This window comes from Macaca mulatta, chromosome 3, assembly GCF_049350105.2.
Source record: "Macaca mulatta isolate MMU2019108-1 chromosome 3, T2T-MMU8v2.0, whole genome shotgun sequence".
In the NCBI taxonomy this organism is placed as follows: domain Eukaryota; kingdom Metazoa; phylum Chordata; class Mammalia; order Primates; family Cercopithecidae; genus Macaca; species Macaca mulatta.
The window spans coordinates 154,465,969-154,610,147 of NC_133408.1; the positions used below are offsets into that span (position 1 = coordinate 154,465,969).

Genomic DNA, 144,179 nt, shown 5'->3' on the forward strand with positions numbered 1-144,179 from the left:
AAGGAATATTGACTCACATAGTCATAAGGTGAAGTCCCACAATAGGCCATTTGCAAGCTGAGGAGCAAGGAAGACAGTCTGAGTCCCAAAACCTCCAAAGTAGGAAAACCAACAGTGCAGCCTTCAGTCTGTGTCCAAAGGCTTGAGAGCCCCTGGAAAACCACTGGTGTAAGTCCAAGATTCAAAAAGCTGAGGAACTTGGAGACTGATGTTCAAGGCATGAATCATCCAGTGAGGGAGAAAGATTGAGGCCAGAAGACTCAGACAGTCTAGTTCTTCCACGTTCCTCTGTCTGCTTTTATCTTAGCTGTGCTGGCAGCTGATTAGATGGTGCCCATCCAGATTGAGGGTGGGTCTGCCTCTCTCAATCCAGTGACTCAAATGTTAATCCCCTTTGGCAACACCCTCACAGACACACCTAGGAACAATACTTTGCATTCTTCAATCTAATGGAGTTGGAACTCAATATTAGCCATCACAGATATCCAGGAAAACCTTAAACATTTGTAAAATAACAACTCACTGATAAATAATTCATGGGTCTTAGAAGACATTGCCATGAAAATTAGATAACATTTTTAACAGTGATATTGAAAATACAATATGTCAAACTTGGTGATACAGAGCTAAAGCAGTATTTAGAGGGAAAGTAATAGCTTTAAACATTTCTATGTGAAAAGAAGAAAGTTCCAAATCAATGATGCACTTTAAGAACCTAGAAAACGTAGAGCAAATTAAATCCATTTTGCACAGAAAAAAAAAGAAATATATAGAGTAGAAATCAATGATATAGACAAGCAACCAAGAAAATTTTAGAGTTAAAAAGTGGATTATTTGAAAGAACCAATAAAATTGATAAGCTTCTACTAGACAGAATAAGAAAATACAGAAAGAGAGAGTGTGGGTAACATCAAGAACAAATGATGGATTTTCATGTCATATCCTGTACATATTAAAAGAATGACAGGAGAATGTTAACAATAACATTGTGCCAAAAATTTTAACTTCTTGAAATACAGTTTACCAGAACTGACACCAGACAAAACAGAAAATCTGTGATCTCAGTACAGGCAAAGATTTCTTAGAAAGGACAAAAAAATATACAGTAACAATTCAATAGAGTTGTTGAATAAAATGCAGACTTGGGAAGTAGATTCTTGGTATTATATTTGTTTTCTAACTATAGAGCTTTAAATATATGCATTAGGAAAACACTAGAGAATATCATAGAAAGGTTATGATGATTAAACCCACTGTGGTAGGAAGCTTCTGACATGGTTCCCAGTGATCCCCACCAGTTACTATTTACCCACTCATCGATCTACTCTTCTTTAGGGTATGCTACACATGCTTCAAACCAACAAATATGACAAAAGTGATGAGATATCCCTTCTCAGTCTGTTGACTTAAACGTAGGAGGAGCCCAAAGTGTCCAGGTGGCAATCTTAACTTCCAGTTTAATGGAATCATTGTTGTATCTCCTGGTGGCAGCATTCCTCCCTCTGGAGCTAAGACCTCTAGGCCAGCAGAACGTAATGTTGTGGGAGCAGGAAGCACACAATTTTGTTAGTAGATCACTAGGGGCGATGGTGAGTGCTGCCACTTCCACTTCCACCCCTTGATTCCTGGATCCATTAATCCTGGCTATGAGAGTAACAGTACCATATATTGGACGCTGATTTAGTGCATGCATGGCCTTCTAGATAACTTTGCCCCAGTCCTGCAAAGTATTGTCACCTAGTTGGTATTGTAATTGTGAGTTCAAAAGGCCATTCCACTGTTCTAGCAATCTGGCTGCTTCAGGATCATGGGGAACATGGTAAGACCAGTGAATTCCATAAGCATGAGCCCACTGCTGCACTTCTTTAGTCATAAAATGAGTGCCTTGGTCAGAGCCAATGCTGTGTGGAATACCATGATGGTGGATAAGACATTTCGTGAGTCCATGGATGGTAGTCTGGCAGAAGCATTGTGTTCAGGATAGGCAAACCCACATCTGGAGTAGTAATTGTCTATTCAAGTAAAGACAAACTTCTGCCCTTTCCATGTTAGGAGAGGTCCAATACAATCAACCTGCCACCAGGTAGCTGGCTGATCACCCCGAGGAATGGTGCCATATCGAGGGCTCAGTGTTGGTCTCTGCTGCTGGGAAATTGGGCACTCAGCAGTGGCTGTAGCCAGATCAGCTTTGGTGAGTGGAAGCCCATGTTGCTAAGCCCATGTGTAACCTCCATCCCTGCCATCATGACCACTTTTTTCATGGGCCCACTGGGCAATGACAGGGGTGGCTGGGGAAAGAGGGCAACTGATGTCTACAGAACAAGTCATTCTATCCACTTGATTATTAAAATTCTCCTCTGCTGAGGTCACCCGTTGGTGAGCACTCACATAGGATATAAATATCTTCACAGTTTTTGGCCACTCAGAGAGATCCATCCATATATATCTCTTCCCCAAATTTCTTTGTCACCAACTTGCGATTGTGTAAGTTAATACACAAGGCTGTTTTCAAGAAATACATAATACGCAAGATCATTCTAAAGTCTGTTTTCAAGAAATACATAATACACAAAATCATTCTAAAATTCATATGAAAAGTTAGAGCACTTAAAACAGTTAAATCAATTTTGGAAAAAAATACTGGGAGACTTGAACTGTATGACTTTAATGCTTACAGTAAAACTAGAGATATGGTGTGGTATTCATGTAATGAATTCCACACGTAATGAATTCATGTAATGAAAAATAATTGATGGAACAGGCTAGAGTCCAGAAACAGACCCATGGATTTATAGCTGAGGTTTGACAAAACTGGCAAATTCACTGGATGAGGGAAAGAGATGTATTTAACACATTTTGCTGGAACCACTGAATGTCTATATATATAAAAAAAGTTAATCGACACTCCTATCTCAATTAACATGCCCAGAAAGAACAATTGAGATAGATCATAAACCTAAATTTAAAAATCAGAACCATGAAGTTCTCAAAGAAAATTCGCAACCTCAAAGCTGACAAAAATTTCTTGGACAGGCTAAGATAAGCATAAACCATAACATTAAAAAAGAGATAATTGGACATTATCAAAACTTAACATTTTGGCTCATCAAAAGACTTTGTCAAGAAATCAATAAGGAAGCTACTATCTGGGAAAAATATTCACAGCATATACATCGAAATAAAAGACATATACTATATAATTACAATATTATATCCAATATTTCATATATAATACACACATACATATATGGCAATAAAACTCCAAGCAACTCAACTTAAAAATCAGCAAGATACATATGAATGGTCAATAAACACATGAAAAAGTGCTTAACCTCATTATCTATCAAAGAAATTCAAATTAATACCACAGCGAGACATCACTTTTACCTACTATGATGGCTAAGATAAATAATACTGAAAAGATGCAATGTTACCAAGGATGTCAAGCAACTGGAACTCTCCGAAATTTCTAATGTGGTTATAAAATGGAAAACAACTGACAATTTTTCAAAAAGTTATCTATATGCTTACAAAGAAATCAGCCCCCAGGTACTTACCAAGCACAAATAAAAACATATATTTACACAAAGACTTGTACTCAAATATTTATAGTAGATTTATTCATAATAAGCAAAACTTTAAATAACCCAAATGCCCAACAGCAGATGAATGAATAAACAAATAGTATATCCACTTAAATGAAATAATCTCAGCAATAAAAAACGAAACTACTAATACATGCAGCAACATGAATAAATATAAAAATTATAATGTTAAGCTCAGTGATCCAGACACAAAACACTACACAGTGTGTTTAAATGCATTCATATAAAATCTACTTAAGGCAAGCTAATATATGTTGATAGAAATTAGATAATTTATAGTTAGAGAGTTGAGTGGAAAGAAATAGTGACAGACAAAAAAATGCAAGAATAAATTTTCTAGGGTAATGGAAATATTCCATGGCATTTTGGGTGGTGGTTAAATAGATATATACAATTGTTCAAAACTTATCAAACTAAACATTTATGCTCTGTTCATTTTCTTACATATTACTCATATCTCAGTTAAAATATCAGAATATCTGATGTTTTATGGGGGTTGAAAAATTCACTTATTTATTCATAGGTATGATGGAAAATATTCAGACCCTAGTAAAGTAGGTACACATTTATCATGAAATAGACTGAAAGATAACTCCTGTATTTATTTGGATTTAGAAGTAAAGGAACAATGGTCCTCTGCTTTGGAAATGTCAGCATAAGTGCTGGGCAATAAGACAGTTGCCAAGGCTAAAGCTCTCTCCTTATAGTTCTGAATGGTGTTCTATTGTACACTGCAGATTTAGATAGAGACAAGTGACTAAATGATTATATTGGTTATCTATTGTTGCATTACAAATTACTCCAAAATTTAGTGGCTTAAAACAACACCCATTTGATATTCCATAGATTCAGTGGGTCTGGAATCTAAGCAAGGTTTAGCTAGGTTCTCTACTTCAGGGTTTCTCACAGGCCAAAATCAAGTTGTCAGCAGGCTGTGGTCTCATTTGAAGGCTCAACTATGGAAGGATTTTCTTCTAAACTTACTCATAGGGTTTTCAACAGAATTCACTTCTTCAAGGGCTATTGGCTGAAAGTCACCCTCAGTTCCTTGCTGTAAAGAAGACAGAGAGTAAGTGCCAACATGAGGGGGAGAGAGATAGAGAGAGAGATAGAGAGAGAGCAAGAGAGTGCAAGAGAGCACAAGCATACAAGACGAAACGTTCAGGCTTTTGTAACCTAATCCTAGAAGAAATATTTCATGATTTTGCCTTATTGTACTCATTAGAAGTAAGTCACTGGGTTTAGCTACATAGAAGGTGAGGATCATTAAAGATTGTCTTGGAATGCTACCTGGTAAGATACTTAATAATGTGTCTAGGTAAGGAGATAGTAAGTGTAATATACTGTTTCAAGGAGAATTATATTTTCTGGACTTCAGTATGAGTTATTTTACCTTAATGTTGAGAAATTTGTATGATGCTATAGAGAAAATACAGCAATCTTTAAATATATCTTCATATTACATAGTTGTTTTTTTTATATATATATCTCAGATAGTTGTATAATACAAACGTTGATATGGGAAGAAAATCTTTCAGAGTCATAAATTACTACATTTCCACTGAAATTTGTAAAATTAAGTACTAAAGGTTATATGACCTCCATAAAGTAATTTAACTTGATTTTTTTTTTTTTTTTTTTTACTTAAGAAGGAATACAGTGCATTTTATTTATTTAATTTTTAATTTTTGTAGGTACATAGTGGGGGTGTATATTCATGGAGTACATGAAATATTCTGAAACAGGCATACAATGTGTAATAAGCACATCAGGATAAATGGGGCATTCATTATCTCAAGCATTTGTTCTTTCTTTGTGTTATAAACAAATCCAATTTACTCTTAGTTATTTATAAACATGCAATAAATTATTGTTGACTGTAGTCACCTTGCTGTGCAATCAAATACTAGATCTTATTCATTTTATCTATATTTTCATATCTATTAACCATGCCCTATCCCTTCACCCCCACCACTACCCTTCCCAGTCTCTGGTAACCATCCTTCTACTCTCTATCTTCATGAGTTCAATAGTTTTAATTTTTAGCTCCCATAAATAAGTGAGTACATGTGAAGTTTGAGTTTCTGTGCCTGACTTATTTCACTTAACATAATCCCCCAGTTTCATCCATGTTGTTGCAAGTGACTGGATCTCATGTTCCTCATGACTCATTAGTACTCCATTTTGTATATGGAGTACTAAATTATCCTTTATCCATTTGTCTGTTGGACACTTAGGTTGCTTTTAAATCTTGGCTACTGTGAATTAACTAGATTTTTTAAGTTGATGGTATCATTTTCAGAAATATAAATTTGTGTATTGTGTATTTTAATAGTTTGTATAGATATAATTTGATTGTATGAAAAATTAATTACTTATTGGCATGATATGTCAATGAAAGAGCTCATCTCAGAACACCGAAAAGAATTATTTAATTTAAAGAAGATTTTTAAAAGGTATTGATTTTAAGGAATTTATTAATTACACTACTATTATTATGCACTTAAAACATGTAGGATAACAAAATAATTTGAAAAATTTTTCTAATTTAAAAAATATATATATTTTACACAATATTTGGAAATTTCCATTTGTCTTCTATTGAAATCATGAAACTACATGTTCATAGATAGGTAATTGTTTTTGTTAATATATTGTATGAGTTAAGCTTTCATATTATCCATAATCCTGAAAGCAAGATTCTTTTAAGTAGAGTTTATCATTTTTTGGAAGAATTTTAAGAAATCGAAAGAATGACATTATATTCACCAAGATGAAAAGATGAATTTTCTTCATTTTGTCTCAGTTAAATATGTGCTACTTTTCATATATCTGTTGCTTTGGGTCCAATGCCACTAAGGAAGTATCTCAAACTGCTGATTGTTTTGCTATAATATTTCAGTTTACCCTTGGATTAAGGTTTAGGATTCTCTAATTAATCAAAAGTCTTGTCTTTCCCTGTTGTCCCATTGTTTATACTGAGTGAGGAGTGGGACTGGGAGAGGGATGTGGCTCCTTGATATAAGAACCATTGAGTCTTGGAAAGCATGACTTTAGCAAAGCTGAAGAAAGAAAGTGATTTATGTTCCTTATGCTGACCTAAAAAGCAGAATCATAATTTGAGTTGAAGAATCCTCAATAGCCTTGTTTTGAAGGTAGTTATGCTTACTTTTGAAAATTACACTTAATTTTTAAAATGCCTTTACAAAAGTGAAATTGAGAAAATCTCAGACCCTCTACAAGGACTGATTTATCAGAAGGCAAAAATCTGGGTGGCTCTAAGAAGTTGCTTCTGTCTGATGTGGAAGGCATCCGCTCCTTTGTATGAAAGAGATTTAGTCTCTGTAACACTGAGCAATCATAGACAATGTCCGTCGGTCAGTATCTAAGAGAAGAGTACTGTGGGTCTGAGTGCATACCAAATGAGATATTCTAAAGTCATTCCAGCAACTGTAAATCAAATGGTTTCATTTTGTAATGGTTAGTTTTAACCTTGCCTTTTTATAATCTTTGGCATTTATGTTTATGTTTTACATGGCTTATATATTTCTTTTGACGTAGTTTAATAATTATACCTTTATAAGCACCACTCTCCTTCTTTTGTAAAAAAAATTATCTCTTACTCACTAGTGGGCTTTCAAAATACCAGCTTCCTGGTTACTGAGAGACCCAGGAGAGATTTGTCTGTTCTTCAGAAACTAAAAGATAAAAGTATAGGACAAAAAGAGATGGACCAAGGGCCTCTAGCCGAGGTCACAGTTTAACAACACTATGGAACCTATGAAGTGAAGCAACACTATTCTATTATTGGTGGTTCAGTTTATGATGTTAATGCATGTAAGCTTTCTAAGAATACTAGTTTTTTTTTGGTTTGTTTTTTTCTGTCATGTGAATTTTTGCCAGCAACATGCAGCCAAGGGTATCTTGGACATACTTCAAATGGGTTTTTGTCTGATCACTTAGGGGGAAATTGCATGAATGGTCTCATTGTTAGAGAGTAAAGCCCTATAATAGAATTCTGAGATGAACTTAAAACTTCTGGAATGTATAAATGCCTTATTTTGATACGTGTTTTAAGAAATACAACAGAGCAGGCATGAGATTTGTTCTCTGAATGTCTTAGTTCTGTCTTCTCCTGTATCTTTGCATACACTGCATTCTTTTCCCTTCCTTTCCTTCTTTCCATGATTAACTCCCACTCAACCACGATGTCTTCTCCAAACCCATTTTATTTCTCAAATTCCTTTGTCTTCAGGTTGGATTTCGTGCTGTCTCTTCCTTCCTTCCACAGAAACTGACTCCTACCTCATCGTATGAATCTTCCATGAAGATCTTTTTTAAGATGAAAATCTTATTTTAATCTTCTCTTTATATCTTAATCTTCTCTTTACTTGGCCCTTTCCCCTACTCTACTTTTAAGTTCTGTTAGAGCAGGGACTTTGTCTCTTTATGTATGTATGTATGTATGTATGTATGTATGTATGTATGTATGTATGTGTGTGTGTTTGAGACAGAGTCTCATTCTCACCCAGGTCAGAGTGCGGTGGTGCGATCTCGGCTCACTGCAACCTCTGCCTCCCAGGTTCAAATGATTCTGCTGACTCTGCCTCCTGAGTAGCTGGGATTACAGGCACGTGCCAGCACACCTGGCTAATTTTTGTATTTTTGGTAGAGACGGGGTTTCACCATGTTGGCCAGGCTCGTCTCAAACTCCTGACCCCAAGTGATCCATCCATCTCAGCCTCCCAAAGTGCTGGGATTACAGGCATGAGCTACAGTGCCTGGTCCTTTGTCTCTAATTCTATGTGCCTCCTACACACTCTCATAGCATTTCATCATTTTCATCACTGAACACTATTCGTGCTTATATATTTACATGTATGATTACTTGATTAATGTCTATCTGCCTCATGACTAAACTTTATAGAGCCAGAAAACATCAGCTTTCTTTCCCACTTTATTCCAGTGCTTGCAAAGCAACGAATCTCTGTTGTTGACCAAATGAATTCTGTATTGCTAGGACCTAACAGGAAGTCTGCTGTACAGTATGCACTCAATATATAATATCTGATGAATAATTAGATGTGAATTTCAATTAAAGTCCAAGCTTTTTAACTTATAGAGTGGAGATGACAATACATTAATACCAGTTACATAGAGTTATCCCAAGGATAAAATTGAATGATGTGTGGTTAAAAAAAGTGTACATTTTAAGGGACTTTGTACATGGGAGTGATTACAATGAATGCTAAGAGATGGGCTGGAGCTGCAGAGGTATTGGGACAGACATATGTCAGCCTCAAAAAAAGTTTTTTTTTGATGAAAGGACTGCGTTCCTTCAGGAATTCAAGAGTAAGATGACTTTTCTTCTTGATAGGGAAAGAACAGAAAAATTTGAATACTTAACATTAGCACATTGAGTCTAAATAGTCTCAATTTCACTATTCCTGAAGACAAGTTGTATTGGTTTCCTGTGGCCACTGTACCAAATTACCCCTAAATTTGTAGCTTAAAAGAACAAAAAATTATTCTCACAATCATAGAGACCAGAAGCCTGAAATTGAGGTGTTGTAAGTCCATCCTCCATCTTGAGGTCCTAGGGGAGAATCCACTCCATGACTCTTCTGATTTCTAATGGTGAGACAGCTTCTTCTGCTTGTGGCCATTTAACTTTAACCTCTGTGTCCATCTTTATATCACCTTCTCCTCTATGTCTGTCTTCTCCTCTGTGTGTCCCCTATAAGGATATTTGCCACTGAAATTAGGGCCTACCTGGATTTCCTGAACTCTAGGAAAAAGTCAAGGTTTCCTAAATATCCTTCCACCTCCCATCCTTCTTCTCTCTCCTACTTTGAACAGCACCTGTCTGTCACCCCGGCACCTGCAGCTCTATATTCTTTTCTTGCTACCATAAGTTCTCAACTTTAGACAGTGTGCAAATCTGGGCCAAGTATTATAAGGAATAAATTTGATTTTACATGTTAAATACAAATATATGAATAACTCATGATCTTCTTAATTCTACCAGCAACAGTTATGTCTCTATCTTCATAGACCCTCAAAAATGAACTTAGGCCCACAAGGAGACATGGAGAGGTTATTTATTGCCACACTACTTGTGTGGCAGGGAGTTGAAGTCAACCTAGGCAGCCATCCTTGGGAAAGCAGGAGTATCTCTTCATCTCACAATATTTAACTTAATTACATCTGCAAAGACTCTTTACCCAAACAGGTAACATTCACAGGTTCTGAGGACATGGACATATCTTTTAATAAGCCACCATTCAGCTCACTACCACAGTCTAAACAGGTTGAGTATCCCTTATTCAAAACGTATGGGACCAAAAACAGTTTGAATTTTGGATTTTTTCAGATATTGGAATATTTGCATATACATCATGGATATCTTGGGGCTGGGACCTGAGTCTTAATATGAAATTCATTTATATTTTATAAAGACCTCATACATGTAGCCTGAAGAGAATTTTATGTAATAGTTTTAATAATATATGTGACCTGTCACATGAGGTCAGGTGTGAAATTTTCCACTGTGGTATCATGTCAGTTCTTTGGATTTTGGAGCATTTTAGATTTCAAATTTTTGGATTAAGGATGCTCAACTTGGGGGAGCTTCGGTAAAAAACAAAAACAAAAACAAATACAAACAAACAAACAAACAAAACCTTTGTATGGATTTGCTGTTTCAACCAAAATTTGCTAGTGCTGCTGATCTGAAACAAAGCCAAACTAAGTAGTTGCTTCTACCTAATTTTAGGTATTTTAGGGATATGTGTAAAGTACTCCTCCCCCAATATATATCCCTACAACATCTTCATTTATTCTGATAATTTTATTACATTACCTGATAATCTATCAACACAAATTGATGTAATACTTTTATTATGATGATGATTATTTTTAGCGGTGATGGTGGTAGCAGTAGTAGTAAAAGTTGTCATAATGATGGTCATAGTCATTATTTTGAACCCCTAGAGCACAGTTGAGTTAATCAGCACCTTCGTATATGGTACATTATCTTCACTGGTCTGTGCAAGGCCTCCCTTTTTATACCTATGTTTGTCTGCATGTATTTATTTGCTCTCTTTAATTTCCAGTCTCCACTCTCTTCTTTGTCTCCTCATAGGTTAGCATTCTCAGATGTTTATGCACATCCTTGTTTGTGTGTGTTCTTATAAAATGTGCTCTGTTTTCCCTGCACATATTTTTAGTTATTAATTGGTGCTGAACAAAAATTACATTCTGCTTCTTGCACATTTCACTAAGTATCATTTTTAGATCTACTTTGTTTCTACATGTGTTTATCATCTGTTCCTTCTAATAGCTACACAATACCCCATGCTCTTCATCTACATAATCAACTTCCTGCTTTCCCAAGGATGGCTGCCTAGGTTGACTTCAACTCCCTGCCACACAAGTAGTGTGGCAATAAATAACCTCTCCATGTCTCCTTGTGGGCCTAAGTTCATTTTTGAGGGTCTATGAAGATAGAGACATAACTGTTGCTGGTAGAATTAAGAAGATCATGAGTTATTCATATATTTGTATTTAACATGTAAAATCAAATTTATTCCTTATAATACTTGGCCCAGATTTGCACACTGTCTAAAGTTGAGAACTTATGGTAGCAAGAAAAGAATATAGAGCTGCAGGTGCCGGGGTGACAGACAGCTGCTGTTCGAAGTAGGAGAGAGAAGAAGGATGGGAGGTGGAAGGATATTTAGGAAACCTTGACTTTTTCCTAGAGTTCATTATAGGTCCCATGCTTGGGTGAACAATATACAGTCATGCATAGCTTAATTGATGGGGGTATGTCCTGAGAAATGTGTCACTGGTTGATTTCATTGTTGTGTGAACATTAGAGTGTACTTCCACAAACCTAGATGATATAGCCTGCTACACCTTTATGTGGTATGGTATACTCTACTGATCCTAGGCTATACACCTCTATGACAGGCCAGGCATGGTGGCTCACGCCTGTAATCCCAGCACTTTGGGAGGCTGAGGCAAGTGGATCACGAGGTCAGGAGTTCAAGACCAGCTGGCCAAGATGGTAAAATCCCGTCTCTACTAAAAAATACAAAAATTTGCTAGGCGTGGTGGCAGACACCTATAATCTTAGCTACTTGGAAGGTTGAGGCAGGGAATTGCTTGAACCTGGGAGGCAGAGGTTGCAGTGAGCCGAGATCATGCCACTGCCCTCCAACCTGGGGGACTGAGCAAGACTCCATATGAAAAGAAAGAAAGAAAGAAAGAAAGAAGGAAGGAAAGAAAGCAAGAAAGAAAAAGAAAGAAAGAAAGAAAGAAAAGAAAGAAAGAGAAAGAAAGAAAGAGGAGGAAGGAAGGAAGGAAGGAAGGAAAAGGGAAGGAAAGAAAAAAAACCTGTACAACATGCTACTCTACTGAGAACTGTGGGCTATTGTAACACAATGGTCAGTATCCATATATCTAAACAACAACAACAAAAAGGTAGAGTAAAAATATGGCATAAAAGATAAAAACTGGTATACCTGCATAAAGCAGTTCTGTTACAATCTTATGGGACCGCTGTCATATATGTCATCCATTGCTGACTGAAACATTGTTATGTTGCTCATGACTGTAGTTTTGTTGCAATCCTGCTTTTTAAATTTAGCATGTATTTCTTAATACAAAACTTGGAGAAATAGGGGCACTGATTCAAATGTCAGAGATGGTATTTTCTTTCTTTACTTGAGAATTTAAATGAGTTTAGGGGTTATAGTAACAAAAGAATCCTCATCTTCTACACCATTTTAAACATTTTTGTCATGATCATCATGCTGACATTATTTTCAACTGCAGTTTCAGCAGATCGGTCATTATTTTCAGGAGCTCCTTGTATTGAAAACTTTTCACAATTTTTATTCTCCTGGTATATCTAGGTTCAGTTTCTAAGTATGAAACAAATGTCTACTTACTGTCTACTGCGTATGTTATGACCATTTTCATTTCTGTCTTCAGTCATGTTGCTTTTATCTGACAAGTGCCACTGTATGCCTTAACATCTCCCTCCCTTCCTTTAAAACACAAGAAGGAAAGTACAGTGACAGCAAGGAGAGACCCTGAAAGCCAGTGCCCCAGGCCAGAGAAGTCAGCCAACTGAAAGGGACACTAACTGAGACCTTGGAGAGGACTAATTCAGCAACAAGAGACTTTATGCCGGGTTCTTCGGTTACCCATTCACAACAGAAAATCTTTGGAACTTAAAAATACAACAACAGGCATGACCTTACTTTGCCATCACTTAGAAATGATGGATTCATTTACATGCATTATCCAGATAGCTGGAGCAAGAAGCCTCGATGACAAGAAATTTAGGCTCCCAAGACTGGCTCTGTAATTAATCCAGGAACTGACCTTTGCCAAGTCATTTAACTTCTCTGGGGCTTTCATATTTCTTTGTCTTTGTAAGTGTTACTTCTATCTGGAATTCCCTAACTTCTTTGACAGGCAAACTTACTCATCCACAATACTCAATTTGGTATTATCTTCTTTCTAAAATGTACCCTGACTCTCCCCACCTATGCCCGAGCTGAGTTACGTAGGTGCTACTTCCTTTTTGCTCCTGCAGTATGGTAAGTATTTGGGTGACTGTTCTGCGGCTACATTGCGCCTTCTTCTGCCTCTGGCCTTACAGACCATGAATTCTCAAAAGACTAAAACAGTATTTCTTCTACACTTGAAACTCTAGTGTCTGGCATGTGGTTTGACATATAGTAAACATTCAATATATGTTTGTTGATCCTAGTGAGTAAACTTTATGTCTTTGTATTTTTTTTTATACATCAAATGAAGGAGTTGGGCAAAACTGGTGATTTTTAAACTTTTAAAAAGCAGAAGAACCAGTTGTTTCAGTTAAAATTTAAGAGAAGGACTAATACGTTATGGAGAAAAGGAAGAAAGTGCTCTACTCTAAGAGCAGGCTTCCAGAAACCTGCGCACCTGACCTCCCCTGCACCTGATTGCACCTGACACAGTACTAGGAGGTGGAGCAATGCGATCAAGACAGCTTGGCCTGAAATTATGATTGCTAATTCCCCTTGCAGCTGTAAAATTGTCATTCTGTGGAATTTACTCTTTCAAGTAGCAACCTTTTTTTAAAGGAATTTTTGAACATGTTTGAAAGAGTTTTTCCTGGAATGTAAAAAGATTGACCTGATCCCCTAAAAACAGAATATAGCACTCATATAACTAACTGACTCTTAATGACTCAGGCTCTCATTAGGAGCATAGACTATTTCACGAAGCTGAATTCACAAAGGCGTTGTTACAACATGTTTATTTTCCTGTACCTTCGTTGTCTGTCAGCTGTCATCTCTCCTGCTGTCAGTTTTTCTGACCTAATAGCTCCCTTAGCTAATGCCTTCCCCTCCATGTCCCTGCGCCCTAAGTTTTCTTCTTCTAAAACACTGTGAGCTGAAACAACAGAAAATAAAGTTTGATTAGAGGTGTGTATTCACAAAAGAACAAGTAAGATTTGAGAAGGATTATGTCTTTTGTGTCGGCACTTTCTGAACATCGTGAAGGTTATTTTAGGTATTTAGTATGTTGCTGTTATTTCCTGGTTTCTAGGTCATTGGGTTTGGAGATTGCTAAAGTCCTGCTTCTAACATAAATGAGGTAAATATATTTTCCAGAAAAACTACCCTTGATATAATCTGGGAATGACTCTTTAAAGGTAAAATGTTTTGTTTTAAACAAAGAGGGTATTTGAATGTAAACTCTTAATGTATGTTTGCTTATAAATCATACCCAAGTACTTTTGTACAAATGTGCAATACACTGTATAAAAAGATACTCAAAAATAGAAATTAAAAATTATAACATAAAAACATATATAAATGCTCACTCTAATATTTTCTGCCCACATTTCAGTAGATTGCCTTATGCATCCCTTGGAATGCCCTTACAATTACACACCCCAGTTGTAGACCTCTGGTTTAGATACCTATGTAAGGAGATTAATTTTGACTTTACTAGGCAAATAAGCCTCTGCCCAAGTGAAAACTAATTTAGCTGCTTTTCAAGACATCAAATCAAATTTCTTTATCTCCAGAGCCTAATATGTGGCCTACTATATAGTAGATGCACAATAAATGTTTGATGAATGTTTAATGAATGAATGATGAAGATTAAGTAGTCCATAAGGATGCTTTATAAACTCTTTTAATTAGTTCTTTATTTCATTTGCTTAGCTCATCAGACCTCTTTCACAATGTGTTCACATACTATTATATAATCATTAGTGTGCACACCACTAGGCAGGAATGGTTGTAAGGCACACAAGAATTTCAAAGGCAGGGGGATTGATCCAGGGTAGGGCATTGAGTTTCACCAGCAAGCTGATACCCCTGGAGAATTTCCACCCCCCCAGATTAAGATAGCGTAAGACATGGAAAAATCTAGCTTAATAAAGACAACCCAGGGGGATCTGGGGTAGCAAGTGGGGCACTGACAGTAGTAGTACTTAAACAGTAGTGGTTCTCCAAACCAAGCAGATAATGGTATTATGTCACTGGGAAGGATGTGGAGAAAGTGAGAGAGGCAACTAAGGATACATGTGGATTGAGTTCCAGGGCACTTTTTACTGTGCACAGTTGCCTTTTGCACTCTGATAACCTGCTAGTTAGTGAAGTACTATTTATATGCTTATAATCCAGTCCCATGTCCAGCAGCCTATGTAGGACAGTTCCAATTAGGTGTCTCACACGTGCTGCATCATTTACATGGTTAGCTCAGGAGCTTTCCCCAAAAACTGTCTCTCCTGAATGTTTTCATCTCTGTAGGTCATACCACCGTCATTGACCTAGATGCAGAAAGCTGGCAGTTGCTCTCAATTCCTCTAGCTTCCTCATCCTTTATCCCTATCTACTTGGCTGCATTCCCTCTGCCAGCATCAGCCCTTGCCTCCAAATTGGACTCCCTAGATCCACTCTCAGTCCTCCAAACAATTTTATGCATAATACCAGAGTGGCTTTTATAAATAGTAACTTAGAAAATATGTCTCCCCCTTCTAGAGTCTGAATGTTTGTAGTCCCCCAACATTCATATGTTGAATCCTAATCATCAAGGTGATAGTATTAGAAGGTGGGGCCTTGGGAAACTCTTGTGTGTCTGTTTTTTTTGAGACAGGATCTTGCTTTGTTGCCAAACTGGAGTGCAGTATCCCATATAGCTCACGGTAACTTCCAACTCTTGGGATTGAGTGATCCTCCCGCTTCAGCCTCTAGAGTGACTGGCTACAGGAGTATGCCACTATGCCCTGCTAATTTTTTAAAAACAATTTTGTAGAGATGGGGTCTTTGTATGTTGCCCAGGCTGGTCCTAGAGTGCTTGCCTCAAAAGATCTCCCTGCCTTAGTGTGAGCCACCACACCTGGCCTCTTGTGTCTTTTTGTTAGGACATTAATTCCATTCATGAGGGCTCCACTCTTATGACCTAGCTACTTCCCAAAGGCCCCACTTACTAACACCGTGACATCAGGGGCTAAGATTTCAGCACATGAATTTTGGGGAAACACAAACTTAGTTCATGACACTGAGTGAAAGAATGAGAGATGAACGTACGGGAGTGCTTGTCAGGAAACAAACTAAGCAATCAGAACAAGCAAGTGCAGCCAGGGATGTGGGAAATGGGAGGTGTAAGGGACACTCAGGAGCCCACACTTAACTCCTGGCATATCAGACACCAGGATAATGGCATTAAGACCACTTCTAGATCCTCCAGAAGGAAGACCTGAGTTACCTAGGGATGCAGGATAGCCTGCAAGAGAGACAGATCTGAGTTCTAATCCTGAAGGTACAATCTTGGCAATTTACTTATAGGGCAGATGGACAGATAAAAGAATTCATTGAGTTCATTTGCGTCAGGTGCATGGCATGGCAACCTGGTATTTTGATATGACCCTTTTGATACAGTCATTATGCCATGCTAAGCTTTACCCCTCAAGGTGCTTCTGTGTAAATAGTAATAATAGTTGATACTTTTGAACACTTTTTCCCTTATTTGACAGTCTTCCAAATTCTATAGGAAAACTACCTTACTTAGTGCTCAAAAAGAAACTCTATGAAGAATTTCATTCTCATATTATGAGGCAAGCAAGGTATAGAGTGGGTGACTAACTGTCCGAAGTCACACAGCTGAACGAGGTACAGTATTTGACAACCTCGGTGATTCTACCCTACAGCTTCTCATTTGCTCCTAATGTTATTTTAATTTTGTGTCTTCTCCATTAAAGAGTAAGATTTTAAAATTTAATTTAAGGAATATCTATGGAATCAATCACCACGTGTGCATTATTAAGGACTGTGTGAAATTAAGTGAACAAATATTTATCATTGATTATGACTTTCTAGAAGAAAGCTGTAACTTCTTTATATTATTGCACCTTAACATCTTTGTGAGAGAATTTTAAAAATAGGGCAAGGAATGGTACAGGGATAAAACAGAATTTTCCAGAGCAGGTAAATTTTGAGTGCAGATGATGCTACAGTTGGCTCTGAGACGTCCTAAATGTTTGTTCTCTGGTGGTGATGAAGTCATCTTCAGAATTGATCTGCTTCCATCAGACAAATTCCAAATAGTCCAGGCTCCTAGACAAGTTTTCAAGAGAGTTAATGCACTTGAATTCATACCATTTCGGAAATCTCCACATGAAAAAAAAAAATGTTAGTTATGGGTCGTGGGGCAAAGTGTCATTTGTCTTTTTGGGGAGTATGGTCTGAATGACTGTCATCAGCAACTTTGAAGGCTGTTTTTTTTTTTTTTTTTTTCCTGTGGTGGAGTCTTGCTCTTATCGCCCAGGCTGGAGTGCAATGGCACGATTTCAGCTCACTGCAACCTTTGCCTCCTGGGTTCAAGCGATTCTCCTGCTTCAGCCTCCCAGTAGCTAGAATTACCAGTGCCCGCCACAATGCCCAGCTAATTTTTCTATTTTTAGTAGAGATGGGGTTTCATCATGTTGGCCAGGCTGGTCTCGAACTCTTGACCTCAGGTGATCCACCCGCCTCACCCTCCCAAAATGCGGGGATTACAGGCGTGAACCACCGCGCCCGGCGAAGGCTGGCTTTTTTATGATCATTGAAATCAAGTTAGAGTGCACTGTCTCTTCATAGGTAACAAATCATTGTCAACAATTGGAATCAATTCCAATGCGCTTTCTGAAGAAATGAAATTTCTGGGATATTATTAACGATGCACCTAGAAAGATAGTGAATCCAATGTACATTTTCTTCAATTTTGATAACGTTACTGTGATTCCTCGCTTGTCCAAGAGAATCGAAGAATCAGTTCGTTCTAGCTTTCTACAAATGAATTCTGCATTTCACTCAAAATGAAATAAAGAGCAAAATTATCTGAGTATACCATTAAAGTACTATATATCTGTAAATTACTTTACACTTGCTATTCTCAGCTCATCAGATTAAGCTACAATCAGAATGTGTCATTTATAAACGGAAAGTTGATCAGCTTTTTACTTCCGACCACAAGTTTATCTCCCCTCAGATACCACTGATCCATTGAGGCATTCAGCTTGCCATAGGCCAGGCTGGGGCCAGTACCAGGGCATCCACAAGGGTGCCAACCTTGTTTGCCTGGATTCCTCCAGCGGATTCGTGCAGCTGCAACTGGTTTTACCTGATCAGGAATCCTGTTTGACCGAAGAGTAATTTAGAAGCCAGAGATGAAGTGAGTAAACGTTCAACCCACGGGTAAAGGTTTCAAACGCACACTTTGTCTATCCCACCAGAAAAGTTCGATACTGTAATAGTGTTTTCGTTTCTCCTTGTCCCCCCTAAAGGTTTTCCTCAGGATAGTCCCAAAGCCTCCGTCGGTCTGGGGGCAGGAATAAGGAGAAGGGATGAGGTGACTTTTTGGACGGGGTAGGGGGACGTCTGGGCAGCCAGGGACCTGCCCATTCACTCCTCTTTCCCAGCCCCGGGAGGGCGCAGCGCCCGGGTGGGGAGCCCGCGCCAGCCCAGGCCGGCTCTGGCCTCCTGACCCAGACAGCGCAGGGCGCTAGGGATCGCTCGGCCGAGCTCGGGTCGCGCCGCCCTCAGTCTCGGGGCCACCAGCCGAGAGTTCGAGGCCTCCCCGATCCGGATGTGATGAAAAGGAGCAACAGAGGGAGAAGTGTTTCAGGAGTGTAGGAGTGGAAGGGGGGAAAGAGAGGCAGAGAGGGGGAAGGCCCCCTTGCAGGGGAGCCGGCTGGAGTGAGCTGGCTGGAAAGAGGGGGCGGAGTGCGCGGAGTCACAGCCGCCACCGCTGCCGCAGTTGCCGCCACTGCGGCGTCTGGGCTGAGCCTGAGGGAGGCGGGAGGGACGCGCAGGGGCGGCCGCTGCCGTCGTCAGGCCACCGGGGCGAAAATGCGGCCGCTGCCGGAGCCTCGCTAACTTTCCGAGGCGGAAGAGGAGGAGGAGGAGGAAGGGGCTTGGAGCGACTCGGGGGGATGCGGAGGTAGGTGGTCGTCTCCGGGCCGGGAAGAGGAGGGGTTTGATCCTTATCCCCGGGCTTCTCCCAAACCCGATCTCTCTTTCCAGCCCCTCCCCGCTGGGTCCACCTCGGACCCCCGGGACCCCGCCGCTGTCAACTTGCGTTGTAACAGTTTTCCTCGCTAGTTTCAAATCAAAACTTCCCCGGGGTGGAGTTTGAGGGAGGGAAGTGGAGGCGGAGGGAACGTCCCGCAGGGGTGGTGTGCTCTTCTCTAAAAACATTTTTTTTTTTAAATTTTTGTATATTTTTCCGCCAGAAGCAGTCAGTTCCCTGCACCCAGCACCTCACAGCCCTTCCTCCGGGCGCCCTGCGGGGCGGCGAGCTAGGCAGCAGCGGCGCGGCGCGGGCTTGGCGGAGCGGCCCATGTCCGGCGCGGGCGAAACCCTCGCTCCCGGGCCCGCGGGGCCGCAGCGCGCGGCCGAGGCGGGCGGCGGCCGGCTGGGCTCCACAGCCCAGGGTGAGTGCGCGCTTGCCAGTGGCAAGCTTCTTTGTCATTGTTGCCTTTTTCAGTTTGCTCACACGTGTACAGATGGGGGTAGGTGGAGTGCTGTGAGGAGGGGCTCCCGCCTCATAGTTGAGAACTTTTGCACAGTTCGCGTTACTCAGGCAAGTTCTTCAGGATCCTTGCCCTAGATCAACAACCGGGTAAGAGGGCGGGATCCGTTGGTCCCTCCACTCCCCCTTCGTTTGGTTGCGAAGAAACAGGATGACAGCATTGCTTCTTTCTTAAGCATATGCATGTTTGGGCCTAAGACTCAATGTGTAGGTTCTGAAGCGCTTCTCCTCTAGGTCACTTCAGCAGATCCAGGACTGCCCTAGCTCTCTGAACAAGCATGCGCTCACTCCGTTTCATCTTTCTGTTTCTTGTTGGCTCCTCTACGACCCAGTTGATAGTTCTGTTTTCTGTGACCAATGGCTTTGGAATGGCTTATGCATGTTTTCAATAACTGGTTTGTTTTGAAATAAACAAGGTTTATAAGAAACACTTTCCAGGAATGAATTAGCTTCTTTGTGTTCTTCCAAAGTGTAAACACACACAGCCTATAAAATACTCTTGTGTCTGGGGAACTTCCATAACAAGCTTCTAAAAGAGTTGAACTTTTCTTCTCTTGAAGGCCATATACTTCAGGTTTCCATTGGTGACAGAGAGGAAAGTTCTTAAACTTCTAATGCATTTTAATCTAAGGATGGTTTTGAGCTACATAATTCTGTCACTGATATATCAGAACTAAGTAATTTTTCCAGTGCTCAAAAACCTACCATATACCCTTGATTTTAGGCATATCTGATAGCTTTATTTCCCACTTCTAGTACTAATGTAGTGAATCTTAGGGAGACTTTTTTAAGGCAGCAAAATTGGGAAAGGAGTTAACTTTCAAGCCATAATAGGTAAAAGCAGAAAATGTCTGTGGTTAAATTAAAATGTTCTGGTACCCAGGGCTGTTAAACTGAATTATATTTATCATTAATTTTTGCCTCTAAATGAGTGACTCCGTTTTCTAAACAGAGAAAATAAAAATGATGAAGTGCAGAAAATCAGAGAACTAGAATGATAAACATATGTTTTCTCAGAAGCAGCCCATGTTCTCCACATTGTATTGTCAGCACAATCATTTTCCTGTCATTAGGCATGCTGTTAGTAGTCATATCGACTCGTTGATGGGCTATTTATGCTCACACTTGAGCTGCTAATCACTATTGTTAAACTAGGCTTATGTCAAAAATCAACATCAAACACCCAAGGAAAATAATTTGATTTGGAAATAGCTAATATCTACAATATCCAACTTTAATAGTTTGCATTTTTAAAATCATCTGGGAGAATGTGCAGTGGTACTTGTATCTGTGCATTAGAATGCTGGATTGTGTCATGTGATCTGACCTTAAGAACCAGAGCATCTAGAATGGCCTGAAGTAGCACATTTGTTGGGTACAACACACATTATCAGTGTAGAAACTCTTGGGTTTCTACCTGAAACTCTTGGGTTTTACCTGAAAATTGCCTTAGCTTTAGCAACATAGTTAGACATTTTAAAAAATTATTATTAGTTTAACTTTGATTGAAAACTTTCTTTAAATGGGAATCAATGTAATTTAAACATAAAGTTGATTTTTAAAAAGAGAATCTGCAGAATCTTGTTAAAATACTGTATTTTAAACAGGCGATCTCATAAGGTGTATTTAAAGAAAGAAATTCTTGGAGCAAATGGGTAGAGGAAAGCTTCAAGGGAAGCTTGGTTAGGTTGGTTTTATTGATAAAGACATTTGTGAAGAAGCTTTGCTCGAAGGCCACTCTACTCTTAAGCCCTTTCTCAAGTTCTTTTATCCTCTTGCTTCTGTCCTTGGATTCTTTGTCATCCTTTCTGAAGAATAGCTTAATAATTCTTCAGTAGGATATGGCTGCTTAGTTAATAGAAACCCAATTTTTAAATTCTTTATATTAAAGTCAGTAAGAAAGGTGGAATTTTAAATACAAATTAACAGAAAAAAAATTATTTCAGAACATGAAGGATATGATCAAGTCTATCTCTGCAAAGTTAAATATACATATATAGGTTAATAATGACATTTACAAGCTCTACATTTATTACTGTACTATATTGTGATGAGCTATCCACACTGTTAACCAAAGGCATGGAACATTACAGTTGAAAGTAATTTTAGGGATTCTCTAATCTGAACTCCACATCAAGTCTAAAACTCAGTTCTACATCCTTTTAGGTGTTTTGTTAAAAAAACCTGTAGTGCAGCCCATTCTAGTATTAACATTAAGAATTAGAAAGGTTGTCCATATTAAGCGCATACTCTCCCTCCTTAAAATTTCTGCCTTTTTGCTGTGGTTCTGCAAGCTTTACTATTGTTTTGAAAGCATTAAAAAGCATTACAAATCTTTCCCATGTGTTTTGAAAATAGTTACAGAGCAGGGACACAAGCTTACATGCTCCAGGCTGTAAGAGAGAACCAGGATAGATGTCAAACAGTATGGAGCAATGGGGAGTTTAGGGAACTGGAGAGCTCATGGACCAGGAAACAACATTCCTCAGTTTTAGCTAATTGTTGCCATGTGGGTTAGTATCTTCAGATATTTCAAGTGATACTGGAAATCCAGATCTGTATGTATTATCTCTCCATTTTTAAGGGTTTGCAACTAATTAAACACAAATTTTGTCCGGGCCAAACTAAACAACCACCACTGTAGGCTGGATGTGGCCTCTGAGCAGCTGATTTGTGATCTCTCTTACAGAAAATAGAAAGTAAACATGCAATTTAAAGCTATATTCTTATTTGTGACTACCTTGTGAAATGTTGATTTACTTTCTCATGCAAAGTACTTGTATACATGTCTTGATAGGTGAAAAGCCGTTTGAATTATACTTACTTTTATTTTAAGAGAGAATGGATCTTGTTTATGTGGTCCCTCTAATTGCCATTTGTCCTGTTTTGATTAAGTATTTTAAAATTTGTGTTATAAAACAACATTGAAAATGTAGGTATTTGACCTTTGGTGCAATAGTTACTAGAACTCCTATAATCCAAAGAGCCTTTGAATTAATTGCTTCTTTCATAAGTTTGAGATTTGTAACTAGAGAGGTCTTTAGAAATAATTTAATCCAGCCTGCTCATTTTTTAGATAAGGGAAAGGATGTCCAAAGAATTTAAGTGACTTGCCCAAGGTCTTATACTCAGTCACTAGCAAGAAATCAGGGTGGAAGCACAAATTATAACATAAATTGTATGCCATTGTGATAAATGCAGTTGAAGTAGAGAGTCAGTTCAACCTTTTTATAGGGCTGGATTCATTGACAACAGGCTTGGGATATCATGAATCACTTGAGCTTGTTCCCATCCCTGTATCTTTCCCCCAACCCCCGCCACATTACATTTGCCAAGATGTAGACCGTTGGACTCTGAGTGCTGGAATATACTTTAATGTGATAATGTGTGATTTAATGCACTCTTCTCTCATGGGAGAGTCCTCTGAGACTATTAGGCGGACTTCTCTTAGCAGGATGCAAAATGCCAGTGAAGTTAATTAAAAATAATCTAAAATAGAAGCTGGGGAGAAAATCAAGTTGAAATTACATAAGAAGAGCTTTGACTTAGAAGCTTAGCTGAGTTGTCAGTAGCTTATAGAGGCTAATCAGATTTTCTTTTTGGGAAGCCAGTTTATTTCAATGTACATAATGTATACTTGTACATATCTGTAGTCTTCTATTTTTATCATATTATTTTATCCTTTTGACTAAGGATGGCATTTCACAGAATGTGTCATCTTTGAACAGCTTCTAATCCTGGTTCTCTACTGGGGACAATTTTGTTCTTCAGGAAACATTTGGCAATATCTGGAGGCATGTTTGATGGTCATAATGGGGGTGCTACTAGCATCTAGTAAGTGGAGGTCAGGGGCACTTCTGAACATTCTGTAATGCATAGGATAGGACAGCCTTTACAAGAAAGAATCACCAGTAATGTTGAGATTGAGAAACCCTGCTATCCTTGAGGCAACTGACGTTTTTGGCTTCATCCCAGACTTACAGAATTAGGATCTCTGGATGTAAGAGCCAAGAATTTGCATTTTAATCAAGCTTCAGGTGCTTCTTAACTCCAGTTGAGAACCATTGTTTTATAGGCTTTAATCTCTAAAAAGATGTGTTATATTGAAAGACTTTTAAAAAGTCTTTTTTTCTCTTTTTTTCTTTTTTTTTGGAGGGAAAGGCTTCAGAAAGCTTTTTAAAAGTTCAGCTTTTCAAGTTCCAAAGTTTAAATTGTTATCACTCCATGTAAACTCTCTAATGATCCTCTCCAAGATTTTTATCATATGCTTCAATTCATCCTCAAAATACTGCTGCATAGTCATCCTCAAAAAAGCTTATTTATTTTCATAATTATATGCAGTATAATACAAATACATTTTGAACATTATAAAAGAAATGCAAAAGTAAAATTTAAAAAGGATAACAGACTAAATACATAGAATTTTAATATTTATTTTACTATCTCAGCAGATATTCTTGCTATCCTATACTTTGGAGACTCCAACATATGGCAAAACAAGGAAAGAAGTCTCCAGTTTTCGCATGAGTTGTGTTCCATTGTAAATTGGACTTTTGGAACCTGGATTCTACTTTCTCATAGAAACAGAGTGATAAATTATATTTAGTTCCCTAATAAATGTCATAAGATTGTTAGAATTAAGTTTTATTAAATTGTGTGTGCCTATAATAACTCACAGAAAACATACTATTATAAAACTGGCAGCAAATACAAATAACCAAGAATAAAATTAAACTGAATAGAAATTGGTTTAAAACATTTTTTGAATACAGTTGCTTGAGGAAGGACAGGCTTAATCAGAAGAATATAGAAAGACATGTAGATTTGAAAGAGGATTTGGGAACATTTTCAATTTAGAAAATGAGTCTTTTAACTTATACTTCTAATTTTTTATGTCTAAAGGACCTAATGTACATTTTATGATTTTAGTTATACAAGTGGAGGGCTTAGCTGGGCATATTCATTTTCCCTTTGTTAAAAAAAGAACTAAATGAGTAAGAGAAGGATGTAACTGGGAAAAAAACTAAAAAGGGAGGAAGGAAGTGGTTAAAGAAGATATATCTGTAAATTTAAGAAAGCATTTGGAGAGGTTGACCTGTTTTAGTTGAGAACTGTGAAAAAAAAAAAAGTTCTAAGGAATAGCATGGTACATGCTGAGCCTGTGGCTGGCATATTAAGGAAATCAGTGCCATAGTAGAGGCACAAAGAAAGTGTGACGGCAGAACATGGGTAAGAGAAAATGTCTCTAGTAGGGGATTCGGAAAAGCCTCAAGAAAAGTTTTGATTTGAGTTGGACCAGGAAGCATAGCATGGTTGTAGGACTCAGCTCTGTGGAGATACCTGGTAGCAAAGAAGGCTTGGGGGAGATGATTACAGAATATTGGGTACTTCACCAAGACCATTGTATGGGCTGTATGAAGGGGCACAGAACAAGGTAGGCTAAAGTCAGTTCAGGAGGGCCCTGATTCTCTTGCTGAGGAGCTTGCATATCTCTTCTGTAGGAGTTGGTGACCACTGATTTTTCTTAAGAAGAAAAGGACAGGACCCACTGGTGTTTTTAGGAAAACTGTTCTGGTGACAGTTCATAGAATGGTTTTGGGGGAAGAAGCAAGAGTGGAGGCAGTGATTATAATAGGCTGACAAAAGATTAGAGGACTTACGGCAGCATTAGCAGGAGTAAAATTGAGGAAACTGATTTAAGAACAATAGCAAAAGTAGGATAGAGCTTTACTTAGCTGTGAGAATCCCTGAGGGAATAGATTTTTACTTACTCATCTTTGAAACTCCTGAGACCAAGCACAGTGTCCACATTCTGATGAATTGATATGATTGGGTAAAAGATATAGATATAGATGTCTGTCTATCTATCTATCTATCTATCTATCTATCTATCTATCTATCTATCTCTCTATCTTGAGATGGAGTCTTACCCTGTCGCCCAGGCTGGAGTGTAGTGGCGTGATCTCGGCTCACTGCAACCTCCATCTCCCAGGTTCAAACAATTCTTCTGCCTCGGCCTCCTGGGTAGCTGGGACTACAGGTGTGTGCCACCACACCTGGCTAATTTGTTGTATTTTTTAGTAGAGATGGGTTTCACTATATTGGCCAGGTTGGTCTCAAACTCCTGACCTTGTGATCCGCCTGCCCCAGCCTCCCAAAGTGCTGAATTACAGGCGTGAGCCACCGTTCCTGGCCGGTGGTTGGGCAAAATATTTTATATGGGAGATGGTGGAAAAGTAGAAATTTAAGGTAATTCATCAGTTTGCTTTGGAGCCTGAGTGGAAGCCTAGGAAGAGCTGTTGAGCCTTCTTAGTCACAGGAGCATTGGATATTTGGTGGATACAAAAGATGAAAAGAGTTGTGGTTTGTTTAAGGAGAAACAGGGTGCATGGAAGACTTCTCTTGCTTGGATGGGTGGATTGAGTACACTCACTGTGCACTAATGAGAAGAAAGCCAGAAGATAGAGGGAAATTGAAGAAGAAAGGAGATGGAAGAAGGAGGAAGTGGTGCAGTAGGTATTTGTAAGGGAAAGATAAAAATTCTGGGAAGGAATGGGAAGAAGAGACCAGTGTTTGGAAAGTTGGGAATGTTCCTCTTTGAGATGGAGGTGGGAGAAAAGGATAGGTGATAATCTAGACAAAATTTGATATGAAAATAAATATTGAGGGCCTATATCCTGGCAAAGTAAATGGTAACAATTTCTGAGAGCAAAGGAGGTTATGATGAATCAAGAAATTTGAGATGTCTGGAAAAGATTTGGAAGAGGGAAGAATTAAAGAGGTAGTCAATCTGCGGCAAATAAAGTGCCTGCTGGGTAACACAAAGAGATTAACTAGGACTGAATGGCATGAATTCTTAGTGGAAGTGATCAGCATGGTTGATTGTCTTTCTCAGCCAAGGAGCATGCAGGAGCTTGGGAAGGGAAACAGATAGAATGGATTTTGCAGTTAGCACAGGGTTAGAGGTTGGCAGGGTGGGAGTGATGAGAGGACGACAAGGGATGTGTATCACGCATGTGTGGGAAGAGTGTGTTTATGTTAACTCGTCTTGTATTCCAGGCTGGGAAGATAATCCAGAGACCAGAAATGCGATTGACAGACTAAGACTTCTGGCGATAAAAAATTATGGCTGTTGCTTTGTTTGGTCAGTTCACATACAAGGATTTAATATATATGATTGAGTGACCTTTACAGGGCTATGAGGGAAGCTGTGGAATTTTTGGGTGTGTAAAGGCTTTTCCTGTTTCTTTGAACCTCGTTTCCTGGATCTTGTTGAGATGATTTCATGGAAAGAAGACCTAATAACAGTGTACGATTATTTTACTGGATTATATTTCTATAATAATAAAAGGTTTGGGGATAACAAGGAAACTTCAATTGACACAATCTAAAAGTTAGGCCATTTGCAAATACAAAGTTATTTAGAACAACAACACATGAAACAGGTAAAAAAAAATTCAACCAGATTATCTTTCTGAGACAATGTAAGTATTCTCTTGTACAAAGGCAGAGGATAAATCAAGTGATTTCTATGTTTCTACTTCTCAAAGTATTTGGTTTTTATTAAGAGAATATATTATGTACTGACTAGATTCTAGATTTTGGACAGTTTAACTACAGTGATTCATTAGAGTAGATCAAAGAAAGATGCTGCAGCCCTTCTGTCTTAAACAGTGCTATGTGTATGCACCAGTGTTTTGGATACTTGATCTCTCTCCCTCCCTCCCCTTTTCCTCCTCCCTCTCTCTCTCTCTTTGTCTTTCCAGTAACTTTACTGAAGTTACTTAAACTTTTAATATCTTCTTTTTACATTAGCCTACATGTCCTGTAGGAGGAAAGCTTTTTAACCTTAAGTTTTTGAAGTCTAGTTATATTTTATAGATTCTTCTTCTAATCACTTAGGGTTTGCTAAGTAGAAACTATGAGAAGAGTTATTTTAACATGAATTTAATTTCGTTTGTGGTTTTTACTTACAGTCTACTTCTGTTTTCAGATTCACACCCACATGATCTCAAGTGAGATGATTCATATGCACGTGCTTTTATGCCCAATTAGTTTCAGGAACAAAGTCTGAAATTAATTTTTATGCTAGCACATATATTTTACTATTGAGAGATTTGAATGGGAAAACCCTGCCCACAAATACTTTTCGGTGTGCCTACAAGGTCCTGTGAAAATTAAGAATGTATAGTTTTGTCCACAAGGAATTTCTCAACAGGATGAGAGAGGATGAGACACAAATGTGTACTAAATTAAATTGCAACCTCTTACTGAAATATCGATTCAAGATTAGAATAACAGCCATGTGACAGATTAATTTATGGCCAGATGCCAACTACTGGTATCATCTCGGAGCAGGTAAATTTAGAGTTTGAGAGAGGATTTCAGGATGGTGAGAAGGAATCAGTTGTGTCTAATTTGGACTGCTAGTGACCACAGTTAAAGAATACACAGTTTGTAGGGTTTTTTGGTGAGAATTATGCTGGGTTGAGCCTTGAAACTAAGGTACCTTGTGGTCGAGCGGGTGACAGGCTCTCTGAAACTAGGTGGCAGAGTATGAAGGAACCAGCTTCCTCTCTTTACTTTTGCCACTCCGAGGCATTGTCCTCCTACTCTTTTTCATGGCGAATCAGCCTGATCTTTCTGGTGTTTGTAAACGTAGACACTGCTTTTGGGTCTCTATAAACATAGTTCTTATTTCTTTCATTATCCAAGCAATACATAAGATCTGGCAGGTTATACTATTTATTTCTCATGGGGATACAAGAGAAAATTATTAGGCATGAGAAAGTATGGGAGTTTACAACATAAAATATATACAGTGTTCAAATAACTATATCAGTTTTTCATCAGTATGCAAAATGGATATAATTTGTACATCAGCTAAGGAGTAACATATTTAATCTTGGTGTTAGGAAAGTATTTTTGATTGGAGGGTAAAGAGACTGAGGCACTGGTAGTGGGTGTGGAAAAGAAAGTATAGATTTGCGAGAAATTGGGGAGTTATTACTAGCAGGATCTGGTAATTGATTATTTTGGAATAGGCGACATAAAAAGAAAATAAAGAGTTGAAGGAGATTCTGTGACTACTATTAACTAAGACACAGGCAACAGTTATGGAAACAGGCAGGAAGAGAAGAAAAGTGTTGATGAATTTTGGGAAATTTTGAGTCTGAGTTGCTAAAGATATATTTATGTAGAGTTAAAACTTCAAATCTGTAGCTCAGGATGGGTGTCAGGGCTAGGATAATGGATCTACAAGTTATCTTCCTGAAATTTACTGAAACTGTAGAAGCTGATGAGACTGCAAAGATGGTAGAGCCAGAAGAATATAGGTTGTGGTCTTAGAGGATAATCTAAAGAACTAATTCCTCCACAGGAAGGGTGGGGAGGGCCCAGAAATTGAGAGGCTGAGTTAGTGAAGTTTATAAGAAGTTCCCAATTTGGGCCTTTATGAAAATTGACAGAGGACACACCTTCTGATTTCAATTCTATATCTACCATTCTGAAGTCCCAGAAATTAATTTCAATATACTTCAGATTCACTTACAATTATCTTATTTGTGCCTTCACCACTATTTGAAAAACTCTTCCCTGTCCTCTATTTATTTCAAGATCAGACTCAAATCATAACTCTGAAATGCTCTTACAGATTAAACAACCCCCTTTGATTCACTTTTGATTTCCACTAGCCTTCATTCTTGTAATAGTGCCAAGTAAGGGTTCATTGCTTAACTAGAGAGCTTGAGACTAAAAGTGTTCTTGATAAAATAACTCTGTGTAACTGAGAGGTAACAGAAAAGTTTTTAAACTGTGGTGCATATGCAAGTTACCATGCTGAAAGACTAAAGATGGGTGTGAATCTTCCATTCCTTCTTTTTTCTTTTGAGATGCAGTGTCACTCTGTCACCCAGGCTGGAGTGCAATGGCGTGATCTTGGCTCACTGCAACCTCCACCTCCCAGGTTCAAGCAATTCTCTTTCCTCAGCCTCTTGAGTAGCTGGGATTACAGGCGTGCACCACTGTGCCCAGCTAATTTTTGTATTTTCAGTAGAGACAGGGTTTCACCATGTTAGTCAGGCTGGTCTTGAACTCCTGACCTTGTGATCCTCCCACCTCGGCCTCCCAAAGTGCTGGGATTACAAGCGTGAGCCACTGTGCCCAGCCTCCATTCCTTTTTATAATGGAGTTAATAGACTGCCAATTAAGGGACCTGCTATAGATATGGTGTCTCTGGATTTTGGCAATCAGACAACCTCTTTCATGATAGTTTTCTAGACAAGATTAAGAAGGCTATTGTGCCTATAAGAGTGATTAGAATGTGATGCCTCTGAAAAACCATTGAATGAACTGGGCGTATTTAGCACAGAGAAAACAGAGGAACATAAGATACTTTCTAATATGGCACTGTCAAATGGAGAGAAGATTAGACTTTGATTTTTTTACTTTGTTTGATTTTGCAAAAAGCAAAATACGATGAATCAGTGAAAATTTTAGGGAAGTAGATTTTAGCCAAATGTGAGGAAGGTCCGAATAATTTAAACACCAGAAGTGGAGTAAGCTATTTCCTGAGGCCATTTCTCTATCCCTGTAAGTATTCATACCTACAGTCCTTGGCCTATTCTTGAGAATGTTGAATGTCGAATGTTTTCATCTGAATTTATTTTATCAGGTTGTCAGAGGGGCCTCTGAGAGCCCATTTAACTCCAGATTTCATAAGCCCGTGAATGTTTGGCTTTAGTATGAGCATATTGTTTGGCTGAATAAACATAACTGAACCCGTATGTAAGAAGGAAGGAGTTTGCTGTGCCTCAAGGTCAATCATCCTAAAAATTTATTCTTAGGGTAAGGAAAAGTAGGTTTAGATGTAAAAGGTGCAAGAGACTAAGATGACTGAGATGTGTCCTGGGTCCTCATATCAGATTGCTGTTATCCAAGGGATTCTTTTCTTTTCTTTCTTTCTTTTTTTTTTTCTCAGAGGGAGTCTCCCTCTGTCGCCCAGGCTGGAGTGCAGTGGCGCGATCTCCGCTCACTGCAAGCTCCGCCTCCCGGGTTCACACCATTCTCCGGCCTCAGCCTCTCAAGTAGCTGGAACTACAGGCGCCCGCAACCACGCCCGGCTATTTTTTTTGTATTTTTAGTAGAAACGGGGTTTCACCATGTTAGCCAGGGATGGTTTCGTTTTCCTGACCTCGTGATCCACCCGCCTCGGCCTCCTAAAGTGCTGGGATTACAGGCGTGAGTCAACGCGCGCAGTCCCAAGCGCTTATTTTCTTAAGTGGAAAGCGCACAATTCTTCCTTCTCCCTTCATGAATTTAGAGCCCTGATTTATTGAGATGTATGTTAAATGATTGCTGCACTTTGTACCTATTTCTTTGCATATTTATACTCAATTGGATTTTCATATAATTTTGTAATTTGTTTTCCAATTTTGTTTGTGCATATTCCATTCCTTTTACCTACCCCAAACCTATAAAGTGATTGAGTCAGTATAATTTGCCCGCCATTCTTTTGGGTCTAAACATACCATATGCTTCTAAATACATAAGAAGCCCTTCACAGGAATATATTTTAGATCTTGCTCAGAAGTCTTATTATTTTTCAAAATACTGATAGTAATGAATTAATTAAATTACATTGATTTAAGCATTTGACTTACTCAACAAACAGTTATAGTGTATGATTATATAACTTCCTTGTGTTTGCAAAATCTTGAAATTTATGCATATGTTCATTCACTCATCTGTTTAAATGCTTTGGTTATCTTAACGTGTATTTTTGGACAATGCGATTTTAATCCATTTTAGAATGTTAGGCAAAGCAGGTTGGTTTTGCAATGTTCCTTAAAGGTCATTAAGCTTGAGGGTTTTTTTTTTTTTTTTTTGGATCAGTGAAGAAGTAAAATTCCAGAGCCTCAGGTCTTCCTGAAAGCTGCCTTATCTTTGGTTTTTTAAAGGTTACAGTTGGGAAACATTTGCAGAATTTCCACATTATTCTGAACTACGGGGAAAATACAGACCTAGTTTTTTTTTGGTTACTTTTCCCAGAGATTTTAGTCTCAGATTACTTGAAATTTCATAAACTAGAATACATATCGATCATCTGTAATAATGCTGGTGTTTTAATGGAAGAGTAAATATGAAATTGTTTAAAGCAAGTTTGTTATAGATAAGGGAGGTATGAATATAAATTGCATATCAACAATAACAATATATATAATATGCAGATTACAAATGCTCTGTCATAGATTATCATCAAATATTTAATGGAAGTGTATGAGAGCTCACATGCAAAAGTCTCAAAATTTAAACACAAAGGAGCTAGTTATACTCCTTTTTATAAGAATAGAAGTATATTTTACACTGATTAAGTTTTATGAGGTTTTATAAAAATTCCTGCCAAGGAACATAATTTATATTAGTCTTTCTGGAAGTAAGCAAATAAAGTATGAGTAACAAGTAGAAAATGTATTTTTCTTTTTTGTTTTTTTTTTTTTGGTTCGTGAGTTTACACACACTTCTGCCTGGTTCAGTAGAATATTTGAGGTGGCTTATAGGAATACTTTTTAAAAAGGATTAAAACAGAATAACGGTAAATATAAGTAGACTAGGAAACCCAAGCCTGGGGAAATCAGAATGTATAGGTATAGGCTGTGGGGTCAAACACAGTTATTCAATTTTGTATATAGATGTGCGTTCAAAAGAAAACTTTTGGAGGATATACTTTTCATTGTCTATAAGGAAAAAAATAACATACAGCTACTCAAAGGAAACAATACTTTTCCTTGTATTCAGTCTGGAAACATACTTATTGTCTGGTTTTTCATATAGAGATTACTGAATGGATACTGCCCTTACCAGCCTCCTTATGATTTATTTATAGCATGTTTTAAAAAGGTGCTTATTGCAATAACACTTAATGTAATAACAATAGCCAGTGTGAATGAGCTCTTATTCTATATCAGACACTGTGCTTTCCTGGCTTGATTTCATTTATTTCCACATCCACCTTACGAGGTAGAGACTGTTTTTACTCCCATTTAAAGATGAAGAAACTGGCAAAGATTAATTTGTCCAAGATCCACATCATTAGTGGTGGACGCAGGCACCCTGATTTTAGATCCTTTGCTTTTAGTCGCTTCTCTAGTGCAGCGTAAAATTAGGAGAGAGTCCTTCTGTCCCAGAGACACTAATGAGAATCCTTTTATTCATCAGGAAGACTTCAAGTATTGGACTTTTAAATGACAATATTGCCCCCATTTTTTTGAAAACTGTGGCATGTACAGAAATTTGAAGCAACATTCTCAGGTTCTTCTGTTACTATAATATTATTTGTTAAAAGCATTCAGTTATGGAGATAATATTATTGCTTGATTATAAATTGTTGGAGAAATATCCCTCTTCAATAGTTTGAACAATTGTCTTATAGAAAAGGTAAAGCTTACTATTTCTACCTACAAAGGGCAGAACTAAGAATAGTTATAAATGACTTAATAGCAGATTTATGTTAAAAAAAAAAAAGAATAACTTGTTAATGCACCAATCTGACCAAGAATACAAGGTGTCCCCTTGTGAAGTAGCAATCATTGAAATTTTGGAGAAGGGCTGAATATTACGGTAGACTTTTCTACACTGAGTGGGATATGAAACTAGCTGAGCTGCAGATCTTTTCCAACTCTGGATTTTATCCTCCTGTTTCCAACTGTATATCTATCTCTGAGATTCTGTTTTCTTATCAGTAAAACTGGGCTAAGTTTTTCTCTTTATTACACTGTTGATGGTTCTGAAGATCAAATAAATATTATATATTTAAGTCCTTTGAAAACCATTAGTACTATAATTCCAAACATTGATTATTCTTTCAAACAAAGAAAACTTTTTTTTTGAAACTTATGTAACAAACACATATTAGTTGAGTGGCTGTTATGTGGCATATATCATATTTTATATGTTATTTTCTAATTTATTATTAATGTTCTTATATTTTTCTCTTTTGCTAATTACCATCTTATTATTTTATCCTCCAACTGTTGTAGACAAGTAAAACTACCAAGTTTTAAATTTAGATAATGCCAACTAAGTAAAATGTTATAGAATTTTAAATTAAACAGAAATTCTATTTACCTGAATATTTTTCATTCTCCTTCAACAGGAAGAATTGAGATTGGAGAAGATTGTTTCTTACCATTCATGCCCTTCTTTAGAAACAGGAAGATAAAGGGTATTGATTCTGTAAGATAGACAGTCATTTCTGAGTAGGACATATTGTATTTAAATTGATCATTTGGAACCCTTACTTTTTCCATTTACTCTCACTCAATTCATGTTCGTCACTTTCTTTGAGAATTAATTCAAATCCAATGCCCTACAATGGCTTTTCTATGATTTCCTCGACTCCATTTTAAACACTCTTCTGCGTGTGTGTGAGCTTTTGGCTCTATTGTTTAGTTCTTGTGCAGAATCAGATTTGCAGAATTTTAGAGCCAGAAAGGCCTCTGCGTTCATCCAGTTCAATGCTCTAATTTCCTGATGAAGAGGATGAAGACAATGAGTCCCAGTCACACAGCTGGTCAGCCTTTGAGCCAGAATTATGTTGGAGCAGTTGTCACTACCTTCTGTTTTGCAGTTGCTTGATTGTTTATGTGTGTGTGTTTGGTCTCCCCAGTGAGAAGATTTGTTGCCAGGGAACTAGCCTTTTTCTTCATCCAGAGAAAAGTAGTTCTTCGTCACTTGTTTGTCCAGAGTAGACATACTAGGATGCTCAGGAGCTAGCCTTTGGAAGTAGATGCCAGTGGTGTTCAACTATCCTTTGATCTAGTACTATTTTTAATGCATCTTCAATTTTTATTTTGAAATCTAAAACGTATTTCTTTTATCCCATTATTAGTAGAATTGATTAGCATGATATATAATTCAGATTTTGCATTCTTTTTTATTTTTTGAGATGGGATTTCAGTCTTGTTGCCCAGGCTGGAGTGCAGTGGCATGATCTTGGCTCACTGCAACCTCTGTCTTCTTGGATTCAAGCGATTCTCCTGCCTCAGCCCCCAAGTAGCTGAGATTACAGGAATGCGCCACCATGCCCAGCTAATTTTTTGTATTTAGTGGAGACGGGGTTTTACCGTGTTGGTCAGGCTAGTCTCGAACTCCTGACCTCAGGTGATCCACCCTTCTCAGCCTCCCAAAATGCTGGGATTATAGGCGTGAGCCACCATGCCCAGCCAGATTTTGTATTCTTAATAGTTATCCTTACATGGAGACAGAAATAAATACCTCTATATTAATTCAATGATTAGATACAAATCTATTTTCTAGTACTTAGAATACTGTGACAAGGGGATGAGTATCAAAGTCTGTATCTCAATATTTGATATACCTAAGTTTTTTTTTCTTGATATAAATAGTTGTGTAGTACAAGATAAGAGTTCACTTAGAGTAGTGCCCCTCAAGCCGGGCCATATATCATGATGACATCACTCCCCCAGCCCCACACACACCTGAGTTGAAATCTCTTAGCTTGGGCCTGTGCATGTTTATGTTTCAACTGTACATACGGTTCTAATCCCAAGCCAAAGTAAAGGACCATTGGCTTAGAAGGACAGCATTGTTGAGATAATGAAGGCCCCCTTTTAAGAGAAAATTGCTTTGGGTGGGGGAGATGTATGCCTGTTGGACATGTAAATAGAAATCTTGTAGAAAGTACAGACTGATTTCATACGTGACCAAAATCACCTGACTACCTATGGGTTATCTTTCAGGCCTACCTACTAGTTGAGTTGCAACTACAAACCTCCATTATACAGAGTGAAATTTATTAAACCAGGGCTGAGTTCTCTGTTTCTCATTTCAGAAATAACACAAAAAATCTACTCTGATAATAGAAATTGGTTACTAGAAACTTCCATTTTGTTATTGTAATGAGTAGTGGCTGACTCAACCAATTGAAAGCTTTAGTAAGGTTGGTTTCATGTTTGGATATCATGGTCGCCATCTTACAATTATCTATCAATAAATCCTGATCTCTCTTCAGAGCATTTCTTCAGTGTTATATGTAACTGCCCACCATTTATGAGACTGCCATATGGGTAGCTCACTGAAATGAGTAAATAGTAAGAATATATTAATAAAATGACATGCATACATTTGAAAGTCACAGAACAGTCAAGTGGTCATAGAAGTTTAGTTTGTACAAGTGGACAATTGGCAACAGTCAATTTCAATTATTTTTGTTGGGAACCTTTTCTGAATCTTGCTTTGGGCTGGGTGCTGCAGATCACAGCAAAACCCTGAGACCAGCTTTTGAGCCAAGACATTTAGTTTTCAAGAGAAGTAAAGTTGAATAGACTGAGAATAGTGAATTAATAGTAACTGCATATTATTTACTATTTATTGAATATAATCAGACAGAGAATGATAGTTTTTTTCTTTTTTGACCTGAGATGGACACTGGGAATCACCTAATTCTAGAATTTCACAGATAAGGAAACTTTTTAAAAAATGTGATAAATTGTCCATTAATAACAGTTTAGAGCAGGAAGAACTTTATTTTTTACCTAGAGTGGGTTATATAGTTGCACATCTATGTGTATATGGACCACATGGCATTTTCATTTATTCAATGGAGAATTGAGAGGGTCTGTGTTTAGCACTCGAATATTGGACATGATTCAAATATGAGTTAAGTGTGTCTAGAGGCTTTATTCATACCTATTTTCTTTTAGTCAGCAATGCTTCATAATGCCTTGGTTTCATGAATTAATTTTAATGGAATTAAACTTGAACAGCTCAAAATTATATAATTAATTTCATTCAGCTTCAATTAAAGTTACTAATTGAATCAAGCCTACTAGCATGACACCTGGCGGCAGTCAGCTACATAACAATGGCAGCAAGTATTTAGGACTCTGCCGATGAGCTAGTTCATGTCTACTAGTGAGTTTCTATGAAAAATCTCTTTTATTGATAATCTCAGAATGTCCTTGAGTTGACTGTAGCAGTGGAAAGATTTCTGGAGTTGTTTAAAAAAGTAAAGATTTTAATTGAAACTAACATATCTCATGAAGATTACATTTCTCTATGATAATGCTGAGTAAATGTTACATAAATCTAGAACATATTGGTTTAGTATATTTTCAATTTATATTTTACTGCTATTTGAATATGGTTTTGTTTATAAAAATCCTTGGAATTTAAGACCCCATTTGCTTCAGAGACCTTAGCCTCTGGACTATTTACATGTCCAACAGGCATACATCTCCCCCACCCAAAGCAATTTTCTCTTAAAAGGGGGCCTTCATTATCTCAACAATGCTGTCCTTCTAGGCCAATGGTCCTTTACTTTGGCTTGGGATTAGAACTAGCCACCTCCCAAGTGGGTGTCCATCTATTTTTATGTGTTGAAATTTGTTTCATGGCAGAACTTTTTAATTGTTGTGAAATCCCCATGGTACATGAAAAATTTTTGCATGTGCAGAAATTTTTTCCTTCCACTGGAAATGTTAACACGGTTGACTAACAACTTCTGTTTGAATCTCTTTCCTTTCTTTGCTTCCATGGCTTAACATCATGCAGTTTTTCTTACTTCTCTAACTCCTTCCTAATTGTACGGACTCTTCTTGGTACTTGGTACTCTTCTTGATATTTCTTAATATATTCGCTCTTTTAGTGAGTCATTAATTTGAATGGCTTTGGAAATCAAGTTTAGAAAGATGACTATTTCTAGCTATAACCTTTTTTCTGACTTGCAAATTCAAATGTCCAATACTTAATTCATCCACTAGACTGTAAACTCCAAGAAAGCCTGGGCAGCATTTCATAATTCATTGTGTCCTCATCAACTAGCAAAATGCTTAAACATCTACTATGCAAAAATATATATTACTGAAAGCATAAATTGGTCTTCTGATTTTTAGGCTTTCCCAGTCAAATCCAGACTGAGAACTTGGTCATATCCAGCCCCACCTTCCTTGATTATCTCTACAAACCTCTAGTTAGTTTCTCACATTTACTCCCTATTCCATCTTGTTATCCAGTTAATTATACTCTTATCAACTTCAATATGGGCTTTGCGAAGTCTCTCCTTTAGTTTCCCTTACTGTATTCTCCCTCTTAGATGGATCCATACTCCAATGGAATCATCTGAGTTCAACCTCTTCTCCCTCAGTTGAAATAGAATCTTTGATTCTGGTACCCAGGAACATGTTAAGCGGCCTGGCGCAGTGGCTCACATCTGTAATCCCAGCACTTTGGGAGGCCGAGAAGGGCAGATCACGAGGCCAGGAGATCGAGACCATCCTGGCTAACACGGTGAAACTCCGCCCCTACTAAAAATACAAAAAAATTAGCCGGGCATGGTGGCGGGCACCTGTAGTCCCAGCTGCTGGCGAGGCTGAGGCAGGAGAATGGCGTGAACCCGGCAGGCGGAGCTTGCAGTGAGCGGAGATCGTGCCACTGCACTCCAGCCTGGGCGACAGACCGAGACTCTGTCTCAAAACAAAACAAACAAACAAACAAACAAAAAAAAACAGAACAAAAAACTCTCCAAGTGAATTAAAGTGCATCCAGAACTGAGAATCACAAGTGTGCACAAGTTTGTTAATCTTCCTAAGGCGTGGCTCTGATAAGGCATTTCATAAAGCTTCAGTGGCTAGTTTGACTTATTTTTCTTGCTTTTGAATTTCATCCACATTTCTCACCTTAGCATTATAATATTCACACAATGTCTCTAATCAAACCTTCACAGTCTTCTCTCCTAATTTTCTACTCATAGTCCTTCACAGTCCAGAGTTGGAACCTTTGCCCCAATGTCTGCTTTTGGAGTTTGCCTGTGCTGTTCTTCCACCTTTCTCTCATTTGGACTTTTGGAAATCCAAATAATCTTTTAATGACCATCCAACATGTACCCTTTTCTCAGTGCTTTTCTTGATCTCTGAATCCTGATGAGTATTTTTGCTTCCTTTGAACCTCTTTGGTGATCTGGACCTCTCATAGCATGCATTTTACCTTATTGCCAGTTTGCTTTTGGCTTGACTTATGCTTCCCAAAGACTTTACGTTTCCATACATGTTGGTTTTCTCCCTGAGAACCCATAAACCCACCTGCGATTCTCTCCTCCTAAACACCCCTTTCTCGGAGGATGCATTACACAGTCCTTGACTTTTTCTTCACTTTCTAGAGAGAGAATGCTATAGTTGCTTTCTATACCTCCTCACTACTCAGTCTCTCCTCATTCAGCTGCGGGCTGACTTTCATCTCTACCACTCATCAGAGCTTCTTCTCTTTCACTCCTTTCCCCGCTGCTCAACCCTCTACATGCATGGACTCACTCACTTTCATCCTTCCTGTAACGTTCCCACATTTCTCTATCATGGCACATCACTTGCTGTATTAAAATTACTTGTTTACTGTAAACTTAACAGATTATTTTTACCATGAACATCTCTGGTTCTTTAATGTCAGGCTGATAGTAGGTGCTCAGTAAATACCTGTTACTGAGTCAATAACATAGACAGCAGTCAATAGAGGTAGACCTGTTCTATATCCTTACATTATGGCAGACTTGGAAGCATTTAGAAAAATGTATATACTAAAAAAAGAGTAAAATATATAAATTCAATTATATTAAATGTATCTTTTTTAATTCAGGAAAATGTGATAAAGACAATACTGAGCAAGATATAACTCAAGCTACCAACAGCCACTTCACACATGGAGAGATGCAAGACCAGTCCATTTGGGGAAATCCTTCAGATGGTGAACTCATCAGAAGTAAGTATTTTTAGAAAAAACTTTGAGTGATTTTGGGATATGACTATCATAATATATTCTTCGTTAAATTGTCCCAGATAATTCTGCTACAAATCCGTAAATCAACAGAGTTTATCTAAAAGTAGTTTCATTCATATTTTAAATTACAGAGCTAAAGCTAGGGTATACATAATGCTATCAGTGTTGTCTTTCTTCAGAAAAGAAGAATTGACCCGTAAATGTTGGACTCTATTCTCAGAGAGATTTAGTCAAAATTCAGTTCCTTTTTGAGTAGCAACTAAGCGAAAGTCAAACAACTCTAAGTATATGCGGATGGAGAAACTAACAAGGGAAAGATGGTGGAGCTAAAAGATTAATGCTACTGTGGTCTCTGTTCTCCTAGCTAACTGACTCTAAATTTTTTTTTATTAATATTTTATCACTGTTGGTTAAAAATTTTTTGTGATATTCTTCTTCCTAAAATTGCATACAAAAACTTTGGTCTATTTTCATGTTACTCTTTGAATGCCCTGCAATACCATGTCTTTTGGGTGCTGATCAGAATGCTGATTCCATGTGAGGTTCTGCTCTCGAGCTCCTGGAGCTCACCTTCTGGTCACTAAGTTCCCCTAGGTGTGTTCAAGGTGAATTTGCCATACAATAAATTATTGGACATAGCAAACACGTAGGTGTAAATATTGCTGCTAGGCCACACCTGGAAGAGCACAGAGAGTAAATCTTTTGATATTCCCCTTTAGAGTAACCAAAGTACCATGTTTCCTTCTCAGGTTTTCAGAGTGGGTAGAGGAGAATTTACTTCTGGGATCAAATGTTTATTTTATTTTAAAAACTTATTTCTTTAGTTTAAATAACTTCATACTATTGACCCTTTACTGTCTTCCACATTACACTTACTTTGAAACCTAGAACATTTCTTTCCTCTCTAGAATGCCACTACCTGTCTCTAACTGAAAACTAAACAAAATAAATTAGAAAAAAAGAAGGAAGTGTCCAACTTAGGGGAAAATAAACAACAACAATAAAAACACTATTGAAGGAAATTTCCAGGTTTCAAACAAAAACTGTAAAAATGGGTATGTTTTATATTAATTTTAGGACCATTTTGGCTTTTATAGACGTTCGTCTTGGAGAAGGGAGTAGGAAGGAAGGAAATGAGGCTCAGAAATTACTGAGGAGGAAGATTTATATAGCTTTATCCAAAGAATCAAATAAACATGATTTCAAGTAAACATTTATCTCAAAAACATATATTGATTAGCTTTTATCTAATATTGACTCTGCTATTGTGAAACACATGATTTTGTGGAATAACTGGCCTATTTTATCTCTGATTTCCTAGCAACCAGAGTTAGTGAGCACTAGAAGAAGTTCTAGAGACCATTTTACCTCTATCTGTTGGGAAGCAAAATGGTTTTCTCACTTTGTTTTTTCAGTTGTTACAATTTTAAGTGTGTGCTTCATTTAATTGGTTTATTTCCTTAATCTCTTTTCCTAGGGCACACAATAGGAAAATGTGAGTAAGATTTCTTCGAACAACAACAATAAAATATACAAACACTAGGCCGGGTGCGGTGGCTCACACCTGTAATCCCAGCACTTTGGGAGGCCGAGGCGGGTGGATCATGAGGTCAGGAGATTGAGACCTTCCTGGTGAACACTGTGAAACCCCGTCTCTACTAAAAATACAAAAAAATTAGCTGGGTGTGGTGGTGGGCGCCTATGGTCTCAGCTACTTGGGAGGCGGAGGCAGGAGAATAGCATGAACCTGGGGGCGGCGGGGGGCGGAGTTTGCTGTGAGCCAAGATCGTGACACTGCACTCCAGCCTGGGCAACAGAGCGAACTCTGTCTCAGAAAAAACAAACAAACAAAAAAAACACTATTAAATAAGAATATGGAGAGTCATGCTAATGTGTTAAATGTGTTTATATTATTTGGTTAAGCTCACATTAGTCATAGAATCCATACCATTAAAAAGAATGAATTAAAATGATTTACTCTATGGTTTAATTGGTTAAGTGGGTATCAAATCAAATATATTGTAAATTGCACGAGTTTCTTTATTGAGATAATGATATACCCTGTCCCATGGGACTTTGGAACATTAGGAAACAACTGTCTAGTTTCTTACTAATATTCACTGAAGGAATGAAGCGATACAGAAATTTAAACCCCCCTCTGAAAGGGCTGCTGGGGAAACTGACAGATAAATGGATACACAAAAGATACCGGCCAAAGATAGCAATGCCACTCCTGCCTGAAACATAAGCTGGCAAGCATTTCCAAATATTGGTGGGTGAAATCTGACTCTGAATTTGATTATAAATTTCAAAAACTCCATTTTTGTTATTTTCCCAGTCATACTTTTCTAGACAAAGTCTACTTTGTTGGATCAACAGAAAAAAATTGATATCTGGATTTGCAGAAGTGGAACATTTTATATCATCTTTAAAACTGACTCAATTCTGGATAGCATTTGAAAGTTTTGTACTGTGGTAGCTTCTGCTATTCCAACTCCTTTGATACTAAACTCTCAGAACTGCCTAACTTTCCTTCTTTGGCTTTCCCCACAGAGTCATTGGCCATCTCTGTGTAATTTAATGTCTGTCTGTCTTAACTCTGAATTTAGGAAAATGTGTATTTTCCTCTTGCTTAAGCATCTCGCACATTTTGGGGGCCCAGAAACTCTTTTGTAATAACAATAGGCCCTGGAAAAGGAGACTCTAGCTCAGAGCTTCATGGGAGGAGGGGAACATCTGTGTTGAGTCAGGCCCGGGCTGGCTCCCATTCCAGGAGTCCTGTGTGGCTCTCTGAGCACCGTGGAAGAGGCAGACAGCTGGCTCTCACGGAATTGATGTTAGTGTTCCCACTGTAGTGTGAGTTTGGCTGAATAGAGGGATCATCAGAAAAACGAGGCTGGCTGGGTGTGGGAACATTTTCAAATGCACAGCCCACACATTTTCCAAGCTTCCATGGGGCAGCTCAGCTGCACACGCAAGAAGTGAAGGAGAGAGACTCGGTCGAATGTGACTTCTTTTTCTTTATTCTTGAAAGTGGTGAGGGCTTGGCAGCTCGTGTCTCCGTTGTGCCGGGTGGCTGCTGCCTTCTTTGCGGGACACTCAAGGCATAATTTATAGGGGACTGTTAGCTGTCAGTGTAATAAGGCTGTTTTTACTTTGCTGAGAATAACTGAGCTCTGGAAAGTCAAGGGAGTGGCTGCTTTGGAAATTGTATTCTAATTAAAGGGTGTATTCTCAGGCCTCATAAGGGATATTCAAGCTGAGAATAATTTCCAGATTATTCTGTGAACTTTAACCCTGACCTTAGCAGACTACCTGCTTGAACTCATACTTGGTTCATGCTCTACACAGAAGTCTGTACTTAGTCTGCTTTCCCTGGTCCACCTAGAAAACATTGCAGGTGGCAGGCCTGGGGTACTATGGTTTTTCAGGGTATGGATTTCAAATTGGTTGCCCTTGAATTGCTAACTTATTACAGAGAATACATTATGGAAGTAATAAATAAAAAGAAGAAGCTCATGTGGAATCAAACATTTCGAAAAAATAGGCCCCACACTATCTGGTCAGAGAATGCACATTTTGGTTCTCTTTCTTACGAAATTTAAATTTAAAAAGACAATTCTAGCCACTTAAATTTGTTTAAAAATTTCTAAACCAAATTAGTAAAGAATTAAAAACAATAAAGGTTTTATGAAAAAAAAGTTTATAATTGGATATTCTTTTTTTATGTTATGACTTTTTATCCTTTTTACAGTTCAAAAGGCTTTTATATTCTTAGAACATATTTTGGTGTATAATTTAATTTCTGAAAGGTGGCTTAAATTTTGGAATTTATAAGAGCACCAACTAAGCCTTTGGCTTTTCCCCTCAGATTAGGATATATGGTATCGTATATAATTTGAAGCTAAGCCTTGTTCAAATATAATTATTTGAACAATAAATATAATATAATAGTTTCAAATAGTTTTGAAATATATTTTGAACAATAAATATAATAGTTTCAAATATAATTTGAAACTATTCCTCTGACTTACTAAAATAAATGTTACAGTGAAGCGACGCCATCAATTAATATTAATTTTTCTGTTTAACCCATAATATGCATAAACTGATAACAGGCAATAGGCAACATTTCATGTTTTAATTAGACAAGAAAAGGAACAGAAGCAACAGAAGCAACATTTCGATCTCAGTCTTTGGGGGGATTTCTAAGGTAGGGAGAAGTGTGTGTGTGTGTGTGTGTGTGTGTGTGTGTGTGTGTTACTGTGCTTACACTCAGGCATGTGTAATATTTTCCTTTAATTTAGGTCAAATTCTACTATTCTAATTATTTCCAATAGAGAGCTTACATTTTTCTTTGTTCCTCTTTATAAAGTGCCTCAGGTCTCTATCTCAGGTTTTTCTAGGTCTTTCTGAAAATTCTTATTAGTTAACTTTATCCTTGGACATTGCTTTTACATAAACGTCTCCTAATTCTAAATGTCATTACTTAACTCCAGAAATTTTCCTTAGCTTCTCTTCTGAAATAAATTTCCCATTAAATTAAACTATTTTGTTCAGCTAATTCTCTCCTTTGTGATTTTATAGAATTCCCATGATCTGAAGCAAAGTTAGAATGCTCTACTTAAATGGTAATCCCCATTCTATTTAACCCATTTATTCATTTTGAAGAGTTTTTAGCTCTCATAATAGTAAGCACTTAATTGGCAGTAGAATGCAAGCTCTTCTCCATCTCACAGTTGCTCACCCTTACGGAGCTGCTGTATCATGCCTTTTCACTCATCCTGCTACTTGAAACCTTTCTCTTGGCATCATCTGCATTTCCTCTCAACATCAACAGGCTCTGTTATTAGGAGCTCTATTATTTCTTTTCCTAGCCTTTGCCAACTTAATGCGGATCACCCTTTAATGCATACCATTTAATCACTTTAGGGAATGCCTCCTTTATGTAAAATACTGAAAGAAAAGCAGATACTCAGGTGTTCTATTTATATACTTAGAGCATTTTTACTTTGTTGGTAAGGAAAGAGCATTGAGAGGTTTGTATTAAGTTTATTTCACAGCTCTCCTTTGAAGGCACATTTCAGTAAGTGTTACTTTGGATTTCTTTAGAATTCACTTTATATGGAAAAGGCCATCAACCAGCCCTTAGATGACTATGGCCTAGTTAAGACTGGAAGATACAGCTATCGTATTATGTTTCTTGGGTAATCTAGGAGTTTTTCCCTAATATTTTATGCTCATTCATTTTTGGGAGCACATATTGGAAGCAAGTAATTCTGACTTTTGCCTTGCTCAATGTCTTTTCCTCCTCCATTTGGCTCTCAGAAAGATTCTCTGTTTATTCAATATGTTGGACAAACAGTTATGTGACTGTAGTACACATGCTTTGATTATTGTTTTAGAGGAGAATGTTTATGGTCAATTATTCCAAAATCAAACTAATCGTTTGGGTTCGAGGTTGGGTGGATAATCCTAAGTCATTTTTGATGGGCTCCTGTATTTATCTCATTGGTCAATGGCAACCATTAGGCTGTATTCTAGAGTGGAGGTCAAGTTACCTGACACACTTCTTCTCAGGCTGCACTATTCTATCCTAATCTGGCTTCTGCCCAGAAGTTGGGGAAAACCATTTCATTTTGAGCCGATTTTTGTTTTGAGCATTTAATGTTCAGGGGCTGAGAGGTCAATGGAAACTGACTTCCAGGAGTCAGACTGTGGCTGCATCATTACTACTAATGCTAGGCCAGTTACCTACCCTCTGTGAGCTCTAACATCTCATTTTTAAAAGGGAGGTGCTAACACTTTATGCCTCATTGTCATTTTGATGATTATACAAGAAAATGCATATTGTATGCTTCCTTAGCACAGAGCCAAATGAGTAGGCACACGCTGAATTTATTGGTTTTCATTATTATTACCCTTGAGCCCAACTATTAGTTCTAAGGCTTGTTTTGTTTTATTTTTTCATCATGGCTCCATTGGGTTACATGTCCAGACAGGCTGGATCCAAAAGATCATGTCTTTCCAACACCCTTGATATTGTCTACAACAATAACCAGCACATTGATTGCTGCATGGTTTATGCTTAATAAATGCATGATGACTTAAGTGTATTGAATTAATGAGGGGGAGGGAAGAGATGCTTTACCTACCTTGCCTGTATTATTTCAGATGTTAAGGTCCTGAGATGAAGATTCTAAATCACTACAGTATTCCATTTATTCTTTCTAACTCCCTTCTTACTCCCAAGCTGCACATGGTTTATTCATGTCAAGTTTGAAGTATGTATAGATGACTTTTATGATATTAAAGCAATCAAGTTCTAAATTTGGCTATCATTTACTGATAAGTCTACTTTGAAGAGTTTTCAGTGAAGTTCTTATGGTAGTGCTCTGTATAACATTCATTTTCTGAGGAGGTGAATAGGAATGACACTTTCTTTATGGCCTTTTTTGCATCCCATGTTCCTTAGTTTTCATGCCTACTCATAAGAAAAAAAATTCGAGACAACCTTAGTTCCCTCCCTGCCTTTTGTGTCCCTCCCTCCGGCTTGGATGGACTTTCCTTCCATCCTTCATTCTCTCCCTCCCGTTCTTTTGTCTTCCTTTTCTTCCTCTTTTCTTCTTTTCCTCTTTTCTTCTTCTTTCTCATATTATTCTCTGCCTTTCTAACAGATATGTGTAGTCCTACTGCATATGTAGATATTGTTCATCAGTATAAAGGTATATATAATGAAGTCCATTACTATTTAAAGATTGTAATTGGTAATAAATTCGTTCTCATATTTACCTCTACTTCTCTGATTTTGTAAATTGGAATTTTCTCATAGATTTTAATGAGTTGTGAAATAACAAGTTATATACAAATGAATCTGCAGAGTGTAAGAAAGAAAGAGACTGCTTTGCAATTTATGGAAGTAAGAAAAAAGGAGACTGCTTTGCAATTTATGGATGTTTCTATGTACACTTCTCTGTGTTTCCCCCAAACAAAGCTCCTTTTTGTGTTTTTCTAGATGCTTTCCATTATGCTTAAGTGATCGGATTTGTTTTCATGAAGATTGGATAAGAATATTTTTAAAGTGCTTTGTATACCATAAAGCACAATGTGTGTTGTTACTGTTGTCTTATTATCATTAATATCATTATTCTAATCTAGTACTTTACCTTTCACTTTTATTATATTCAATGACATTTGATTTGTAATCTATATCCTGCTTATTTGGTTAAAGGTTTTTAATCTCTTCCTGTTATTCCTAAATTATTTGGGTCATTATTGGGGGAAATGAGATGGCATTAAAGTGTAAGTGGTGGGCAAGGGCTCAGTGAGGAGGTAGATTTATTCCTCTCCTATTTGAGAGTGTTTCTGAGCCTCAGGAAGGAGCTGAGGCTTGGGAACTGGCTTAGAGATCATCCCAAAAATGCTAACCACTGAAGAAATAAATAACATTTAATGATCAAGACCACAAATGCTGTGGTCTAGATAATTTTAGTTCTCAAACCTCAGACTTCCTGCATCTGAACACTCTGTGAACTTAAACATAAATTATGTTTTTGCAGATTGTGTTGTTATATTGAAATTTGTGAATTAGGAATTAAAGTATAATTTTAAAAACAAAATTAAAAATTGATTACATGAAGACTGAATGTTAATGGTTTACCAACTGCATTATATTGGAGATACAGTGACGGGTGTGGGTTCTTCATTCAAAGTTTACAGTCTTGTGGGAGAGACAATTTATTGTGATATGATAATGTGTATTATGAGTGCTCCAGTGGGGAAGTGCAGGTTGTGGTAGGTTCTCATGGGATAACACAAACCCTAATGTGGAGAGGGGGCCAGAGAGAGCTTTCTAGTGAAACTGTTGTCTGTGATACCTAAAGGGCGTCCACCAACTGAAGCCGTTCATGGGAGGGGCTGAGGATGGGGTGTTAAAGCCCAAAGCACAGCACACCTACAGTTCTAGAGGTAAGACAGGACATGGCCATTTTCAGGAGAGCTGGGGAAGTTTTGTGTAAACTGGGATGTAAATGTTAGATGAGGCGTGGAGAGAGATGAGAGAGAAAGAATCTGTTAAAGACCTAAGGAAAGATAGAAAGTATTGAAGGGAGTAGTGACCTAATCAACAGTGTGTTTTAGTTTGGCTATATTTTAGGATGATGACTCTTGAAACACTGAGAAAATAAATAGGAATGGGAAGGACTGAAGGCATTAAGAGATCAACTGGAAGACTGTTGTGTAATCCCTCTGAGAAAGGAAGGTGTCTTGGACTGGGGTAATGACAGGTAGGATTACAAGGAGGAGATGGATTCAGCTTTCCATGGGATGTAGCCAGTGAGACGTATAGGGTGAAAGGAATTACAGGTACTGAGAGTGAGGCCAAGGTTTTAGTTTGGACAAGTGATAGTTGTGATGAAATGACAGTGGGGCAAATGATTTGTGGATATTGTCCAAAGAGGGTGTGAAGTGATGAGCTATGGCTGTAAAATGTGTAGGGAAGGAAATAAAGACAAGAAGGCCATCACAAATAAGAAAAAACATCAGAGTGGTTAATAGTCCATAAGTTCCCTGTTGTTTCAGAAATAAAACAGGTATAGATATATAGATAAATAGAAAATATGGGAAGAGAAGGTGCAGTATGAGAATGAGAAGTATGAATTTAAAATTTCTGAGTTGGAATAGCCTCAGGGAAGGTAAAGGCTCAAAGTATAGTCATAAGGAGGATGGGTGACTGAAATAGTTTCTCCCAAACTAAAAGTGCTATATTCGGAAAAGGCTGCATAAAAATTGCCATATATAACAGTCGGGGAAGAGGAGATCTAGAGGTTTCTTTTAATCAAATATATCCAATAATAGGTAAAGCTGGGTTTTTACCAATGTTTCTTAAATTTCAGATGCCTCATTGAACCTTAAAGGTTCGGGAAGGGCCAGGCACAGTGGCTCACACCTGTAATCCCAGCACTTCAGGAAGCCAAGGCATGAGGATTGCTTGATTTCAGGAGTTTGAGACAAGCCAGGGCGATATAGTGAAACTCTGACTCCATAAAACAAAACAAACACACAAAACAATCATTAGCTAGACATGGTGGTGCCTGCCTGTAGTCCTAGTTACTTGGGAGGCTGAGGTGGGAAGATAGCTTGAGCCTAGGAGGTCGAGACTGCAGTGAACTGTGATTGCATCACTGTATTCCAGCATGGGTGACAGAGGGAGACCCTGTCTAAAAAAGGGAAAAAAAAAAAAAGAAAGGAAAAGAAAAGAAAGACAAATGGTTTAGGAAGAATAGCCAGTTGGTCTGGTCATCTCTGGTTCTTTGCTGCTTTGGCCTAAGGTCAGTCACCTGTTGGGGATGAATGGAATAGTAGTTTGATATTCCCTAAGGTGAGGTCCCTGAAATAACTGGGAAAAAAATACAGATTTTTTTGAACCAGTCTTCATTATTGTAAGATTCTAAAGAGTCTTCTCCATTTGTCTAGTAGATATACAAAATTATAATTAAAAAAAGACATGTGAGTATATGTGTGTGTGTGTACATATAGGCACATATGTATATGAAGGAAAGATTAACATCAAATTATACATGTGTGTTTATTTTTTTCTTAATGCAAAATATAGATCCATTTCCTCACAATAGTTACCTTTAGGGAGTTATATGAAGTTGAGTGAAAGCATATGGGTGAAGAGGACTCCCACTCAATATTCTGTATTCTCTTTTCTGTGTTTTTTTCCCCCATGAAGTGAATTATTTTATTATATTAAAACAAAAATATTTTTAAAAGAAAATTATCTCATGATATGGCAAAATATCAGGATGGGGTACCAGCTCTTCAAAGTAGCATTAGAGCCCAGTCACCTGTAGAAGATGCTTCAGGTTATGGGTAGACCAGGACATTCAGCTTCCTTCAGGTTCTGTAGGAGACAGGACCAGCTACATGATTTGGAAGATGGAGGGCAGTGCAGAATGAGAACGCAGGGTCTCTTGTTAAAACATTACTACGAATTTCAAGAGAACAACAGCAAAACATTAAGCCAGGCATGGGAGTCCTTATAAGTACAGGGCTTTCCGCAACTGCATAGTTTCACACCCATGATGCTGGGCCTGGCTGTAGGCATTGAAGGAGTGGGACTCCATTTCTGGTAAACATAAAGTAATATTCTGTATCTATTTGATAATTGTTTTATCAGTAAATTCCAAGAATTCAGGAAAGAAGGAGTTTTTCTAGGCTTGGGCAAATCAGTTGCTATGCTAGTCACAAACATGAGTAACTTGTATAGCTATGTGAAACAATTGCCATGAGCAAGCTCCGGAAGGCAGTGGTTCTCAGCTCTTAGCTGGCCACAGCCAGCAGAAGGCAGGAAGACCTGCTTCCAGTTTTATCCAAGGCTCAGTACAGCATGTAGCGGTCTATCAGAATGAGAGCGGCTGGTGGAAATCCTTCTCTAGCAAGCTGAGAATCAGTACCTGATTTGCCCTGCTCTTTTTTTTTTTTTTTTTTTTTAGCTAGTCTTTAAGGAGTTAGTGACAAATCCATGCTCCACAGTTTTCCACCAAAGGCTGGATTTTTTCCAGGTCCCTGAGTTCTGCAGCAAGATACCCAGAAGTCAAGGGAAATCTCTTCTAAAACACACAGATGCTGTCTTAGAGGGTGAAAATTACATTAAAGTTAACCATAGAAGAGAGTGGGTAGAGAAATTTGTTCTGCTTTGGAACATTCTTTAATTAAGTATATTTTCCATGGTTCATGAGAACTTGTGAGAACTCCTATTAGAAAATTTAAGAGAAAAAAAAGATTCCCACCATCTGAAATTGTCGTGAATAATTGATTCATGCCAGTGTGATCATAATAAGATCATATTTTGGATGCTGCCCATCATTCCCTGTCTATGAAAAATATATTAATGTATCATTTATGTGTAGGCCTGTCTTTGCAGGTTATCTTCACGATATTCCTTCAGCACTGCAAAGGCGCTGTCATAATTACAAAGGAGACTGATAATGTAGGCAGCAGTGGCAACAACAACACATCCAACGAATGGTGTGATTATTAATAATTACCATTTTCTTCCTATTCTTTGTGAGTTGAGTTCTTATTATTACGCTTCTCCCATATTCAGTAGATTTTTAAGTCTTATCAAATGGTTTTGTGTAAAAATATTTACTACTGAACATGGAAGATTAAACACATATTCTTATATATTTAAGTTTTCAGTATTTTAGCCAATTTGTGATAGTTGATTTTTAATCTAGCTTTACATATTTTAAAGAACAAGAACAAGAACAAGTCATTTAGCATTTTTTATTCAAATACATATAAGTTGTTTTTTGATTTCTAAATAAAAGGTTGTCTTTTAAATTTATTAAATTTCAAAGATTTTACCCCAATGAAATAAAAAAATAGGTATGTATAATAAAATATTTTTTAAAAAGAGGATTGGAATAATACTGATTTTTGCCATAAAGGCTACATGTGTTTGGACTAATTCATAGTAGATTGAACAATTTCAGGCTACAAGAACTTCTGATTATTTCAACATTAAATTTGAAGCTAGTTACCAATCTGGGTCCTGGATAGTTGATGTGAAGGGATGTTGATATTGTATTAATTCCCAGGTGTCACAGACAATCAAATAGCAGTACCTTAGTCAATCAGTCATTGTGTGAAACGGTGTTGAGTGTGATATGGCTGTGACTTTTTATGCCTTTGGCTCCACTTTCTAGCTATGTGATCTTTTCTATAGTTGTTCCTTCAGTATCCATGGAGGTTTGGTTCCAGGGCCCCTGAGCATACCCTAATATTCGGATGCTCAGGTGCCTTATATAAAATGGCATGGTATTTGCATATAACTTATGCATATCTTCTAATGTACTTTAAATCATCTCTAGATTACTTATAATACCTAATACAATGTAAATGCTATGTAAATAGTTGTTGTACTGTATTGTCTAGGGAATAATTTTTAAAAAACGTTTGCACATGTTCGGGATAGTTACAAACACCTTTCCCCCACTGCTGGATATTTTTGATTTGTGATTGACTGAATCCACAGATTTGGAACCCATAGACACAGGGAGTTGATTTTAGTGTCTTATTTGCCCTTCTAGATCAGGACTTTCCAGTCTCAGACTGATGTAGAGATTTATTTCATTTCTTTGAAATCGCATTGATTCTTGACTTCAAGTCTAACAGCTATACCTATTTCACTCATTCCACCCTACACAACATATTGATATATCTTGAAATTTTTTATTATGGAAATCTGCTCCATTCTAAGGTTTTGAAACCAGAAATTCACATTCTCATTTCTCCCTGTCCTTTTCCTTAATAATAATTGTGCCTAATCTGCTAATTATGTTCTTTCCCTTTGTGGTATCTTACCCCTTCTCAACTTCACCTGACTGTTTTCATGGTCAGCTGGAATCTGCAAATGATCTTTCATGATCTCCCTAAATTCCATAATCTTATGGCATTTCTGCCATGCTTATGCTGAAACTATGGTAACAGACCACTCATCGGTCTTCTCACTTCAGGTTCCGAGCCTGTGGGGCATAGAGGAAGAGTGTTATGTAGTGGAAGGATTAATTATAGAATAAATATGTGTTCTCTAATCTCAATTGAAATGTCTCTGCTTCTCAGTTTTTAGTTGGTTTCCATTTTTGGTTCATTCTTGCCTTTTGATTTTATGACACTTACTGTTCTGTAAGAATTCAGATTGTATTCTAGTCCTCTCATTTCTGGGTCATTGTAGTTTATATTTAAGCATAGCTCTTAGTAGTCAAATCCAGTTCTTGTCTACATGCCTGATACCTTAAGCCATCTTGGTCTGTATCCTGGAAGAATTAGTAACTACTACTACAATAGTGGTTGGAGACTGATAGGTCGTGTTTCTCATTTAGTGCAGTGGGCTTTTCTCAGTCCTTATTCTTTCTGTAGCATTTGACAGGCCATGTTTTCTGCTTGAAATTCCCTCCCTATCCTGCCACTCCCCTCACCACTTTCTGCCTCTGTAGTTCATGTTGACTTCCTTTCAGTCTCTCAGATGCCACTGGGTTCCTTTCTGCCTCTTGTCTTTTGCATACCAGATATTCCTTCAGGTTTGTCCCTTCAGAAAGGCCTTCCCAGACCCCCATCTACAATGGCTTTTCCTATTTCTCACAACACCCTTTCCTTTTTAGCTGTTGCCACAATTCGTAATTTATTTGTGCAATTCACATGTCTAATGTCTGCTGGCTCTAAGTTGTACCCCAAGCAATCAGCATAATTCCAGGATGACAGTAAACTTTCATTAAACAAATTTGGATGACTGATTTTAAAAATTAAAATAAATTGATTTTTTTCTCTACTACTTCCTTTCATGAACTTTTGCCGTAGCCAAAATATGTTACTTGCGCCTCTGTCCACTTGTCTAGTATTTTTCTTTTCCCAGGCTTCACTCACGTTACCTGTCTCTCCATGTCTCTTGCCCAACAAGCAAGGCCCGTGTGATTTCCGCCTCACCTGGGACTTGCAGTGTTTAACTGTATCTCTCCTAAAGGACTCATTAATTTCAAAATTGTAATAAAGGTGTTTATGACCCTCTTCTCCATTACTGGACTGAAGGCTCCTTAAGGGTAAGATTGGTGTCTCATTTAGCTCTGTAGCCCCCACATCCCTCAGCCCAGGGCCATGCACATAGTTTTCCCCCAATACATTTATGTTAATTGTTGAATAAATGAAAGTCTTTACCTTTTGACTACATTTAGCGTCTCTGTAGGAGACTGACAGCTTTCAATTAGTTAAGCTATGGTAATTTGTTTAAAATGTGGATTGACTATCTTTGCTTCTCTTAAGGAGCTAATTTTCTCAGTCCACAGTTCATGCATATTAAAGGATGTTTTTATTAGTAATATTAACAATGTTATTACCATAGCTTTTTACAGTTAATGAAGTTTTTCATATATTGATCTAACCTGGCCTATCAGCAGCTCAAGCATATGGGATAAGTGTCATTATTATTTATCGATAAGACTGAGCTCAGAAAAGTCAAGCAACTGGCCTAGGGCCATGCAGCTAATATCTTGTTTTTTCAGCATACAGCTTTAACCCTAGAGTGATTCTCAAATAGACAGTGGGGTAGAGATAAGGGTAGGGGAAGGACTTTATGATGTATATGGTCCTCTAGAGAGTGTTGGAATCATAGGAGAGGGGACAGTTTTTCCAAGTTATAACCTTATTTCAAGCTCCCAATTCTAGTACACTTACCTAGTTGAAACTTACTGCTCTTTTACCACTAATATTAATAAGACTGCATTCTGCCCTTGTGTTGGCAAGAGCAAAGTTGGAAAAATTGCAGTATACCGTACTCCTTCAGAAAACCATCTTTGTTGTGCTAAATTCAAACCAGTTCTTGGGCTTAATACATAAATATATATATAAATATTTAACATCTTAGAAAGAAGGCTTTTTTATTCTTTAATAGCATTTACTTATTGCCTCCTGGAGAACTTGGTCTCATTCCAATGGACAGGTAGAGAATCTTAGCATACGCCATTTTAAATGTGTGATAAATATGCATTTTCCTTCTGCAGTAAGGCAAAATCTTGTTAACTGAAGCTGATGATATGAGGTGGGGTAGGCATTATGATTCTATAGTCGTATCCTTTTGTGTGAAATAATGGTTCTCAACTCTTTATCTTGGATTAAAATACATACTGATGTGCAGAACCCACCGTAGGCCCATGAACTTAGAATCATTAGGGGTAGGGCTTGGGCATTTGTAAGCCCCCAGGTAATTCTGAAGTGCAGCACAGATCGAGTATTAAGGTTTTTGACTGAAAATATTGCCCTAAAACAAAGCTTGAAAAATAAATTGAATATTAGTCACTTATTTAAATACTTAAAGACCTTGTTTCAGAAAGTGGTTTTTTACAGTTATGACTGATGGCCCACAGGAACTGATAGGTATGGCTCTCTGTTTGGGATAGTCCATGTATTGGCTCCTTGGCTTAACCCTTGGCTCTTTTGGGAAGTTGTTTTTTCAAGAGACGTCAACATTGTTCAGAATGTGCTTCTTACTTTTAGTTTTACTCTGTAACACTTTTACCTAAGTTTTATAATATTACAAAAGAATGATTATAATTTGCACAAGTAGTCTGGCTAAATGGTACAGTGAAAGGACTTCAAAATCCTTCAGATGTAGTCATAAGAAATTATTTGATTATCTTAGAATTCTTGATATATTAAATTGAAATCAAGGTTTATGTTATATATGAGTGAAGTTTTTAAGGATGAAAACGATTTTGCCTATTTTTTCTGAAGAATTACAGACACCTGCTTCTTTCATCTTCCTTTGACCCTCTGTTCCTGAATTGGAGTAAGCTGTGTTTTTTAGCTAAAAATTTCTGAAATAAGCAGCCTTCCAATGAAGTATTTGTAGATATATTGGAAATAATGTCTCCTTAACTATTATAGCTAGAGTTTGTTCTTGGTGTAAAGCAAAGTCTCTTATAATAGAGATACAGTTTACCTAAGAGTCATATTAATAAGTAAAAAAAAATCAGCTTTTTGAATAATATATGAATTCGTATGGTATCAGTGGTATCTAGGCATTTGGGACAATACATAATTAGTTTCAATTCCCTTTGAGAGGGAGATGTGGATGTTAAAATAAATCGCTGATGAAGCAAATACTTTGGAGAACAGTGTATTTCAAAACTGTGCAATATCAGCTTTTTCTTTCAATGGTATGGAAATATAGCGTAAGACTAAGAAGATTTATTAGGGGCAGCTTTAAGCCATTCTTACTGTATAAAAGTTCATAGTTTGCTCGTTTAGGAGTAGTTACCAAAACAAAGATAATAGCAAATATTTATAGGCCTGCTAGGAAAACATTGCATCTGTACAACTTTTGGGACCATTGTGGTCAATAAGCCAATAATAATTATTTGCTTGTGTAAGAATAATCTGTATCACAGTATTTAAGCATTTAATAGGGCTTGGTCATTTAATTATTAAAAGTTACTCTTTTATTAAAAAGTGAGTCATGGACTTACTCCAGAAAAACTAACACTGACAAGGTAGGATTACTTGTTGTGAAATAAATATGTGCTGAGAAAAAGCAGAAGGAACACAGCTTGTAATAAGTTGATTTTATTAAAAGTGAAGAAACTGCCTCTGTGGAAGGAACTATTTAGCTACCAGGAATAAATATCATAAACTAAACTGTTCTTGCAGAGTAGCATTCTAATCACTCTAACGTTGAGGGAGTTCCTTCAATGGCTTTAGTGTTTCTGTGGAAACTAGGATACAACATACACAGTCCATGTAGTATAAGACCACATGCAAGCACAGTTTACCATGTACTCTGGATTTTTTGGAGACACACAAACAAAATACTCTCTCTTTTTATTTTTTGCACAATTCTATGAAGTCTTTACTCTGAAATTGATGAAGGTTATCACCGTTACCTTAAATATGCTTAAAACTATTTTCCTGGCTGGGCGCGGTGGTTCACACCTGTAATCCCAGCACTTTGGGAGGCAGAGGTGTGTGGATCACCTGAGATCAGGAGTTCGAGACCAGCCTGGCTAACATGGCGAAACCCCATCTCTACTAATAATACAAAAATCAGCCGGGCATGATGGTGCATGCCTGTAATCCCAGCTACTTGGGAGACTGAAGCAGGAAAATTGCTTGAACCCAGGAGGCAGAGGTGGCAGTGAGCTGAGATCACGCCATTGCACTCCAGCCTGGGTGACAAGAGTGAAACTCCATCTCAAGAAAAAAACAATAACAACAAAATAACAAGCAAGCAAACAAACAAAAAAATGATTTTCCCTAAAATATGCAGCCCATTACTTAGCTAAGGATTCACCACTCCTTGTTTGTCATCTTCCTCAGGTTTGCTTATTTTGATAAACACTGGGTTCATGATCAGTTCCTTGTCCTCTTTAAGCCTAGAGGAAATGAGGGTTTTGTTGTAACACTCACTGGGAAGACGTCTTCAATTTTATTTGTTTGTGTTATGACTTCTACAGTGTTAAAGTAAAAATATTTAAATGATACAGTTCACAGAGTACATGTTTAACGTGCAAAAAGTACAAATGTGTGGGAGTGTTCATTTTCTGAATTTAATTTTTCTTTTTACTAAAAATGAACAAACACAAGACCAACTATTACTTATTGAGCCTAAAAAAACAAAATTAGATAACTAAGCTCTCAGAGTCAGAATGTACAGCTCTGGCATGACTGAGTAGGTGTGATCATAGCCTGGTCAGTAATAATGACAGATTTTAGTGTCCATTTTAGTGTATGAAAACTAAATTACAGTGAATTGAAAAATGGGTGGTTTATAGTCCTAGAATAGTATTTCTCAGAGAGCAAAGAAGACATTAAATCATTTGGGGATGGTTTTATTCTTCTTCCTCTTAATCGAAGGTGTAGTGTCATTTTCACATCTTTTTACATTAGTACAAATGTGAAAATATTTGTGAAAGTTCTCTTGGAAGACAGGCTCATTATCATGTGCATCTCAACTTTTGACAAATCTGCATGATATTGTTTTGGCATACAACATTAAAACCTAGTCTTTTGGAAAATGCCATAAAGAAGTTTCATTATTCAGATAACTTAATTTCAACTTAGAGAGTTTCCAGTCAGTCAGGCCTATTGCATTCCACTCTAGTGTGCCTTGGGAAATAACTGCTGAAATTTCACACACATAATGATTATGTAGGAAGACTTTGGAATAAGTGGAAGCGTCAGTGACTATAGACAGAAACATAGAATGGTGCTTTGAAAAAGAATAATGGAAGGCACACCTGTGGTAAGCTAATTATCTTGACTCTCACATTCTAAATAGACTACTACTACTACTAATAATAATAATGCGACTGGAAGAAAAATGAAAATAAAAGAATGATTAAAAGTATACCTTTCTCATCAGCCACTTCCTATTTAATAGGAGTGAGGTTCCTAGTTAGACATTGTGAAGGTGCAGGCAGCACATAACACCAGTGTATAGTGAAAGACTATGTGCACCTAGAGAAGGTGAAGTGTGGATACTAATCCTCACTAAAACGTATTCACTGTGGGACACTGGGTGAGTCACTTTGTCTTTTAGCTTTAACTTTTGCATCAGTGAAATGTACTTGGAGAAAATCCCTTTCCTCACTACCTCATGGGGTTGGTGAAGGGTCAAATATGAAAATCGAAATGGAAATGTTTTGTTAAGTCTCAGAGTCTCTAGATGGATATGAGTTACACAGAGTGATGAGAATAACCAGCACTTGGTTAAAGAAAAAAGTACAGGGCCTTTGTGAGTTATGCCATGGAAAGCATAGAACCTCTTCCTTACTGCATTTTCAGGCTGATCCAGAGATGCTAAGCAGAGAACCAGGGAGAAAAGTAGAGCCTGGCCCCTGTATCCTCTCACTGATTATCCAAGAGTAAGCGGGAAAGAGTCCAGTAGGTGTACCGTGGCCTTTTAAAAATATAGTCTTTAAAAACCCCACAAACACATATCAATAGGGATTTCTACATATGAGAAAATGAGCTACTGCACTGAATAGACCCCTTTTATTTCAAAGTTAATTTTTACTTTTAAATATAATGAAAGATCTTGATCAGATAGAAAAATATACACAAGAATATTATAAGCACCAATGTCCCAGACACTCAAATTTAATAAGTGTTAACGTTTTGTCAAATTTTCTGGAGTTTTTTTGTTTGCCTCTTAGGAAATAGAACGTATTTTGTTCAACATGCAGATTCAATATGTATATTCTATGGTTTTTGAAATTCCACTTAAATTATAGTAAATTAATAATACATTTTAAAAAGACATACGTTTAAGGAGAGGCACAGACAAGGAAACAATAGTGGATCAAATATGTCAAGACATTTCTTGAAGACAGCAAGTAGATGGAGAAATAATAACTGATTTTGTAGTTGTGAAAATCTGGAACCTAAATGTCAATATGACACAAAACACAGTACTAGCCCCAAAGTCTCAAGATTTGGAGGACCTAAGGCTCTTGGAAGATGGGATGAAGTTTAGACTTGAGAAGAAGAGTATACAAGATTTGGAATATCAGGTTTCCTCCACATGACCCCTGCCCGCTCTGGGCACTAGGCATAGCAGAGCAAGCTTGGAAGTGTCGTACTAAACACAGGGTGCTCAGTGAAATCGACTATCTAAAGGATGAGACACAATCCTTTTCCCCAACAACACATGAACGCTCCTAACCTCTTTCTCTCTTGATCAGTGATAGCCATGAACCAGAGATTATGAATTAGAGAATGTATTAGTTTTCATATTCTCTTTTATTCCCTAGTTTTTTAACTCGAAGCAAAGAAAGGAAGAGATTTAATCTTACCTCCCTTTGGGCAGGGACACAAATCCAAACCATGTCACTCCTGCAGGTTAATTTCACTGTAACTGAATGTTTCTACTGAAGATATACCTTCTGCCTTCTCTTACTTGTTTCTCTAGAAAAAGAAGAAAATTTTAATAATGATGTTGATAAATATTATTTAGATGGCTTAGATTCTGAATTGCAAAGCATAATGAAGTGGGTCCTTCCATTGATTCTTTCCGTATTTTTTTCTTGATATCATGTCATATACACATTGTTTTTCTACATGTTGACAATGTATTAGGGATCTGTACTCTTGTAATTTAAAGATAGGGAAGGTGGTCAAGAGATCAGTGTGTTCAGCCTCTGTGTTTCTCAATTGACGAATTGAAGCAGAGAAGTAAGCAGTTTGCTCAAGAATACTCAGATAGTGGCAGAGCCAGAGCTGTAACTTTTGAAAATGATCTTTGATAATCAATGAGAATATGTAGTAATCACTTGCAATTTGTAAACCATGATATGGGATTTGAAAGGCTATATTAATAGAAAATAATTACTTGAAATTAATGGGAATTTTTAAGTTCCCGGATATATAGACATTTAATTCACTGTCAAGTTGCCCATTTTGTTCTCCCATAAGGTTTTGACTTTATGATAAAAACTGCCCTTGGTCATCATTCTAACCATACCTGCTTCCAGTATTAGAATTATGATTCTCCAGTGAAGTTCGTAAGGCAGGAGACATAAGAATCTCTGGAGGAGGAGTCTGTTTTTTGAACCACACAGGATATTACTAAAGGATGTGCGGTGCTCAGATAAACTCTGTGGAGTTGGAAAAAGGTTGAGCACTACTGCTGGAGAATTATGTGTTTTAATTGAGTAAAGGAACCAGATTTATGAAATTAGACTAAAATATGAAGATAGATACAAATCAGAGTAATAGTCTCCTTTCTAAAATCTGAGTAGATTCATAAGAATGGCAACATGATTCCCTCACAACTATTCATTTCATTATTAAAGAGCATCAAATCATTCATGCTATTCTCTCTAGCCTAAGAACAATTTTCACTCAATTTCAAATAGGCTTGTATATTTCAGAGAAATGAAATGTATGTGTTTCTTTCTTGGAAAGTAATTAAAGTATAAAATTTCTATAAGTGTTTTCTAATATTCCAAATTATGGTTGCATTTTACATTTATATACAGTCGAAGGCCCCTTTATGTAACTTCGAAGAACCTTTTATTGAGAGTGTCTTAGTTTGCAGTAAATATTCAAGCCAACTTCTGGTCAGTTATATTGAGAGTGGTCTTATAAATGAATAATTTATGATGGTAATGGCTTATATGGTAAATAAGCACAATATTTGGAAGACTATTGCCGGGAATGGTTTATGGAAGTACATTCTGTGATTTTTCTAATATGTTTGTTAATGTTTATAATTTGAATTAGGCAATAAATATACAGTCTAGAGGACAGTGTGTGTATTCTCTAGCCACACTGGCTTCCCATCAGGTCAGCAAATGTGCTGAGCCTTGTTCGGCTTCAGGGCTTTGCAGGTTAGTCTGGTCTGAGACCTTTGCAGGTTGTTAGTCTGGTCTGAGACACTGTTGCTCCTTGTCTTTGTGAGGGCCCTTCCCTTTCAGATCTTTGTTGAAATGCCGTTCCTCGCCATCCAAACTAACAAATTTCCCTTGATATTCTCTCTGCCAGTAGTACTTTTATACTAGTTGCTATAATTTAAAATTGTGTATCTATTATCTGTTTGTATGTTTTTGAGGCAAGATGTGTCAGCCTGTCACCCAGGCTGGAGTGCAGTGGTACAATCATTGCTCACTGCAGCCTCAACCTCCTGGGCTCCAGCCGTCTACCAGCCTCAGCCTCCCGAGTAGCTAGGAGTACAGGTACGTGCCACCATGCCTGGCTAATTTTATTGTTTTTGTAGAGATGGGGTCTTGTTATGTTGCCCAAGCTGGTCTTGAATTCATGGCCTCAACTGATCGTCCCACCTTGGCCTTCTAAAGTGTTGGAATTACAGGTGTGAGCCACTGTGCTGGGCTTTGTTTACTAGATGTTTAGTGTATTTTTTTTTTACCTTTATTTAACTCATCTTAGCACTGTGTCTGGTTCTTACTAGATAAATGTATGGTTAAAGAATGCATAACATAAATAAAACATAATGCTATATATAATGGGTATTTCCACTTCCTGTTTTTCTTCAAGTGCTGAAATCTTTTTATTGTTTTATTTTTTTTTATTAGCTTCATGTATTATTCATGGGTTTTTGTCTACTGTTGGAATACAGAGTTATATTTTTCTAACTATTAATGGAATTAATGTGAGGTCTGTGGTGATGAATACGTATGACATTGTCATTTTTCCAACTCATTTGAATTAGAAATAATAATTGGCATTGTGAATTATGTGCATGGGATGGTTTATCGGGGTTTGAAAGAGGCAGCCACTTCCTACAGGTTTTAAAAATCATCAGGGTTAAGTAGAAGCAGCGTTATATCAGGGAACTACAGGGATAAGGCAATTGCATTATTTTTCTTAATTTGCTTTTCTAGGTAAGCAATATATACTTATTAAGATTTTATTTAAAGAATTGAAATAGGGAGCAAGAACATTATTGTTTCTTTCTATTCTTCCTTGATGCCTGCTTGCTTGCTTTCTTTTCTTTTCTTTCTTTCTTTCTTTCTTTCTTTCTTTCTTTCTTTCTTTCTTTCTTTCTTTCTTTCTTTCTTTCTTTCTTTGTTTCTTTCTTTCTTTTTCTTTCTTTCTTTCTTTCTCTCTTTTTCTTTCTTTCTCTCTCTCTCTTTCTTTCTCTCTCTCTCTTTCTCTTTCTTTCTTTCTCTCTCTCTCTTTCTCTTTCTTTCTTTCTCTCTCTTTCTTTCTTTCTTTCTTTCTTTCTTTCTCCCTCTATCTCTCTCCCTTTCTTTCTTTTCTTTTCTTTTCTTTTTTTCAGAGTCTCACTCTGTCACTCAGGCTGGAGTGCCATGGCACGATCTTGACCCACTGCAACCTCCGCCTCCTAGGTTCAAGTGATTCTCCTGCCTCAGCCTCCTGAGTAGCTGGGATTACGGGCACCTGACACCATGCCCAGCTAATTTTTGTATTTTTAGCAGAGACAGGGTTTCCCCATATTGGCCAGGCTGGTCTCGAACTCGTGACCTCGTTATCCACTTGCCTAGGCCTCCCAAAGTGCTGGGATTACAGGTGTGAGCCACCACGCCTGGACCCTTGATGTCATTTTTCTATGTGGCCACTGTTCTCAGTGCTGGATCAGAGGAATAGCACTGTATGTGTGTGGACTTCCATGTGTCATTTAATAAATGTTTGTTGAGTGACTATATGAATGAAGGAGTGGAATGTTTCTTGTTATGGAAAAGCATACAGTTTGGTGGAGAGGACAGATCTTTAAACAAATTTTGCTATAGAAGCAGAGGAGAGAGCCACAAGGTTCCCAGGGGAACCACTTAGCAAAGACAGATAGTAGATGACATTTCACCTAGGTGTTAATGTAAGAGTAAGAAGTAGTGAAGGGCATTCCAAGGAGAGGAGTAGTAGGTGCAAGGCCTAGAGGCATGAAAAGATTATGATATTTGGAAATTAGGAGAAATTCAGTGTAGCTAGGGCATGGGAAAATAGGAGAAAACAATGGCATAGGAGTTTGGAACAATACTGTGAAGGGTTTGGAAGAGCCTACTGAGTTGTGATTTTATCCTGGCGGTAGGTAAATTCTGGAGCTTTCATCTAGGACATTAGTGTAAACAAGTTTTGCTTTTGGTTTTATTTTTTAGAAATGTATTTTTGGCAGTGAAATGGAAGATGGACTGGAAGAGAAAATCTGGAGGCCGGGAGTTCAGGTTAGGAGACCAAGATAACCTAGATAAGAGATGATGAAGACTTAAATTGATGTTGGCAAGGAAGATGGAGGGGCAAGGATGGATTATGGAACACAATTGACATCTGAGAGATATTTGTGTGCAAGGCACACAGCAAAGGCTACTGATTCAGTTAGTGACAGGTCGTGGGGGATGAGCAGGGATGGGCCAGTTTTGTAATCTGGGAGAGTTTTTGAGATGTATTCCCTCTCTGACCTCTATTAACTAGCACAGAGTCTTCTGGATATTATTAGGTGCTCAATAAAAGTTTGTTGTATGAGAATAAGTAATATTTTCTTTATCTCTCATTTGGTTGTATTTTTCCCTACTTTATTATTTCATTTTTTCTTACATTTTATCCTTGTATTATGACACCATTTCTTAGTTTTGCTTTTGTTTTCCCCTAGAAGAATACTTTGGTTAAAATGTATCACATGCAAAATAGAATAACACACCTCCATACAGTGTTGCTTCAGGTTATAATTTTTCTATATATGTACAGTATGCCAAAAGGATGCTATTTCTAGAGAGAACGTTTAAAACTCAAATTTCTTTAAAGTTACTTTAGTGTTTCACATATTTGCCAGATGTCATTGTCATTGAAGATAAGCATTGATTAAATTTCAGAATTTTATTAATGAAAGCAATCTTTTGAGCAAATTTAGAAAAATAAATTTAAATAAAAAATAAATTTAGAAAATAAATTTAGTTTTAGTAGGGTATATTATTTATTTTTTGGAGCAAAATTAGTTCTTTATAATGTCAACTATAATAGTGTTTTACGTTATCAAAGTAAATTCCCAAAGGTAAAGAATGATTTGTGAGTGCCACTGGGCTTGGCTGTGTTGAAATTGAGCCTGTTGTTACTTCTGATTTATGACTGGGAGAGTCTGTACTCATTGTGCTCACTCTGGTATCCTAGTCAGGAAAAAAAAAAAAAAAAAAAGAAAAGAAAACACAACCAAACTGGCTGATGTCATTTTAATATGGTTATTTTTTCTATCTTCAAGACAAAATCACCAAGATAACATTTTTGAAGCACCCACCTGCACTTCAGGCTGTTGAGTCCTAGTGGAAGGCGTCATCTTGGATTTTTACAACCCTCAGTCACATGACTACAGCTCCCACCAACAATATGTCAAAAAGAACAGGTTGTTTGTGTCACTAAACACTATAATAAAAGAATAAAATAATATTTACAGAATAACAGTTTATACTAGAGCAATAGTTTGAAATCTGGTTGTGTATCAGGATCACATGAAAGCTTTTTTCAAATATTGTTTCTGGGTTCCATTCCCTGGAAGATTTTGATGTGGCAGGGCAGGGTTAGGCCTGTAGAATGTATGTAGAAGTTGTATCTGGGAAGCCTGGTTAGTAGCGGTAGGACGATATGGATGAGAGACTATTCTAAGAGACTGTTAATGGACAGAATTTAGCTTCTTAGTGATGTTAAGGGATGAAGGTGCTGATACTCAGTCATTCAAAAAAGCGCATTGGATCTTTTTTTAATAAAAAATTAAGTATACCTACTTAAAGCAAATATGTAAAAAGTTCAAATTTTTAAAATTCTGGTAAATTTCTGGGTGTTATATATTATTCCCAATACTTTTCTGTGTTTAAATTTTTTAAAAAGTGTTGATGCAGTTGAAATTGCTTGTTACTCTCTGAATATTTGCTTCTTTCTTAAGAGATTACAGATTTTGTTTAGATGTACCAAAGTCAGGTGAAAAGATTCTGATTAGTTTCAGCCAGTCACGGTCATCCTGTTTCCCTTGCAAGTGACTGGTTTGGGGGTCAGGCTGTGACTCAGTGCTGACCAATGAGATGTGAGAGGACATCTCCTGGCGGGTTTCTGGAAAAGGGTTTTTAAATATTTTTAGAAAAAGACATTAAGGGAGAATGCCTCCTTTTTTCAAGGCTTGATGTCATTCTTTGATGAAATGCCTGAAGCTGCATCATAGACTCATAACTATGAGGGCAACAGTCAGATGAGAAAGTTGACATGCTGGAGCTTACTGTAAACATATGGAACCTTTGTCTTTCATGATATAAAGCTGTGAAATGAATAATAGTACAGCTGCCCTATTTTTGGATTTTCTGTTATGTGAGATGATAAATAATTGTAAGCTCTATGAGGGCCAGGTCTTTACATGTTTATTCTTTGTAACATCCCTTATTCTAGAATGGTGCCTGGCACCATAGTATATAAAACAAATATTATATAATAATGTATTTAAGTCAGTTTGCAGCCAAAGTTACCTTGAGAGATTTAGTGGGTTTTAATGGCACAATTAGAGGAAAAACATCTGTGTAAATGGTCTCAATCATGTTAATCTTTTATTTCTTTTCTTTTTTTTTTTTTGATGGAGTCTCTTTTTGTTGCCCAGGCTGGAGTGGTGCAATCTCAGCTTACTGTAGCCTAGACTTCCCAGTGTCAAGCAATTCTAACACCTTAGCCTCTCGAGTTGCTGAGACCACAGGCACATGCCACATGCCCCGTTCTTTTTAAAAAGACAGAGTCTCGCTATGTTGCCCAGGCTGGTGTCAAAGTTGTGGGCTCAAGGGATCCTCCTGCCTCAGCCTCCCAAAGTGCTGGGATTACAGGCGTGAGCCACTGTGCCCAGCCTCAATTGTGTTAATCTCGAAATGTTGTTAATGAGTTTGTCTCTCTGTGCTATTTACAGATGCTTATATGTTAAGTAACATTTTATTCCCAGGAGTTTAAAATTGTCTTGCTACTTTGATGAAGACAAAATCTAAAATTCATGCCCCCCAAATCATGCTCTTAAAAATCAAAACATGGGCAAGATTTTAACCTCAAGAGAAAGCAAATGAGAATAATGAGAAAATAGTGTCATTTTTACTTATTCATTTATGTGCTAGAAATTTTCATTATGTTTAAGCTATCTTTCATGTATAAAAAAGAATTTAAAATTCGTATATGTGAATCTACTTCTACAAGTTTGGAAACTTTTGTTGCACGATTTTTCTGAATATTGTTGTTCGTTTATGTGAGATAAGCAGCTTGTTCATTATTTCTTTATGGAAGAAACTCACCAGGATCTTCTATATGGGTTGGACAAGATAATTAGCACCATCCCAGTTTTTTCCTAAGTCAATTCCTAGAACTTTGCTTGCAGTGCTAAATTACCAAATTATGTCAGACAGAGGGCCATCTATAATGAGAACTGTTATTAGAATTCAAGCACAAAGATTTCCTTTTCTCAGTCTGCATTTTAAGGGAATTTATGGAAGCCCTCCTAGTAACAACTATTCACCAATGAACTTTGAGGGCTATGAGCACTACTATTAAAGCTTTGTAAATGTATAACAATAGAATTGATTTTCTTCTGATTTACCTTGTGTAAACCACCAGAAATAAGTTTAATTTTGTAAGCGTTCAGTTAGCAATCTGTATGCTCTTCTACCTAATTCCATATCTCACAACTGGAACTTCATTTGCATTCCCACTGCCCTAATCTCAAGGAGATACCAATTTCACTTGTATATTAAGTTGGGTTTGCTTTTATTACAAGGAGGAAGAAACTTTTAGATACATAATTTAACTTTGACTTTTCTGACGCTGTTTTCAAAAAGGTTACTTAACCGGTATTTTTGATGCATTTCTCTACACATAGTATGATATCTGTAACTGAATCTTTAATTCCCTTGTTACAACAGAGTGAATTTCTTGAATCCTTGCTACAGTTCCACCATCCTTATATTATGCTTTTACAGCAATTCCCTAGACTCAGGAAGGTGAAGGATGAAGTTTATAATGGTATTGAATACCAAACTGTTGCTTGATTTATTCAGGAAGGTTGTTATATGCTGGGATCAAGTGACAGCTTAAAAGCTAGTATAATTCATCATCATCAGTTAATTTTCACTGGGTGTCCACTGGGTGCTGAACATCGTACAAGGCTCTTTATCAGCATATATGTGTCTGATAAGGTTGATGGAATTCTAAGAATATAGGATCTTGTACTTAAGGAACTCTATATAATCAAGGCAAGTCAGCAAATGTCCGGTATTGTCAAACTCTGTGCACAAAATGTATATTACTAAAAATACTTTATTTTTGTGAAGGGTTCATGTCAGTAAATTGAGGTCCCAGACTCAGTATCTATACTGCTATCAGAAGAAAGGGGTGATATTGGATAGACCATGAACAGTTATCTACTATGTCTTGTTTTTGGCTGATCAGCACACACTTATGGGTGTATAAACATGCAGATAATGCCACAATGTTTTTACTTAATGAGATCCAATGATCCCTCACACAAATGTATATGTACCTCTCTCCCTAATGGGAGACAAATCAAAGTCACATCCAGATGAAGCATCTAGAACTAGCGTCATGTTATTCCACAGACCTCTAGGTGATGTTTGTTCCTCCTCTGAAGTAATTCAGAAACCTGACCTACATCAAATTTGGAAGTAGCCCTTCATGATCCTGCAACATATGGCTTAAAACACATCTGGATAGACAGAATGTAGGATAGTCACAGTGTACTATGAAGTACAGTGCTGGTCTAGGGAATGCACCATATTTCCCTGGTTAGGGTGGTACAGAAGATAATATGGCCAGGGACTATCATAACCATCTTGTTGTTGAGCTTCTTCCCTGACCTTGGTCTGGGTTCTGTCCCAGTGGATTTGTTTACTGCAGGATTATCTATTAAGAAGATTCCCCTTGTTTGGGCTCCTTCATAGCCATCTCTGAGGAGGGGTTCAGGAAGGATTTCCTTGGAGACGCCTTAGCAGTTCTTTCCTTGTTAGCAACAAGGCCTTGGATTCAGATTCCCTTAGGGTGGGACAGTCATAAGCCTTTATTTGCTAGGCTGGAGATGTTTCTAGCAATACAGTGTCTTTATGATTTTTGTTGATTGCTTTATCTATCTTATTTTTTGGAGGTGGCAGTAGAAGATTTCATTTTCTGGTCACTGGCTCCAAATTTGTTTCAAGTAATGATCTTTGACTCTGGTCCCTTGCTTTGCCACTTTAGTTTTTGGGCTCTGGGCTCTCCATATCTCCTTTTGTATCAATTTAATAGCTTCCTGTCACTAGCTCTACTTCTGCAAGTGATGAGGTTTGACCTGCGTTGCTGCGCCTCCCCCAGGATTTACTCCTTGTGAATGAATGATCTGAATGACTTAAAGGCAGTGAGTAGGGGAGGCACTTGGATGAGCCTGGAGTTCAGTCTTCAACAGTTCAATCTCCTCCCTAGTATTTCCAGCACTTCAGTCAGCACACTAAATTCAAATTGTAACAAGTAATGTGGCTGTTAAATTCAGCTAACATGTATATGATTATCTTAACTTTACTGGTCCCAGATCCCTGGCTACCAAGGCTGTTCCTTGGTTTGTATATGTGTGAATTGCATAAAGGCAAGTGGGGGCTGAACTTCAGTTCTTCCTCTACTCACCAGCGCTTGAACCACAGCAAGCATGACTTTTTGAAATGTGTCTATACAGAGGAGAGGACCTTTTTGAGTTTACACAATAATAAATTTATTTGCACGTTGCTGGCTATGGCTGTATCACCTGTAGGTAAAAAAAAAAAAAAAAAACAGCTTTTAATAAAGCTGTCTACTTTTTCTAGTTGGTTTTTACTTCAACTAGTTAGAATGTAGTTTATTGTTTTGTTGTAGGAACTTCTCAAGGCCATAAAAAATCTAATATACAAACACGTGGGCAATTTTCTGCAGAATACTGTGAGGATCCAGTCTTAGTATACACATTCCAAGAACTGATGAGACTTGTATTAACTAACCAGTTAGCTGCTCTTTAATAGTAACTGCTGCTTTTTCAGGTTAGGATGGAGGGATCTCATTGTTCCCATTCTTGCCTTTACTTAGCTAACTTCACATTTCAACAATCTACTTCTGATACAGGTGTTTACATTAGGTCAGAGTTCTTGGTTTCAAACTTTTTGATATATATCCTTGTTTTGTTAGAAAGCCTGAGTCACATGGAGGAGAGTAAAGGGATCCAAAAGCAGGGCTGGGTCTGGGACCTATATTGGAAAAGTGTTCTGCATCTATCTAAGTTTGTCAATACATTCATTGAGGTGAAACCTGAGAGTGCTGCATGCTTCTTAATGGGAGGTCTTCTTGCATGCTTTGTGGCCTCTGTTGCTTGCTTTTATGCTTTTATCCTCAAATGAATGACAAATTTGGCTTTACATCAGGCTAGCTTTTGTACATCAAAATTTCTAGTTAATTTCTCTGGATAACAAGCATTAGAGAAAAGCTGTACGTGGATAAAATATAGTGGATTTTTTTTTTCTTCATTGGTTTACTATCTGGGGATGTTTTAGTAATACATGCAGATCTTAAAACAAAATGCTGATTATTCTTTTTAAAACTGTTTATATTTGGATTTACTTTTCTCTCATATCGTAAGTTTTCTGAAAAATGAAAGAAAATGTTTGTATATTAACTTGAAAAATGTTTATTTGCAAAAAGGTTTTCTGCTGATTTACAGAGAAAAAAAGCTAATAACACAGAATAAAAAGAAAGACAAATAGTAATTCAGGAATAAATGGGGAAAATTATGTAGAGGAGGATAAGGAAAGGAAAAAACAAGGGTTAGGAGCTGGAAATCTAGGCCTCCCTGTACATAGGAGGATCTGTCATTTCTCTCATTTGCAAGTGAAGTCCTAATGTGGGGGAGGGAGGGAATGTTGAGGGTAAAGGGTGAAGTAACTTTTGTAAGACAGCAGAAATGGGAAATACTTACTCTAGCATTCAAACCCTGGTTTGTCTTGTTCAAAATCTATAGGCTTACCACTATTGTTGCAAATATCTTGTTTGAGGAAAGTCATTAGCAGTTACACATAAATTACTCCTGATACAAAGGTGATCAAATCATCCCAGATTGTCAGGGACAGACCTGGTTTTGAAACTAAAAATTCTTCATCCCAGGAAGCCCCGCCACACTCCACCACCCCCTTAGTCCTGAGTAAACTGGGATTGTTGGGTCACCCTATCTGATATCCTCCTAGCCATGATTAGGATGGAAATTTAAGAAAATTTTATATACTGGTCTTCAAATGGCAAAGTAAGGTGGGATGGATACTTTTTCTACAAAACTACATGATATCATTATTATACCTCATTAATAATTAGACCTTGCATTGTAAAGATTGTCAACTTTTTCTTTTTCTCTCTCTTCTTCTCTCTTTTTTTTTTCTTCCTTGAGATAGGATCTCTGTCACTCAGGGTGGAGTGCAGTGGCCTGATCATGGTTCACTATAACCTTGCCCTCCTGGGCTCAAGCCATCCTCCTACCGTAGCCTCCCACGTAGCTGGGATACAGGCATGTGCCGTCACACCCAGCTACTTTTTTATTTTTTTGTAGAAACAGAGTTTTACTATGTTGTTCTGGCTGGTCTCGAACTCCTGGGCTCAAGTGATCCTCCGACCTCAGCCTCTCAAAGCACTGGGCTCTGCGTCTGGCTCAGATTGTCTACTTTCTAAGATCCACTGTAGCTGTGGATTTAGTAGCATTCTTCCTACTATTATTAAGAGATTGTTTATATGTTGTTAATAGATTGTGTATATTTTTAGCCAATCATCATTTAAGCATTTCTTTCCTGTGAAATTTGGCATATTTTGAGTCATTTGGGCTAAGGGCAGTTTATGTATCATATGTATACACACACATACACACACACACACATATATATGAATATATGTGTGTGTATATATGTATGTATATATTCATAGTACATAGTTGTTAATAGGCCTTTATAGAAGCCATTAATGTTTTATGGAGTCTCAGCATTAATTCTGTAGCTTAAATAGGATAAAAATTAATTCCTTATGGAACAGTAGGAAATGAGCATTCCAGGTCAGCAAGAAGTGCCCCTCCCTGCTGCCATACAGATTCCTTTTGTTTGGTATCTGGAACATCTCTTAACGTATTTCACTCAGATGTGGTCAAAACTGGTTTGCTGCCAACTGCAAAACAGAAAATATAGAGCGGGCACACCCAGGTTTTAAGACCCAGTCCTAAAAGTGGCAGAAATAATTCCTGCTCTCCTTCTTTTAGGGAGACCATAGATACATAGCTAAACCTAACTGCAAGGTTAGGGTTGCAGAAAAATGGGACTAACCACGTACTAAGGACAATTGGGAAAATTAATTTGGAGAAGAGTCTCTTACTCCAGGCATTATTTAAATCTAAGTACTCTCTAAATGTTCTTTATGAAATACAGAAAAATCACTGCCTCTTTAAACAACTTCTAAAGTTTTATCCTTTCTTTGGGGATGGGGGTAGTTGTACTTCCTGTTGTCATCTGGAGATTTATTTTGAATCATTAAAACCGAACTCATGTTAAAAATTCTGTAAGATGTGATGTAATCATAAAACAATTGTCTCCTTTGAGAGTTCCCAGCCAGGTAGTTACAGAATTTGACTGGAATCCTTAAATTGATGAGTGTTCCAAAAAATGTCAGGATTCCAAAGTGTATTTCAGCATGTTAAATATCCACATCAAATAAAGTAAAGATGGAAAATATTATGTCAAAAAAGAGTCCAGAAGCTCAAGAGGTAAATACAAAAACAAAATTAGAAGACCCTTGAAGGGGAAATAAAGAAACAGATACAGAAAGTGCCAGAAACATCTAGACTATGTCAGTGTTGGGATATAGGGTCCATGTAGGGTTTCCATATTGAGGAAGATTTGGATCAAGTTGATGAAAAGAACTGGGCATTAGGATGTTCATTTTAGTTGATTTTAGCCTAAATTCACACTATATTGCAATAAAAATGTAAAATAGTTTTTATCATATTAGTGCATATAGAAGTAACTTTTCATCTTCCTTTTAAAGCTGTTGTATATCTGTGCATATCATATATATATATATATATATATATATATATATATATATATATATATATCTTCTACTATCTGTGTATGTATTTGTCCCATTGTGACTATGGAGTAGCAAAGTCATGGGTACCAGTAAAAGCTTTGTTGCCATCTCTGGGAAAAATCATTTAGATTTACACCAAGTCATTTTCTCCCTCCATATTCTACATTGACCATTTTGTTATTAACAATTTTACATCCTGAGCATTTAATTTTGATTTTTTTTATGTGTACAACAACCATTTAAGCTGAATAGCATGAGAATTCTTTTTAATTTTATTAAATCTGACTTGTGTAAAGAGACCAGTGGCTGAAGATGATTTGCACATACTAATAGATTATACGCTATAGCAAAATGTTGCTTTATATTGCCACTCCAGCAGCTGTGGTTTCCAGTATAGTTATTACTAGCTACAATATCACCAGGTTTTTTTTTAAATTATCAAAAGAAGTTCATGCTATTGACTCATTTACTCCCATATTTATTATTCTTATTGAAAATCACTAGACCTAATTTTATTGGTTTCCTTCCTGATTGAAAACATTTGAACCTAGAAAGTGCAGTATTTCTTAAGACATTTGTAACTATTCATCATGGATATTAAAATTACAATCATGCTGTATTGTGTCAGCAATGATTTTTTTAAAAAACATCTTTACACATATGCTAAGCGGATGACCAATGCTATCCAGGTTTGAAGACGCTGAATGTTCTTATAAGTGGTATTTGAAATTTTGATGTGTATTGCATTCATTACTGAATATCAAGAATACTTTTCTTTTTTGCTAGTATTATGGAGTAAATTTAAAATGGGGTCTTTTGTAGAAGTACCCATCCTGTTTAGAATGATATAACAGATGCTGAATGTTCACATATCAAACAAAATGCCAGCTTTCTGTAGAAAAGAGGTGTCAAAAAGTTTCTTTGTACCTTTAACGCATGTGATTATGTAGTACAAAATGCAGAGTTTGTAAAATTTCTTGAATATACAGGCAAAAAAATGAATAATTCAAAACAACTCATAAGTTCTACATTCTATTGTCCCTTTATAACGCAGGCAGAAGATAGCAGTGCGCTCCCAATAGAGCTGAATTTGCACAAGTTACACCTCTGAAAAATGCCAGATGGTCTATGGTCTACTTTTGAGAGCTGTCACATATGTAAAGATTTGAAAAAAGAAAGACAGCTGAATGAGAGCAGTGGATCATTAAAGGGAGAGCGAGGGTCCCTAGGCATCACTTGTGTTTTAAGAAGCATTGTGTCGTTTCCATATTAGCGTGTGTTGTTTTTTTTTTTTAAAGCCATACACAACTTTGACACAATAAGGAAGGAAATCTGTTTAAAGCCAAGTTGTTGTGGTTTAATCAGTCAGGCGTTTTTGTTCTTTATTTGAAAATAAAATCATGTTTCCTACTTGGTTTTAACTGCAATTTTACCATAAGATTCAAGTCACATCCATAAATAATTATCAATAAAGTTAAATTTAATTTCTGTTGAGATAGCTAATGTATTTAAGGCTTATCCAGTTTTGATTTGACTTACACAATACACACATCTGGCAAAATCATTCAACTAAGAAATATTTTAATGTTAGAAAAACTGGTGTAAAGGGATAATGCTTGGTTATCTGATCATAATCCAAACTATAGTGAAAATAATTAGGTGACAGTGAAACAAAAATAATGTACTGCTGTTTATCTGCCAACAGAAATGGATATCATTTTGAAGATTGAAATATAGATAAATCATTAAGCATACGTGAGAATATCACTCCAGCCATACCTAGTAATTTGCAAATAGTCAATTTTGGTAGCAGAGAAAGGTCACATATGTCAATTTTAGAATTTGGTAGCCAGGATACAAGTGTCTTTTACCACTCTTATTTTTATTTATGAAAAATATTTATTGCATAGTAATTCTAAATTTATTTTGAATTATGAAATATGACAGGATGTTTTTGATTGACAAGGAGTCTCTCCAGCTTTGGTCAATGCCATTTCAACTCAATCAAGCTCTCAGATTGCTTGAAATATTCTTTCCAGAGGAAAAAGTGGCCGAAAACATTCCATTTATTTGGTGAGATTACTGGAAAGTGCTCTGAAAATAACACCAAATTAGGTTTAACTGTCTTTTTTGGCATCTTTTAAAGTACATATGCATAACTAGCTTTATGTTCAATAGCAGTCATTAGCATGTCATTCTAGTTGATACAAGAAGTTACAGAAGCAGCAAATTCATCTCTAAATCAAACCATTGCACACCCGTAAGAAATCCTTTTACAGATGCTGTGTAGATTTTAGTTATGAAAAGGGCATATATAACTGCTGAACAGATGTTTACTTTTAGACTATTATTCCTCTTTATCAGTAAAGAACTGAAAAACTATAACAGGATGTCCTATATTAGTTTTTATAAATGAGATATTAATGTTAATAGACTTCGTATGAAAGTATGCATTTAGGTAAAAAAAATCCATCATTTTTCTTAAAATATGCTAGTAAATGAGTAGAATATTTTGACATGTTAAGGTGTTTTTCTTCACAATACATAGGATGTAGGAAAAAGAATTGAAATAAACAATGGCTTACTAAAGACTTACTCAGAGGCAAACTGTCTTTTTTTTCTGAAAAATGCTTCAAGTCTTATGTAGACCCCAACGATAATAAGTCCTCTTTAGCACATTTATCAACCCAATGTATAACTGTTACATCCTTACATGCAATACTTTTCCAAGTGGAACAGTTCTTCATAGTCTTTTGTAATTTACATTTCATAATTGCTCATAATCATGAACAGAAAAAAAGACTAATTAAAACAGTGAGTTTTAGATTTTTAAATTCCAGGAAAGTATAACAGTACAATTTTCACATGAATGTTTTTTGTTGTTGCTCGTGTTTTTTGCTGAAAAGCTGTGATATATAACTTTGCTTAAAATAATGAAGGTAAATGATGATTTTAATACTTAATCAATGTAAACAGATAACTTTTGGGGGGCATCAGGGCTTTTAGCTGCAAAAATCTTGGCTAATTTAAATAGAAAATAAATTTATTAGCAGCACATAGATAATCTCAGAGTTATACAGCCAAGGATCATGTCCATCCATTCAGTAGGGCTTTTCTATTGAAAACCCCACTGCTGTAGCACTAGGCCACTCTTTGCTAGGAGGTGGACACCATAAGTTTTCCCTCACTGCTAAAATCAACAAATACCTCTTCACTCCCTGTGTTGAGAGGCTCCACCACCCTGGTGTGGCTAACAGCTTGCATTGATCACTTCCAAATGCAAGCCACACTTCTGTTTGGCAGAATGTAGGTCACATCCTTGTCCTCTAGCTCCAGAGTAGCCTAGGGATGTTGTAGAGGAATTTACGTAACTCCATGCGTGTAACCGGAAATGTTGGACAACACAACACAACAGGTGAATATTCACATTTGTTTTATGATTCATTGTCTAAAAAATCATATTTGTTTGTGGTTATGCTATTAAAACAGTCTCTTCTATTTACTCTTTAAATAAAAAGTTTTGTTTTTTTATATATGGGCATTTAATAAATTTGGAATTTACATGTACTAATTATATTAAGCATACGATACCCAATATTAATTGTATAAATATTAATATTTATATAATTAATTATATTTTATTTATATATTTTATGTTATATAAATATATATAATCAACATAATTACTTAGATTATATTGATTAAAACATTAATATTTATATTGATATAATTATATTAATTTATATAATAATGTAATTATGCATGTTAATTTATTGTACCCAAATATGTAGGTGTGTGCATGTCTACCTTATATTAATATATGAGTCCCATATTTGGGGCTTAATAATTTCATAAGCTTCATTGGCTTGTATGTCTATGCCTGGTCCAATGCCGTACTGCTTTAGGTACTGTGATAGAAATGGCTCATACGTCAAATCCTACAACCCTCTTTTTCTTCTTAAAATTTCCTTGGTCCTTCTTGATTACTCTTCCATATACATTTTTGGATCAGCTTGTCAAGTTCCATAAACAAGCCTGTTGGAAATGTTATGGAAATGGCATTAAATAATAAATTGGGGAGAATTAACATAATTAACATATTTATGTTCTCTCCACCTATTTGGGTTTCTTCTATGCATTTCAGTAGTGTTTTGTAATTTTTGCCATAAAACCTCTGTCCATTTTTTTCTAGTTTAATTCCAAGATACATATAGCGTCTTTTTTTGTTTGTTGGCTTGTTCTTTTCTTTTTTTGTTATTGTGAAGAGTTGTTTTTCTTGTATATTTTTTAATTGGTTTTACTGTCTGCTTACAAGAGCATTGTTGATTTTGTATGGTTGTGTATCAATCTTGCTACATTTTTAGACTTTCAGTATTTATAGTCTTAAACTTAGATTATATGTATACTATATATTTGAATGTTCCCCAGAACATTCAACTCTGTGCACAGCTCAAAAATTTTGTATATTCCTTCTAGAAGTCAGACCTATTACATTTCTTTGTCTTGTTTATTGCTTGTACTATGATCTCCTGCATAATGTTACATAAGTCACGTAAGAATGGGCATTTGATGTACTTCTAAAGTCCTGACATTTAATTTTGGTAGATATGTTTTATTAAAGAAATTATCTTGTATTCCTAACTTTTCATAACTGGTTTATTTCAAAATCAAATTAAAGAATAAATATAGAAAAGATTTTTTTCTGCAGGATTCACAATGGGATTTTTTTTAAAAAACACCGTATTTTTCTTTGTATTGTTCAGCTTTGAATACCAGAACTTATCATTTCTTTCCTTTTATTTGAAAAGACAATTGAGTAGTTTGTTATTAGTAGTAGTATTGAAATAACACTGTTGTGTCTATGCACAAAGAGGGCTCAGCACATAGAAAACAATCAGCATTCTCTGAATGAGTCTTAAATTACCTTTTCAGATTTCTAACTTAAATTTTCTTTAAAACCTCCCAAAACAGTATTTCTCTGGTCTACTTTTTATATCCTTGCACAAACCCACTTTTGACGACCCTGTTCCCATTTTCTGTTTTAGTAAATTATACTTTCTCTATGTCTATGTTAGTATTTTTCTTTCTTTTCTTTGTTGCCTCTGCAGTGTTAATATCATGGGTAAAACCCCAAATCTCTGCTACTGAATGTATTTTCATTATTTTAAAATATTAATTTCTTTTTCTTTAACTGGCTGACTTTTTCCTGTTTTTAATTTAGCCCAACCTCAGCGCTTGCCTCAGCTTCAGACTTCAGCACAGGTGTCGAGTGATGAGGAAATAGGCAAGATAAAGAATGGCCACACAGGTCTGAGCAATGGAAATGGAATTCACCATGGGGCCAAACACGGATCTGCAGATAATCGCAAACTTTCAGCACCTGTTTCGCAAAAAATGCATAGAAAAATTCAGTCCAGCTTGTCTGTAAACAGCGATATCAGTAAGAAGAGCAAAGTAAATGCTGTCTTTTCCCAAAAGACAGGCTCTTCACCTGAAGGTAAGTTTGAGATATATGTAGATTTTATTTGACCAGATGTAAAATAATATTTCCTGGTAATTATTTGATCAAGCAAATATAATTGAAGAATCTTGCTTATCCTTCAGACAAACAGGAATTTTGGTAAAATGCAGATTAACTTCCCCAAAGGAAAGCACAAGATAGAAAAGGAAGCAGTGGCAGCTGACATCCTGCTTTTAGATAATCGTCTTCTAGAGTGAATAGTCATTACTTTAAATATAACTGCTATACTTCTTTTTTTAATGCCACATTTAAAAATATAAATACAACATTTTGATGGCATACATGAGTGTATGTGTGTATTTTTATCTCTCCCTGATGCAATATGTTATTCTATAGTTCAGAGATAAGATTACCTGCTTGTATTTTTGTCTTGCAAATCAGTTCTTAAATAGACAAAGCTAAAATGAGAGAAAGATTAGGTAACTTTCATGCTCTTGCCAGGGAATAGGCCAGGTGATTTCTGTTGCTTGATTGACCAGCATCTTCCAACCGCCATGTTGGTCAGCACCTCAACCATCTTCATTCCCATCCCATTCCAGCCTCACTGGTCTGGTCTTCAGCTCCTCCTTTAGAGGCACTTGGCTGTGTTCTCTGTCCCCTGAGGAACTAGTTATTACCTCTTCAGTTATATCTCATCCTGCCCTTGGCTGGGTTAAAAACAGGTTAAATACTATGAACCTGAGAAAGTTTTTCTTTATTAAACAAATTGCACATGGTGATAATTAAAACAGACTCCCTTTATATAAGTCATTGTATTACATTTAAAAAATAAAAATCTCCTCCTATATTTAAGGATCTGAATTTCTTTCCATGTATCCACGGTCCTCTGGTTTTCCTCCTTTCTCCTTTTAGCAGTTATTGGATGTCTAAAGTCTTGAATCTGTTATATGTATCTGATATACATATATTTCTCCTTATTCCCTTTTCCTTTCTATTTTGCTATGAAATGTTAAGTAAGAGAAATTCTGTGGAATGCCTCTGAAGTTGGTCATGCTTATTCATAGAGACAAATTGAGTTGTAAATAGGAAATTGTATTGAGAATTACCAGTAATGAGTGGGAGAAAGGATATTACATTTTGGCTACAGGTGTCTCAAACTCAACTGAGATAAAGTGTTAGGTTGATCAAATGATATGATAATAAATGGTCTGCATAGTTCCAGGTCAGTGACACTACTTTCCAAACTAATTAGATTGAAAGGGACTTGATTGACACTTTAAAATGAGTTTGACATGTAAGCTGCATGGTCATCTCTGAAGCATAGGTAGGCTGTTAACTAAACTGGCTCTCCAAGGAGTTGGGAAGGCAATGCAATTTTCTTTAGAGGATCTTCGCTTCTAGGTGATTGGGTGAAATAATTGAATGCAATTGAAATCTACTTGTTTTATACATTTGAATTTACTTATTATGTCCCTAACCTCTTATTTTGCATTTGATATTTACTTATTTTTGTATTAAAGAATGGTAACATTTGCATATCAATCCTAACTTGAAATAGCTTATGGATTGTTTATAAAATTTTTTATTATTGCTTGCCTTTAATACCATGTCTGAATTTATTTGTAATGTAGGAATGCAGCTTCATAAGTAACATATGAAGGAGGAAGAAAATCATCAGTATATGAATGAGATATAGTTTTACTCTTCCTCTTTCTCTCCCTTCTCCTTCCTTCTCCCTCTTCCCTCCCTCTTTTTCTTTTTCTTTCTCTTCTCCTCTCATGCTCACATTCACACTTATGGCCTACCACAGAGCTCTGGATAAGGGAAGTCCCTTGTAATCTGTGTAATCTGCTTTTATCACAAAATATGTTCCAGATTGGATTGGGGAAAAGAGGAACATAAAATACAAATTTAAATGTATAAATATATTTTGCAAAGTCTTTTCCATATCTTCATTGTAAGACCGTAGAATTTAGACAAGTGTAGGTTTGTTTTATTGTGATTGCTTGAGTCTAGATTAAAATTCCATTGTCCATATTTTTCTCAAAGTTCTATGTCTTCATGATTTGTCACTATTTAAGGTTGTGCCCTAAAATTTTGTGTTTCTTCTGACTATCAGTTTTGAAGTTATGTTTATTCTCTGGCAATGTGCTGTAATAAAAATCAAAACCAAACCAAAACAAAAAATCCACAGAAGTGGTAGATGGCAAATTAAAAGGAAAAACATTCTCAATTCTGCCACCAGCTTGTTGGGGTACTTGAGTTTCTATGGGCCTGCTTTTTCTGTGAAATGAAAGATTTGGATTAGATAATTTTAAAAATTAAGTTTGGTTCCAAGATTCTATGAGTCTCTTTTTACAGCACTTGCTTTACTCTCAGGATAGATCTCTTGCTATATAGAATATGTGATCTCTTGTTGAGGAAACACCTAAAACCTGATGTGCAGAGTGGGGCAGTGGCAGAAACAGTTGTGGTGAACAGAAATAGCACCTGAATTTCAGGAGGCACATATGTCAGAACAGTAGGCCTTGAATAGGCGGCATGATTTATTGTGCAAATAAAAGTGGATGGAAATGATTTTTTATAAAGCAATAAGAATGAGGAGATTTAGTGGCTAGGTATCTTAGTCTATTTGTGCTGCTGTAACAAAATACCTGAGACTAAAGGTTGGTCAGGTTGGCTCATACCTGTAATCCCAGCACTTTGAAAGGGCCATTGCGGAGGATCGTATGAGACCAGGAGTTCAAGACCAGCCTGGCTACATAGCAAGATCTCATCTCTACAAAAAAGAAAAAAAAATATAGCTGGGCACAGTGGCATGCATCTGTGGTCTTAACTACTCAGGAGACTGAAGTGGGAGGATCATTTGAGCCCAGGAGTTTGAGATTACAGTGAACTGTGATTGTGCCACTATATTCCAGCCTGGGTGACAGAGTGAGACCCCGTCTCTAAAGTAAATAAATAAATAAAACACCTGAGACTGTGTATTTGATAAAGATCAGAAGTTTATTTTCTCTCAGTTCTGGAGGCTGGGAAGAGCAAGATCAAGGTGCTGGCAGGTTAGGTTTTCTGGTGATGACCATTCTCTGCTTCTAAGATGATGCCTTGTTGCTACATCCTTGGAAAGGGACGCTGTGTTCTCACATGGCAGAAAGCAGAAGGGCAAGAGATCAAAAACTGCATGAAGCCTCTTTATAATGGCCTCAATCTCATTAATGAGGGAGAAGCCCTTATGGCCAAATCACCTCTTAAAGGATTGACCTCTTAATACCATCACACTGGCCATGACGTTTCAACATCTGAGTTTTGGAGAGGTGACATTCAAACCATAGCACAAGGCTTTTCTCAGTTTTATGACTGTTCTGCTTCACATTTTTGTTAAATCGTCATCTTCTATGCCTGTTCTTCCAAGGGCAAATGAGCAAACAAGTAGCAAAATAATATTAACTGAAATTCTCAAAGCAGCTAATCATGCCCACTTCGACAATGTTTTGTTTGTCTGGGTACATGGTGCTTGTGGTTGTGATTTTTGTACTGCATACAAATTATATCAACAACTGGAATAACTTTTTTTGGTTCAGATAATGGAATAAAATATTTACAAATTTTCTAGTGTTTGATTAAGAACACTAAGGGCTTATTTTCTAAGCAGGATAGCAAAAACACTGCTAAGACATGATCCATTGCTTATACAGAGGTAAGGTTTGAACCAGCCATAATTGAGTCTGTGGGGGGTTGGCAAGATGTTTTAACATGTCTTTAACTGTGAATGTCCCAATGTCCCAAAGCCTGAGAACAAAGAAGGCTGCACTTCATCAGGTCCTTTTTTTTTTTTTTTTTTTTTTTTTTGAGGCGGCGTCTTACTCTGTTGCCCAGGCTGAAGTGCAATGGTGTGATCTCAGCTCACTGAAACCTCTGCCGCCCAGATTCAGGCGATTCTCCTGCCCCAGCCTCCTGAGTAGCTGGAATTACAGGTGCCCACCCTCAAGCCTAGCTAACTTTTTTGTATTTTTAGTAGAGATGAGATTTCACCCTGTTGGCCAGGCTGGTCTTGAACTCCTGACCTCAGGTGATCCACCCACCTCAGCCTCCCCATCAGGTACTTTTTAAGCGATGTTGATTCATATTATTAGAGTGCCTTCTATGTGCTACTTGCTTCTCTCACATGAACTTATCTAGTCCTTGCAACAACACTGCAATTCTATGAATTCTATGAAAGTATCTAATTATGAATGAGGAAACCGAGGCACAGAGAAGTTAAAGGAAACCACCAAAGGCAACTGGTACATGGTAAAATTGAGACTCAAACTCAAAATTCTGGTTCCACAGTCCATGTTCCTAACCTCTGTGCTATTTTGTGTGACTAAAGTTACAGCTGTGGACCAAGCAGGGATCTTCTTCTTAGTATACATTTGCCTCTTAAAGCCCTTCTTACCACAGTTTTAAAAACAACTCTCACACCTGTGCTGTCTGTTTTCCTTTTCCTACTAGACTGTGAATTCCTGAAAAGGCTGGATTGAATCTGAGTCATTTTTTTTTTTTTTATTGTACAGTGGTGCCCAACATAAAAGCATCATAGAGTTTCTCATGAGTTAGTAAGTAATACAATACTCTATTCCAAATCATTTTATCCTACCCTTCCTTGAAACCAGCCCTGGAAAATAAAATGTTTGCTCATGGTCACACACAAAAAAATGTTCTTTTAAAAAGTTCCATTTTTGCAATGGAGGAAAAAAATCCATGTGGGAAAAAAATTGCACATTTTATTTAAAGGTTATTAAATTTGTAGATTTCTACTTGTTTTATATAATTAAATATTTTCATACATACTTTAATTTTCTGATTGCATCACTCAGGTGGAGAGTTTGAAGACTAAATGTTTAAGATTCTTGACCTTTGAAATAATTATAGTATAATTTAGTATCATATAATATTCAAATTGCCAAGGGTTTTCATTAGACTCAAAGACACTTTTCTTATCATAGGAATGGTAAATCCTAATATGTTTTACATGTGCCAGTTACATCTATATAGTTCTGTAAAAATTAAGTTCTAGCAAAATACTTTTAAAGAGATTTTATGCTTTTTAGGAATTTTTGATAGTTAATTTACACTCCATACTTGATATTCTACATTTAGTATGCATAGAGAAATATGTATCCAGTCCTAGTATATCATTGAACCTAAATGCTGAACAAGACAGTGCAGAGCATTATGTGGATGGAAGTAACTACAGTCATCTCATTTTTAATCACATAGAAGCAGTGGGGTGTAGTAATTAGAGGACAGACTCTGAAACTAGCCTGATTGGGATCAAATATTGGCTTTGCTACTCACCAGTGATGTGTCTTTAGGCAGGTTACTTAGCCTCTTTTTGCATCAGTGTCTCATCTCTAAAATGGGGATATTATTAGTACCTACTTCATAGGATTGTTATGAAGAAGCCTTGAATTGGTACTGCTTAGTGCTTAGAATACAGACTGGCTCAGATGAAGTGTTCAATATGTGTTAGCTGCTGTTATGATCATTAGTATTAAGGTTCATAGAGGGGTCAGGAATGTTAGCTTCTTGGAAAAGTCAATGCCTGGCTGGGGACCTGAAAGACAAGACAAAGATAGTTTAGGGAGTTGAGAATAGAGGGAAGCATTCAAAGCCAAAGGATTTTGTTTTTCTTTTTCTTTTCTTTTCTTTTTTTTTCTTTTTCTCTTGTGTGTGTGTGTGTGTGTGTGTGTGTGTGTGCGCGCGCGCGCGCACGCTCCTCTTTTTGTTTGTTTGATAAGTAAGGTTTGTTAGATAAGTAAACATGTGTTATGAGGGTTTGTTGTACAGATTATTCATCCCCCAGGTATTAAGCCTAGTGCCCACTGGTTATTTTTTTCCGACCCTCTTCGTCCTCTCACCACCCCCTTCTCTGAAAGTTCCCAGTGTGTGTTGCTCCCCTCTATGTAAATTCCTGAATTCATGTGTTTTATTCAGAGAACCACAAACAGTTTGCTGTTGCTGAAAAGCTAAATTAGTAGAGAAGATACTAGATGAGTAGGAATGAACCATTCTATGGAGCCTGTGATGCCCCATTCTTCTGCAGCTATTAATACCACACAGATCTGTATGATTTATCTAAAGGACATCATATCCCATATATACTTTTTTGAAAAATTATGTTTTCTTTTCTCTCTGTAATACAAAAATTCCATGGTTGGAATTATATAGAATCAGGGTGCTTTCTCACCTGTAGCCAATACTGCTATCTATTAACGTGCCCTACCATCTGCACCCTGATTATCTTTGCAGTTTTTTTTGTACGTTAATAATGAACTGTTATCAAAAAGGAAATGATTAATTGATTTTAGAGGTGTTGAGCTTGGGATGCTAATGAGCTATACAGGAGACATTTGGACCTATGGAAGGACTGAAACCCAGTTTGTGTTTTACAGGCTTTATCTGCTTTCTTTTTTTTAAAGCTATTTTGTGGTTTCTGAGGTCTATGACCTTTCTTTGTTTTCTTTTTAGGCTTCGCTTCTTTGTCTTTTTGATGCATTTTCTCTTGCATTTATAGCAGAGCAGTTTTTCAGAATATACCAGAGGGATAGTGCATACTCCCCACCAGTAGGAGTATAGCCAAGATTCTCCAGGAGACAGTCTGTGTAGGGTACACAGCGTTAAAAAGGGATTAACCAGAACTGGGCAGGACAATTAGAAAAGCTCATAAAGTGATTTCCCCTCCTTCCTTGTGAATCACTGGTAAAATGGTAAAAATATCTTTCCTTGACCTCACTATTTCCCCTTCCTTTCACCGTTTGCAAACTCCAGGTCTAACTCCTTGCACTTGGAATTGTGCCTCCACTGTAATGCATAGACATGTCTGTACACATGGTCAGGTGAAACTGCTGAGTGCCTTTGTTTCTTCTCTCCCCTCAGCCTGGAATGGTCTCATAACTCTTTGCATTCTTGATCTCTACATATTTTTTTCAGAACTCCTCTTAGTCATCATCTCCTGATGCCCCATTTTGGGCAAATTGTCCCTTTTTTTTGGTCTCCACAGCATGCTTGGGGCACAAAATTGTACTGAAGTTGATCTATTAATCTTCCTTTCTGTATTAAAATGTAATCTCATTGAAAGCAAGATTCCATCTTACTTATCTTTTAATGTTTCGCATACAGCCTAGTGCCTGGCTTATACAAGTTCAGTAAAAAGTGAGTTAGGAGTGTCAACTGGAGAACTAGACTTTTTCTTTATCACTCCATAGACATTGTGGTTGAAAGGACAGGAATGGCTGTAATCCTTAAGGGAGAGAATGTGAAGGAATGAAAGGAAGGGCAAATATTTGAGCTAAAAGAAATACAAAAAGAGACCCAGCAGAGGGAGGACTGTAACTCAGAGCTCCTACCTCCCAGCTCATCAACTTTTCTCACTATTCCATATGGGTTTCAAACAACTATATGTTCTTGAATCCTGAAGCTGTGAAAAGAAATTAGAAAGGTAAAATTGAAATTGAGTTGTTTGAGCCGGGTGTGGTGGCTCACACCTGTGATCCCAGCACTTTGGGAGGCTGAGGCAGGTGGATCACCTGAGGTCAAGAGTTCGAGACCAGCTTGGCCAACATGGTAAGATCCTGTCTCTACTAAAAATACAAAAAATAATAATAAAAGGAAAAAGAAAAGAAATTGAGTTGTTTGCTGTTAGTTTCTACAGTATTGTAAAGTCTTATATTCATTTTTTCCCATAGAAAGCTTTTCCGTTTTGCCTGTAATTGTAGAAGTACTACAGTAGTATTTTAGTGCAAAGATAATAATAGGAGCTCATGATATGACCATAAAGTTATAATCAGGGCTTCCAGAAACAAATTTTCTGTGACTTTGGCAAGATATGTCACTGCATTCCTCAAAATATTTAATTTGCTTGGATGATGTTTTGTTTTGTTATGTTCTGTTTTCTCAGGCACAGTGCCTTCCATCCCATGTCACAATAATGGTGTGGGCGAAAGGTTTAGAATTCTCCTTTCCAATGCAATATTTGCTAGTTCTTTGGAAAATAGGACTTGAAGAAATGTCACTGCTCAGCCAACACATTAAATGGAAAAATAGTAATACAATGAGGAGTGTGTGTGTGGAGAGTAGGCATGATCAAAGTTGACTATATCAAAGTATAAATTATTCTGCACATACAAATCATTAATTTTTGTTTACTTGAAATATTTTAATTAGCGGTTTTTTTAAAAAAAATTAAATCAATTATCCATCAGAAGTATTTATAAATAGTAAGTGTTTCTGTAGGGTCAAAAGTAAACATTTAAGTACCTTTTCTTTAGAGTTTAGGAAAATAAGTTAACTAGTTTGTTCTCATACCTATGTATTTGGTGAGGAGCAAATAAAAAATTTCAAGGTTCTGAAAAATATATAACTTAATATTGAAACATAGAGATAACTCAAAATATGCCTTAAGCCCCAGAGCTCTTCTTTTGTAATAACCAACAATTTATCGGCCATCTTAAAGAAGAGCTAGAAGCTACCAGCTATGTATGGACTTCACTGTTGGTTTTTTGGGTTTGTAGACAAGCTATCTTAGGTCACTGCTCTAGCAAACTAAATTAGCTCAGCATTCACTCAGGAGATGGGTGGAGAGGAAATAAAACAATGGAGATACAGATAGATTGGCCAGGAAGCTTTGGGGTGTGGGGTAGTTGGATGAGGAGACTATTTAGAAACCAGGCTTCAGAATAATGGAAAGAATTGAATAAATCCTATGACTCTATTAATGCACCAAAGTTTTGTTTTGTTTTGTTTTGTGTTTTAGTACAGTGATGAAATGTTAGGTGATTTTTTTAGGTCAAACATAATATGTAGGTGCAGCAGCCAGGCTGGAGATGGAAGTTTGTTTGTGAGGGATTCAACCCCTAGAGCTGTGTCAAGGGCAGGCAATAGAGGAATTGAAGACTTGCTTTAGAGTTTCAGGATTAAATGAGGTCCAGAGCTAAATCTGGGTAGACTTGAAAGAGCAGTCAGGTATGTATTATTCTGAGCAGGACTGTCATTAACATTTTAGTTCAATTAGTTTGGAAATTGAATAGAGATTAGGAAATTAGGAGGAATAGCTGAATGTAGTTTGGAGATGATCATGAGTTGAGTTTTAGATCTGTTTAGTTGTGTATGATTATACGTAATTCAAGAGGATAATTCCAAAATGCACTTGGAAATATACAATTGGAGCTGGAGAGAAGGAATTTAGAGGCAAATATACTTATTTATATTTGTTCTCATAGAGGAGACATTTCACTATAAATCTGGATGAGTTTTTTTAAAGTAGAGATTTCAGAGAAAAGGTCAGATGGCTGAGAACTGAGTGACTCAGCAATCACTGGAGGCCAGCCAGTTTGGTGGGATGGGAGTGTGGGTTCAGCTTGTGTGCTTGGGAGGCAATCCCATGGAAAGTTCAGATTTTTCTCCAGAGGTAATATCAGATAGACAGTAAGTCAGAGTAAGACCATACTGATAAGATAGCTTAGAGGAGAGGTCACAGTGCAAAGAGAAGAGGATGATTATCTGGCTGAGAGGAAACAAGAAATGTGAGAGGAGAGACAGACTGGAGAGAATGATATCACGAGGCAGGGAAAGAATGTTTTAAAAAGAGGAAGAGAACTATATCAAGGTGTACCAGATATTGATGACAGGTTCAGTAAGATGAGCACTGAAATATTTCTGTTGGTTGTCGACTCTTAATAAGAGTCCACAACGTGGACATCATTTAGTGACCTTATTAAGAGTCGTTTTCATGGAGAAGCCACAATGATGTGGGTTGTGGAATATGAAAACAGTTCTAGAAAGGCCAAAATTCAGGGCAGAAGTGCAAGTCCATAAGGGTTGTTTGTTTGGTGTGTATTATTTTGTTTTAAGATAGGAACGATTTCAGTATGTTTACATTCAGCTGGAAAAGATCCAGGAGAGAAGAAACATTTGAAATTATGAGAAGGCAATAATGATACCTTCTTGACAAGCCAGCATATAGTGTCTTTAGACTTTAGATCTATAGTTTAATACACTGAACTAAATGAATGCATTTACATTGTCAAAGCAAGAGAATTGAGCAACCAGAGAAGCATTTACCAAATTGTTAACCTCGATGGCTCTGCTGTGTAGGGGTTATGTGGTTGATTAATTTTAGAAGACTTCTGAGTAACCTCTTTGGAATGATTTGGTATGAGGACATGTAACCTTTGGTGATTAAAAAGCCTTTCTCAAATCCCTACTCCTACCTCATTCCATGAGCATTCATCGAGTTTGAATGGAGGGGATGGATAGGGCCTTATGATTCTGAGTTCCAAATCTCTGACTTTTGTGTTTTGGATCACAAATTGATGAAAATCAATAGCATCTTATACTTTATGTTCATAAGGCTCTTAATTGAATTTAGTCATAGCTTTTACACATAGTATAGTGTAAGAAGTAAAACAAACATAGTTAAGCAAACAGTTAAAGAGAAGAAAAGATAAGTAAAGAAACCACTGCAAAATCTGTACAAATGGGAAACAGTAGGTTAATTTTAAAATATATTTAAAGTAAATTTATGCTTTAGTATGCCCTACTCATCATTGAATCACTATCACAAACAAAGGCTTGAAAAGGTTAAAGCTTAATCTGTAATAAAAAGGAGTTTTGATTAATTGTGATAATCTTTTACACAATGATTCTGATCATTTTTGATCTTACGGGCTTCTTTGAGAATCTGACAAGAGTTATTATTTCCCCCTGCAAAGTTTTAAAGACAGACAACAAGATCCTGTTAGCACTGTGTTATTCTTGAAGGTAACTGAAGAGATTGGATAATTTCAGATCTAAAATCAAACATCTCTAAGAACTGACCAGATTATGAGGTGCCTAATGAGCCATTGTAATGTTTTTAATTTTGAGGTAGGAAAACTGCATAAGGCTATGAGCAGATGGCCGACACGATCTGACTTACCATTTTTAAACATCACTTTGCCTTTTGTGCTGAGAGTGGACTACAGGTACACAAGGTCCAAAAAAGGGAGACCTGCCGTGATACTATTGCTGTGATTCACGTGGGAGGTAATAGGATTGGATCGGGGTGACAGTGATGGAGGTGACGAGATGTTGCGTTTGGCTGTATTTTGAAGGCAGAACAAGATTTGCTGAAGAATGAGACTTTGGTGTGAAAGACAGGGATTAAGGATGACTCCAAGTTTATGGGCCTGAGCAGTTGAAAGTATGGAGTGGCCGTTAACTGAGATGAGAAGACTATAGGAAGCATGGGGTTTGGTTCATGGAGGAAGGTCATGTTTGGTTTTGAATACATTGAATTTGAGATACCCATTATCTGTACAAGTGGTGATGTGGACAAGGGTTTGGATAAGGGAGTCTGGAGTTCAAAGGAAAGGTCTGCAGCTTGAGATATGTTTTGTGAGTTTTCAAGGTACAGAATGTACAGTGGATGAGACCACTGGCAACTGGGGTTCTCAACCCTGGCCTCTGGATATTTGGAGAAAAAGCTTTAGGGCAAAGGGAATAGGAAGTAAAATACAAATCAACAATTATGATTCATTTGCAATGGAGTAGATCCAAGGTGTCAGCATCCTTTAGAAGCTCCCTATATGATTCTAATTTGAATGCAGGATTAAGAACTCTTGCCCAGAACATAGATAAAGTGCAAAGGTACTCCAAAAACTGAGCCCTGGGCCATTATGCAGACAGTAGAAAACAAAGAGAAACCATCAAAAAAGTGAGGATGAGTAACTAGTAATGGAGCAGGGATAAAGAGGGGCAGCTTGGAAACCAAATGAAGGAAGTATTTTAAAACAGATGGAGTGATCATGTTTCAAAAGCAACTGAGAAATCCAGTAAGATGAATGAGAAGTGACTATTGAAATTGTCATGTAGAAGTCATTGGTGACCTTCATACTTTTGGTGTTGTGATGGGGATAGAGTCTGATTGAGATGGATTCCAGAGAAAATAAGAAAAGAAAAATTGAAAATTGCAAATCTGGATTACTCTATCAAGGAGTTTTCCAAAAGGGGAGTAAGTAAAAAGGCTGGGATATAAAAGTGAATTTTTTTAGAAATGGGGTACATGGTTGAGTGCTATTGGTAATGAACTAGTAGAGGAGACACTGACGATGCAGGAGCATGATGTTTTTGAGAAGGTGAGAGGGGAGGAAATTCATTACAAAGTACCCTGTGGTGTTGTAGGGGAGCGTGTGTGTGTGTGTGTGTGTGTGTGTGTGTGTGTGTTTTATCTCTCTCAGATTTTAAAGAAAGGGTCACCAGGGCAGTGGCTCACATCTGTAATCCTGGCACTTTGGGGGGCCAAGGCGGGAGAATGGCTTGAGGTTAGGAATTCGAGACCAGTCTGGACCTCATCTCTACAGGAAAAAAAAAGAAAAAGAAAATCATGCAGACGTGGTGCTGCATGCCTGTGGTCCTAGCTACTTCACTTAGGAGGCGGAGACAGGAGCATCCCTTGAATCCAGGAGCCTGAGGCTGTGGTGAGTTATGGTTGTGCCACCGCACTCCAGGCTGGGCAACAGAGTGGGAAAGCATGACCCTGCATCTAAATAGAAAAAAAAAAAAAAGAAAGAAAGAAAAGAAAGGAAGGAAGGAAGGAAGGAAGGAAGGAAGGAAGGAAGGAAGGAAGGAAGGAAGGAAGGAAGGATGGAAGAAAGAAAAGAAAAGAAAAGGAAAGGAAAAGAGAAAAGAAAGGGCCCATGCCTGCAGAGCACTGTTTTTTACAGTGACTCCTTCATTTCTGTGTCTTACACACATGAGGCACTTTAAATTTGTTTAAATGGAGCTCTTTCAAATGACCAGTAGAATATGGCATAGTAGTTTTACAAGTTTTGGAGACTTTCCACCTAAGAAAATATTTTATCATTTGGGATGAGGAAAATACACTAAAAGTTTCCATTTCATTTTAGAACCATTTCAAAAAATTATTTCTTAGTTACAATAATAGCACTAGACACTGCATAATACTACAATTCAGAGGAGGAAGTTTTGGGGAAAAATACAGGTTGTGCCGGATGTTTGAATTTTCTGACAAAAACTGTCTAATGACTCATGAGTGTCTTGTAGTTTATAAAGGGTATTCATAGAGAAAAGTAGTATTAGAGTATTATTCATTGAATATAGCTTTCAACTTCAGTTATTTGAGATAACCACCTATAGTAAAACCTTATCTCAGATGCTCATGTTAAATAAAAATCTTTTCTTTATATTTTGCATTTTGCTTTAGCCTGAATTTTACTTTAGCTAAAATATTTTACCTTTTAGAAAAATGAGTTGCATTGTTGAGGGTGGAAGAGTGAGTATATTTAAATCAGCTGGACTAAAGAAATATACTGATGGGTAATGCATGCCTTAATTCATGTCCAAATGCCGCATGATCTTTTGGAAATCTGCAGAATGGAGAACATTCTAAATTTCAAGCTTAGATGGATTATATTTATATTCTTTGTCATTAACTGAAACTACTTCTTACGATACTATATTCTGTATTTTTCATTATTGCCTTTGGTGCCTTTATAAATTACCTGTTTTTCCCCCAACGTTTTGTTACTATTTTCTTTCCATTTCTTTTTGTGTGCTTCCATCTCTATATATACTTAAAATATCGGTTGTTTGCCTGGCTGAATTGACACCAAAATGTTTAAGAATAGAGTATGCTAATATTGGGGGAAAATTAATTTTGAACATGAAGTTTTTAAAAAAGAAGATTTCGAAGGAATAAGAACAGAAGGGTACCACTCATGTCGAGGGGCGTGACTGTTTTATGCTCTAGTAGGAGGAGCATCTACCTTTGCAGATCAAGCCTGCCACTTCCAGAGTTTTGGTTATCTCATTTTGGTTGCTACTCCAAAGTACACCTTCCATATCTCTGTCTGACTGTCTCTGTTCCCCATGTCTCTTCTTCATCTCTCCTTCCTCTTTTCTCTCATTTCTCTATTTCATACTTTCTCTCCCTCCCCTCCCCTTACCTGTTTCACTTGCAAATTTTACATGATTTCATTCAATTATTAACTACCATTTATGGAAACCCTATGGCAGTGATTAATGACATTTTCCATAATAATATTTTAATTTTTTTTTAGTTTTATTCTTAGCTTATATGTTTGTGAGTTATAAGTACATAGCTTAAAAGAAATAGCTCCAAAAATCTCCATAAACACCCGGAATTTTTCAACAATGATTTTTTCTTTCCAGATTCAATTAGATTCTCATGGTATTTGAATTGATTATTATTCTTTCAAAATACATACTTATTTAGCTATTTGCTATTTTTTTAATTACATTCCAAGATGACCCATCCTGACTCCCAAAACTAACTGAAGCAACTTAGAAATACTAAATTCTCTTAGAAATGCTTTTGCTATTTAAATTACTTACATATAGTGTTAAAACTATTATAGTTTTGAGAATCTTTTATAATTAATAGGTATAATTCTCAACTAATATATTGTAAAATAGTATAGAAGGAACCTCATAGTTTAAAGTTGACATATTTCTTAAAAACTCTTGTAAGGGGAATTTTTAAAAATATGGATGGTTTAAGTTGAATACACCAGGAAGGTATTAGGAAGATTCACTTATGAACCTCCAGCTCCGGGGCCTTAGCACTGGGGGAGGGTCCAATGCTAAGTCTGAGAAAAGATAACCAACTTAATTTCACTAATTTATAAACTTTAAATTAAATTTAGTATTTCTCTCAATTATACCCATAGGCAATAAACTTCAGTGGTATTAATAGTACCTGTGGCTTTGTTGATGACATTTTCATGTATTAAAGTTGTTGCAGAAATCATGAAGTATCATTTATACCAATTGCTACTTTTAAAATAGTACTTATCAGATCACCACTAGAACTTGTTATTAATGTGTTTAGAAAGAAGCACATGTTTATTCTACGTCAACTTTAATATTGTCTACTATAGTCATAGGGCCACATAACATTTCATTCAATTATGAACCGCATATAGCATGGTGGTCCCATAAAATTAGAACACCGTATTTTTACCATACCTTTTCTATGTTTACATATACAAATACCATTGTGTTACAGGTACCTACAGTACTCAGTACAGTAACATGCTGAACAACTTTGTAGCCTAGGAATGATAGGCCATACCATATAGCCTAAGTATGTCATTGACTATACCATCCAGATTTGTGTAAGTGCACTCTCTGATGTTCATACAATGATGAAGTCACCTAATGATTCCTTCCTCAGAATGTGTCCCTGTATTTAAACATAATTGGTTTCCTTCAAAATCCTATGTATTCTATTTTATGGATTTAAAAATACTTTATCTCCGTGGCACACCACAGAAAACTAAAAATACCTGCTCTTGCCCCTCAGAAGCCAAAGCATTCTTTATAGTAAAAGTAATTTATTTTGTAACATACACATTTTATAAATTTGCATTTCTGTATGTAATTTTCACAATGCAGAGAACACAGATTTTTTTTTTTTGAACAGCTTCTTTTTGCTTACATTAAATTGAAATAATAAAGGACATACTCAATTTCTCACCTTAAAAAACTGTGTTAAATATTAAATCCCTAAGTAACTTGTTTTCATGTTTGCATTTTAATGTGATGTTTTTACCAATGCATAGCCAGCAATGCCAGGATGCAGAAGAACGGAGAAAATGAACTTATTGGGTTTTATATGCCACAATTTAGATAGTCTTAATTTAAATTTCCATAAATAAGTACAAGAGAAAACAGAGGAAGTACTTCGAAGTCAACAACCTGGTGACACATATTTTTCAGGGTTTTCAGGCAAATCTTCCCATGGGATTTTAATTGATATGCAACATAGTGTGGCCTCAGGCCCCCATCCAAACACAGGACTCTGGTAATTTGTACCAGCTTTCCTTCCTCTCGTATACTTGACTGAAGGGAAAAATTGAAGATGGTAGACATCCTCTCAAGTGGATGTAGGAGGCAATTAGAAGAATAAAATTGAATAATTATTAAGTAGTTTGCTCAAGGATATTAATCATTCTGCTCACTTTGAAGGAGAAAAAATATTCATACAAATAAATAGTAGTTGTCTCTTAGAAGACTGAGAAATCCAGGAGTTTGGGGCAAATGTGAAGATAATTGAAAGAAAAGAGCAAAATGGATTAATATACTAGTTTTCCAAAGAAATATTAAACCTGCCCAAATTTCCACTATAACTTCTCTTGGGAAATCAAACTGGAGGAACTGGACCTCTTGGGGAATAATATCATCATAACATAACATAATTTGAAGTTGACACTAGAAGTTGAAGTTTATTTTTTTCCTAATAATTATGCTCAGGGAAGGATGCAGAAATTGCATTTTTGGAATGACAGAAAAGTAGTTATTTTAGAAAGAACATTTTAACATCTATGGTAGATATCTCCTAGGAAATGTGTACTGTGGAGTGACAGGAGAAGCTAAAACCAAAAGCCATCATTACCTTAGGCCATAAAACTGAATTGCATGGAGTCAACAGGTGTTTATTAAGGGTCTGCTGTATGCCCAGGCCAGTGTGCTGGAGTTTGTAGAGAAGTCCTGTTTTGTTTCTTAATCAAGTGCCTTTGGTTTTTTTGTTCCTGTTGCTTTTAAAAATTATACCCTTAGTTAGAAATAAGTATGAAGCTACTGGCTCTTGAACTCTAATTAATCATGAAAAAATATATATATGTATGTGTATAAATATGTTTAAAACTGGCCTCCCAGCCCGGCACACTGACTTACGCCTGTAACCCCAGCATTTTGGGAGGCCAAGGTGGGCAGATCACCTGAGGTCGGGAGTTCGAGACCAACCTGGCCAACATGGCGAAACCCTGTCTCTACTAAAAATACAAAAATTAACCAGGTGTGGTGGCACATGCCTGTAATCCCAGATACTTGGGAGGCTGAGGCAGGAGAATCGCTTGAGCCCAGGAGGCGGAGGTTGCAGTGAGCCGAGATTGTGCCACTGCACTCCAGCCTGGATGACAGAGCAAGACTCTGTCTCAAAAAAAAAAAAAACAGAAAAAACTGGCCTCCCATATGTTATTTTTTTTCCCGTTATCCAGCATTGGACTTACTTATGACCCTGTCATTCTGCATACCATCCTTTCAGAACCAAAAATCTGGATTATCTGTCTTTTCAACTCCTGTCTATACTAGGGAGCTAAACATTCCTGAAAAAACCTTGATAACCGTAAAAATCACTATCACTACACATGTGTGGTCTTGGGTCTCAACAGAGCCTCAGAATCCCTCCACAGAACTTCAATATGTCCCACATTCCTGCAACAAATCATTCTCGAGCACTTACTCTGTGGCAGATAAGTGCCACAATCTTCTAGGTACAGTTTGGGGACACAGCAGAGAACTACAAAGACAAGCAGACCTGCCCTCTCCCATTTTCCACAGCGGCCATCTCATTTTGGTGCTGTTTTCTTTAAAGAAGCACTTGGCAACTTTCCCTCCCTCTCCAGGGGGAGAAGAGGCCATCCAGCTTTTCCTCAGGGTCTCTCCACCCTGGGCCCTACCCACAAACTTACCTAATTCTGAGCCTGTTTTTACCTTCCATTCAAAGGAGGAGATACAGCTCTTCCTGTTGTAGTACACACCCCATCACTGCCCATCTTTTCATACACTCACTCCATTGAGTGGCCCTTTCTGCATTCAGTTTGAACTTTCTTCTGGAGAACAGTGAACATATGTAAGTCTTTCCTGTCTAAAAATGTATGTGTAGAGAGTGTGTATAGGTGGGAGTGTATCTCTTCATGGACTCTGCATCCTCAGTTTTCTCCCTCTGTTTACAAATAGATGTCTTGGAAAGATAGCTGCATGTGTGGTCCCTGTTCCCTCACTTTTCGGTACTCTTCACGTCACTGCTATTCATTTCTAGCCCGAACACATCACTATAATTTATCTGGCCAAACACAGTATCTGACACAACCACCTTGAAATATTGTTATCTTTCACTTCCATGGGATCTCCCTTTCCTAGAGTTTCTACTTCCATGTTTACTCCTCTATCTCCTCTGCCAGCTCCTCCCTTCCTTAGATGCTTTTGTTACCTTGAATCCCTCATCACTGAGTACATTCTCCCAGGGCGGCTGAATAAGCCCATTCACTATGACAGTTTCAGCCATGTTTAATCCCCTAGCCCCAGACTAACTACCCTCCAAACTCCAGATCATGGTCTCTGGCTGCCTCTTGAACATTTCCATTTGAGTATCCCCAGACTTAGCAAGTCTCACACTCAATGTATTTTAAACCAAACTCTTTTTCCTCCTGGATTTCTTCCTTAGTAAATGGCTTCAGAAACCAGGGGAGTCAAGCTTCACTCTTCTCATCACTGCTTCATCTGAGGTCTTACCAAGGCATGCTAATCCCACTTTCTTGGTATTTCCTCAGAGTCCTCCTGCCTGACCCCATTGGTACTGTATTATCGCTGCATGCCATTCCTGCTTCCTCATTTCTGACATGGAAAGTTGAAGATGTTTACCTGGTGTCTTTAGATCCAACAAAAATATGGAGCCACTGGCATCTCTAAAACTGTCTGCTTGCCTCTGTGTCTTTGCATAACTTCCCCACTGACTGGAACAATCTTTGCTTTTATTTCATCTAACATAGTCTTCTTCTTTAAGACATAGCCCAGGAATCACCCTTACTTTCTCCTTCTACCCTATGCTCTCTCCTCTCCCCTTTCAGAGGTCCATCTTACAGGTCTGAATTGGATATTGGATATTCCATCCATTTGTGCCTCAGTCTTTCATCTGTAAAATGGGGTTAATAATAGCATTTATCTCATACAATTATTCTAAGAGTTTAGTGAGTAAATATTTATAAACTACTTATAGCAGTGCCTGAAATATAGTAAGCACTATATAAAATGTTGCTAAATAAAAATTTTAAAAATACAATAAAATATGGGAAACTATATATTGGTGATGAGAACAACCTTTGGAATCACATAGATCTAAATTTGAATACCAGAACTCCCCTTAGTAGCTTTGCACCTCAAGCCACTATATAAGGATTTTGAACCTCAGGTTTCTCACCTATAAAATGAGCCAAATGTTCACCTTATGAGATTGTCTGTGATGCAGAGGTAATGCCTGCGAGGCACTTACTATGTAACACTCCTTGCTCATTATTTACTCCAGTTGGGCATGGTGGCTCACGCCTATACTCCTAGTAGCTCATGCCTGTAATCCCAGCACTTAGGGAGGCAGAGGCAAAAGGATAGCCTGAACCCAAGGAGTTGAAGACCTGTCTGGGCAATATAGTGAGAAGCTGTTCTCCACAAAGAAAAAAGAAAAAAAAGGACCAAAAAACGAAATAAATGTACTCATTACTTACTCCACCAGCACGATGTGTTTGTCCAAATCACAACTGTTATCACACTGTATCGTAACTATATTTTTATTTACCTACACTTTACGTTCCTTAATCTTTGTCTCTGAAGTTTGGGCAGAATCTGACTTGTAGTCAAATGCTCATTGAAGACTTGTTGAATGAACATTTGACTATGAAGGCATTGTCTTCAGGCTCCTGTGCTGGTTAGGAATGAAGACTGTATTTATTCCATTTTTTTTTTCCACTTCCTATAAACTCAGCACTCTTAGAGAGTCTTCTGTGGCTAATTCCATGTGCCTCTAATGTCTTTAATGGACCAGAGTACACAGTTTACACTTTGACCATTAGCCATCATTTATCTGACGCCTACTTTCCAGGCCCACATTCAGTATCTACGACAAGGCAGGCAAGGCCCTGTCTTTGTGGGGTTCTGCACAGTATGGCTATTTGCTCCTGGGGCTTAGCCAACTTACAGTCAACTTGTATTCAGCATTAATTAACTTTCCGTTCTGTTTTGAATATTGCATTAAACCCAGTAATGGTCCTGTTCAAGGCCAAGAAAATGCCCTGTGCTAGATTTAACTATCTGTTGGTTATAGAAAATAGATTATATATTCCTAGAACTTTAGAGCTTGACACAGACTTAAAGAGCATTTTCCCTTTCCTTGTATGTGTGTCGACACCAAGTGAAATGACCTGTTCAAGATACTCACTCAGCCAAGTAGTGACAGAGCCAAGACCAAAAAGCTGGTTTTAAGTTTCCAGCATCACAGTCCCTATACATACACTAATACTTGGCTGTCTTTGCCACTTATGAAGATGGAAGGGTGATCATTAATTGAAATACCTTTGTTTTTGTGCCCCCACTATGTTGTGTCCCTGTTGCTAATAGCCTTATTTAAACCAAACAAACAGCAGTAACAACCACAGACACTTACAACCCTTTCTTTTTGTAGTTCTGGAATTAGCTTGCCCAAATGGTAATAGGAGGTAATGAGCTGTGACAGGAATAACTCAGTTAGGGGGTGGCTCAGATGAAACGCAGGGAATTTGGAAGCACCTCAGGAAGAGGGTTTTAATTTTTATCTTATTTTCCCCAGTTTAAAGTAATAATACACCAGGCCACAAAATTTTTATTGCATGAGAAAACTAGGTTTATCTGTTTTCAGCAATTTTAGAGTATACTTGCAAACAACATGTTCATAGATTGTTTTTGGCTCTGGAATTGTTTGTACACTAAATGAAGGCGGAGGTATTTATACCTTATAATTTCAATGTCATGCTGTCCTGTTCATCTGAGGCTTGCAATAGTGCCTTAAAAAAATCAAATGGTATTAGTAGATAACATGGGTGGAGAGGGAGGGATGTGCAAAGAGTAACAATGCCATCGTTGATTCACAAATTAATTCCATAAATAATAGGATTTACCTCCTGTGCACTGCTTTGAAACGTGCTCTGGTGTCTCATTTCGCTGTAACATTTCACTCTGCTTGCTTCGCTTCATCTTGCCTGGCCTGTCTGTTAGACCGCTGTGCTTCTTTGGTTGGGGCCTGTCTCTTCTGTAGGGGCTGGGGAGTGCATCCTGGGTCTTCTCAGGCGAGGCTCCTCCTGCCTGTGTGAGGTCTGTACCTCCTGCTGGGGATGCTGCCCCTGCCTCCAGGGGTCCTACAGGAACAGTCACTGCTGGGGACCTCTCAGCCCTTTGGATTGCAAAAGTGCCCTTTGGACTCTTGCTGAGCCCTGGCTGGTCAAGTGCCTGGAGAATTGTTGTGTATGATCCCAGTCGTGTGAATATTGTCAGCATCAGTCAGCCTTCTTTTAGTGTATTTGTTTCCTCCCATGCTGCCATAAAGACCTTATGTCCTAGGTGGCCTAGCCAACCCTGTGCATCTCTATAATAGGCTAATATCAGTGATGGAAAACATTGGATATGACCAGGGTGTTATTTTACTCATCATCATCATCATCATCATCATCATCATCATCATCACGTTTTACAGAATCACCCAGTGGGTACATTATGGTTTAAGTTTTGTTAACAAGACAAAACTGGTTTATTTTCATTTGTAACTTGCACAATGTATATGCCAAGGACAAATGAAAAAGAGATGAAGCGAAATGTGAACTGTGCAATAAACACAGTTGGGAAAATAAAATTGGAAAATATATTAAGCATTTGGGAGAGATATTTTGGATTATTTTGACCCCAATATGCATTTTCATTAAAACTAGAGGATGTACTTGCATGTATTTTTGTCGTAACCATAAATGGTATTGTTACCAACTTGAGTGAACTGTTGCACATTGATCCTTTCTAGGAAAATGTGTTTAAGATCTAAAGTATATTTTATTATCCAGAAATTATATTCAACTTTGTTATTATTTAAACTTGTTATATTAGAAGTATTTCAACTGGCCAACTGAAAATAGCCAGCACCGAATAGGTTCCAGTAAAGTATAGTTTTACTGTTTTTGCTTTCTAGTCTCTGGAAAAGATAAATAGATAATAATTGAAATATGGAAAAAATAGGTTATTATTTTTAAATCATCTGCTGTAGCCAAACACAAGGTTACTAAGTCTCTCTGGGTAGGTTGATGCTTCACTCCTCTGCAAATTCTGTTTCTTAGAGTTGCCTTCTTGGTTCATTCTTTCAAGTGTTTGAGCTGTGGTCAGAGTCTTTTACAAACCTCCTTAGGTTAAAATAGAATATGGCCCCATGTCAGTGTGGTAACCAGAGTAAATGGAACATAGGTAGGTGGAGAGGTGTGGTTTTCCTGGAATAAATATTTTGCTATCAACTTCACAGCTGTCACAGTAATAATATTTAGTAAGCACTTGCATGTTAAATCCTTTATTAAGTACTTAATGTGCATTATCTCTTTTAATCTTCATCATAACCCTATGAGGACAGTAATGTTATTACCAGCTATTAAGCTTGTGATCTTAAAATGTAGAGATTCAGTAAGTGAATGTAAATATTATTTGCACCATTGATATTTTCTAGTCTTTGTTTCCCTCCTTTCTGCCCAAAAACTGACTTTCTAGGTAAAAGAATTTAAATAAGCACTTCCAATAACTAAACTTTTACCTCTCTTCAGATTTCTGTGTTAAGCTTCTAAGAATTAAAATATTTTCTGAGATCTACCTATCTATCTAGTGTATGTGTGTATATACATATTTCCTGGACTTTGTTTTGCTTTTGAGATGGGGTCTCATTCTGACACCAGGCTGGAGTGCAGTGGCATGATTATGACTCACTACAGCCTCGACCTCCTGGGGCTCAGGTGATCTTCCTACCTTAGCACCCCACCCCCCGCCATCCCTACCCGCTCCCCAAAATAGCTGAGACTACAGATACTCGCCACCATACTCAGCTATTTTTTTTTTCTTTTTTTTTTTTTTTGGTAGAAACAGTTTTGTCATGTTGCCCACGGTAGTCAAACTCCTGGGCTCAAGGGATCTGCCCGCCTTGGGATTCTGCCCACCTCGGGATTCCAGGCGTGAACTACCTCCCCCCAGTCTAGCTTCCTAGACTTTGTAAAATGCATCTCTTTAGAAAGGACTACTTAACCAGTGCTAGAGTTAAGTCATGACCAACAATTACTGGATTCGATCTCTCTGAGAGTTTGGAATATTTAAGGAATCAACCACAGATCAGGCAACAAGGTAAACATATAGAAGGAAAAAAATCTGTGCTATCCACTTGCTGTCATTTAAAATACAAAAGCACCTCCCATAGGATGGAGATGGATTCTAGGATTTGCACATGTGGTAGGAAACTAATTGAGGAGTCACTTTGTGGGGTGTGGGAGAGCAGTGCTGTGTTTTTTCCTAGTTTCTTTTTGACTTTGTTGAGAGGAAAGATAATAGTAAAGATTATTGTTCAATTTCCCAAAGTATGGTTTTCTTTGTCCTGCAGTGGAAAACGTAGCTCTTCTCTAACTTTCTTTTTACCTCCTGACCCAGCTCACTTTGTTCCCCACTAGGAAAATGTTGACTGGATTCTGGCTAAGATGTGTGGCCTCTCGGGAGAGTTTTGTGCCAGAGCGTTCTGTGTAGGAGGCTCACTTTAGGCCAGTTTATTCAGGCAGCAGGTCAGGCTAGGGCTGTTGGCCAGAAGTGCTGTGCGTCCTCTGTCTTGGAGACACAGAGCTACTTGGAGCTGAGCTACCGTGTGGTATTAGTAAACATTTCCCACCCCCCCACACACTTGAGGAGCAGAACTCCCCAGAGATGTCTGTGTCTGGTCCCTCGCAGCTGGGTTTTTACAGAGGCTAGATGCTCACTTAGCCATCTCGGCTGTGATTCAGGATAACCACAGCCCGCTTCTAGCTTGCTTTTTGATTTTCCTATTGGGAAAGAACAGTCGCAGTAAAGCAGTATCTAGGAAGAGGAAAGCCTTCACCTAGTCAGACTTTTGCACAGAGTCTTGTTATACCACCACTGGGCAGATGACAGTCATAGCAGCTAAAGAATGGGGAACAACTGGGGGTGCTCTGTGGCATTGATCTTAAAGCTACAGAGTCAGGTTTGACCTCAAAGCAATTTCCTAAATTATTAAATACACGTAACTCTTATTGCTCATGTTCTAATCCGCGGTCTTTGTTTGGCATATTATTGGCCTGATAAATGCTAATAAACCATTGTTTCTCAGCATGTAACTTACATGATGGGGATTTGATTAAGAAAGTACTTTCAAGCATCTTATTTCATAGGAAACTTTATTAGAAATGAGATAAGACCCATTCAATCTGTATTCTCTTAAAAATGGGTTGTGGGTTATTCTCCGAATTCTCTGCTGTCTGTCCTTTCCTGTACTCCACTGTAGCCGTTTGGTATCTCTGTTCCAGGAAATTCAGAGCACCTGTCATACCACATCTTAAAAGGAGGAAATGAAAGAGATAAAACAGGCTTGTTTAGAGGAGAGCTGAGTTTATTGTGTAGTTTTCTGGTGACTCAATCAGGGTTCCTTTCACTTTGATAAACTGCATTCTTCATATCCCCTGGTGTAATTTGGCCACATATTGATCAGGTATCAGTCTCATTTGGGAGAATTTCATTATCAACTTACTTGTTTTTACAAAAGCTAGTCTTCAGTCTCATTTTCAGCAGCACAGAGTTCCTGGGATCAGTCACAGACATTGTCACCAGACTTCTAAGATGCTGTTGAAGTCAGTTCCAATTGTTACTTTAATGCTGTTGAGGAGCTAGGAGCTCTCCAGATAATAGGCCAGCTGCCTGAGCATAACATTGATGACCTTTTGTAGCACTCAAAGATTTTGTTTGGGGTTGTGTCTTCAGTAATTCATCACAGCTTTTGTGGTTTTGTTTTGCTTTTTAAATCAAACATGGTAAAGATTTCCTTTTATGCTCTCCTTTTAGCTACTTGGCTTCTGAAGTGTTACTTTGTTTTCCTAAATTTACAGTAGCTGCCAGTCTTGTGCTGAGTTCTCCTCTAAGTACACTGAATTGTGCAATTCTTGCTTGGCCCAGTTTTGGACAGGCACCTTTCCCAGAACCCAGTGGACTTCTCAGAGGTTAAACAGTCTTGGCAAAAACTGTAAATACTGACTGAATAAAACCATAAAAACTGAAATCTCAAGAACGGGGAAAAAGATGATTCCTGACTGCAAGCCACATGGATGCAGAGGACCCATTTTTTTAAAAAAAAGTTTGTTTCTCTATTCAAGCCTTCTTAAGTTTGATCATTCTTATGATCTTCTCTTTGCCTCAAATAAAACCATCATTAGCATGCCTTTTATGATTCTTGATTCCTGTTGGCAGTGGCAGGGATAGAAACTATAACAACTGTTTTTTCTTAGTTTATTTTAACCTTTTCATTACCCTGAGTCACAGTCAAACTATGACAGAAATAGAAGGTTACAAATAGAAGGGTTTTATAAAGAGACCCACCAAAAAAAAAAAAAAAAAAAAAAAAGATTTTTGGCAAGGAATAACAATCAGATCATTTAAAGATTTGGTAGGATTTAAGGAACCTTTTTTGGCTAATTTTTGTTGTAATGTCTAGATATTTCTCTATTTAAAAAATAAGAATATGAATGTGTTTCTGGTACATCTTGTTTAACATCTCTATGAGCTTGTAAATGCATTTTGGTTTGCGGCTTCTTTAGATGCCTGTTAATAGATTTGGTTTTTCAGAGTAACCCAGAGTACTTTTCTAGTAAATTATAAAGGACTTATGTTTTAAAACAATGTCTCCATTTTGTAAGTTTTAATATTTACATGAAGAGCTACTGCATATGGAGCTCTTGATCATGTAGCTACAGTCCTTAAATTTATGTTTTAAATTTATAGATTTGTTTCTTTTGCTTGAGACATCATCTCTCTCCACACTGCCTTCTCTCTTATGTCTATTTTAACAATGCAACTGGCAGTTTATTAATTCTTCAACTTAGTGATGACTTTGTTCTTACATATTGAAGGGTAACATTTACTTTCAACTTTTTGTTAAAACTAAAATTCAGAATAATTTTTAAAAAAGAAAAGGAACATGAACCAAGGCTACAAACAGATAGATGAACAAAACAAATCAGCAGAAAATTTTGGATTTGTAACTGATCTTCCTCCAAGGAGCATTATCCAAGTGTCAGAAGTGACCCACTCCTGTAACAGCAGCATAGCTTGCTGACTGAGAGCATGGTCTCAGGAGGTTAACTGTCTGGGTCCTGATCCTGTTTTTGCTACTCACTCCCTCTATGACCTTGGGAAAATTTCCTAAATTTTCTGTGAATCAGTCTCTGTGTTGGTAAAATACGCATAATACTGGTATGACTTCTTAGGAGTATTATTAGAATAAAATTAATCAATATTTATAAAGACCTTAAAAGGGAGTTTAGTACAAAGTAAGTTTCCATTTAAAAAAAAATGAAAAATTGATGAAAACATCTCTACTTTTAAGATAATATGTTTCTCAATTTTGAAAACAGCAAGTAAATACTTCTCCTGCATTAAAGCTAGAGCTCCCATTCTAGTAAAGTAACCACTTACACCAATCAGTTATAGAAAACAGGTTTTGTTGAAGAAGAGAAGTTAGCAAAGGAGTGTTTGATCTATTTAGACCTAAGAACTTAAAAAAAATTCTTTGTCTACTAAAAATAAAATGATATTTTAACAGGCAAATTAATTTGTAAATCTTGTTTACTAAAGTAGGAGTTATAACAGATTCATTTCTTGGCTTAAGACTTTTAAAATCTTCATGACATGTGTCATTATAGTGTAAAATCTGGAAGAAATATTAATTCTCAAATGAATATATCCTATGGGAGGCAACTAGTGGTTTAGTTTGGAATGTCACGCCCATCTCTCTTCATCCTCAAGGCTATTGATCTCACACCAATCACATCCAATCTCTCTCTTCTGATTGCTTATTGGTTTCTTCCCCCTTTCTGTCATTGGCATAGCTGAGTTCCTTGTTTTGAATCAGACACTAAAACTTTTTTGTTTCATTTTGCTATCAAATCTTACTAACACCTCTCCTCCTTTTTGCTGATCAGCTATCAGATTTTTCTCTTTGCCACTTAACTTCCTCAGCCATGTAATCCCATATCCAGTGTTATCAAACAAGATTTAATTTGGCTTTCCCTTCCTCACCTTAAACTCTCTGAGTTCAAAAGTTAACTTATCTCCCTTTTGTTAGTTTATTGTAATTAAGTCACATTCTGATAGAAGACGGTCATATTTAACAAAGGACCAGTATCTTGAATATCTGAAAAACTTTTACAAATTAGTAAGAAAAAGGAGGCAACCCAATATAAAAGTTAGGGAAAAACATGAACATGCCGAACACCCACTTCAAAGAAGAGAAAACATGAATGGCCGATGAACATGAAAAAATGTCCAAACCTATTAGGAAACAAGGAAAGGCAAAATAAAACCACCATGAGATACCATTTCACACACAACTTGCACATGTTAAATTGTGATGGTTTCAAAGATTGGTGAGAATGTGGAGAATGAGAACTCTCATACTTAGTTTGTGGGACTAAATTTTGGAGCAACAATCTTGGGAACAAATTTGGCATTATCTAATAAGATTAAAGATGAGCAAGCCTGTGACCCAACCATCCTACTGCTGGCTACGTAACATGTATGTTAGGAGACCTGGATAAGATTGTTTCAAACAGCAATGTTAAGAACAGCCATGTTAGGAACAGCAACAACACTGGTGATGACCAAAATATCCATAAATAGTAGAATGAGGCTGGGCACAATGGCTCACGCCTGTAATCCCAACACTTTGGGAGGCCAAGGCGGGTGGATCACCTGAGGTCAAGAGTCTGAGATAAGCCTGTCCAACATGGTAAAACCCTGTCTGTACTAAAAATACAAAAAATTAACCAGGCATAGTGGCGGGCACCTGTAGTCCCAGCTACTGGGGAGACTGAGGCAGGAAAATCGCTTGAATCTGGGAGGCAGAGGTTGCAATGAGCCAAGATTGTGCCACTGTACTCCAGCCTGGGTGACAGAGTGAGACTCTGTCTCAAAAAAGAAAAATAAAAAATAATAGAATGGATAAATCAATCATTGGCTATTAATTCAGTGGAATACTATGCACCTGGAAAATGACTGAACTACAGCTACACGAATCAACATAGATAAATCTCAAATGCAGGATGTTGAGCAGAAGATGCTACTCACAGCAATTTGTAAAGTATACTTTCCATTCTGGTATATTTTTTAGGGGTGTGTACACATGTACTGCTGTGAAAAATACAATAAAGAGCAAGGGAAAGATCATTTAATATTTAATATTTAAGACAGTGGTTACTTCTATGGAGAGGAAAATGGATTCAGGAAGGGACTAAAGGAGGCTTCAAAAATATTGTAACCATCTGTTTCTAAGACTGGACAAGACATTCTTTCCCCTTTAAAATGGATAGACCCATTATATGTAGTTCTATGTCTGATAAATTTTATGACTAGTATATAAATAATTTACGTAATCAATAACTACTCTTAGGCTTTTAAAAACATTCTGTTAAAGGTTCTTCAATGTCAAGTGGGTTTTTGTTGAGTCCCTCTCTCAATCTTGATATTTAAGCATTGCATGGTGGAATAGAAAGTTAAGGTCTCAGTGAGGTATTATTGGAATTAGATAATATGGATATTCACTTGAAGGTACATTGAATAAAACTGGCTTGATGCCAGTTAAACAATATCTTCTAAGTCATAATGAAGCTAGCTGTTTATAACATTTCAAATATTCACAAATCATTATGATAATGTAATTCTGGAAAAACTCAACTGAATTGAGTCATATAAGACAGATGCTGAGATGAAAGTATGGAAATAGTGTTGATAAAGGGAAACCACGGACACTGTCTACAAATCCAGAACGTTGTAAGGTCATGGGCCTTTATTCATGTAGGTTGATTTTAGAGTTCCCCTGAAATGATTTGTTACTACCAGAAATCAATATTAGGGGAAGATGGAGAAACCTGAAAACTCTCCCAACTCTGTTTTTGTTTTTCCAATTGCTGCATGGACCATCATATGTAAAAGTGGGCTTGGCACTAAAAAAAAAAGGAAAGAACAGTGTGTCCTTTTAGCCTTTAATTCTGCAAACACAACTCTGGAAATTCCCTTTTGAGTTCTCTCTGCCCCTTCCTCCTTTTCACCATCTGGCAGGTGGAGTGTATGACTGTGTTTCCACATTTTCTCCTTTCATCCTCTGAATTCTCTACAAAGTTAGAATCTGCAGAGAAACGAGGGGGTGTTCAAGGAGTTAGGGAGTTTATGATGGGATGCTTAGGTATAGGCCTGTAGAGTTAAGAGACTGCCGTAGGTACGCTGGTGTTTGTTTTTCCTTACCTGAAGCATTTGTAGCCGAGGAATCTGTAGTAGAGGAATTCTGTCAATTCACATCTACATGCAGTTATATGGCATTCTATAGAGAAGTGCATGATTTTGTATTATAGCATGGCTGCCATGCAACAAGCTGGTTTTCTTTCCTTCATCTTTGGTTTTCACAGTTTGCTGACACTCCATCAAAGGCACTTAATTTTAATGCCAAATACAGAAACACAAAGGACATGTGACAATGGGAAGAGGGTGGGGTGGTTGTGCCTTATCGCTATTGTAGGAAGTGGAATCTTCTTATTAAAACTTATATTATACAAAATACAAAAACAAAAAACAAGGAACCCACACAAAATAACCCAGAATTAACTCTGGTAAAAATTCACAACTATTTCTGATATGAGGCAATTGTCTTATAACATTGGTTTTAAATGATGTTATTACATGTGTTAAAGTTATCTAGAAATAGAAATTTCCTTCCATTACTCCTTTCACTTGCCCCAGAATTATAAAGAAATGGACATTAGAACATTAGAATGTAAATGTATTAAATTATAATCTGTTTGATTTCTCAACGTTATCAGTTTATGAAGTTTAGTGAACATTGTTGTTTAGAGAGGCATTATTAGAGATGTGTCAGGCGGTAACAGAGATGTTAAAGTTCTTTGCCACCAAAGGAAGTGGGAAAGCAATGTTACTGTGTCATTATTCACATTTGCTAAGGTATAAATTCCTTTGTCAGAAGTAGGCAGAAGAACCCTTCTAGAAACAATAGTTGGACCCAACCAGAGAGTCTCACTGTTTTTATTTAATATTTGTGAAATAAAAGGCCTAAAACCATGATATTGAATCATTTGTATTGGAAAGTGAAGTCTTAATGGATTCTGGTTTAACTATTGAATTAATTTTTCAATAATACATCAAATATTTCATATGTAAATTTGTTCTTTTTCAATTTTAGAGCAGGTGGGGTGGAGCAATTGAAGGAAATTTCTATTTCTGAAGGACTTTAATAACTAAAATGCAATTGTTTTAGCCCAGTGTTATAAAGAGCAATAGCATATAGAAAGGTGGATAAGAAGCATAGAGAAGTGGTATCTAGGACCAAGAGCCATTGCACAGTTTGTGAGAGTAATTAACACATGTGAACACATGTGCATACACACAATACTTTTTTTTTTTTTTTTCCGAACTAAGTATCTACTTCTAAAGATCACTCATCTAGAGTTTAACTTAAGCTCCTTTTTGAGCTTCCAGCTCACAAAGCAAACTTCATTTGGGTTGTGGATGACTTAACTATTTTGCTCAATTCTTACTGAATCTATTGATAACCATGTTGTGTTCCTCCTTTTTCTCACTACATGGTCTCCTTACCACTGAAAATGAAGATTGTTGCGTCCACTGTATCCTGGCTTGCTTGTTCTGCGAATTCCTGACCCTCTGCAATATTGTCCTGGGACAAGCGTCTTGTGGCATCTGCACCTCAGAAGCCTGCTGCTGTTGCTGTGGAGATGAGATGGGGGATGACTGTAACTGCCCTTGTGATATGGACTGTGGCATCATGGATGCCTGTTGTGAATCATCAGACTGCTTGGAAATCTGTATGGAATGCTGTGGAATTTGTTTTCCTTCATAAATATTTATCTTTTGTTTGTGTTAAAACTGGAGAGTGTTTAAAAATTTACTTTTGGGGGGAAGAAAAGCACATTGTAAGATTCTCATGAAACAACATGGAATTTGCACTGTTAACTCATTATTGTAATAATCTCTGAAAGCCTTTTTACTTTAACTGAATCTACATGGTTTAATATGTGAAATTTTAACTACTTTAACTAGTTTTATAAACTTCTTAATATGTTACAATAACTTAGGGACATTTTGACACCCCCCTCCCCAAATGTTAAATGTCTTCTCCTTTTTACTGGTATTTCTGTTTCTTCTAACCATTCTCAGGAGCCCTTTGCTCCAAATATATTATTTTTCAGTGAGTATTTAAACCTGGCAGTTTATTTGATATGTATCTATTCGTGATTAAAAGAAAGCAGTCTTGGCCAGGCATAGTGGCTCACGCCTGTAATCCTGGCACTTTGGGAGGCCAAGGTGTGCAGACTGCCTGAGCTCAGAGTTCGAGACTAGCGAGGGCAACATGGTGAAACCCCGTCTCTACTAAAATACAAAAAATTAGCCGGGTGTGGTGGCAGGTGCCTGTAATCCCAGCTACTTGGGAGGCTGAGGCAGGAGAATTGCTTGAACCAAGAGTTGAAGGTTGCAGTGAGCTGAGATTGTGCCACTGTACTCCAGCCTGGGTGACAGAGCGAGACTTCATCTCTAAATAAATAAATAAATATGTAAATAAATAAACCAGTCTTTATTTTAAAAGAAACTTTAGGAAACAAATCCACATAATAGTTGGGAACCAGTGCTGATCTCTCTCCCTTACCTTCTCCGCTTGTTTAACAGATGCTGAATGCCTACTGTGTAGACTCTCTTCCTCAGACTGTGGAGATAGATACAGTTCCACTCCTGTCCACAGAAACATGAGATTTAGCAGACTAAGGAGGTCTGTAAAGAATGAACCATACCACAAGGCATACTGAAGTGAGGATTATAAGAGACATAAACTCAAAAAGCTGTTGGAATACGCAGAAAATTGCTACCAGAATATTCAGGAAGGCTTCAGGGAGAATGTGGCATTTGAAGACGCTCTTAGAATGAGTGATTCATCTGGTATTTAAATGAATTATTTCAATTTTTGACAAAGTTTTAGATGGACACCCTAAATCGTGCCTGCACTTAACCAGTTAAAAGAACAGTGCCTTCAGCATCCTTTGTTATTAGTTGCAGTAATACAGCTTTTTAAAAAAGCTATAAAGTTCAAATTAATAAAAGTATGCATTTTCTTACACATAATTTAAATGTTATCATACTTTTTTGATGAAAACATAATGCCTTAGTAAAATAGCTCTATTTAATAAAGAAGATTGAGTACTCTGACACATTTCATTTAAATTGGGAAATTTTTAATATTAAAATCCCAGTGTTCTGAGTTATTCAAAGGCTCTCATTTATTTGAGAGCTTTAGGTCTTTTTGGGATGAGAGCATTTTAGTTGTTTACTTTGGTTTGTTTCTTAAGCATTGCTATTTTTTGTAAACACAGATAAATGGAAATCATTCTTTTCAAAGCAGAAGAAATCTAGACATCCACTACTGTGACCAGATTCCTGTATTACAACTTTATGTTAAATTAAACTAATATGGCAGGTTATAATGATCCTTAAGTGCAAAGAAATCAGTCAATTACAAGACTAATTATATAGTTATTGAGACGTAGAGACTGTGTGGCTTAGATGAAAGGGAGAGTAAATTTTCATACCATGCACTCTCCTACTCAGTTTGATCTCTCTAAAATTGTAGTTTGGTTTGATTTAATATACTTCTTTGTAGAAATTTTGAAAGTATGCTTTGGGATTAATAATTATTTTTAATTTTTCTGGCTGAATATCACATTGATAGTAACAACAGAAGCATAATTTTAGGAAGCCTTTCACAAACCTAGCCTTTTAAGAGAGGTTTTTAACCTGAAGCATGAGAATATCACCTGTGGTTTTTCCTTTGAGATGAAACCTAGTTTCTAGTTATATCATTACTTAAAGGGCTTAAAAAAGAAAAAACTTAGCAAACTTTTGAATCTTTCTTTTATTGCTACTTATACGTACATACACACATACAAAACCTTTAAATTTGGGGATCTGAATATAATTCTGGTAAATAACTGTCTTCATTTTTCTCCTCTAAAGAACTTAATTCATTTGTTACATAAAATACAAGGAAATCTTTGTACTATTTTACAGTAGCCACAATCTAAATATTTACATATACCCAAAATTAACTTATGCTCATATGTTAGGAGGTGAGAATATCATCTGTTTATAGACACATGAAACCTCCTAATGACCTGGAATTGTTAGAATATTTGGCTTTTTATATGCAGTTTTTCAACCAAGTGATTAGTCTAATATTTAAACATATACTGCCACAATTTGTGATGAAAATATTAGCACATTTGAAATAATGTTTCTCCATAACAGAGAATGTTAATGGATACCAGAATTTTATTTTTGTATTTATGTTCATAGTACGTTTCCTCTTGTCTTCTCCAGACAGTCATTCCATAAAGTATCTTGTATAATTAAAAGGAAGACAGAAAAAGGAAAAGTAGGCAAATGTGAAAATAGTTTCAATATATCTTATGATTTCTTAATGTAAAATGTTTTGTTGAACTGTATGGCTATCATGACTAAGTGCTAGAATTTATAGTTATAGGCAGTGTCCTTTTAAATGTGGAAAGGCTTTTAAAATGTTTTAAAACTGGACTTGTATTATCCTGAATACACTATTTTGAAAATTTTTTTAAATGAGTTCTTTATTTTGCTTTACCATATGTTTATATCTAATTGACATATTGACTAATATTTGAAAGAATTCAACCATAAGTTAAAACCTGTATGTTGTCTTTATCCTGTTTCATCCCTGTCTGAAGATTTCCGAGTCTTCTTATGTAAATCACATGACTCATGTCCATAAATGAACTATGAAAAATATCGATCAGTTTATGGTGTAAATGATCATTGACATGTGATTTCAAAACATAGTGTTCTTTTAAAAATTTATAATATGTCAAAATACAAGTTTTTTACATCGTTTTAGTAAATTAATTTCATTTATTTACTTTGGAACTATATTTCCACTTAGAAAAACTAAGGTAATTTTACAATATGTGCCGAGATTAAAAACCAATGCAAAAATGCTCGAACATCTATGAAATTGAGTCTTAGATTTAATGAATTTCACTCAAAAATAAATCAGAAGAATTTCCATGTAGGGCATATAGTGGCACAATTTTTGTAAATGCTTTGCAGTTAGCATCTAACTAAAACAGTACAGTATGACTTTATTTAGGAGAAGACTTTTTATTTAGAAAGTTATTTTTTCATTTTTACAGTGTATCAACTGTATCCATTTTCCTCACCTGGGTAGTTAATGTTATCTGAGCAGTTCAAGGAGTAACCAAGGCAACCTTATGTAATAACTTTCCATTCTTTATCCATACAAACTCTGTCAGTGCCCTAGATTCTAATGTTATAAGAGTCAAACATCACTGCCTAACATAAATAAGACTTGAGCCCAGAGACTCTGTATCTTGCCTTCTTGAATGATACTTAAATGTTTAGATTTACCTAACTGCCTAATTAACCAAGTTATTTATTCATAAGACTATTTTTCAAATTATTCAAGACCTTTATGCCCCTTCCAATTACTTGTGATTTGTAGGTCTGTAGGATTGTTATATCTAATCTGACTGGTGACAGAAAATTTCATCAAATACCATAATATCCAGTTTGTTTTCTTTTACACTAATACAGCAGAACATATCATTTTTGTTTTAAACAATGGGTAATATATTAATAGGGTTTGTTCCACACTTTTATAATCAAGCATTGGGTATTAAAACAAAATCCTTTCAACCCTTCATCTCCAATATGCCCATACAATAAACTGCGATGAGTGTTTTCTTTGTGCTTGGATTGGTACTAGGCACCTCAAGAAAGTCACATAACCCTTAAGAAGTTTCAACCCAGGGAAGAAGTTTGGCACCTCCCGTGAGAAAACAGTTTCAACAGTGAACCTGCCAGTGTTTACTTCCTTATTTAAGATTGCTTTTAGAGTTTGCTTAAAATGGAAGAAGTTGTGGAGAGGGGATACTATTGTAATGCAGCCCTAACATGGAGGGTGGGTGTTACAAAAGCTATCATTGATGACTAAATCTTCTACATACTTTGCAAAATTCTCGGTGGACCACGACTGCTCCTTTTAAAGCACTATAACTCAAAATATCATATTTATGACCAAATTTTAATGAAGACAATAGACAATCTGGAAATGAAATAAAACCACAGCCGAGCCCCACCTGGAAAGCAGTGTCTCTATGCAAACAGAATCTGCACCACCCATTCTTCACCAAACTGTCACAATAGCATGACACTTTCCACTAGAGCCTCAACTATAACTCTTAAGCAGCCAGATGTCAAGTTAAGTAGCTTCCTGCCTTCTGACTGAACTGTGGCTAGTAGTGCTACTTCCATTGTTTGTTTGTCTATTTATGCGCTCAATTCCTTACCACATCCCATTTAGTGCTCACTGAAAAGGAAGCATTAATTTAGCTGAGAGGTGACCGTGAAGAAATCATTTCAGATAACCATCCTTTGACACATTACCAACATGGGGTATAGATATGTGTGTTAAAGACAAAGTATAGCTCTGCAATTAGGTGTTCACTTCCAGGCAGGTCTTTGTGTGAGGTTTAGTTGAGAATGTAATTATTAGGAAAATGGTGAAAAGCAAATTCAAACAAATTCTAAGTTTAGCTTGAAAAATGGAAAAGGTTCTTAAGTTCTGTCTGATGCATAAAGGGGTAGAAGCAAAGGAATTATGCTCCAAAGCCAAGAAAGAGGGTGTACAAAAGCAGCTGATCCACTTGACATAGTTCATAGCCTTTTGCAAAGGAATAAAAGCCTGTTGAGCAGGGAACCAAAAGATCTCATTATAGGATGAAGCCAAGCCATATTAAAGCTTGTGCACTAGTAACTATGTCTAAAAACAGCCTGCTGTTTTATATTGAACCAATACATTTCTTAACTTGGTAGGTTGCAGTGTAAAGATGTACAGAGCCTGTCTGCTGGATGCTATGCCAATTACAGATGTGGCAGAGTGGTGTCAAACACCTACAAATAGTTAGATCGCAAGCAATCTTAGAGTGAAACAAAAGAAGTTTTAGAATGTCACCTCAAAACCTAGTTCATCGTGTGTGTTTGACTTTTAGAGTCTTGAAATCACCTTTATTATATAATTTCATGTGGACGTCATATGATCCCTCAATCAGAATGCACAATTCTTTCAAGGACATGAATAGTGCCTGAGAGATAAGGAGAATATCTTTTAAAAGTAACATCTTTAGATGACAAGGTGTCTGATCAGCTCTGCAGAAACTGTGTTTTATTGGTGCTGAGGTGAAGGAGGAGTAAAATACCCATGAATACATATTATATTAGATTTTGTTAGATCATCAAAAAGAATAACTGGGCATATTTACACAATTACATTTTAGTAAACTGTTATGCCAGCTTAACTATAATACATATTCTGGTAAAAGTACATTAAATCGCAATCCAAAAGCAATTTAGCTGCTGAGGACATTATTTTTTTATCTAATTATTCACAAATTAATGAATAAAATTAAATTCCAATCACTGAAGAAAATGAAGCAATGGTGAGAATCAGAAGTACAGATTAGTTAAAGCAAAGATATGCAGTGCATAACAGAATTAAAGCATTTCTTTTATTCAAACTCAGTGCTTAAAAAAGAACAAATCCATCATCTTGAAATTTGACTTGTAGCTTGACATTAAAAATAATATGAGTAGAATTTTCAGTGGGGTAAGCACAAAACTAGTTCAAGTTGTGTCACTCTCAATTACTGTACTCAGGTGGTGTACCCATTAAAATTCCCACTTGTGGGTTCCGCTCGCTATGCAAATGGGGTCATTACCTGGAGAATTTAATTGGTTATGACACTGGGAGTAGGACTTTTCCTTTCAAAATAAACCTACTTACCCACATTTTCACTAGAAATTTGATTTTTATATTTAGTTTGGATTGTTTTGCTCTATAAATATTTACAACAATTAGACTGCCCTTGCTTACTTATTTTTTACAAATAATTAAAAATAGGTTCAAATTAATATGATATGGTTTATTTGTCTGTAAGGCTAGTTAAAATGAATCTTTTGTAAGTCATATTGCTTATCAAAACATTATTTTAAAAAGCCTTTGTATCTTCCCAACCATCCATTAGATGTGGGTACATTTCCAGCAATGTTTTTCATCATTTAATAGTAGCATGTTCTCTTTTATAGTAGCTCTAAATATTTAATTGGAAAGATTTCTTCTATTTTTCTCCTTTTTTGTCACTTTAAAAAATATGCAGCTAAAGAGTTAACCTACCCTTAGATTATATATAAAATATATAATACGTAATATTGCTGAGGAGCCATGTCTGTAACATTTTCAAGGTCTTTATATTCACTGATAGCACCGAATGAGGGCATTATTTTGTCAGAGTCAGTACTAGGGACGCTTCCACTGTGAGCTATGAAACTACTAAATTTAAAGTGAACAAACACCAAAGTGGTGTGAAAAGCACAGGGCTCCATGCAAATTTAATTTATTGTGGCGACTTCAGCTACAGAACGCTAAGTTTATTAGCCACCTAACAAAAATATTGATAATGGCCTGAATTTACAAGGAACACTGAAATTACAGTGTGGTTTAGTGGATATGATATTAAGCTGAACATCCAAGAACTGAGTTCCTAGACACTGACTCTAAGAGCAGTTCCCAGAGTGAACTTGAAGTAGGAAGAGTTCCTGTAACTATTAACGGGATAATCTCAGGGAAGCACTAACAGTTCCTTGAAAGAGAGGGGTTACACAGTCTAAATTTGTATTACTATATCAAGCTGTACAACAAGCCAAGGTTTTATCACTAGTTTATCTGGACCTAAAGGGAATATTTTTCCTTTAATGTAAAAAGGAAATCAGAGAAAAATAATTCCAAGGATATAGAAAAGGAAATACTATAAATTTATAACTGGACCATTGGGCAGGATTTTTAACATCTGTAACTATGGGGAATTTCCCATAGAATATCAAATATGGATCCAAGTCTCTGACGTTCATTTTTCTATGATATTTCTAATTGTGCCCGGAGGATAAGAAAGAGTTGGCGCATCCAATAAATATAATCATTTACATGCACGGAGCTCCCTTTGAAGTTAATAGGACCTATGGAAAGGAGAGTTATGCACCACGAAAACGAAGTTCAACGTGAATCTAGTTCTTTCTTTTTAACATGCAGTGGTATTGCCAATGCATTTGGATTTTCTTGCTGCTTATCTTTCCTTTGTGTGTGATGTTTAAGTTGGAGTTGAGTGAAGTGCTCCATGTGTAGAGGAAAGATAGCCCAAAAAAGAGGTTATGGTGATTGGCAGCTTATACTCAGGGAGAGCTTTAGGAGATAGCAAAAGTGATAGGGCTGACATTTGTAGAACTTGTTTAACTTTTCAGAAGAAAACCGTATCCGTTTTCTCATTTGATCTTCACAAAACTATGATTCTTTTAGGATAGACGTTATAACTTCCATTTTACAGATGAAAAAACTGGGACAGATTGCTTAAGTTTACTTTTTAAAGTAACATTGTCAGTTACTGATAGACCTAGGAAACCTAATTTCTATTTCTGGATCTTTCCATTAGACGGGTATATTTCTTATGTAATTTTGCATATTACCAAATATAATAAATAGATTCAATCAAAACAGCTTTGCTTGAAGCTAGGATGGAAACATGCGGATCTGAAGTCTTGCCTGTCTTGTTTCTTGTCTCCCATCTTTCCTACCTTGAGTGGGTTTCGTGACTTGGGCTCTAAGGGCGAATAAAATTCATAGCTACTGTACTACTTATCTTTCATGGCATACATTGACCCAAAAGTCAATGAACTCACAATGCGTTACTGTTCTGTGCCTACTTATCAGTGATGTCCATTGTTTTTAGGTGGATGAAGACTCAAGAGTTAGATGTTCTTCATAATATTAGGTGTCAGTCATTTTCCATTTACCACCCTCAGATCAGTTTTTTCCTTCTGCCTGATTTTGTGCCAGGATATCTTGCTTTCTGGTTTCCAGTTGGCTTTGACTGATGGTAGGCACTGGTGGGAAATCAAAAGATGGGAGAGAAGTCAAAGTATCAATTCCCACCCCACCCTTACCCCTGTTCCTTCCAGACAGTGGTTTGATAGTAGGAACCACATTACGGGTTCCTGTGCAACGGCCCCTCTCCCATAGCTACAGCTCTCTCCTGGTACCTCTGCAGGCTCGGAGAAGTAGAGGTTTCCCAATGCTGTTAGTTCCTGGAACTTCAAACTCCTTTGTTGGTCTTCTTACAACCGATTGTTTCTCTGCTAACAGTCCCTTTTATTAATCTCCCTTAAATTAAACCCTATGAGAGAGCCATCTGTTTCCTGCCAGTACTCTAAATAATGAGGTAGTAAGAAAAAGTGAACTTGTTTATGTGCAGACGCACATGTCTGAGTTCAATCTCGTTATCATGTATTTCTAAGATTTAAGAAAATATAAATCCTGGGGTATCTTGGATGTTTGTGTCTATTTAACATTGACAGTTACTCAAATATAATAACACAATAATACAAGAACTACACTAGACACTCCAGAAACTTACTCAACAGTTTTGGTTCAATGCCTACATATCCTCCCTGTTAACTTTTGACACTGTAACAATCTGGGGATGGGGGACGGGGAAAGAAAGAGGGTATCGATACCATGAATGATACAAAGCTTATGGTTGAATTACAAGGCTTTAGGACCCCCAAAGGTGATGAAATTTTCCTTTATTCCCCACAACCTAAAATGGCTCAGTATCATTATCAGCATAAACATACCCATTGGAGAAATCTTAGCTTACAGATTACAGATCCACCCAGAAATGCCATATTTAGGGATTCTATATAAATGTAACCAATGGTTACAAGTTAATATGGTATCTGTATGCCTTTGGCACCAAACATTTCTAAACTAAGGTAGGTCTGTTATCAGATCTTAAACACCTGGTTCAATCTTAAGTTAGAAAACTCGCTACTTTCTCATTTTTCTTCTTCTTCTTTTTTTTTTTTTTTTTTTTTTTTTTTTTTTTGCGATGGAGTCTCGCTTTGTCACCAGACTGGAGTGCAGTGGCGCAATCTCAGCTTACTGCAGCCTCCACCTCCCAGGTTCAAGCGATTCTCCTGCCTCAGCCTCCTGGGTAGCTGAAATGACAGGTGTGTGCCACCACATCTGGCTATTTTTTGTACTTTTAGTAGAGACAGGGTTTCAGTATGTTGACCAGACTTGTCTCGAACTCCTGACCTCAAGTGATCCGCCCACCTCGACTTCCCAAAGTGCTGGGATTACAAGTGTGAGCCACTGTGCCTGGCCTAAAGAGAGACAATGCATGTTAATTCGATAGCATTACATGACTGGAATAGAAACAAGTGTAATTGCAATGAGAATTGAGAAGTGAGAGTGACTAAGTCTCCTTAGGAGAATCAGTAAATTTTCTCAGAAGAGGAAGCATTCATACTTGGATTTGGAGAAGTTTTCATCCATGCATTATTTATCCATACATTGTGCATTTACAGTTATGTTGCAGCAGGATGGAGAGTAGGGAGCCATAGGAAGAAGCAGAACTGAGTCCAGCGAGGCAGCACCTTAAATGTCTTGCTGAAGGCTCCCAATTTTGTCTTGTAGGTGACACGAAGCTTTCTGAAGATTTGAATCAAGGAAATGGTGAGATCAAATTTATATTTTGATCACATTTTTATGGGGGAAGCAGTATGGATGATGAACTCAGGGAGATGAAGAATGAACTTGGATAGGCAGTTGAAAGGTTTTCCATTCATTTACAAACACAAAAGATGGTGAGGACCTGAACTAACCCATTGGCTGTAGGGACAGATGGGTGAGAGGGAACTGAAGTAATATCTTTCTGGAAGGATATTGAAAGACTATCCCTAGGTGAATAAACATATTAAACGTGCCCAGTGTTTGCATACAAACTGACTCTATGAATGTTAAATAAAAGTCAAGTTCATAGAAGTTATAAAGTACATTCATGTTTCAGGTCACAAATGTTATATTTTCCTTAAGCAACACAATGGATTTGAAAGTGATTCATAGGCAGTTTCACCAACATTAGGAACTTTCATCATAATTCCTATTAGGGTTTACATGATGGCAATGGTAGTATATGTGGTACTCAGGTGGGTGAACTAGTAAGTAAGTGCCAGAGTAAAATCTTCCAGTTCCCTAGTATGCCAATGTTGTATATTAGCCGGAGGGTGTGGTAGGCAGAAGTGGGAGAAACACAAGAAGCCAAGGAGAGATGGACAAGGCATATCCAGAGTATCTGGTATATAAGAGATGTACAATTATATATTTGTTGTTTTTTAAGTGAATGAATGGGTAAATATATATGCATATTATAGTATGAATAACCTAAATAATGTGAACAATTGAATATGCAGTCCTAAGATGCATACTGCATGACAATTGCAAGCATAATAATTGAAAGAGAAAAATTTTCCACCAACCTATATGCACACACTGACTTGACCATTTTTAACTAAATCAACTGGTTGCTAACTGATTTTTAACTTGCTTAATGAAGTTCAGTTCCCGTCACAAGTCTTAGGTATTGTATGGTCCAAATCTCTTTGGTTGGCCTCTAGCAGCCCTGCAATTAGTGAGTAAATCCAAAATTATATTTTTGCCAGCCTTTGTCTTTTTACACCACCTGATTCAAATTCTCAGATGGGCATGTTCTCAATTTTGTTAGTCTGGGAGGGTGTTTACTGGCCCCAAGAGATTGCCTAATTTGTCATAATTTATGTGCAACACACATTTTGTTTTCTTGGTCCGAATAAAATAATCCAAACTTGCTTTAACAATTTTATTTTCACAATAAATTACAAAAGGGTCATGGAATGAAAATTTGTGTTTTTTTTTTTCAAAAATAATTATGCTAAAATGTAAATATTTAAATTTGCATTGGAAATACAAGTGAAATTTCAAGGTCTTTAAAATACAGGTGCTTACTAAGAAAAACAAGAGAGAAGAGGCGCCACCAGGGCAAAAGCAAGCCACGTGGATTATTTTTGTCTCTAGTGGTAGAGGATGATACTTAAAGGAAATCACAAGGCAGCTTCCCAGGCAGATGTTCAATTTTCATCTGGCAATTAGATCACCAAATAGGAATAAAGAGCTTTTATCTGTTCTTGCAAATATTTATTTTGAAGTAATTGTTGAAAGCATGGGAGACAAGACAATGGGAATCCTAACCATAATTTAAAATCTTAAATTTACCAGAATCTTGAAAGGTTTTATATTCTGATTCCATGAGTGTTTTTGTGTTGAGTGAATGCCATAGACTAAAAGGAATAATGGGTTGAGGCTTTCCATTTGTAGTGAAGTCAAAAGGTTGCCATTTATTTGGATTAGATTTTCCCTCAAGCAAATATTTTTAGGCCCTTAGTCCTAAAATATGATGAATTGTACTAAATACATAGATAATGCAGATATTTAGGCAGAGGTTATCACAAAATCTATCTATTTTTAAAATATTTCATTACTTAGTGCCAGCATTTTAATTATTTCTTCTTCAAAGAAGAGCATCCATCTCTGACAAATAACCATTTCCAGGGGGACCAAAGTTAATATTTAATAAGAGAAAACATTTCACTTTTCTACTCTCTTAAATTTCAACAAATATACAATTTTGAAAAGTATCAAAATGCCAGAATATCTTTGTGATAAAAAAGTTATATCCTTTCTATATTCATTTAAAAATTCACATTATTTATAAGTTGGCAGACTGTCTTCAAGAAGTTTTTTCCAAATGAGAAAATGTGGCGTGATAACGTATTGCATAATTACATTCCAGGTTTGCATTAATAAAGTATTATACTTGTAAGTTTTACAAGCAGAAGTAACACTGTGGTTGTCATATATTACAGTACACACAATTTGATTGTTATGAAGTAGACATCTGCCAGAAACATTTCAGTTTAGCATGATGAATTTACCTTAGCCCTGTCAAGAATCACATTACAATGCCAAAGTATTGCTTTGAATATATGTTGAAAAACAGAAATACATTTGTTGAGGTAGGGTTTCAAATCCCCTCAGAATCATGTCATTACTGGTATTGTGGCTAGGCACATGTGAGCTCCAGTTACTCTGTGGGGGATTTACCAACAGTGAATGTCACTCATTTAATCAGGACAGCTAAGGAAAAGATATTGTTGACTGTGGGTGATGCAAGGAGTTTATCAGCATCACAGCAAGGATTCTAGCATACTCAATTTGCATAAACGTATAAGGATATTTAAAACATAATCCCTTTCCAAGCCACTTAAACATATTCGCATGGGAAGTTGCTTGTCTGTAGCCCATTTTTCTGCTAATGGTATACTTCTCTGAAAGAATTAGCTTCATAACTAATAAAGGATATATTTACCTCAAAATACCAAATTACAACCTTTTTTTTGTTCAAATAGTGGAAGGTACACTTTCCGTGTGTGAAGTACAAGGTTATTACAAGGGACACAGCAGGAGAGGCAAACAACAGGCAGAGTGGTCCAAACTCAAATAGGAACTAGTGACACATTCATTTCCAGGGTCTCTGGGAGCCTTGCTAGATCACAGTCTCCTCTGCAGCGCACTGTGGCAATGCCAGATGAAATGTTACTCTAATTTCTTGAAAGACCTGTGAATTCTATCAAGAATTTGCTGCACACTTTGGAAAGATTTTACGGTGTAGACATGACCACATGATAGACTTCTTATATCCATAGCAACTTTTAAAGTCTAAGATGCAGAATAAAGACTACTGCCTTAATAATACCAAAGGGCCACATCCACATAGGCAAGATTGTGAGCAAGGTTCACAGTTTAACTACCATAAAATTTAGCTGCCACTTTCATTTGAGAAATGTGGCAGATAAAAGCAGTTTCAATATTGCACCATTGCATTAATGTAGATGTCGCACAGATATATTAAATTCTTTCCTCTCAACACCATGCTCTAAGAAAGTAGTAAAAGTATTATGTTTGCATGATACTGATTTGACATGTAGTCTGAGAAATATATGAAATGTATTTTTAAAGGACTTGGCTTATGAAAAGTCATATCTGAGGGAGTGTGGAATCAATTCTCAGGGATAGTTTATGGTCCAGGAACTCTTACAAGGTAATGGGAGAAACTGGTGTATATATACGTATGTAGAAAAACTCTAGCAAAAGAAAAATTAATATCCTATATTGAACCTCATCAAAGGAAAATAATAAAAAATCATACAATCACTTTTTGTGTTTATATGTACAAGATGTCAACAATATTCTCTTGGTCTAAAAATTAGGTTTATGTCATTTTCCAGTTTGCCTTTTCTATCTTCTGGTTGCTTCCAACTCAGCTAGAAGTACTGATTTTTACTATATTCTGGTGAGCTAAATATAAAGAGATTCCAGAAAATAATAAACTTTTAATGGTGTACTGATACAAAGACATACATACACACATAATTAGGATACAGGAGATCGATCTATCTATCTATCTATCTATCTATCTATCTATCTATCTATCTATCATCTATCATCTGTCATCTATCTATCTCACCTCCCTGTATGATGTAACCACCTATATCCTGGAAGAACATTCTGAATATCTGATACGGAGGAAATTCGCTGACACTACTGTAGCAAAATCTGAATATAATATAGGCATGAGGAATAAAGTTGTCTCCTCCCAAGAGGGGGAACCCATGGAAAAATAGCCCAGATTAACAGAAAACATGGACAGGTAGAGAACAGATAAATACAATTATAACATACTAAGAAAACATTAACAGAGACGATTGACAGTGTTTAAGCCAAAGGATTTGTAGAACATCGAATTGTGACACAATAGACTATCGCGTCACTGCAGAACAACAGAAAGGGATCACTGCACTCTTAGGGAAATATTACTTTTATTGGAACTCTGGAAAATCTTTTTTCATATGAATTCAGAATGTAGGGACATCATAATAAATTTGGCATCTTTCCAACATTTCTTCTATATTGAAATCAAAAAAAGATTTCTTCTAAAGTTACTTACATGATAAAGCATGTTGAGTTTTTTATTTGTGAAAGTTTCAGAGACTTTTTGTAGCCTAATACCACTACTCCTGGGGTTCCACCTCTGGCTTTTAAATCAGGTAAAATATGAGAAACTCAGAAACCGATGCTCAACATTCTTTCTGACACACAAGCCTGCAGTACCAAGTTTCCTAAGAGAAATTGCAATTTATAAAACATTTCAAAATAGGAAATAACATTCCAATCACTTAGTATTATTGCAAATATAATGCCTTTATGTGCACAATAATTTTTAAAGAATAATTTGAAGTATTAGGCTAGATTAACCCTATGAATATAGCAGTTTGTATAAATAGCAGCAATACTTTGGAAATTTAGCATTAATCACCCGCAGGACAAGTTTTGTTTTTAAATTATGGCAACACCTCCGGACCTGAGCATTTGTCTGTGCCATGTATATTACTCTTTGCGTTCTGGGTGTGGACATTTTTCTTATGACTTCTGGCTTTCCTTTTATATTTGAGCTCCATTTTCATTCACCACTCTTTACTCCTCCCAAACTGTCTGTTCATAAATAAAGTCTCTTCAGTTGATCATTCTTTCCCTGTGCCTTTCTTCAACATCGACTTCCCTCTTGACATTCTCCATACCTTTCAATTGAGTTTGGCACATAGTTTTTAAGCAGTCACTTTCTTCTAGGCACTGAGAAGACAAGATAATCAACATTGCAGCATTTATGGAGCACACAGTAGACTCAGGAAAATAACGAAGTGAACAAATGTTCAAACACATTGTGAGAAGACAGAGAAATGTGAAAATCATATGGGATTGCAGAAGACCAAAGCTTGGGAGGAGCAAGAATTTTGATGGAAATGTTATTTGAGTTAGTTCTTGAAAAATGATTTCAGGCAGACACGAGAGAGGATTGTTCAGGCAGAAGGAATAGCAGCTACAACGAATAGATGAAGTAGTGAAGAGCACAGACTTGTTTTAAGACCAGGGTATGTTCAATGTGACTGAAAAACAACTTCTACAGTAAGGACAAAGTGGAAGATGAAACTGAAAATAAACTGTGGCTACATTGTGAAGGTTTTTAAAATTTTTATACCCTGCCAAGTAACTCATATTTTGTTCTCTCTGCAATAATTTAAAGCCAGAAGTGCAGTTTCAGATTTGTGTTTTAGAGAGATCATTAGGCAAATAGAGTGCAAGATACTGGAAATGAGGGAGAGGCAAGGGAAAAAGTGAGACCAGATTATGAGGCTGTTAGTATAGAGAGGTAAGTGATTGTCTCGAACTCAACGCTAAGACTAGGGCAGTGGGGAAAGGAGGAGGGTGGGTGAAATGAGACATTTGGGAGATAATTGATGGTCAAACAGAATGAGAAGGAGTCAAGGACGACACCAAAGTTGTTTTTTTGTTTTGTTTTGTTTTGTTTTAATCTTGAAGAACTTCCCTATAATGATGTCACTAACCAATATAAGGGACGTTAGATGAAATGGAATGTGCTAAGAATGAAGTCCTCATACAACACGAAAGTTAAATTATTCATGCAGTTTGACATGCTGGATGGTACCTCAAAAGAGGTCAGTAGTAGAAAAATGAATTTGAGAATTTGAGAGTTGTTTTAGCTTGGATAGGGTTGGCCTGAAAAAGGAGTCTGAAGCAAGAATTCATATTTAGTTTATTTGGGAGGTGATCCCAAGAGCAGGAATGAGAGAGCAGGAAGAGTGAGACAGATAAGGAGGAAAAGCCAGGTTGAGTGTCACTGAGGTTGTCACTGTGGGTAGTGGGGCTCCATTCCACCACTCAGAAGAGACACAATGTTTCCCAGAAATGTGCACCTAAAGGATAGAAAGTAGGGACATTAATCCGGAAACTCCTACTCCGTTGTTTGACATTGCTCCCAGTGGTAAGATCCCACATTGCCAAGCTGCACTTACTCTGGCCAGACTGGATTCCATGGTGGTCTGAGCTAGAACTCTTGATGCAGAACATTAGTAAGGGGTTACTTGATGCTAGATTTTATTAGCAAGCCCTCAGGGGACTATTGATGCTATCCACAGCTGAAACAGAGGTAGCACTCTTAGAGTGCTTAATGGTGAGTCAGGACATTAGATGCGTTTGCTATAAAAGGCAACCACAAACAGGTGCTTGTTGAAGCTACTAGACTTAAGATCACTAGAATAAACACATAGATGGGCACCTCTTGTCATGGCCAGATTTCACTGGAAAGTCATAGAAAGTATGAAATGGGTTTGCATTTATTTCTAGATGCACTTTTCTGGGAAATAAGTCCATCATTTTCTTCAAGCTTTCAAAGTGGCTGTTGATCCAGAATAGCTTAAGAATACAAATTTGGAGCAGGCATAGAAGTGTAAGAAAAGAAATTTTAGGAAAACATTTAAGAGTCAGAGAGAAAATAAGGAAAGAAGTAAGCGCCCAGGCTTTGGAAGCATAAAGAATTGGGCTTGATCTGGGCTCTATAATCCACTGCCTGTGTACATTTGAGCACATGACTGCATTCTCTGAGCCTCATTATGCTCCTCTGTAGGAGAGATAAAATGCAGATAATAACACATATTATGGGGCTGTTGTGAGCATAAAATAGGAAATACGGGCTAAGTACCAAGGATAAAGTAAATGCTCACTAGGCCAGGTGCAGTGGCTCACGCCTGTAATCCCAGCACTTTGGGAGGCTGAGGCGAGTGGATCACAAGGTCCGGGGATCGAGACCATCCTGGCTAACCCGGTGAAACCAAAATAAAAAAACAAAATTAGCTGAGCATGGTGGCAGTGCTGTAGTCCCAGCTACTCGGGAGGCTGAGGCAGGAGAATGGCGTGAACCCAGGAGACGGAGCTTGCAGTGAGCCAAGATTGCGCCACTCCACTCCAGCCTGGGCAACAGAGCGAGACTCCGTCTCAAAAGAAAAAAAAGTATGTAGAATTGTTAGAAGGTGGAAAAATACCCATAAAGAAAGAGTATCACAGAATTCAAGAAAAAATTCCAAATATAATTTTAATTAGGCAAATATATAAAGTGTACTGAAAAGGGCTTACTGCATTTTTGATGACTTTGTCAAGAATAATCAAAATGTATGGGCTGTGTAGAGGTGGTCAGGGAAGTAGTGTGTTGGTGAATGTAGTATTGAATTATCAAAACAGTCTCACACAAATCTGACATCACACCCAGTATTAAACTTTACAAATAATTTTAAAGATATCCTCAATCTAGAAGCAGAAAGTTCTGGGACTTCTATGTGACTCCTTGGGTCCTTCTTTTTCGATTACGCATATTATCTTTGGCCCAGAGTCATATGAGGCATCCAAGAAAGGTCGTGCAGTGTCACTTGATACAGTCAGAAGCATTTAAATGATACGACATTTCCTTTTTTTTTTTCAATTCTTTTTTTTTTTTACCCAAGAAAATTCTATAATTTATGGGACATTCTCTTAGAAGTCATGCCTCATAAATCCATAGGTTTACTTGGATGTATTTATTATATATGGATTATAATTATTATAAATAATCCTTTCCTCAGGGACATCCTGCTAAGAGATTTCTGTGAATAAGGTCTCTTTCTCCTAGCTAATATTATCAGTCTATTTGCATGGAAGTCCAGCTGACAAGGAGATTAGATCAAATCACTTTTCCTTATTTTCTTGAAACCAGAGGTCCTCCCCATTGGCAAAGAGGCTGAACGTATCCTGAGCCAACTGCTTAAACTCTTTTCTCCTCAATACCTGATTATCACCTCCAACCCAAATGCCCAATCACATTTCTCTTCTGGTAGATAAATAATCATCTGTAATTATTTGGTGCACATTCTTCTGGAACTTTCTTTGAATTTTTACATACTTATTTGTGTGTGTTGAGTTCAAGAATGGGTTTATAGCGTGTGTATATCATATGTGATCATGCATCTATATATGTACGTATGATTATATATATATCATGTGTATGTATTAATATACGCATATGTAGTTTTGAGATTCTTTTTCCTTAGCAATATGTCTTGGAGATCTTTCCACATCGTTTGATGGAGACTTACCTCAATCCTTTAACAATGCCTACAACTGCAAAGAGTCTGAGAGCTTACTCTATCTGCAAGTTAAAAATCAGCCTGCCACAGTTTCATAGATGCTGTCAGAAGACACGAGATTCCTGGGCTAAAGACAAAGAGCATAATTACTGACAGAAGTAGCAATATCCAAAATAACATTATTTGCACCAGGTCTATGAGCTCCAATTCCCACAGGATAAAACAAAGAGGGACAGGCAATGCCTGTACATGAAGAAGACTGGGTTACCCAAGATTAGAGAACTCACATGTTTTCTAATCTAAAACACATAAAGCAAATATGTTTTACTTTTGTCCTAGAGAAATATGTTATATTTATTACACTGAAGAATAAGCAAACATGACCAGGGCTTCAGAGGGAGATGCTAACTCTATCTCCCAAGGATGTTCATTTTACAAACATTCTTGTTATTCATGCAGAAATGTGAGACACCCAGTGTCTGAGTTGGATTTTGAGTTTGCTTCAAGTCTGAATGCCCTTCTTCCTGCCTCTCAAAACATATGTTATCCTATAAACTATGATCCCAAGTAATTTAAAGCACCTATTTTCATACTCTTTTCAAAGAACAGTGGGAGCAGAAGGCAGGGAACAGGAAACAACTTCCCAGATACTTGTGTCAAGAACTAACCTCGGTGTAGATTCCCCACTTTGTGTGGGGTCTTCATTACATCACAGTAAAAGAACTTTCTGCTATCTTGACCTGTGTGTGGGTCCTGAGCTCAGTGGGGCCACAGCCTCGGCTTCGTTTATGACTTCATGTACCTGTTTCAGTCTGTTCTACAGATCCACCATCTAGCTTGTTTTGAGATAAAATCTCTCTCTCTTTTCCTATATATAGGATCTGTCTATCTATATATAAAGAGAGACATAGATAATATATATCTATATAGATATTTGGAGAACAGATTTATAGTTTTGTTGAAACTATTGATTTTATTTCCAATCTCAGAACTTTCTTTCTGCCCTAATAATTTGATGACTTTAAAACACTTATGTATTTGCCATATATTAAATATTTCTGTAAGTTCTACCAAGTTATAATTACCCAGAATCCAGACACAGATGTCCTGGGAGGCAGGGACAGAAGAGGGTATTGGCACAGGAGCAATAAGGAATTAATATGCTCAGTTTAAATATATATAAGGTTTGTCAATATTAAAAAATGAACACTATTTTTGGGCCAATCATAACCGTCTTTGTATCTCAAATCTAAAAATTCCAAAAGTAAGAAATGACATTTGAATATAGCTCAGAATTCAGCAAAAGCTTTTTATCACTTAGAATTCTACAAATGTAGAAAGAAAACCATTTGTCTTTTAAGAAATACGGTAACTCAAATTACAACAGTGTAGCATTTAATTTTCTGCTGTTATTTATAAATGGTGTAAAATATAATTTTTAAAAAGGTTTCAAAGTTTGAATAAATTGTTAGGCACAATTAGTGAAGGACAATGCAATCAGACCTTGAAGGACTTTCTTTTCTAATATTGTGCACTTTTTACTTGGATTGTCACTTATCTAGCAATAAGAATTAAAATAAGGAATATATATATATATATACAGCATACCTACATATTCAGTGTGGAAAGATTAGGTAAATATCAAAAACACATCTCTCAACTAAATCTTTATCTTAGAAAAATGACCTAAATTGTTTCCCAGTTCATTTTTGTGTAATACCCTTCAGAAGATAAGATTTATTGAGAGGTTTTTCTACCTGAAATTTCTTAGAGAAGTTACCAGATTTATAAGATTTTAGAAGCTATAATATTCATGTTGCTATTTTATACTAGCAATATTTAAATTAATCACGGTGACCATTAAAATGTTGTCTCATTTGGATATTCAGTCTGTATTTCCCCCTGAATTTCCCTAGAACCTTATAGTATGCAGAAATTTAAAATCAAACTTAACCAGTAACAATTCCAGAAACGGTTTTAAGAATAAACAGGATTTGCAACTCTTTTGTTTTGTTACGAAAATACATTGTTTTAAAAAACTGCTAATTTTAGTTCATATGATCAAAATACTTTTTAAACACACACAAAATTAATCAGAGATATAATGTTGGAATAAGACATCAAGTTGAAATAAAGTTCCTGACTTCAAAAGATTACACTTCAGGAAGAAGAGACAATAAACAATATATGTTAGCTGGTGGTGTTATAGCAGATGGAGAAAAATAAAGCAGAGTAAATGGAATAAGGAGTGACAAAGTGGGATGGGGTGCTTATTATATTATATAGAATAGATGAAGGAGACCTCTCCAATAAGGTGAAATTTGTGCAGAGGCCTGAAGGAAGTGAGGGAATAAATCTTTCCATTATCTGGGAGAAGAATGTTCCTGGCAGAGGTAAAAGCAAGAGCAAAGTCCCTGAGACAGACACACGCTTAAGATGTTGGAGGAACTGCCCAGTGTCCTGCATGGCTGAAGCAAAGTGAGCTAGGGAAAGACCACCTAAGAAAAATACTAGAAAGTTGGTGGGTGGCCAGATTATATAGGGATGCTAAGCACTTTGGCTCTAACTTTGTACAAAATAGTTAACAAATGAATTTTGAGCAGAGGAGTAATTTTGAGCTCTGTGTGTGGCTCCATGATCTGCCTTAAGATTTTTCTCCCTCAAAAACTTATTGTTTTTAAATTTTAGAAGAATCTTTCGATTTGTTGAGCAGTTGCAAAGACAGCAATGAGAGTTCTTATATTGTTATCATCCAGTTTCCCCCATTAGTAATACCTTACATCATATTTTTCAAAATTAATAACCAACATTGCTACATTACTATTAACCACATTTCAGACTTCATTTAGATTTAATCTGTTTCTCCATTAATATCCTTGTGTTGTACAGTTCAGTCCAGGGTGCTGCATTGCTTTAAGTTGACTTGGCTCCCCTGTCTCCTCTGGTCTGTGACAGTTTCTCAGTCTTTCCTTATTTTTTATGACCTTGGCAATCTTGGGTAGTCGCAGACAGGTTATTTGGTAGTGGTGGTTGGCTGGGGATGGGAGGAGGATGCTTGCCAATCTGATTTTTAAAGATTCTTTGAATTAATGTTATATGTTAAATAAAACAAACTATTATTCTAAAAATGAGCAATAGGACTGGATAAATCATATGCATTCCCCAGGAATCCTGTCAGAAAAATTATGCAAAGTAGAGGTTCTCAAAATGTAGTCTGCGTACTCCTGGGAGCCCATGAGAACCTTGCAGTGGGTCTTCAAGATTAAAACTATTTTCATAGTAACAGGAAGATACTAGTTGATGTTTTTCATCACGTCAATATTTGTATACTTACGGTGCAAAAGCATTGGTGAGTAAAACTGATCTTTAACACAAAGCATGACATTGGCACCAAACTGCAAAATTAATCATTGTCTCCTCTGTCAGCACAAGCTGATATTAAAAGAAGCTGCCATTTTCCCTTAACAATATCTTTGATGGAGCAATAATACCTACTAGTTGCATGCAATCTTGACCCTTAGGCACAAGATTTTCTAAGTATTCAGCTTGATAAAATTGGAAGAATACTTCTGCATGCTGTAATCAAATGACTATATTGAGGAAAAACACTTGTGTGTTTCAATCATGAGCTAAACAAGCCACTTTCATGGTGAATCATTTTTACTTGAAACAATTACTAATAGACAACCTACAGTTTTTCAGGCTGGTATGGTATTTGGCAGGCTTATCTCAAACATGGATGAAGTAAATCTGTCACCTCAAGGGAAACAACGGTCAGCATTTATTGTGAGTAATAAAATTTGAACTTTCAAGTGAAAATTTGAATTTTTGAAAATTTGTATCCATTACTCAGAATATTTTTTTAAATAAAATCAATGATAATAACAATAAGTGCAATTTGAAAACATTTGATAATGAAATATAATGAAAGTTAGTATTTGGAAGCTCTGCGTAACTAAGGGAACCAAATTTCCCAAAGATAAATGAATGATGTTATAGGATTGTGTGAGGGTGAAAGACCATTCAAAGTGCAACACAGGTCAATAGATTTTAATGCAACAGTATAAAAAGTTTATTGACATGGTTCCAGATTTCTAGTTGCAATTAACCTTTAAGAAACTAGTGTGTGTGCAATTAAATATGCAATATTTTGTGTGTAAGGACCATCAAAGAAGAATACCTACAATTATTTTAAAAGACTATCATAATATTCTTTCTTTTTATATCAACATATCTGTGTGAAACTGGAGTTTTCTTCCCCTACTTTAACCAAAGCACCATATTGCAATAGACTGAATACAAAAACAGATATTAGACTCCAGTTCTTGTCTATTAAGACAGACATGAAAGAGTTTTGCAAGTGTGTAAAAACAATGAAACTTTTCTTCATAAATATTTTCATTTTGGAAAATATTGTTATTTTTCACAAAAACATGATATTTGTATAGAATGAGTTTAAAAATATAGTTTCACAAAATATCTTAGTTTTAATTTCTAATATGGAAACTATAGACAGATATGACCAAGTGTAATGGGAACCTGAAATTAAATGTTTGAAAATTGCTGCCCCAAAAAACTGCTCTGATCAAACCACCATTACCTTTTATGTAAATATTTAGTGACTTTTTAGGTTTGAAAGCAATGGAGAAAAGACATAATGTTGAAACAAAGTCCCTGCTTCCAAAAGATTACACTTCAGGAAGATGATTCACTTCATGAATTTCACAGAAACAAAATTATTAGGCAAACTGGCTAACTGGGAACATTGCTACCACAAACATTAAGATACAAGGTATTGATATCCTTCATGTAAGAATACAATGCTTTTTCAAAAAAAAAAAATAGTAAATCCCTAATTTCATAAAATTTTCTTTCTAGCACTTTCACTCTTTTAGAAAAATACGCTAATGCTTAATAGTGGTTGCCTCTAATTGGTGAGATTTGAATACTTTTAGTGATTTTTGTTCTTCTTTCTGTGATCTGTGTTTCCCAGATTTCTAAACAGCATGCCAGAAAAAAAAATAAATTGCTGAGACCAAGTATTTCAGGCAGTTTAAAAATTATTATTAAATTGATAATTTATCTATATTAGTATTCTTTACTATGCAAGGCAAAAACCAGTCATTCTGAATCTTTGTAATTATTTCAGTAAAACAGTTAAGAGTGCTTAAATGCATTTATATATGGTTTCCTTATGGATATCAATAATTAATAGTTATTTTTGATGCTTCCTCCAAGCATTTTGTACTTTTTCAAAAATAAAATATATTATATGTAACTTAAAAAAACACAGAGCCCCAGTTGTTAGTGTATTAATAACTGTCTTTGATTATTAGTAATTCTGATTTTTAAAATAAGAAATATTTGATGAGCTAAAAGGAAAAAGATATTAGTTTAAATAAATTTGGGTAATAAATATTGATTTAAATTATTCTTGTCTTACGAGTACCCTAATATTAAGACAAACCAAGAATTGCTAATATCTCATCACACATGATTTTAGGAATCGGCCAACAAAATTTGAACTGTGGAAGAATTAGTATTTAACTTATTGTGTTTTTATTTATTCACTTTTATTTCAGTGTGAGGTAATAAATGAGAAGGGAACATTTAAATTAATTTAAAATTCTATCTTATTTATATGATAGCATTTCAGCATTTCCATGTATTTTAAAATTTAAAAATATGCTAAAATGAAGCAATAAAAAATTAAAATTCTACTTTGTATTTTCTCTACAGTAAGGTCAGATTGCAACATCTTTGCTCTATGAACCATCAAATCTGTCAACAGAACTTGTGATAGCTTAAAAAATGTCTGTTCATGTACAGTTTTTATTTCTTTTGGTTTTCCTAGAAAAACAATACCTAGCCATATCAACCAATAGCCAAATTCAACCTCTCTTCCCCAAAAAGCTTATAGGTATTTTTTTTTTTTAATGTACTTTTAGAGAACTTAAAGTGAATGGTTTGCCACTGACCTCTGTCATTTTTGAGTACTCTGGTGTTCTTCGAGACATCGAATGGTGAGTTTACTAACAGTACCCTCAATTCTGAATTTCTCTTATCCGCTTGAGATTCTGAAAAATGGTTGTGCTTCTAGTGATTGTGCTATGAATTCACTTTATGAGAACTGTCTTTAGAAAGTTTTGTTTATGTTATATTCAACATCCAACAGGATACTCTCCTAGGTGATTAAATGTACAATAATTATAATTGCTTTTCTTTGTGAATTACCTAATAACTTATGTTTGCACATGTTTTTACTAGGCAGAAAGGGATTCCATTATTAATTATAGCCATCCATAGTTATGAACCAGAAGAAATGTTTGTCCATTAGGAGTTCTGTTCTTAATACGAAAATCCAGCTGAGCTCCAATTTCGTCCCTTTGTTTCCCATTGCTCTTTCATTTCTCACTTGCCTTTTGATTTCTTTCACTTGGTTTGCGCCAGTATTCATCTCTTCATCTAAGAGGGCTGCCTCAGATTGTCATTAGGTCAGAAGTCACAAGCTTCCTTTAACTTTTGTTTGCTTTTCAGCACTCTGAGGCAAGCCAATTGAACAGATGTTCATATTTGTTGTTGAGCATGTTAAGGAATACTGTAGAAAAAAATTATTTAGGGTAGTTCAACCCTTGATATTTATTTCCCTAAAAATCTTGAGGCAGTTGAAGGGCATTTGTTTTTTCTCCTTTTTCTTTACTGTCTGGTTTGATCAATTTGTCTTTCCTTGTAGGGGTATTGAAAAGGTCTCATTTTCATGTTTATTTCTCCCAAATGGAATGAAACTTTTGTATGCCTTCATTCAAGTTTGTTCCTACATACATTTTTATTTTAATCAAAGGCTTTCTTGGAGTGAGTGAAGGCCACCTACAGAGCTAGTTTATGTCTTTAAAAGCTTTGTTTATCACCCAGAGTGATAGTCTATCATAGAGGATTCATTTTGGTTCAAGGACATATTATCGTCTTGATTGGGCTTATACATCAAAAGAAAGAATTAAAGGGTTCTGATGAAAACTTTCCACTCGACACACAGGTGGCTGAAAGTATGTGCTATCTTTTCTTGGGTCCTTTTGTCACCTTTCTTAGCTTTCTTGTTTTCAAACATGATAATAGTAGTATTTGAGTTTTCTGGGGATTTTTGTTCTATATTGCATGCTGTGAAAGGATTTTTCTAGGTTCTGCTTCTGGGCTCCCTCTGATCTTGTGATGTTAAACACACTGCTGTCTTCCCTCGGCATTACTCTCATCATTTTCTTCTCCACTTGTTCCACTTCTGTCCTGTGTATGTGGGAGGGGGCTGTATAGAAGATGTGAGAGGAAATTTAGTAGAATGGCAGGGTAGGGGGATGTCAGGGAATCACACTGCTGAAAAAAAGGCCTCCACAACTTCTAAAAGAAAAAAGGATAGGCTGTACTGGTCTTTGCATTTTTTTTTTCAACATAACCACAAAAGTTAACTTTTTTTTTCCAGTGAAAGCTTTAAAAAAGAAATAAGAAATATTGCCACTTATCTTTGAATTTTGATACCATCCAGTTCCTAGAGTTGTTTCCCAAATTCATGAAAGTTCACGGATTGTTTTCTAAACAGTAGAGAATGATTTATGCAACTCAAATCTCATATTTTCTAGTAAGACTAGTGTCACTTTGACCTTGAAGAACTGTGTGAATTGTAATGAAAATAAATACTTCGATAAAGCATGACATCATCTCTTGATTCATTTTGTGTTGTGTATGTTTAAGGAAATACTAGTACTTCCTTCTGATAGTTTTAATACCTTGGGAAATATGTTGACGTTTGCTTTCTGCTTGCCCCAGGGTCATGTTTGGAAATTCCACTCAGTATTAGAACCAGATTTAGTCGGTCAACAACAACACGGAATGTTAAATTTTTCATTTTTTAGACTAGATAACACTTTTTAAATATTCTCCCTATGCCAGTCATTCCGGTGAGAAATATATATATACAGATGAACACCAAGGAAGGTAAACTGTTGACAAATATATTGAAGAGTAACTTAATATGGATCAAATACGTTACATATAAGATCTTTCCACTATCGCTTTCTGCAATTCAAGGCTACAGTTTAATGTGTCTTTGATTGTGTGTGTGTGTGTGTGTTTTTCTTTTCTGGAATGAAGGGTTGGGATTATATAATTAAAACAACCTGCATGTGCTAGCATAAATTTGATTGTTCTAGACATAAGGATTAAATTTAATACTAACCATGATAAGCTTTGATGGTAAATGATCCGACTTTGGGAGGCCATCTACTTCATACTTCATAATCATCACAAACACTTTACATTCATTAAAGAACTTAGCATAGTTCCTGGCACTTGTATCTAGAAGACAGATAAATATATGCTTTTGTTGAATGAATAAATTAGGGATATACCAAGCAAATGAAGTACCTAACAGCTTTTTCTTTTCTTTTCAAAAAGATATTTTGATTCTAAGAGAAACAATGCTTAAAACAAGCATATAGTGAATGACTAAGACAACTGGAAAATAAGCATTGAACAAGCCATAAACTGACAAAATTAACCGCTCTCTCAGCTTCCTTAGTGAAACATAAGTATATTTGTGAGTAAAAAGGGGATATTGCTAAAGTCTCAGCTTTCAACACCTAGTGCCTTCATTCAGTAATGCACACAAAGTGTTGTAGGTTTATATTTAAAAACCTCAGAGGGCAATTCACAATTACTCTTATCAACATATCGTAATGCTAGTAAGAGTTCTCTTTCTTTCTCTCTCCAGGTTGTAGTATATTATACTTGGTCCCTCTCTTGTTTTATCTATTCATTTGTTTTCTTTTATCCACACACCATATTCCCATTCTTTCTCACTCAATCATCTTTGGATACATTTTATCAAATATCTTATTGAATTTTTGCATATAGTTTTAAATTTTGGTCAATGATATTGCATATTGAATCACCTATTTTTTCTACTCAGAACAATATTTTAGATCTATCTGGCTGAACGCAGTGGCTCACGCCTCTAATCCCAGCACTGTGGGAGGCCTAGGCTGGCAGATCACTGGAGGTCAGGAGTTCTAGACCAGCCTGGCCAACATGGTGAAACCCTGTCTCCACTGAAAATACAAAAATTAGCCAGGCATGATGATGCATGCCTGTAATCCCAGTTACTGTGAAGACTGAGGCAAGATAATTGCTTGAACCTGGGAGGCAGAGATTGCAGTGAGCTAAGATCATACCTCTGCACTCCAGTCTGGGTGACAGAGCAAGGCTCTGTGTCAAAAAAAAAAAAAAAAAAAGAGATCTACCTATGCTGCTTTATGCATATCTAATCCATTGCTCCTGCATACAATTTCTACTGACATACTAATTGTTGATTATATAATGAGGGATAAGTTACTTAAAGAAAGGCTCAATTTATTAATAAAATCATGGATGATGTGTCCACTTTATGAAACTGTATAAAAATTAAATGATCAAATGCATGATGGATACTTAACACATAGTAAATTTTCAATGAATAGCAATACTTTAAATTAATAGCAATATTATATATATATAAAGTAGTATGTGTATGTGTATATATATACACACATATATATACTATATGCTATATATACACACACACACACACACCATAACTTGGTGAAAACGATAAAGGATGGTAGGAAAAATGTGGTGGTAATAAATAAGATGAAGCGGGAAAGTCATGAAAGGTTTTCCTAGAACTTGGTAGGGAATTTGTATTTTAAATTTTAGGCTACAGTATTCATTAGATTCACCTGAGATTGAGAATTTATACTCCGGGACCCTAACCATAGAGATGTGACGTACTCATCTGGTTTACACTAATTTTTCTAATGCAATAAAGTTGATTATGTTTCTAATTTGTGTCATGTTGACTTCTGCCCTTGAAATTAATAGTAGGGAAGTTGTTTCATTCCTAGATCTGGGTTTTAATACCTTGAAACTTGGGAAAAGGATAGTGCTTAGAGAAGTGTTTAAAGCATAATGTCAATAAATTTTTAAATTTGAGGGTGATTGGAGCTGGGTATGTCATGTATCAACCAGTCATCTGAGCCTAGGTCAAGGCTATTACAATTTTATATTGACTCCGTCCATATCTAAAGAAGAATAATGATCACCTCATCTATCCCTCTCACCTTCAGTATCTGGGGAGAAAAATGACTATTAGTTCAATAGGCTGTTGGCTTTTAAAGTAAATAGATGGATGATAGATGATAGAAAGATGATAGATTAGATAGATAGATAGATAGATAGGCTAAAACCCTGAAATAGACATTTTAAACAAGTTATTCACATAATCCTTAGGCATGTTAAAGTTTGAGAACTTTTTGGCAATGGGCAGCCATAAAAAAGTAACATATATTTTAGAACTAGTTTGTCTAATATTGTAGCCACTAGCTACATGTGGCCATTTAAATTAGCATTAATTGAAATTAAATGCAGTTAACACTTCAGTTTCTTTGTTGCACTAACCACATAGTATGTCCTCAGTGGTCACATGTTTCTAGTTGCTACTCTATTGGACCTTAAAGGTATAGGACCTTCTCAATATTGTAGAAAGCACCATGCTGAACTGTATTTTAGCCAGGCGTGATGGTGGGTGCCTGCAGTCCCAGCTACTCGGGAGGCTGAGGCAGGAGAATGGCATGAACCCAGGAGGTGGAGCTCGCAGTGAGCTGAGATCGGGCCACTGCACTTCAGTCTGGGCGACAGAGCGAGTCTCCGTCTCGAAGAAAAAAAAAAAAAAAGAAAGTTCATAGTGACAAGCAGGGAGGGCACACTAGGTGGGAATAAGACTAGAGTCTAGTTGATAAAACATTTTTTGAAGTCAAGGAAGAGTGTCCAGAAGATAACAATTACTATTGTTGAGTACTGCTGAGCAGCTAAGGATCGTGAAGATTAAAGTTAGTCCACTTGATTTGGCTATCAGCAGGGTTGGTAACCTGTCAGATCAGTGTCAGTGGAGCTGGTGGAGACCAAAGGCAGAAATGGGAGAAAGTTAAGGAGGCTGCCATAGAGAAAATAGACTTTTAAAAGGCTTGGCTGTCAATGGGACAAGGCGGTGCATAGAGGGGAGGAAATGCAGAGTTGTGGGAATTTTATTTTAATTGTAAGTGACTTAATTAATTTATAGACTAGAGAAGGGGATCAGTACAGAAGAAAAATGAAATTACAGGATTAACAGCAGACAAATTGGATGACTTTAAGTATTTAGTGGTCAGAAGGTGATAACAATGGGTTTTCTTTTCATATCTAAAACAGTTTTCATTTAGAAGATAAGCAAAAAACAACAAACAAACAAACAAAAACTTCAGAAGTTAATAAAATGATTTGAAATCCAAGAAATATTACTTCAAAATCTTAGAAGCATACTTCAACAAATGTTTAGGAGTACATATAATATTACTAACATGTCTCAAGGTACAATGAATAAATATGACAGCAATACAGAGCATGGGGCTCCTGGCTTCTGAGAAGCAACCTTTCATTAGTGATACCAGGTATGAGCTTCCAAAGCACAGTGGCGAGCAATTGGTTGAATTTCATGGTACAGACTGTGTTGGAGAATTTTAGATGAGTAAGAACTGTAATAATCTAAGGAAGCATTTTAAGACTCTAAACTTTGAAGGACAGCTGGTATTTGTAAAATTAAAATAGTAGAAGAACAAGAAGAGAGGAAGATGAAAAAGGTGGGAATATATCAGTGAAAGTCTGATTTATGAAGTGAAAAATATTTGCCTTGACAATGATAAAAAGGAATTTAGATTAATGTAATAGCAAAGATAAAGTCATTAAGAAAGTTTATTCTCTACTTTTTAAAAATTAGAAGACTCATTGCATTGAATTTGGAGGATATGAAAGTGTAGTCTGGGCATGGTTACTCATGCCTGTAATTCCAACATTTTGAGAAGCTGAGGCAGGAAGATTGCTTGAGCCAAGGAGTTAGTGACCAACCCTGGCAACATGGTGAGACCTCCCCCATCTGTATGAAAAATAAAAATAAAAAAGTTAGCTGGGCATGGTGGCATGCTAAGTAGTCTCACCTACTTGGGAGGTTGAGGTGGAGGATGGCTTAAGCCTGGGAGGTTGAGGCTGCAGTGAGCCATAATTGTATTACTGCACTCCAGCTTGGGTGACAGAGCAAGACTCTGTATCAAAAAAAAACAAAACAAAAAACAAAACAAAACAAAACAAAAACAGAAAGAAAGGAAAGAATTTAAAAAAGAGTATAGAGGGGGGAAAAAAACAAAACAACAAAAACTACTTGTTATCCAACCACTGGGATTGGTTTTTTGATATTTTATTACATTTCCTTCAAATCATTTCATGTGTATAAAAGTATTACAGTTTATAAAATTTTAAAACATACTGTGCTACACAGAATAAAGGGTCCTAAAGATGTCCATGTCCTAATCCATCAAACCTGTGAATACATTAGTCTATATATTACCAATTTACATATTATATGACAAGGAGGAATTAAGGATGCAGGTGGCACTAAATTTGCTAATCACTGATCTTGAAATAAAGTGATTATCATGGATTATCTAGGTCTGCCCAGTGTAATCCTAAAGCCCTTGAATTTGGAAGTGAGAGAAGAGTCCATACATATCAGAGTAATAAAATGCAGTAAAGACTAGCAGTTAGTGCCTTTGAAGTTGGAAGAGAGCCATTAGCCCAAGAATGCAGGCAGCCTGTATTAGTCTGTTCTCACACTGCTATAAAGAAATACCCAAGACTGAGTAATTTGTAAAGGAAAAAAAAAAAAAAGAAAGTTCATAGTGACAAGCAGGGAGGGCACACTAGGTGGGAATAAGACTAGAGTCTAGTTGATAAAACATTTTTTGAAGTCAAGGAAGAGTGTCCAGAAGATACTGGATTGACTCACAGTTCCACATGACTGGAGAAACCTCAGGAAACTTACAGTCATGGTGGGAGGTGAAGAGGAAGCAAGGACCTTCTCCACATAGTGGCAGGAAAGAGAAATGCAAGCAGGGAAAATAGCAGACATTTACAAAATCATCAGATCTTGTGAGAACTCTCCCACTATCACGAGAATAGCATGGGGGAAACCACTCCCATGATCCAAACACCTCCCACCAGGTATCTCCCTCAACGCCTGGTGGTTACAATTCAAGATGAGATTTGAGTGGGGACAGAAAGCCTAAACATATGACAGCCCTAAAACCTGGACAAGGCAATAAAACATTAGAGTTTCTGAACTTCTTCATAGCTTCTAGAAAAAAAGTCTGATTTGCTAACACCTTTTCAGCCGAAGGAAACCCATTCCAGACTTCTGACTCCCAGAACTGTAAGATAATATATAGTGCTATTTTAAGCAACTAAGTTTGTGGTATTTTGTGTCACAGCAACAATAACAAACAAATATATGCTATATTTGCAATTTTACATTTCATAAAATTTTACATTCAATTATAAGTATTTTCCTATGGCCAGTATTCTTCAAGAATTATATGTTTATGCCTATATCAAAATATCTTATGTAACCCATAAATACATACACCAACTATGTACCCACAATTTTTTTTTTTTTTTTTTTAGATGGAGTCTCACTCTGTCACCAAGGCTGGAGTGCAATGGCATGATCTTGGCTCACTGCAACCTCTGCCTTCTGGGTTCAAATGATTCTCCTGCCTCAGCCTCCTGAGTAGCTGGGAAACAAATTTTTTTTTACAGAATTATATGTTTAATTGTTGTGTAAAAATCAACTACTGGATCTACTGTCGAACATTGAGGTAATTTCTCATTCTCTGTTTTTGTAACGAATTATTTGAAAACACTTTCATAAACACATTCTGAATTTGTCCTTTCTTAAGAAAATGAATAAAACTTTAGTTATACTGCCAATTGGACTTTTAAAAGGCACTTGATAGATATTACCAGATTGCTCTTCAAAAAGATTGTACCCATTTGACATCCAACCCATGGCCCACTGACAGTGGATGGCGTTGCTGAAAAGCACTCTTCAAAACTGATTATGGAAACATAGAATCTCATTTTTAAAGACTTTTATTTACTCTTTCTGGTTTGTCTTAGAAGTCATTACATTTTTGATAAACATAATTTAATTTTCATACAATCAAAATTATTTACGTTTTTCTTTTTTTTTTTCTAACAATATTTGCACACTAAATGATTCTTACTCTTTAGGTGCTAGGTTGTATACACTGTGGACCTTTGAAGTATTTTGTTTATCAATGAAAATAGTTTTTAGAAGAGTCTTAGGTAAGATCAAGTAGGATCATAGATTTTGGAAACATTGACTTGGGGAAATGGACACATGACCAAGTGGAAACTAGCAGGTATTTGGAGGTGGGGAATTAGAGCTCAGTCTAGAGAGGCAGCCAGCAACATGGCTTTGGATTTGGAGAAGAAAGAAGGTACCTGAACTAAGAAAAGGGATGAATTATTGGAAGGAGATATTTACAAAGAAAGGAACAGAAGCTTCAGACGTGGGCAATTCTCTTCACCCCTTCCAAAATCCACCATGTGTTGTATGCACTTGGATATGAGTTACCGTGGGGAAGCAGGTATGGATATCATACCACAAAACTCTTCCCTATTACAAGCAATGAGCTCAGAGAACATCTTCATGACAGTTATGCTGCTTTCCTTTTCTATTAATAGATTTCCACAGCCTCCTAATAGGTTCCTTGCTGCACCTTCAGTCCCTTCTCACATAGTTCTAATTCCTCTGTGCCAATAATACGGTTCCTATGCCTAAAACCTCAGGTAGAAGCCAAAGTTTTTTCCAAGAAGGCTTCCGGTCCTGACTGGATTTTCTGTTCTATTCACACCCACTCTGCTCTCTGACCTTGTTGGTTGAATGCACTTCCCCACTTATTCCTGCTTTTCTAACTATAGTAGACTCTTTGCTCTTCCTCAACAAGCTCTTCCTCAACTTTCATTGCAGTACCTTGGCCTTCTACCTGTTACATGCCTTCACCTTTATGACATGGTTAATGACCTCAGATTTCTTGAGTCTGTGCTCACCCTGAATGAAGCTTCATTTTCAATGAAGCTCACCCTGACCATTCTATTTCCTCCTCTGAGTGAAACAAAACCTAAGCCCCTCACTCTCTTCCTTCTTTTTAGAAGAAATTAACAGGGAAGAGCATTGCATATTCCCTTTTAACAGACTGATTTGTTACATTGAGTTTTCTGTTTCCAGCCCCACCAAGGCAGATAGTATGTGCTCAATAAAATATTTGTTGAATTATTTATTTCCTACAAACTGATTAACTTCAGTTCTTTCCACTCTTTCTGTTAAATAGCTTTGCCATTTTTACTTGAGCTCAGTTACAGGCCCTTAAGAATTCGATTTTTATTTTTCTCTTAAAGTAACCTTATTGGAGCAGTGGTCCTCATGCTAAGATTTTTATCATTTTATATTTGCATTTTATATAAACCTGTTTTGCTTGTGTAAATGACAAGTGTCTGGGAAATGGTGCTCACCAGTATCTCACACCTGCCTTATTGATATTTCATGCTTGAGTTATTTGTCTGGTTCATTCTTAATTCCTCAAGAAATTTGGCAGAGCATTTCCAATGATCTGGGGGCATTTTCTATGGACTTGCTGGTGGTGTGACTAGTTCCCCGTCATGTTATAGCTTTTGAGAGGCTAAAAATAAAAGACTGAATTATTCCTTTACCTGGAAGTCTTTATTGCTGCACTTATCAACTCAATCCTACTAAATCATTAATTTTTTTTGCTCACATGCTTCTACAGGCATGATGAAGAGGGATCTTCAAAAATGCCACAAAATAAAGTGCCTTCTTTATTTTGCAAACCTGGCACTTTGTATACAACAGAAAATTTCTCTTGTAAATTCTCTTAAATTTTTTCTGTAAAACAAAGGCCTGGCCTCCTAAATTTGAAAATGCAATGAAATCACTCATATCAAAACAAATTTTTAAATATTGTGGAAAAGTCTTGCAATGTCACCACAAAACTTCAAGAACATGTATACAACCAGTGGATGAAGAAAGGCTAAAGAACAATTGTGTGATTTCTCCTCTTTTCTTTTTAGATCTAGGCCACTGTCTTCTCAATTTTCTAGAAATTCAGTATGCTAGTTTCCTTTGGTACCTTCACAAGAGTATCATATTTCATGATATTGAATTTTAAAATTTAGAGCTAGAAAGAAAATTAGAAATTATTAGTATAATTCTCACATTGTCTTTGTTTGGGCTGCTATAATAAAATACCACAAATTAGATAGCTTATAAACAACAGAAATTTATTTCTCATAGTTCTGGAGACAGAAGTTCAAAGTTAAGGTGCTGGTAGATTATGTGTCTAGTGAGGGCCTATTTTCTGGTTCACAGACAGCACACAGCACTTTCTTGCCATGTCCTCACATGGTGGAAGGGGCAAATGAGCTCACTTGCTCCTATTTCATAAGGGTACTAATCTCGTTCATAAGGGCTCTACCCTCAAGACTTAATCAAAGGCTCTACCTCCTAATACTATCACCATGGGAGTTAATATTTTAGCATATGGATTTTGGGAGAACATAAACATTCAGAACTTAGTACACACATCATTTGGAACACAGTCTGGATCACAAGGCATTAGACTCCCTGTCCAGTGTCCTTTCCAGACTATATCATCTTCCATATTTTTCAAACTTGAAGATCTATAGCAAGGAGAAAAAATCTAGTTCACACTGTTGCTGTCAGGTGGATAAAATATTATTTTTTCCAATTTACAGATAAGGCAACTGAGATCTAGAGAGTTTATTAACTCCTCCAATGTTATAGTTAAATTATTGCTAGAATTCATGCTGCTCAATTCTTCAAGCCCTCCAATTTATAATTACATAAACAAAACTACTTAACATTAAGCATAATTGCAACTCATCTCAATTAATCTTCTACTCAATAAATTGTTATTTTATTTATAAATATTTAGATAATTTTTGTCATTGGTGATAACCTAAGATCTGGATTTCATATTTTGGAACAATATCTATTCTTCTAAGTATAGTCACTGTAATTTTTTGGTTGCTCATAAAATATTTATTAATGCTAATGCCAATAAAAATAATGCCATGGTGATTATACTCTTCAGTCATTAATGCTCTGAAAGAAGTAATTTGCAAATTGGTACACTGTCACTCAAAGTGTTAATTTACCACATGTGGGTAACAAATTACTCCTGGAATCAGGCTAGGCACAATTGTTGAGGCCCTGGAGTTTTCTCCCCTGTAGCATTCACATCCAATCAGTTTCCAAATCTTGTAGAGCTATTTCTATAGGCATCTCATCTATCCTTCCTCTTCCCTCCATGATACTGCTACTGCTGTAATCTGAGTTCATTTCTTTCTTATCTCTTGTTTAGTGAACTGTACAAGTAGCTGGCCATTTTGCTGTTATTCAGCCTCTGTCCAAAACCATCCTACACAGCTGCCTGATGAGCATTTTCAAAACACAGTTTTGCCTCTTCATTTTCTCCTAAATAAAACTTGTTTTGCACACCTTCATGTGAACACACATGCGCACACATATATAGTGAGTGCCAACCTCAGTGCACTTTGGAATCTGCCAGAGAACTTTAAGCATACTCATTGTGAGTAATTGATGAAGAGTGCGGCCTTGACACTGGAATTTTATAAAGCTCCCTGGATGATTCTAATGTGCAGTGAGGGCTGAGAACCGTCTTTTAAACTTATTAATAGAGGCAAATTGTTGTAGAAGGGAAAATAACTTCTAAGAGTCAGGAGATTGCTCATTTCTGGAATTTGCCATTGGACAAAACATGATCTCCAGTACATCAAATACTACCACTGAATCTCATTTCCTTATCTGTAAATGTAACATTACAAAATTGGGCTAGGTTAATTTATTTAGCTAACATTAACACAGCACTTATTATTACTTGGCTCTGCATTTGAAGCTGAAAATCTAGTCTTTTCTCTAATCAACTTTACAAAGCACAGAAAAAATGATAAAGAAAATAAGTACAAATTGTCATAAAAGTTATGAAGAAAATAATTGATGATTGTTACAATAAAAACATGGGATGGGGATAGCCATGATGGTAAAAGACAATAGCTAGAAATCAAGATTTTTGCTTTTCAGATGACCCTGATCTCAATCTTATAAA

The 144,179-nt window shown here is 36.6% G+C and overlaps 1 protein-coding gene across 1 annotated transcript; it reads left to right on the plus strand.

Moving 5' to 3' along the window:
- The first annotated feature begins 19,447 nt into the window (after positions 1-19,447).
- Positions 19,448-110,909, plus strand: MDFIC (MyoD family inhibitor domain containing). Its single transcript, XM_015134771.3, has 4 exons — positions 19,448-19,593; positions 39,336-39,458; positions 76,798-77,073; positions 107,586-110,909. The coding sequence occupies exons 1-4, from the start codon at positions 19,500-19,502 to the stop codon at positions 107,831-107,833; spliced, it is 741 nt and encodes a 246-aa protein (XP_014990257.1). The 5' UTR covers positions 19,448-19,499; the 3' UTR covers positions 107,834-110,909.
- Positions 110,910-144,179: the final 33,270 nt, after the last annotated feature.

Excerpts from the sequence above, each read along its gene's own strand:
- MDFIC (XM_015134771.3), top strand. The coding sequence starts at position 19,500 with ATGTCCGGCGCGGGCGAAACCCTCGCTCCCGGGCCCGCGGGGCCGCAG. Across the intron at positions 39,459-76,797 it reads AGATGGTGAACTCATCAGAA|CCCAACCTCAGCGCTTGCCT; the intron begins GTAAGTATTTTT and ends TTTTTAATTTAG. Across the intron at positions 77,074-107,585 it reads GACAGGCTCTTCACCTGAAG|ATTGTTGCGTCCACTGTATC; the intron begins GTAAGTTTGAGA and ends CTGAAAATGAAG.